General features: G+C 38.2%; 2 protein-coding genes, 1 non-coding gene and 1 pseudogene across 8 annotated transcripts; 1 reads left to right on the forward strand and 3 right to left on the reverse strand.

Moving 5' to 3' along the window:
* Positions 1–7,984: 7,984 nt before the first annotated feature.
* Positions 7,985–87,292, reverse strand: LOC105466231 (inositol polyphosphate multikinase). Of its 3 annotated transcripts, none has more exons than XM_071069560.1 (6): positions 86,824–87,292; positions 61,669–61,754; positions 54,670–54,766; positions 37,275–37,447; positions 16,791–16,872; positions 7,985–14,478 (listed from the first exon to the last, which is right to left on the reverse strand). In XM_071069560.1, exons 1-6 carry the CDS (start codon positions 87,011–87,013, stop codon positions 13,856–13,858), a joined length of 1,251 nt encoding a protein of 416 aa, XP_070925661.1. In that variant the 5' UTR covers positions 87,014–87,292; the 3' UTR covers positions 7,985–13,855. The 3 variants fall into 3 exon arrangements, with proteins under 3 accessions (XP_070925661.1, XP_070925662.1, XP_070925660.1); XM_071069561.1 differs by having other exon boundaries at positions 11,229–14,478; positions 37,329–37,447; positions 61,660–61,754; positions 86,824–87,142; XM_071069559.1 differs by having other exon boundaries at positions 11,230–14,478; positions 61,660–61,754; positions 86,824–87,142.
* On the reverse strand, positions 25,080–34,166 carry LOC139356234 (translationally-controlled tumor protein-like; annotated as a pseudogene).
* LOC112423926 (small nucleolar RNA U13) lies at positions 62,595–62,698 on the reverse strand. The gene has a single exon (XR_003014532.1). It is a non-coding gene; the product is annotated as a small nucleolar RNA U13 (small nucleolar RNA).
* Positions 87,293–88,521: 1,229 nt separating the features above from the next.
* Positions 88,522–111,926, forward strand: LOC105466204 (CDGSH iron sulfur domain 1). Of its 4 annotated transcripts, none has more exons than XM_011715237.3 (4): positions 88,522–88,682; positions 95,419–95,513; positions 96,412–96,617; positions 107,494–111,926. In XM_011715237.3, exons 2-4 carry the CDS (start codon positions 95,474–95,476, stop codon positions 107,581–107,583), a joined length of 336 nt encoding a protein of 111 aa, XP_011713539.1. In that variant the 5' UTR covers positions 88,522–88,682; positions 95,419–95,473; the 3' UTR covers positions 107,584–111,926. The 4 variants fall into 4 exon arrangements, with proteins under 4 accessions (XP_011713539.1, XP_011713541.1, XP_011713540.1 ...); XM_011715238.3 differs by lacking the exon at positions 88,522–88,682 and adding an exon at positions 92,475–92,608; XM_071069562.1 differs by lacking the exon at positions 88,522–88,682 and adding an exon at positions 92,508–92,558 and having other exon boundaries at positions 95,306–95,513.
* Positions 111,927–144,179: the final 32,253 nt, after the last annotated feature.

The raw sequence follows: 144,179 nt of genomic DNA on the forward strand, positions 1-144,179 counted from the left end.
GGAGAAAGACAAGTGCCCACCAGCCCTGGGCCCACATCTTAGCTTTAACACCAATTAACTGCATGACGTTAGACATGGGCCTCCGTTCCCTCATTTGTAAAATGGACAATAGTGGCCTCATGTACTGACTGGATCCGTTTGTGTCCTGGAGGGTAAGGCAGGACCTGCTTCTGCTGCAATACTCACCATCACTGCTTCACAGGCCTGGCCCAGAGGAAGAAGCTGATCCAGGCTGTGGAGCCCACAGTGTCTCTCTAAGTGTCTTCTAAATCTTTTGGCCTCACCTCAACTTTGGTTCCCTCAGAAAGATTCTTTTTAAAGAACCTGTTTCTTGTGATATTCTTTGTGGCGCACTCCTTTGTGGCCCGTTTTCACGGAATGAACATGATGAAGACAGGAAAAGAATCAAGAGTAGAAAAGGCTGAAAATGCCTGAAATAATCAAGTTGCAAATTTTTACGTAGAAGAGGCTCATTTCTTCATTAAGAAAGACATTTACAGATATGAAAATACAACCTAAATTTTCTATTTTTGTTCATTTACTATTTAAGGTCTTTTAAAAAATAATGCCACTGTTTTATGAGAACACATGGGATGATTTATTACACAAGGTCCAAGTATTTTCACTAGAGGAGAGGCCACTGAACTGCAGAAACTCTACTTAAACTTTTCTCACAATCTAATTAATACCCACTCCTAGTTTAGAAAAAATAACTAGCATGTTTTAGTGTGTTCCTAATAATGAAATACACCTAGCTTGTGGCTGGAGCTTGACTCTGTTTGAATTGTGGTGTGGTGTGTTTGGGTTTGTACCCAAGTTCCTGATACTGTGGACAGAACTGTTAAACCATCGGGGGCCCAGACTCTCTCATCAACCCAATGGGGATTGTAGTGAAAATAAATTGTAGCCTAAAAATGTTTTACACACACACACAAAAGCACTGCAAGATGAAGCTATGTGATTTTAAAATGTAAGAAGTGTAATTTCGTTTGTTCATTCAATACATGTGTACTAAGAATCTTGAATCATAATTCATGACTTATCCATAATGTAAAAATCTTTGTGACCTTGGGTTAAGTAAATACTTCTTAGAGCCGGTATCGAATGTACTATACATAAAAAAGAAAAAACATTGATGAATTCACTTCTGCAAATTTAAAAATTTCTGGTTTTCAAAAAGAATGTTTTCTCTGTAATGAGAATGAAAGACAATTCACAGACTGGGAGAAAATACTTGCAAATTATATCTAATAAATAACTTGTATCCAGGATGTATCATTAACTCCCAATGTGCAATAATGATATGGGCGGGAAAGCCTATAAGAAAGGAATGCTTAAAAAGTTAAACAGATACTTCCCCAAAGAAGATGTATACATGGTAAATAAACACATAAAATGACATCATTAGCCATCAGTGACATGCAAATTAAAACCACAATGAGATACTACTATAAATCTATTAGAATGCCTCAAATTGGGGGAAAAAAAAAAAAACAAAACTGACCATACCAGTGTTGGTGAGGATGTGGAGCAACCAGAATGGTAAAAATGTGAAATAGTCAAATCACTATGGAAAACAGTTCAGCAATTTCTTAAAATGTTAAACCACTAAATGACCCAGCCAGTCTACTTCTAGGTATTTATCCAAGAAAAACCAAAGCATATGTTCATACAAAGATTTGTACACAAAAGTTCATAGTAGCTTTATTATGGTAATAGTCAAAACCCAGAAATAATCTAAATTTCTATCAACAGGTCAACAGACAAGAAAATTGTGCTCTCTCTCTCTATATATATATATATATATGAATACTATGTAGCAGTTAAAAAGAAATGAACTATTGATACATGAAACTATGAGAATAAATTTTAAAACAATTATTCTGAAAGCAAGAAGCCACACCAAGTAAATCAATAAATTAAAAGTATAGAAATAACAAAAATTCAAATAACTGTATGTACTTGAAAGCAGATCATTATTTGCCTGGGAATGGAGAAAGGAAGGAGGGATGATGAGGAGGGCCTACAAGCAGGATTACCAATGGGCATAAGGAAATTTTTACAATTGATTGACATGTTCATTTTCCTGGTTTCAAGGGTATATGCATATATCAAAATTATCAGATTGTATATTTTATATATGTGCAATTTATTGTGTATTATATAATAAAGCTGTTAAAAAACCAATTGATCATATTTGTTTGTGTCTACTTCTGAACTTTATTTTCTGTTCCATTTATCTATATCTATCTCTCAATACCACAGTGTCTTTGTTTTTTGCAGCTTTAGAGTGAATCCTGGAATTTGGTAGTGTGAATTATACAACTTCACTTTTTTTTTTTTTTTTAGATGGAGCCTCCCTCTGTCATCCAGGCTGCAGTGCAGTGCAGTGCCGTGATCTCAGCTCACTGCAACCTCTGCCTCCTGAGTTCAAGCAATTTTCCTGCCTCAGCCTCATGAGTAGCGGAGACCACAGGCATGCACCACTACACCTGGCTAATTTTTGTATTTTTAATAAAGATGGGGTTTCACCATGTTGGCCAGGATGGTCTCGAACCCCTGACCTCAGGTGATCCATCCTTCTTGGCCTCCCAAAGTGCTGGGATTACAGGCATGAGCCACTACACCTGGCCATACAACTTCATTCTTTTTCAAAATAGTTTTGTCTGTTTTATTCCCTTTGCCTTTCCATACATATTTTAGAATGTAGATTTTTTTTAAGGGAAAAATATTCTGCTAGGATTTAAAACAGGATTGTTTCAAATCTATAGATCATTTTGATAATAACTGACATCTTAAAAACTGAGTTTTCAATCCATAACTATGCCATATCTTCAATTTATTTAGGTCTTCCTTGACTTTTTATCAGTGTTCTGTGTATTGATTTTTAAAAATCATATGTGTGAATAGATTATATTACCTATAAGTTTCAGTTCAGGATAGCAAATATGGTTTTATAAAGTAGTCATTATTGAAACCTATTCAGTCTAATAGGTTTCAGAACCTGACCTAAAGAAGTATTACGTAAAAGAGAAGACTGACTTTCAGAATACACCAAGACTCAAGGGTTGGTGAATAGAGAATGATTCAATGAAAGGTGCTGAGAAGATAAAATGTGGGAGAAAAATATGGAGAATGAAATGTCAATAAGGCCAAATGAAGAAAGAGAACATTTATAATGGAGAACACATTCAACTGTATCCAATGCTATTACGTCATGTAAAATGAGGAGAATTGAACTTCAGATTTAATAATAAAGAAGTTGTTCTTGTCAAGAACTGTTTCAATTTATGGGGGTGTCAGGGCTGGGATGGTGAGAAAGCCTGACTGGAGTGAGTTAACAGAGAAAAGAAGGAGAATTGGAAATAACTTGAGGCATTTTGCTGAAAAGGGAGCAAAGAAATAGGGTGGTAGGTGTAGGAGTAAAGGAAAAGTCAATAATAGATGCTTAAAGGGGGGAATATCATAGGTGTGGAAAATCTTACCTGTATACTAATGGGAATGCCACAGTAGAGAGAGAAACATTTCAGTTGCAGAAGAAAGGAGTGAGCATAGCAGTAGTAATGTTTTGCTGTTGTTTTTGAGACAGGTCTCGCTCAGTTGCCCAGGCTGAAGTGTAGTGGCACCATCGCAACTCACTGCATCCTCCACCTCGTGGGTTCAAGTGATCCTCCCACCTCAGCCTTTTGAGTAGCTGGGACTACTGGCACATACTACCACAAATGCCTTTTTGTTTGTTTGTTGCTGTTTTAGAGGCAGGATCCCACTGTGCTGCCCAGGCTGGTCTCGGACTTCTGGGCTCAAGAGATCATCCCTCCTTGACCTCCCAAAGTGCTAGGATTACAGGCATGAGCCACCACACTTGGCCCAGTGATGGTTTTTAATATGAGAGAGAGTATTGGATCTAAGGGCAACAGGAGAAGAGTTAAATTCACGTAGAAAATGGCAGTGTTCATCCATTATAACAGCAGAAAAGAAATATATATATATATATATATATATATATGGATCTAGAAGGAGATGGATATGTAGGTTTGAAGATGTGCTAACATTTTGATTACAACCATTTTCTTAGTGAAAAGGTAAAAACATGGACTAAGGGAGGCTGAGGGAGGAGGCATGGTGAAACAGCCCTCTGGAGAATGGTGGGGTAATTGGCTTTGAAGGCGTAGTAAGATTGCCTTGACAGTAGTGCAGGCAATCTTCAAACTACTTGGAGTTTGAAGTAATAAATTTCAAGAGACACCAGGAAGATTGCTGTGTTTTTCTCCAACGATTTTCATCTAGCTCTTTTTATTAAAATAATTTCAACTTTTATTTTAGATTCAGGCCATACTTTTGCAGGTTTGTATTATATTATATTATACATATTATATTATATTATATATTTATATATTATATAGATATTATATGGATTATATTAATATATATTATATATAATATATATTATATTACCTGGGTATATTATATTGTGTGATGCTGAGGTTTAGAGTATGATTGATTCCATCACTCAGGTACTAAGCACAGTACCTAATAGTTTTTATTCCTTGACCCACCCCACCCCCAGTAGTTCCCAGTGTCTGTTGTTGCCATCTTTATGTCCATCAGTATCCTTTGTTTAGCTCCCTCTTTTAAGTGAGAACATGCCAACTTTTTTCATCTCTAAGGTACAGGTACTGAGTTGGTAGAAAATAAAGAAAACCAGGGTTTGAGTTTCCCAGGGAAATACAATGAAAGGAATAGGGCTAGAAAGCCTGTAACTGTGTATATGGGAGTGACTGTAATGAAGGACTTTTGAATCCAAGTTGTATAAGGCTTAAAGTAAGAACATGAAGATGATGGACAATGCAAAGGTTAGAATCAACGCACTGGATCCTTGTGGGTGAAAATAGTAGAAAGAGGAAGATGAAAGTATAGGAGGAGATAGGGTGGGATATTAATCAGTAATGTCTAGAGTGCCCATGAGAATGAGTGGCTGAAGTTGGGGTAGAAAATAAAATCACTGGAAGTGAGGAGGTCAGGGACTGAGAGGTCAAGGTATCGGAAAAATGACCTATGTGTACAAAAAATCATCAAAAATAACTTCAGAAACTGTAATGTGGAGTATGAATGTGAGCCAGGTACTGTGTTTGACATCATTGGAGGAGCTATGGATAGATAACTGAAATAAGGAGGGAGAGCAGGTACTTCAGAGGCACTTGCCTTGTTTTATTAAAGGAAGGAGCAGGAATAACAATGATTCTGAAAGTGGCTACAGAACATCTACCACCTCCTGGCCTGACCTTATTTAAATACGGTGAAAAAAATAGCCACTGTTTACCTTAAATATCTCCTTCTGAAAATATAAGGAATTGTGCAATATCTTTTGGAAGGATTATTATAAACAGTTTGAGAACACTGTAATACTTGAAGAAATGCACTTCAGTTATTTGCAGATTTGTTATGTGGAAGCTTCTAATATGTTATCTGCTATTTATGGCTTCATCTCAAATGGATGATACCATATTTCAAAAACTCAGATCCTTGAGCACTTTCATGAAAGTAAGGTCTCTACAAAAGCTATATGGAAAAAGTAAAAATTAGCCTGGAAAAGCTACATAGCACATATTTGTGTAGTAACTGAGCACAGGTCTGATTAACCCTTCTATTTAAGATTAGGCAAATTTACTTAAATCTAGAAACTAGAAGTTAGGGATAAACACACTGATATATTTGGATAAGGCCAGAGTGCTAGATGTTGCCATTTTTCAAAGAAGATTTACTAATTTTATTATCCCCAAGAAACAGATTCAAAACTAATTATTACATATGCAAATGTACATATTATTACCAATAACAGAGTAAAAACCTAACAGTATCCCCTCTGGGGAAAAAATGAATGGGAAGTGCATGGGAAAGGGAAATTATAAAGTAAATAGGCATTCCTCCTAAGACTTTTCACCCTCTTTGGTACATTAAAAAGAAAAAAAAAATAGCAGGGAGAAAATGACAATGAATTAATGTGAAATTCTGATTTAGGATGTGTCCGGAGCTGCACGCCCCCGCCATAGCGAATAATAATTGAGGATTAAACGCCTGAGCTATATTCATTTCCACCCCACACCTTCTCCCTATCTTTGCCTTTTTTCCCCTGTACTAATACCTCATTAAAGATGGCGCTCTTCCTGCTTCTTCTTCACTCACTTTTCCCGCGCCCCGGAAAATTGTTACTTAATAGCGCAAGCGCAACATGACCTCCGACCGGAGAAACCGAAACTAACCTGGCCACGCCCTCGGCAATGAGATCATTTCCGCCTTAGCCTAACCACTTCCCTTCCAAGTGTATATAAGGCAGTGCATTACCGCCATTAAACGAGACTTGATCAGAGCACTGTCTTGTCTCCATTTCTCGTGTCTCTTGTTCCCCAAATTCCCACCCCCTCCTCCAGGGCCTGCTCTGACTATCCCGGGGGCCGGGATAAGGATGATGAAAATCCAACTAAACTGAAATAAAACAGCATATTCAAGTTCAAACAGTATTTTAAAACTAAGTAGCCCCTGCATCTAAAAGCTGAACTAAAACTACTAGATCTGTGAAAAGAGTTTCAACATTAACTAGTGAACTGGTGTTTATAACACACAATAGAAGGTAGGCATTATTTTGCATTATTTCTGTCATAGAAGCGAACAGTTTGCCTACATTAGAAATAAAATCAGTTGACATTGATCACCAAGGAAACTCATGAATAAGACAAGATTGCTTAGGACACCAAACCACTCTCCAAACTATAACATCATAATTTAAAGAGGAAGATGGCAATACTCTAGGACTGCCCAGTGGGCTCTACTTAGAAGAGGTAACGGATGAAAGAAGAAACAAAGAAACAAGAAAAGGGATTTTAAAATTCGCATATGCTGCTTGTCCTGCTGCCTCTGTTCTGATTCACAGAATTAAATATCCAAGTTAAATGTCTAACTTGTTCTGACATTGCTGCCCCAGAAAGCCATGGACGACAAGACACACTTTCTTGGTGCCCTGTGTGAGTTAATCTGAGGTTGGAGCATGTAGTTGATTGTACTGTGGTTTCCCGGTATCCACACCCTTCTTCAGCGTCCTCCCACTCTAACTGCATTCAGCAACAGTAGCAAACTTAAACAGAAACTTGAAAACTGTTTGCATGTTTTCAGCTTCTCCTGAACTCCTAACTACAACTAAGAGAAATGCCGGGACTAGCCTGCTGAAATATGAGACACATTGTCCCACCCCTACCCCCAGATGACCTGCCAGCTGATTCTAGAGACATAAGTCTAGCCAAGATCAGTAGAACTGCTCAGCCAACTTGCAGACCCATCCAAATAATAAACGGGGTTAAGACTTACGCTGACCCTTTGGGGTGTTATGCAGCAATAATTGCGGACAGAGTGGTCAGGCTAGTCCACGAGTTGGACTGATTATCCCCTCCACCTCTGACATAACTTGGGTGGGTCAGGGCCAACCACTATGAAGAGTGGAAACTGGGAGTTAAAACGAGTAAGAATTAAAAGTTATGGTATTACAGTTTCTTTACAAATTTGTAAATATGAGGATGTTATTTGAACTGCATTAAAGCCTCAAAAGCTATAAACTAGGTCTATTTACCTTAAGTGTATGATCTTTAAAGTGTATGAGGTGAGACTGGTTATTCCTCTGTGAACTGTCTCCACACGATGCTTACACACTCATCATTGTCCTAGAGCCTATTCCAAGGCACTTTAAAAATTTAACTTTCATTAAATAATAATTTTAAAGACCTTCCTAACTCCTCTTAGAAAGACTTGGTTTTCAACATTTCTTGGCATTTGAGCCTATGGTACCATGTCATTTATGCCCAAAGCACATCTACAATGTTGTCAGATGACAAGAACAATGTAATTAACAAGCATATGCAGATATTTTCTTAGGTTGGCAAAGTAGTAATTATTCACACAGAAAGAAAAAAAAAAAAAAAAAAAAAAGGCCAGTGGCACAAATAATAGAAAATAACAAGTCTATCATTACAGGACTCCCAAAACTTGTTGCAGGAGGCATGGTTTAATGTCCTTGACATTAACTTTCCAATGAACTTTTTCTTCCAATTTAGTGGCCAGCGTTATCTTAAGCCATTTCTGGCTGTATTTTCTTCACATTCTAAGCCCATTTCCTTTTCTGTTGTCAGCACTCTCTTGGCCTTCAAACAGCTCTAGTTGGGCCTCTGTTCAAGTGGTAGTGCACACCCTACCTCCAAGGAACTTGTTGCAAATCTTGTTAGTCAAAAGTGCGGTCCATGGACCAGCATCAGAGTCCAGTCCAGTCTACTTAATCAGAATCTGCATTTAAACAAAATCCTCACGTGATTATTTTTACTTACAATTATTTTCACTTTTTATTCTTTCTCTTTAGCTTTTATTTAGTCTTTACACTTAGCTATAACTTGGGGACTGTGGCAGTGGGGTTCCATGGTTTTTTGTTTTGTTTTGTTTTGTTTTTAGCAGTTAAGCAGCCTATCTTAATCAGGAGGGAAAAAACTACTACATCACATAGTATTGCTCCTCCTCATAGCATTCACAAAGAAGCAGGCATTAAGGTGGAATTCAATACAACCACCTTTAGCACTACGATCTTATAAATTACACTCTCTTCTTCCTCTTGCATGCTATTAGAATGACTTCTCTATCTTTACAACCCTGCTGGATATTGAAAAGTCAATCATAATTCCACTGCTTTATCCCACATCAACATGTTTTCTTCTCTTCCAGTCAGTATATGTCTTGATAATAGGTACTGAATCCTTTTTAACTTTTTTAAATCTCCAAAGCAAGATATAGTGCCTGGAAAACCAGTAGGTGTTCAACAGTACCCTCTTTTTAACTAATAATGAAAAGAATAACTTGGTCACTAATTCCTGAAATTTCAAATACACGCAAAAACAAAAACAAAAACAAAAAACTTACCTACTTAAGCTTAAGTTATTGCATTTTCATAGCCATATCAATTTGTTTCTCCTATGGCCCACTTCTCCTTCTAGGTTGATTCTAAAGATTTTAGTTTATGTGATAGAAAATATAAATATCCATGGAAAACTTTAAATATTTTATCATTTCCAATATGTACGCTTAAAAAAAAATCCCTTCTCCAATTTGTCTGAAATTAGGGAATTTCTATTGATGCACTTTGTCATCTTTGATTCCCCAATGATTCCTGTAGTTTCTGATACATAACATTCAAATATCTGTTGAATGAATGAGTTATTTTTAAACCACCATGTTCGTTAGCATGTTACAATTAATGAAAAAAGTTCCAATGCAAAACATTTTAATAGGTTGTCAAATATACAGTTATTAGAATTATGTAAATATCACTTATAAAAATTGGTATATCACATTAGATGATTCTATAAAATAAAAACACAAATCACACATTGACAATAACCCCTGCAGTCCAAGTATACTCCCACAATAGTACAAATTACAAACACATTAAAAAAAAAAACCCTAAAGACATTTATACATTTAAACCAAAGTAACTGTGACTAGACTAAATACATTCATTCATCAAGTACAATAAATTTAGCATTGTTGCTCATAGTCACTAATAACACAATTTTAGGTGCAATTTCACATGCTTTCATAAATCTTCCAGTACAGTTCCCATAGTAAAGTGTCTTTGTGCACGCCATTTTCATTTATACGCAGGTGCATCATACATCATACTTAAAACTATTTCACTTCACAAACTGTTAATATATATTTTAAGTGGACAGTAGGTAAAAAATTTAAACCTCAATGATGACAAAATCTAAAATTAAAGAAAAGTCTTGGAAGCCTATAGTGACTTGTTTACTTGCATGAATAATATTTTCACTTAGTACAGGCTATTAATATAAGTAATGAGAACTTAAATATTAACTCAAAAAAAGATAGAGGCTCCAAACTTTTCTAAGAAATTAATGCATTTTCAAAGTAATAATATAATCAGTCTGTAAGTCAAAAGTAATTTCATATTCATTGCCAAATTTAAAATAACAGTGATGTTAAGATTGAGGCCTAAAACTGTTGTACTAAATTGTAAAATACAGTAAAGATGCAGCTCATTTGCTTGGGAATATGTAATGGAATGTTTCTCAGAGCAATGTTTATGTTAAACATTACTTTAAATGGACAGTCTAAATAAATGTACCTTTGCCAGCAAGGAAAGTGAAAAATTAAGGCTTTTTTATGCTATCTGTAACTACTACCCAAACTTAAATAGAGGTTACAATACTGCAAAATATTACTTCTCACTTCAACTATTGTTAGTTGCTTCATTTCAACCCCATACTTATTATTTAGATGACTATTTTTCTATATCTCTATTTTAATTAAGTCCCCAATCCCACCCTATCCAAAGAGAATGCTGAACATGGTTAGGACCTTATCTGTTTGGTTCACAGTTGTAATACTGGGGGCTAAAAATGCTTAACACATGGCATAAATCCAAGAAATATTTTTGAATGAACTAAGAAGCCTGGCCTCCAAAGACAACCCTACTTGTTTTTCCAAAGCAATAACAGATAATTGTTACCTCTTTAGATAATCAGATTGACAATTATTCAAAAGGAATAGATGTTTCCTAGGCTATGAAAACATCAAAAACATGTAATAGAAAGGATAACTGAGGGTACAAACGTATCAAATCAAGACTAAAGGCACCAGAGCAAAAAGGTAAGCATTGTAAACATTTTTTAAAGCAAAACAAGTTTTAACGTGTAAATGTCAAACTAGTAAGAGAAAATGTACTAAAATGATGACAATGCTTTACCATAGTAGACACAATTCCTGTAATTTCACAAACAGAATTCTTTCGTTGTTCTATCGTTTTCTTTCATCCTACATCTTCTACAATATTCCAACCCCTAGAAACAAATGTATTTTCAGTTGTGTGAAACAAAAAATTGCAACTGAAGGGTCTACGGAAATTCCTTTTTCTTAAATGATGTTATAAATTTGATACACAGACTTGATAGACATAAGAACATCATCTTGGAAATCATAAAATACTAAATTATGCTCAATCAAAATACAGACAAAGCTTCTTCAGTTGAACAGTTTAGAGCCCCATAAGAGCAAATTGTAGTGTAAAGAAGAAAAGTAAGTACAATCTTTCCAGACGCACGAAACAAAGAATAATGAATACTGAGTTGAAATACCACAAGCTCCACATTAGAGCCATTTAATATACACATTTTCATAACTGTTTCTTGAAAAACTATTTAGATAAAATATTTAGCATTTATCATTGATTTTAATTTACTTGAATCTATGCAATGTCCATCCATATTAAAATATCAATTAATGTAAATACTTTATTACAAAACTATTATACAATTTAAATTTTTATTAGAGAAAGGTATTATTCACATCCACAATTTCTTAAAGTCCTTTTTAAATGAGTGTATTCCATAAGAAATACACTAAAATCATTACTTATGTTTCATAGGGAAAAAAACTATGAGAATCCTATTTACCCAAACTATATCCCTAATATGCTTATTTCTTAAGCCTTTACATGTTCAAATATGCTTGTTGAATAGTGATCATTCATCCCCACAGTGGTAAATTTCAGCATAACATTAAGTGACTGAGAGAGACTAAAATAGTCACATGTAGATTAGATAAACAGATACTTATTCTGTTATACCTAAGCTTTCTTATAAAGCAACACAAAATAAGCACTGGATAACAATAACAAATGTAAACAAACAGAATTAAATGTTAATCCCTTCCCTGAAAAACAACAGATAAGAGGGCTTCTTGCTTTATTAAAAACAAAACGATCTATTTTATCAAAAGGGTAAGACATTGATTTTACAAAATTATATTTCCAAATACAGATAAAAAAAAAATCTTGAACAGTTAATTCAGATTTTATTGAGCTAAAATGTGCAAAAATCTGATAATACTTAAGTGTATTAAATTCATTGTACATAGGTTGATATAATCCCATACATAAAAAGCCTCAGTATCTTGTTAAGATTCAAAATAGTGTTTAATTATCTGAACTTAAGATTTATTGAACCACTATCCAAATAACAACAAAATCCATATTGTAAAAGAAAAAAGTAAAACTTAAAATTTTCTGATTATCACTTGAAATTCATTCCCATTAAAACATAAAACTATAGCCAATATCCATTTGAAAAGTGAAGAAAAATTGGAAGTCCCCGTGATAATTACACCAATTCTAAATAAAAAATTAAAATCAAATTTTGCTATTACAAAATGCATGTGATTTTAGGTTATTCAGGTTTAATAGATTTACTAAGGATAGAGTTCATAGAGCATTTAGTTGGTACTTCTGTTTGTACTCAGGTATTTGCAAAGTACCCCCAGAAAAGGCTGAGAAGGTAAAATAAACATAAAATTGTGAAATTTTCTCCACACCACAACAAAGGCGCTCAGATTTAAAAATTCAATTTGTAACTCTACAAGAAAAAAGAGGAGAAACAATTTACAACCCCAAAATATTTTCCAGAACTATGACAAAACTGATAACTACCTAGAAATGTTATTAGTGAATCGAAGTGCAAGTAATGACAGCATTAACATCAAATGTATTTGAAGACTCAAAGTTTTAAATGTTTTCAATGACAAACAACTAGTTGATTTTTTTTAAGGTGGTGGGTGTGAAACAAAGATAATACAAATCTAATTTTTCCGGGAACAGTAGCACTGCTCCTGTCCCCATGAAATTAAGTTATAATTTCACCATTCAACATAATATAAAACTGTTTTGATTAAGAGTGAAATAGAAGCATGAATATAGATACGCACCAAACCCTATATTAGGGACTAATTTACACATGGTATTTTGATAACAACCTAATTAGATACTGTCTTTCATTGCTTACTATAATTCTGAGAAACTGCTTTTAACAACATTTACACTACTGCTTAACTAAATGGGGACACAAAAATACATAAATTTTTAAAGAAAAAATTCAAGTTATTTAGAGGAGAAATAAAACTTCAAATTATTTACTTTTTTGAAGCTGCATTTAGATACAAAGGTATATGGTTTACGATACTTTTCACAATGTAATAAATTTATATTCCAATTTTCTCATGAATTTTCGATTGTAAAAGAAAATATTTTGTTCCTTGAAAATAACATCTCTCTTCCCCTAACCCAGGTAAGAACAATTAGTGTGCCCTTAATTTCAAGACTTTGTTGTTGTCATCCATGTCAATTGTCTTTTTCATGAAGTATAATATTTTGAGAGAGAGATGTAAAAATTAAAGAGAAAATCTGCTTTTGGAATGCAACGATTCTAAATCATTTCACTAAGAAGCACCCTTTGACACACTGGTCTGAACTTTTAATATAAAACCTAAACAGTACTTATTTCTGAAGTAGAATTTTCTCCAGTTTTAGTAACTTCATACATAGCAATACTAAGGACATCAACCTGTGCTTTTGAGATTTTGATAGGTGTTCTAATAACGTAATATTTTAGATATGGCTCATTGTCAAGGCTGGGTGGACAGAGATTTCATGAACTGGCTACAGAAAGCTAACTAAACTCTTAATGACTGAATAATGGTTTGCATTTTGCTTGAGCCAAAAAAGATGTTTAAGCCATGTACCACCACATTCCCTGCTTAACATTCCTAAGTTTCTTTATTCTTCATAGTTTTCTAATGAACAAATAATTAGTTTTCCTGAGTAAGATTATAAAAAAGTTAACCTTTCTTCCAAAAGTATAAAGACAAATAAAATGTCGACTCACAAATTTTTTACACAGCATTACAGGTGCAGAGATATTGACTGCTCCTCTTCACTATGATTGGCCCACCCTTTAAAAAGACTATAACAGAGAATTCAATTGTCTAAAATACTTCGAAGTACAGAAATTAAATGCTTTAGCCCATAAACATATCCCTCATCTATTGTGTTGCTAGGGAACACATGAGCAAAATCTATCATTCGCACTTCTACTTCAGCGATCTCTTGGCAACCAGTGGGAAGATGGTAGAAAACTTTTTCCAGTTGGGAAAGTACATTTCCATTTAAATGTTCCTGTGACATGCTTTTCCACCCATTGTCTTGCTCCAGATGTTCAACTTTCAATGAAGTCTGACTGTGATGCTTTTTTGTATACATTTTCCTGTGACGAGCATACATCTTGGACAAGCTTTTGCCCACTGAAGCCTCTATTTTTCCATTAGCTGTGGAACTTAACACATGAAAGTTATTATTGTACTCTAGTACTTCTGTGTCTGACAGTTGTCCTTTGGACAAAAACTTTTCTGCCAAAGTTCTGTCATTCAATTTTGTAGTGGTTGGCTGAGATGAACCTTCATAAACAAATAGTAATGAACTTGCGTAAAAGTTAAGCTGCTTCTGGTTTTCAAACCACTGCAGAATTTTCTCAATCTTCTGAATACTGGCAGCAACAGCATCTTTTCTTAAGCAATACCCATTATGAAAAAATCTGGAGACTCCTATAAAAAAGAAAAATATGAGCATTATAATCAAATTATGAAATAACTATTATTTGGGAAGTAAACTCATCACAGAATTCTCCAATATTTTCCCCATCCTCCCTTATAATTAAGTGAACAGTTAATCCTAGAATTCTAAGAATTCTAGTCAGATATAGAAATCCGACCTCAGCTTAATTTTTGGTGAAGATGATCTTACTAGAAAACATTTAAATTACACTAACATGATATGAAATGTCCTATTTAGACAAAAGAAAATTTATTACACTTGACTGATAGTTTACTTCTCTCACTATATTCTCTTAAGAAATAGGATTCCAGGCTGGGTGTGGTGGCTCATGCGTGTAATCCCAGCACTTTGGGAGGCCGAGACGGGCGGATCACGAGGTCAGGAGATCGAGACCGTCCTGGCTAACACGGTGAAACCCCATCTCTACTAAAAATACAAAAAAAAAAAGAAAATTAGCCAGGCATGGTGGCAGGTGCCTGTAATCCCAGCTACTCGGGAGGCTGAGCAGGAGAATTGTGTGAACGTGGGAGGCGGAGCTTGCAGTGAGCCGAGATCATGCCACTGCACTCCAACCTGGGCGACAGAGCTAGACTCCGTCTAAAAAAAAAAAAAAAAAGAAAAAAGAAATAGGATTCCAAGACTTGCTCTATTTACTATTGTGAGAAATTTTACAGTAAAATTACTTGTTCGGGCTGGGCACAGTGGCTCACGCCTGTAATCCCAGCACTTTTGGAGACAGAGGCGGGTAGATCACCTGAGGTCAGGAGTTCAAGACCAGCCTGGCCAACATGGTAAAACCTCGTCTCTACTAAAAATACAAAAATTAGGCTTGGTGATGCATGCCTGTACTCCCAGCTACTTGGGAGGCTGAGGCACGAGAATCACCTGAACCTGGGAGGTAGAGGTTGCAGTGACCCGAGATCGTGCCACTGCGCTCCAGCCTGGGCAATAGAGCAAGATTGTCTTGGAAAAAAAAACAAAAAAACAAAAAAACTTGTTTGTTAGAATCTCATTTAGAGCTAACTAAAACCTAGAGTCAAATTTAATTATTTTTTAATGGTACCATTACCAAATACCAAACCATAACTCTACTAATTTTCATTTGCTTTCAATAATATTGATTAAGTCAATTGTTCCAAAAAGTTCAGCTCACTTTTGGGAATAGCGCTTTTCCAGGTTAGGTATATTATTGAAAATTGAGACCTTTAAATGTTTTAACCTATCAGATTATTAGGGCTTTTTAAAAACTAGGCCTAGTTTATCATACTTGGGAATTTATAGGTATATATAATTTGATTTCTGCTTTCAAATAACTTGTTTCCCCAATTTGGGACAGAAACTATTAAAAGATACATTCAGGTATGACTAAATTAGTAGCATGGGAAAATATTTTTTAAATAGCCCATCTGAAAGTTATTTTGCTGTTAAGTACTCCAAGGCAAACACTAATTGTTAAGCTCAAGCTATGGATGTTTGCTTTCTATACACAAAGTAAGAATTCTTCTACAAACTTTTTACACTATGCATAAGTTCTTCTCTAACTATCTTAGTATAGCTAAGAATAAACGTGTAATATAAAGTTATTTCCAGGAATCTAGGATATTGTTGTTTTTGTAATATCTTGGCCATAAATATTTTAGAAACATACTATATGTATGTTAACAGATTTTATTTAAATCAGTTTAATGCCACTTAATTATTCATTATGAAGAGCTCTAGAAACTTACATAGTTCAACTACACATGGAAAAATTCAATAAAAATACATTACATGCTACAACACATATTTTAAAGTCTCTTATGTAACAAGCAGTTTTAATATACTATGATCTATAACGTTTACTTACAAAATAATTTTATAGACAACCTCTAGTTCCAGTATTGAGCTAGATGGTTGGTACACAGCTGTTCATTATTTTTTTAAGTTATATTAATAAGAAATAAATGAAAATGTAACAGGGCCATTCATAGTCCCATGGTCTTGATGTATTATGAACCAGGGCTTGCGATTAATCCAATTCTGTAAATCTAAGTTTCATTATTTTTTTATTTTATTTATTTATTTATTTATTTTTTTTTATTATTATACTTTAAGTTCTAGGGTACATGTGCATAACGTGCAGGTTTGTTACATATGTATACTTGTGCCATGTTGCTGTGCTGCACCCATCAACTTGTCAGCATCATTATTTTTTTAAAAAAAATGATTATGAATCAAATCACTTTTCCAAATGACAACTAAAACTGAAATAACTTTAGAATTAACTGTTCAATCATAAAAGCATTAGTTTTTTAATCCTTACCATCTTTTATAGTTTCTTTTGTTAAGCTTCTTCCATAATGCTGATTTTGTGTCTCATAGCTATCGGAATGAACATGATAAACCTGTCAAAAAAAAACCAGTGAATATTAAAAAGCTAATACTCCTTGACCATGTGGGGTTTATCCCAGCCACAAGGGTGGCAAAAGATGAAATCTACTCAGGTAATTCATTCTAATAGATTTGAGAAGAAAAAAAAATCGCAGTCATATCAATGGATGCTGAAAAGGCACTTTACAAATTTAACATCCACTACTGATGAAAACTCTTTGTAATATAAGGATAGATGAATATTTCCAATATGATAAAACTATCTACCTCAACCTACCAGGAGTTAGTCTCAAGTTTAAAGGACAGAACTGAAAAAGCACTTCTTTTAAAATACAAGAAGCTTTCACAAAAATATTTTATCACGATGTCTTTTATATTATTATCATCTAATATTCTGGAGTTCCTAGTAAATGCAATTAGAGAGAAAGAAATTAGAGGTATAATAATTTGGAAAGGTGGAGATAAATACTCTGAATATTTGTACACTGGAAAATAAAATTAAAGACAAATACAAATAATAAAATATATGACATGGCATTTGAATACAAATTAGTAAACAGAAAATAAGCTTTCTAAACACAAACAATGCATTAGAAAATGTAATGAAAGAAAAGACCCCATTTATAAAATGTAACCCCCCCAAAACATGAAAATAAGCTAGATAAGTAAAAGATGTATAAGAAGGTATCTTTAAAACATTCCTAAGACACACACCTATGTTCTCAAAAAAGATTCAACATAATAAACTATATCAATTTTCCTTAATCTACAGCTAAAGTGCGATTATAATAAAAATACCAACTCTTTTTTTGGGGGATGGGGAGGGACACAGTCTCTCTCTGTTGCCCAGGCTGGAGTGCAGTGATGTGATCTCGGCTCACTGCAACCCCCGCCTCCAGGATTCAAGTGATTCTTGTGCCTCAGCCTCCAAGTACCTGGGATTACAGGTGCGTGACAACACAGCCAGCTAATTTTTGTATTTTTAGTAGAGGTGAGGTTTCACCATGTTGGCCAGGCTGGTCTCAAACTCCTGGCCTCAAGCAATCCACCCGCCTCAGCCTCCCAAAGTGCTGGGATTACCGGAGTAAGCCACCATGCCCGGCCTCAAAAATTGTTTTTAACCATAAGCCAACTCTAAAGTTCACATATGTAAAAAAAATAAAATTAAAAAAAAAATAAATAAGATTAATAAGGTGGAACTAACCTTGCCATCCTACCAGATATTAAAACATATTTTAGAATGAAACATACGTGAGAACTTACTATATGAGAATGGGATTTTAAATCAATGGGGAAGGATTATTTATTAAATGGTGTTATTCTGATTAAACAGTGATCAGGAAAAAATAAGTTGTATTCATACTTGATAGCATATGTCAGGATAAATTCCAAATGTATCAAAGATTGAAATGATAAAAGGATCCCTGAAAACATGTAGGAATCCTTGAGTAACTGATAATAACTAGGGACGGCATTTCCAACTAAAACTCAGAAATGTCACAGTTGTTTTTTTTTGGTAGATAGTATTTGTACATACTTATGGGGTACATGTGATATTTTCTTACAGGCATAGAATGTGCAATGATCAAGTGAGAGTATTTAGGGTATTCACCACTACAAATATTTATCATTTCTATGGGTTCACAGTGTTTTTCCCATGCAGAAATCAAAAGAAAAAAAGATTTAAAAAATCATTTGAAATGTATTTGATGAACAAACGGCAGGTTTACACTTATGGGGGAAAAAACAAGAAACAGAAAGTGTTTAAGGTAGATTTTGTAATAAACATATACAGTATTTGCACGTTTAAAAATATCTCTGGAAGGATATATAGAGAAAAATAACTATAATATCTTGTGTGGAGGCAGACTATGCAACTGTACAGGTACACCTCATTTTATTGTGTTTCACTTCATTGTGCTTTATAAATATACTGCATTATTTACAAATTGAAGGTCTGTGGCAGCTTGAGCAAATCTATTGGCACCACTTCTCCAACAGCATGTGCTCACTTCATGTCTCTGTATTACAATTTGGTAATTTTTGAAATTTTTCAAACTTATTATATCTGTTATGGTGATCTGTGATTAGTGATCTTTGATGTTACTCTTGTGATTATTTTGGGATGTCACGAAGCACACCCACATAAGATGGCAAATTGGATAAATATGTGCGTCTTGACTGCTCCACTGACCAGCTGTTCCCCCATCTCTCTTCCTCTCCTCAGGCCTCCCTATCCCTGAGACACAATAATATTGAAATTAGGCCAATTAATAATTAATAACCCTCCAATGAATAATTAATAACCCTCCAACGGCCTCTAAGTGTTCAATGAAAGGAAATGTCACGTTTCTCACTTTAAATCAAAAGCTAAAAAGTGATTAACTTAGTAAGGAAGGCATTTTGAAAGCAAAGACAGGCCTAAAACTAGGCCTCTTGTACCAAACAGCCAAGCTATGAATGCAAAGAAAAAGCTCTTGAAGGAAATTCAGAGTGCTAACTACAGTAAACACACAAATGATAAGAAAGTGAAACAGCCTGACTGCTAATATGAAGAAAGTTTTAGTGGTCTGGATAGAAGACCAAATCAGCCACAACATTACCTCAGGCCAAAGCCTAATCCAGGATAAGACTCTTTTCAACTGTATTAAGGCTGAGAGTCACCATGAGGAAGCTGCAGAAGAAAAATGCAAAGCTAGCAAATGCTGGTTCATAGATCCTAGCAGAAGTTTATGGAAAGATGTTGTTTTTAACCTAAAATGCAAGGTGAAGCAGAAAGTGCTGTTGTAGAAGCTACAGCAACTTATCCAGAAGACAACTGATGAAGGTATCTACCCCAAACAACAGATTCTCAATGTAGATGAAACAGCCCTCTATTGAAAAAAATGCCACCTAGGGTTTTCATAGCTAGAGATAAGAAGTCAGTATCTGGCTTCAAAGCTTCAAAGGACAGGCTAACTCTCTTGTTAGGGGCAAATGCAGCTGGTGACTTTAAGTTGAAGCCAATACTCACTCATTTGTCCTAGAGCCCTTAAGAATTATGCTGAATCTCCCAGCTCTTTCGGAGGCTGAGATGGGAGGATTGCTTGAGACCAGAGGACAACTTGAGGCAAGGAGCTCAAGAACAGCCTGAGCATCATAGTGAGACCCCGTCTCTACAAAACATTTAAAAATTAGTTGGGTGTGGTGGAACATGCCTGTAGTCCCAGCTACTCGAGAGGCTGAGGTGGGAGGATGGCTTGAGCCCAGGAGTTGGGGGCTACAGTGAGCTATGATTATGCCACTGGACTCCAGCGCAGGCCAAGACCCTGTCTCAAAAAAAAAAAGTGCTGAATCTACTCTGCCTGGGCTCAAAGCCTGGATGACAGCACATCTGTTTATAGCATGGTTTACTCAATATTTTCAGCCAACCATTGAGAACTACTACTCAGAAAAAAAGATTCCTTCCAAAATATTACTGCTCATTGACAGTGCACCTGGTCACCTAACAAGAGCACTGATGATGTACAAGGAGATTAATGTTGTTTGCATGCCTGCTAACAACATTCCTTTTGCAGTTCTATGGATCAAGGAGTAATTTCAACTTTTAAGTTGTATTATTTAAGAAATATATTTTGCAAGGCTACATACAGCTGCCATTGATAGTAATTCCTCTGATGGACTGGGGCAATGTAAATTGAAAAGCTTTTGGAAAGAATTCACCATTCTAGATGGCATAAAGAAGATTCGAGATTCCTGGGAGGAGGTCAAAATATCAACATTAACAGGAGTTTGGAAGAAGTTAATTCCAACCCTCATGGATGACTCCGAGGAGTTCAATTCAAGACTTCAGTGCAGGAGGTAACTGCAGATGTGGTAGAAAGAGCAAGTGAACTAGAATTAAGACTGAAGGCTGTAAGAGGTGACTGAATTGCTGCAAACTCATGATAAACCTTGAATGGATGAACAGTGGCTTGCTTGCTTGTTTTATTGATTGGCTGACTGAGATAGGGTCTCGCTCTGTCACCCAGGCTGAAGGGCAGTGGCACAATCATGGCTCACTTGTACTCAAGCAATCCTTCCCACCTCAGCCTCCTGAGTATCTGGGACTACAGGTGTGCGCCACCAAGTCTGGCTAATTTTTGTATTCTTTTGTAGACGGGGTTTCGCCATGTTGCCCAGGCTGGTCTCAAACTCCTGAGCTCTAGCGATCCACCCACCCTGGCCTCCCAAAGTGTTGGGATTACTGGCAGAAGTCACTGCCCCTGGCCTCAGAGTGGCTTCTTATGGATGAGCAAAGAAAGTGGTTTCTTGAGATGGAATCTACTCCTAGTAAAGATGCATTGTTGAAAGCATTGTTGAAATGACATTGTTGAAATGACAATGTTGAAATGCATTGTTGAAATGACAATGAATGATTTAGAATATTACATAAACTTACTTGATAAAGCAGAGGCAGGATCTGAGAGGAGTGACTCCAATTTTGAAAGTTCTACTGTGGGTAAAATTCTATCAAAGAGCATCACATGCTCCAGAGAAACCTTTCATTTAAAAAAGAGTAAATTTATGTGGCAAACTTCATTGCTGTCTTATTTTAAGAAATTGCTGCAGGCACTCCAACCTTCAGCAGCCACTACCTTGATCAATCAGCAGCCACAGGCAAGAGCCTCTACTAGCAAAAGGAAACAACTCACTGAATGCTCAGATAATCATTAGTATTCTTTAGCAATAAGTATTTTTTAATTAAAGCATACACGTTGTTTTTTAAAAAACACAATGCAGCCAGACACAGTGCCTCATGCCTTTAATAATAGTGCTCTGGGAGGCCGAGGCAGGAAGATTGCTTGAGCCTAGGAGTTTAAGACCAGCCTGGGCAATATGGCAAGACCCCATCTCTATAAGAAATAAAAAATAAGCCAGGTGTGGTAGCAAAGATATTTGTAATAAAAAGTTAACATTCTCAACCTAAAAACATGTAAATATGTAGAAAAAAGTATCCAATTTTTTTTTTTAATGTAAAGAAAACTGAGAAACAGGTGTAGGAGGACAGAATGATAAGCAAAAGCAAGCCTCTGCTTTTCCTGGATTGTACATCACCATATTACTTGCTCATTTTGCGACTTCTTTGCAGAAACTGACAAGCTGATCTTAAAATTCATGTGGAAATGAAAGGGACTCAGAATAGCCAAAACAAATTTGAAAAAGAAGAACAAAGTTGAGGCCAGGTGCAGTGGCTCACACCTGCAATCTCACCACTTTGGGAGGCCAAGGCAGGAGGATCACTTGAGCCCAGGAGTTCAAGACTAGCCTGGGTAACAAAGTGAGACACAGTCTCCACAAAATAACTTAAAAACTAGTTGGGTGTGATGGTGTACACTTGTAGTCTCAGTTACTTGGGAGGCTTAAGTAGGAGGACTGCTTGAGCCCAGTAATTTGAGGCTGCAGTAAGACACGATCATGCTACTGCACTCTAGCCTGGATGACAGAGCAAAGACTCAGTCTCAAAATAAAATAAAATTTTAAAAAGAACAAAATTAGGGGGCCGGGCGCGGTGGCTCAAGCCTGTAATCCCAGCACTTTGGGAGGCCGAGATGGGCGGATCACAAGGTCAGGAGATTGAGACCATCCTGGCTAACATGGTGAAACCCTGTCTCTACTAAAAAAATACAAAAAACTAGCCGGGCGAGGTGGCGGGCGCCTGTAGTCCCAGCTACTCGGGAGGCTGAGGCAGGAGAATGGCGTGAACCCGGGAGGTGGAGCTTGCAGTGAGCTGAGATCCGGCCACTGCACTCCAGCTTGGGTGACAGAGCGAGACTCCGTCTCGAAAAAAAAAAAAAAAAAAAAAAAAAAAAAGAACAAAATTAGAGGACTCATTATTCAAAACTTACTCCAAAGCGACATTAATCAAAGCAGTGTAGTACTTGGCATAAGGATAGACAATATGAAATAATGGAAAACATTTATGGTCAATTTATTTTCAACAAAGGTATCAAGAATATTCACTGGGGGAGTAACAGTCTTATCAACTGTTAAGTAACAGTCTTATCAACTGTCCCAGCACCATCAAATGGTGCTGGGACAACTGGATATCCATATGCAAAAGAATGAAGTTTGACTCCTTCCTTAAAGCATACAAAAAATTTAATTAAAATGTATCATAAATCTCAATGCAAGAGATAAAATTACAACATTCTTACAAGAAAAATAGGAGTAAATATTGATGAGTTTGGGTTAGGCAATGGTTTCTTAGATTTTACACCAAAAGCCAAGGTAACAACAACAACAACAAAAAAGCAAATTGGACTTCAAAACTAAAAATTTGGAGGCTTCAACAAATACTATAACGTAAAGACAATCAGATTAGAAAAAATATTTGCAAATCAAAAGTTTGATGGATTTATATACAAGTCAATAATTAAAAACAAAATGTCTGAATAGACATTTTCCCAAAGAAGACATATGTAGTCAATAATATTGCACACAAAAAGATGCTGAACATCATTAATCATTAGAGAAAGGCAAATCAAACCACAAGGAGATGCTACTTGACACCTACTAGGATGGCTTATAGCATAAAAACAAAAAGGAACAAAGGTTTCAAGAATGTGGAGAAAATGGAACCATCATGAATTGCTGGTGGGAATGTAAAATGAATGGTGAAGACACCATATGTTCTCACTTACAAGTGGAAACTAAGGTATGAGTAAACAAAGGCATACAGAGTAATATAATGGACTTTAGACACTTGGAAGGAGAAGAGTGGGAAGGGTGGCTAGGGATTAAAAAACCTACATATTAGGTACAATGTACGCTACTCAGGTGATGAATACACTAAAATCTTAGCATTTACCACTACATAATTCATCCATGTAACAATAACAACAAAAAACTATACCCCAAAACCTACTTAAATAATTTTTTGAAAAATTAAATAACTAAAGAAAACGGTGAAGTCACTTTGGAAAAATACTTTGGCAGTTTCTCAAAAAGTTAAACATAAACTTAACCCTAGGACCTACCAATTTCACACATAAGAATCTACCTGAGAGAAATAAAATATATACCTGCACAGAAATGTGTATACAAATGTTCATAACAGTTATTAGTAGCCAAAAAGTAAAAACAACCCAAAGTCCATCAATGAATGAATGGATAAACAAAATGCGGTATATCCATATAATAGAATATTATTTGGCAATAAAAAACAAAGTACTGACTTATATGACATGGGTGAACTTTAAAAACATGAAACTAAATGAAAGAAGACAGTCACAAAATACCACACGTTGTACTGTACAATTCGATTTATATGAATTGTCCAGAAGCCGCAAATCCGTAGAGATAGAAAATAGATTAGTGGTTCCCTAGGGACAGGGAGTTTGGAAGGAAATTGGTAGGGACTGCTAATGCATATGAAGTTTTTTGCAGAAGTGATAAAAATATTGTAAGTTGAATGTGGTGACAGTTGCCCAAGTCTATGAATTGACTAAAACCAGTGAACTGTATACTTTAAATAATTAACAGAATGTTATGTAAATGACATCTCACTAAAGCCATCATAAAAAAATAAACCTCTTTAAGGAATAAAACTTCTATTTATGTCTAGGGAAACAATATATCCCAGTAGAGCGAAATCATACAATACCTTATTTGCTTATCCTGTTTATGTACCCTAAAGGTAATGCAAACCCAAAGAAGAGTTTACTATTGTTATTATTTTATTTCAATAGCTTTTGGGGAACAGGTGGTTTTTTGTTACATGAATAAGTTCTTCAGTGGTGATTTCTGAGATCTTGGTGCACCTGTCACCCAAGCAGTGTACATTTTACTGAATGTGTGGTCTTATCCCTCACCCGCGTCCTACCCTTCCTCAAGTTCCCAAAGTCCATTAATCTCATTCTTATGCTTTTGCATCCTCAAAGCTTAGCTCCCACTTGTGCAAGCATACAGTATTTGGTTTTCCATTCTTGAGTTCACTTAGAATAATTGTCTCCAACTCCATTCAAGTTGCTGCAAATGCCATTATTTCATTCCTTTTTATGGCTGAGTAATATTCCATCGTGTATATTTCTTTATCCATTCATTGGTTGACGGGCATTTAGATGGGTTCCATATTTTTGCAACTGTGAATTCTACCACTATAAACATGCGTATGCAAGTGTCTTTTTCATATAACAACTTCTTTTTCTTTGGGTAGATACCCAGTAGTGGGATTGCTAGGTCGAATGAGTTCTACTTTTAGTTCTTTTTTTTTTTTTTTTTTTTTTTTGAGACGGAGTCTCGCTCTCGCCCAGGCTGAAGTGCAGTGGCGCAATGTTGGCTCACTGCAAGCTCTGTCTCTTGGGTTCACGCCATTCTCCTGCCTCAGCCTCCTGAGTAGCTGGGACTACAGGTACCCGCCACCATGCTTGGCTAATTTTTTGTATTTTTAGTAGAGACGGGGTTTCACCGTGTTAGCCAGGACGGTCTCGATCTCCTGACCTCGTGATCCACCCACCCCGGCCTCCCAAAGTGCTGGGATTACAGGCATGAGCCACCGCGCCCGGCCTACTTTTAGTTCTTTAAGGGATCTCCATACTGTTTTCCATAGTGGTTATATTAGTTTACATTCCCACCAGCAGTATAAAAGTTTTCCCTTTTCAACACATCCATGCCAACATCTGTTATTTTTTGATTTTTTAGTTATTGCCATTCCTACAGGAGTAAGGTGGTATTCCCTTGCAGTTTTAATTTGCATTTCTCAATTAGTGATGTTGAGCATTTGTTCATATGTGTGTTGGCCATTTGTATATCTTCTTTTCAGAATTGTCTATGCCCTTTGCTCACTTTTTGAAGGGATTATTTGCTTCTCGCTTGCAGATTTCTTTGAATTCCTTGTAGATTCTAGATAGTAGTCCTTTGTCAGATGCACAGTTTGCAAACATTTTCTCCAAATCTGTGGGTTGTCTGTTTACTCTGCTGATTATTTATTTTGCTGTGCAGAAGCTTTTAATTAGGTCCCATTTATTTATTTTTGTTTTTGTTGCATTTGCTTTTGGATTCTTGGTCATAAATTCCTTGCCTAAGCCAATTGTAGAAGAGTATTTCCAATGTTATCATCTAGAATTTTTATAGTTTCAGGTATTAGATTTAAGTCTTTGATCCATCTTGAATAGATTTTTGTATAAAGTGAGAGATGAGGATTCAGTTTCATTCTTCTACATGTGACTTGCCAATTATGCCAGAACCATTTGTTAGACAGGGTGTCCTTTACCCAATTTGTTTTTGCATGCTTTGTTGAAGATCAGTTGATTGTAAGTATTTGGCTTTATTTCTGGATTCTCTATTCTGTTCCACTGGTCTATGTGCCTATTTTTATACCAGTACCATGCTGTTTTGGTAACTATACCCTTGCAGTGTAGTTTGTAGTCGGGTAATGTGATGCCTAGAGATTTGTTCTTTTTGTTTAGTATTTCTTTGGCTATATGGACTCTTTTTTGGTTCCATATAAATTTTAGCTTTTCTTTTTCTTTTTTCTTTTTGTAGTTCTGAGAAGAATGATGATGGTATTTTGATGAGCATTGCATTGAATCTTTTGGCAGTATGTTTGTTTTTGGCAGTATGGTCGTTTTCACAATATTGACTCTACTCATTCATGAGCATGGGATGTGTTTCAATTTCTTTGTGTTATCTATGATTTCTTTCAGCAGTGTGTTGTAGTTTTCCTTGTAGAAATCTTTCACCTCCTTGGTTAAGTATATTCCTAAGTACTTTTATTTTTTATTTTGTGGCTGTTGCAAAAGAGATTTAAGTTCTTGATTTGATTCTCAGCTTGGTAGTTGTTGGTGTATAGCAGTTTGTGTACACAGATTTTGTATCCTGAAACTTTACTGAATTCATTTCTCAGATCTAGGAACTTTCTGGATAAGTCTCTAGGATTTTCTAGGTATTCAATCATGTCACTGGTGAACAGTGACAGTTTGATTTCCTCTTTACTGATCTGGATGCCCTTTATTTCTTTCTCTTGTCTGACTGCTCTGGCAAGGACCTCCAGTACTATGTTAAACAGAAGTGGTGAAAGTGGGCATCCTTGTCTTGTCCCAGTACTCAGGGGAAATGCTTTCAACTTTTCCTTATTCAGTATGATGATGGCTGTGGGTCTGTCATAGACAGCTTTTATGATTTTGAAGTATGTCCCTCCGATGCCAATTTTGCTCAGGGTTTTTATCATAAAGGCATGCAAGATTCTGTCAAATGATTTTCTGCATCTATTGAGATGATTATATGATTTTTAATTCTGTTTATGTGATATATCACATTTATAGACTTGTGTATGTTAAACCATCCCTGCATCCCTGGTATGAAATCCACTTGATCATGGTGTATTATGTTTTTGCTATGCTGTTGGATTTGGTTAGCTAGTATTTTGTTGAGGATTTTTGCATCTATGTTCATCAGGGATATTGGTCCGTAGTTTTCTTTCTTTGTTATGTCCTTTGCTGGTTTTGGTATTAGGGAAATATTGGCTTCACAGAATGATTTAGCGAGGATTCCCTCTTTATCTTATGGAATTTCAGTAAGATTGGTACCAATTCTTCTTTGAATATCTGGTAGAACTCAGCTGTGAATCCATCAGGTCTTGGACTTTTTTTCTTGGTAATTTCTTTATTACTGTTTCAATCTCGCTACTTGTTACTGGTCTGTTCGGAGTTTCTATTTTTTCCTGATTTACTAGGTGAGTTGTACATTTCCAGGAATTTATTCATCTCCTCTAGATTTTCTAGTTTGTGCACATGAAGGTGTTCATAGTAGCCTTGAATGATCTCTTGTATTTCTGCGGTATCAGTTGTAATGTCACCAGTTTTGCTTCTAATTCAGCTTATTTGGATCTTCTCTCTTCTTGGTTAATCTAGCTAATGGTCTATCGATTTTGTTGATCTTTTCAAAGAACCAGCTTTTTGTTTCATTTATATTTTGCATTATTTTTTGTTGTTTCAATTTCATTTAGTTCTGCTCTGATCTTTGTTATTTCTTTTATTCTGCTGGGTTTGGCTTTGGTTTGTTCTGGTTCCCTAGTTCCTTGAGATGTGACATTAGATTGTCTATTTGTGCTCTTTCAGACTTTTTGATGTAGGCATTTAATGCTATGAACTTTACTCTTGGCACTGCTTTTGCTGTATCCCAGAGGTTTTGATAAGTTGTGTCGCTATTATCGTTCAGATTAAAGAATTTTTACACTTCCATCTTGATTTCATTGTTTACACAAAAATCATTCACAAAAATAATTCAAGGGCAGATTCTTTAATTTCCATGTATTTGTATGGCTTTGAGGTTTCTTTTGGAGTTAATTTCCAATTTTATTCCACTGTGGTCTCAGAAGATACTTGTTATGATTTTGATTTTCTTAAATTTATTGAGACTTGTTTTGTGGCCTATCATATGGTCTATCTTGGAGGATGTTTTGAATGTTTATTCTGCAGTTGTTAGGTAGAATGTTCTGTAAATATCTGTTAAAGTCCATTTGTTCTAGGGTATACTTTAAGTCCATTGTTTCTTTGTTGACTTTCTGTCTTGATAACCTGTCGAGTGCTGTCAGTGGAGTACTGAAGTGCCCCACTATTACTGTGTGTTATATCATTTCTTAGGTCTAGCAGTAATTACTTTATGAATTTAGGAGCTCCAGTGTTAGGTGCATATATATTTAGGATTGTGATGATCTTTTTGCAATGAATTTCCTAGGACTTCTTTGAGCTTCCTGTAATTGATGTCTAGATCTCTAGCAAGGCCAGAGAAGTTTTCCTCAATTATTTCCTCAGATAAGTTTTCCAAACTTTTAGATTTCTCTTCTTTAGGAAGACCAATTATTCTTAGGTTTGGCCATTTAACATAAACCCAAATTTCTTGGAGGTTTTGTTCTTTTTTTTTTTTTTTTTTTTTTTGAGATGGAGTTTTGCTTTGTCAGCCAGGCTGGAGTGCAGTGGTGTGATCTTGGCTTACTGCAAGCTCTGCCTCCTGGGTTCATGCCATTCTCCTGCCTCAGCCTCCCACGTAGCTGGGACTACAGGCGCCCGCCACCACATGCAGCTAATTTTTTGTATTTTTAGTAGAGATGGGGTTTCATCGTGTTAGCCAGGATGGTCTCAATCTCCTGACCTCGTGATCCGCCCGCCTTAGCCTCCCAAAGTGCTGGGATTACAGGCATGAGCCACCACACCTGGCTCTGTTTTTTAAATTTAAGTTGCTTTTCACCTTTCTCTGGTATCTCCTTGAGTAGCTTAATAATCAGCCTTCAGAATTATTTATATGGCAATTCAGAGATTTCTTCTAGGTTTGGAACCATTGCTAGGGAGCTACTGTGATCTTTGGGGGTGTTATAGAGCCCTGTTTTCGTCATATTACCAGAATTACTTTTCTAATTCCTTCTCATTTGGGTAGACTGCTTCTTCGAATTGTTCTTGAATACATTTTTGATTGGACTTTTTTTTTATTTATTTACTTTTTTTCTCTCTCTCTCTTAAGGATTAGGCTTTAATTTTTATTTTAGTCTAAACTGATTCTTGGTACTTGTAGGGGTAAAGACTCTGTATGATTTCCTTAGTTATAGAGAGTCTTTGTGTGCTGGCTTTCCCCAATGCTGGCTATAGTAGTTATATTATTGGTGGGTGAGTGAGTTCACTGTCTCCTATAGAGTTGGAATGGCAGGGATCTCTTGAAGCTTATCTTGTTCTCTCGTGGTGCATGCTTCATTTATTTAATTTTTTCCTGGTGTTTTATTTCCTAAGTTGATGATTCCAGTTTCAGGCCCATAGAGGAGGTATCCCTGGGTAGGCACCAGGTGTGGCTAAGGCAGGTGAGTAGATGTAATACCCAATGGTGGGCCAAGGTCCCAGCCTTGATGAGGGTAGCTGGGGCAGCTCTCAATTAGATGTGCTGAGGACTTATCAGAGTGAAGAGTGGAAACTACCACAGCTCCCCTGCCAAGTCAGCAGGAAAACTATTTACCTCGCAGCCTCATTCCTATACTAGTGTTTCAGCTATTCAGATTAGACAAGCACCTCTTTTCATCTATAGGAATGTTGGTATTCCAAACAGGGAATGATTGTGACTGTGCCTCTCGTGCAGGCCTGAATCGGGGGGATGGCTCCTCCTGTCAGGTTGCACTCACCCTGGATTATTCCAGGAGGGCTGTCTGTAGGTGCCTCCATGCTGCATTGCTGTGGGGGATGTCCCAGCTATATCTACAGTGGAGTGCCGGGGAGAACAAGGACATTTTCTCCAAGGTCCTTCATGATCACAGTGGCTGCCTGCCTGTTGCAGTGTATGTGCAGACTTTCCCAGCTATGCCTAGCACTGCAATTGTGTCTCTGCTGTGAGAAACTACCCACCAGTGAAAAGATCTGGAACTCAAGGCCTGCTGTTCAGATTCTTTTGTCCCACAGGGTGATCCTTTGACGTGGTGCTCTCCCCATTCCCCTAGTGATGGGGCTTCCTGAGAGCCAGACGGTAGTGATTGTTATTGTTCTTCTGGGTCTAGCCACTCAGCAGGGCTACCAGGCTCCGGTTTGTGCTGGGGAATGTTTGCCTGTGATGCAATCAGTCTTCAGGTCTCCCAGTCATGGATAACAGCACCTGCTCTTGTGGAGGTGGCAGGGGAGTGATGTCGACTCTGTGAGACTCCCTCAGTGTAGGTAGGTTTAGTGTGCTGGCTTTCTCGAATGCTGGTTATGCTAGCAGTGAAGTTGTCACATGGAAAGACTGAGGACCACTGGTTAGCCAGGGTGTTGGAGGCAGTACCTTTGGCGCTTGTTTTCTCCTTCCTGGGAGCAGAGTTATTCCGTCATGAGTTGCTGTAATGGCCTGAGTTTGTCGGCCTCCAGCCAGGAGGTAGCACTTTCAAGAGAATATTGCAATACTTGCAGTATTGGCAGTAGGATTTAAGCTTGCCCTAAGTTGGCAAGCGGGAAGTATTCTGGTTTCTCACATGATGGGCATTGCCATAAAGCTCCCAAGAGTTTATGTCTTATCAGGGCAGGTAGAGAAAAACCATCAGGTGGGGGTAGGGTTAGGCAGATCTGAGCTCAGACTCTCCTTGGGTGGGGCTTGCTGCAGCCACTGTCGGGGATGGGGGGTGGTTCTCTCAGGCCAATGGGGTTATATTCCAGAGGGACATATTGCTGTCTCTGTCGTGCTATCCAGTTTGCCAGAGAAGTGGGGAATAGCCAGTAGCAAAAGGCCTCACCCAGCTTCCATGCAGTTGGCGAGGCCGGTGTTGCTCCCGCAGTGCATGTTAACAGCTCCAAGTTTAGATCCAGGCAGCCTGCATGTGAAACATAGACCTGCCCTGGGCCATAAGCTTCCCCACTGAGAAAACAATCATGGCTTTGAGGCCACACCCCTCCTTGTCTACCAACAATGGTGGTGGCTCCTGTGCTCCTATCTGCAGCAGTTCCTATTTGCCCCTGGATTCTGCTCAAGGAAGTTCGTGCCCACTTGAAATTGCCCAGAAATTCAGCTGCAAGCTTCCTTTCACCCAATGACTACTCCCTAATTCTGCTGGCTGCCTTCCCTGAGATCTCATGTGAGATATAGTCAGGGAATGACTTCCCTGGGCTTGCGCTGGAGACTGGGAGTACCTACAAGGTTGTTCCTGCTGTTGCTTATACTTTTACATTTTACGTGGCTCCCTAAATCCATTCCACCTCTAGGTAAGGTTAAATCCTTCTACTGTGATCTGGATTCTCGGATTCACCCAGGGGGTATGTGTTCAGAGGCAGGTTTTCCCCCTTCAAACTTTGGGAACTCACAGTTTTTCACCTGACTCACAGAGTTTGCAGGGATCCTTTCAAAAGATCTGTGAATTCATTTGGTTTTCCTGGTACTTTCCTGTGGTGGTTTTCAGAACGACAGTTCACTTTGTGAATCTCCACACACTGTTCTGTCCATCCACGTGGAAGATGCGCATTAGCCCTGCCTGCCATCCACCATCCTCCTACCATCTGACAGAAGAGTTTTTGAATAGGGAATATCATGATTAGATATACATTCTACAATGTTTAGAGAAAGGATTATAAAATAACAAAACTGAACTTGAGAGACTAGAGTCTGGAGAGGGATAACAGTGATAATGGAACTTGAGAAGTTCAGGAATCAAGATCAGTAGGATTGATGGATGGCTGACAGGTAACAGTGATTACCCGGTTTCTTTCTTTCTTTTTTTTTTTTTTTTTTTTTTTTGAGACGGATTCTCGCTCTGTCGTCCAGGCTGGAGTGCAGTGGCCGGATCTCAGCTCACCGCAAGCTCCGCCTCCCGGGTTTACGCCATTCTCCTGCCTCAGCCTCCCGAGTAGCTAGGAATACAGGCACCCGCCACCTCACCTGGCTAGATTTTTGTATTTTGTTTTTTTAGTAGAGACGGGGTTTCACCTGGTTAGCCAGGATGGTCTCGATCTCCTGACCTTGTGATCTGCCCGTCTCGGCCTCCCAAAGTGCTGGGATTACAGGCTTGAGCCACCGCGCCCGGCCTTTTTTTTTTTTTTTTTTTTTTTTTTTTTTTTTATGAGACAGTCTTGCTCTGTCACCCAGGCTGGAGTGCAGTGGTACAATCTCAGCTCACCACAACCTCCACTTCTGGGTTCAAGCAATTCTCCTGCCTCAGTCTCTCGAGTAGCTGGGACTACAGGCGTGTGCCACCATGTTCAGCTAATTTTAATATTTTTTATTAGAGACAGGGTTTTGGCATGTTGGCCAGGCTGCTCTTGAACTCCTGACCTCAGGTGATCCACCTGCCTCGGCCTTGCAAAGTGCTGGGATTACAGGCATGAGCCACCACGCCCAACTGACTACCTGGTATCTACTGTGTAACACTGGATATATGGTGATGCCATTTACTGAGACAGGGAATAATAGAGATTTGTTTTTAGGTTGAGCACAGTGGCTCATGCTTGCAATCCCAGCACTGCTTGGGATTGCCCAGGATCACTTGAGCCCAGGAGTTCAAGACCAGCCTGGGCAACACAGTAAAACCTCATCTACACTTAAAAAAAAAAAAAAAAAGTCAGCCAAGTGTAGTGGCACATGCCTGTAGTCCCAGCTACTCAGAAGGAGGCTGAGGCAGGAGGATCCCTTGAACCCAGGGGTTGAGGCTGCAGAGAGCCATGATCTTGCCACTGCACTCCAGCCTGAGTGACATTTCTCACACACACACACACACACACACACACACACACACACACACACACAGATACTTGTTTTCATTGCTGTGGTGGTTGGTTTGCAAGAGGGATAATGTGTGTCAGTGTTGTGGGGTTTTTTCCCCCAACTAAATTAGAATCTTTTTATTCTCTTAGTAATCTCTTCCAGAGTCAACTACTTCCATTGTAGGTGATAAAATCTGTAAGGCTCCACTTCAGATGTTGGCACTGCTATGAGCATGGTCTCTCCCTTTTACTGCAACTCAGAATTAAAATTTTTGCTTCTTATTTTTTATATTTCAGTTCCAGAAGTAGTTTCTGCCATAAAAGTTATCTAATGACAGTCTTATTCTTTCTAGTAGCAGCTTACTGCCAGGCTCTAGCTTCTCCAGGAACGTTACAAGATGGATTTAGTTTAAATATGTATTAAAATAAAAGGTATTCTCTCAAATGAGTTTAAATGCACTTTATTTTTAGACAACCTACATGGCACGTTTTTCTTAAAAACAATGCATCCACTCCACGCATCCACAGTCAAAATAAATGAAGAGCTCAAGATGACATCAGTCCCATTTGTCTTAAGTCCTGGTGTTGTATGGATGACAAGCAGTAGCCAGTTACGATGATAAGTGATAGATACAAAGTAATTGCCAAATGCTTTTAACATTTTTCCATTTCTGAACCACCCTTAAAGAAAATCATTTATGCAGTCACACTATCCTCATGATAGTTCAATAGAGCAACCATACCATCTGGATTCATGTTTTCACAAATAAAGAACTAGTAGTTTTTGCAATTAGCAAGGATGTGCAGCCTCTGTCGCAAAAGGTTTTACTCTTTCTGGTCTCTGTTCTTCAAGTTTGCCTTTGATTGTTATCATGTAATCTTTGATGTAGTTCTTGCAGGTGTTTTTAGTGAAGCTGGTTTCTTGCAAGTGATAGTTTGTGACAGCAACAACAACAGTGATAACTGTGGTTTTGGTACCTTCACCCTCTGGACCTTCAGCAGAGGCATTTTCACCAATGAGGAAGTCATCAATGTTACCCTCTGTCTTACTGACCATCTTGCCCTCCACCACCAGGCACAGCCCATCTGCAATCTCGTAAATGTGGAAGAACACCTATCTCATCACAGCTGATGAGATGCTGGTAAACAATCATGATGGCAGCTGAAGGGAGACAGAGGACAGCGGTGCTAGCTTAGCAGGAGCCAGGAGCTCTGGGCCAGGGTGGTGGAGCCAGAGCGCTCCAGGAATGGGGAACCATGGAAAAAGCTATGTCAGTTTTTTACGTATTGAGTTCAAGACGTCTTTAAGCACTTAAAATATTTAAGTAAGGTGTTCAGTAAGTTGTTAGATGTACGTATCAGGAGATTAACGAAAAAGCAGAGCCTGCTGATAAACATTCATGAATTATCTGTGTAACTAATACTGAACTAATGAGAATAGAGAGCCCTGCTTAGGAAGAAATAGAAAAGAAAGGTAGACATTAAAATGGAACCAAGAGGAATACCTCAGCATTTAAAGAATAAATAGAGGCCAGGCACGGTGGCTCACGCCTGTAATCCCAGCACTTTGGGAAGCCAAGGTGGGCGGATCACGAGGTCAGGAGATTGAGACCATCCTGGCTAACATGGTGAAACCCCGTCTCTACTAAAAAAAATACAAGAAATTAGCTGGGCGTGGTGGCGGGCGACTATAGTCCCAGCTACTCGGGAGGCTGAGGTAGGAGAATGGCGTGAACCCGGGAGGCGGAGCTTGCAGTAAGCGGAGATGCGCCACTGCACTCCAGCCTGGGCGACAGAGTCAGACTCCATCTCAAAAAAAAAAAAAAAAAAAAGGAGAGAATAAATAGAAATGGGCTGGCAAAGAGGACTACTACAAAGTGGCCTTAGGCAAAAACCAGGAGAGGGGTGGGTGTCAGATTCAAAGAATAATGTTTCAAGGAGGACGTGGTTGGCATTGAAAGCTACTTTTCAAAGTAAAGTTAAGGTAATGAAAAATGCCATTTGGAATTAGTGGCATGGTGGTGCTTAATGAAGAGCTAATCCATTAGCATGATGGGGCAGAAGCCAGATTAGAATGAGCTGAATACTGAATGGGAAACAGGGAAATAGAAATGAGTTTGGTTGTAAAGCGAAGACAAGCTAAATCTGCGGTTGGAAAGCAAAGCAGGTTAAAGGTGGGGTTTTGATGTTTTGTTTTTTAAAAAACTTGACAGTGATTTGAAGATATTTAAAGCAAAACGATAAAAGCCAGTAGAGAGAGGCAGAAGTTGAAAATATAAGAAAGATAAGAGAAAATCAATAGTATAAGGTTCTTGAAGACGTAAGAAGGAATGAGATTCAGAGGGTATACAAAGGAGCAGTCCTTAGATAGGAGGACAGAAAATTCTTCAATGTGACAGGAAAGAACAATGAGGGAATAAAAGCAACTGCAGGTATGGCATGTGCATGTGTTAGCAGGAAATTACGGGAAATCCTGTCTGATGATTTTTATTTTTTCTGAAGCAGAAAGCAGTCATCCGCTAAAAGTCAGAAGGAAAGAGGGAGGGTGAGAGATCTGAAAACAGTGGAGGCTTAAATAGTTGCCCAGTCAGATTCCTGTGGGATGTTTATTTCTTGTTTGTTTTAACTTCATTCCATTACCGTTTTTTCTTTTTCTATACACTCATATTTAATTATAGTTTTCTAAAATGAAATAACTGCTTGAACAATTTCTCTGGTTTTATACACAACCCAAATATCAAATTCAATTTTGCTACTACCATCACAATGACAATTTATCCATAATGCTTCCTATTAGCTCTTCTGTTTAAAACTCAAAAAGGAAGATCCATATATCATTTTACAGGAATTTCAGAACTACCCATCATGCTTACATATAGGTAAACAAGTACTTGGTATATCCACAAATTTTACCTTCACACATCTAGAAAATGCAGCATTTGTTCAGAGGACTTTATACCACATTACTTCTTTTTTTCAAAATGGCCTCAACAATTCTCCTCACCCTGTGCACATTGCTATTCATGCTGTGACTTTGCTTTTCCTACCGTCAGAGGTGGAGTCTGTTTCCTCACCCTACAAATCTGGGCTAGATTTTGCCCTACAGAATTTCATAGAAGTGACAGCAAATAACTTTCTAACCTAGAGTTTAAGAACCCTTATAGCTCCTGCTATCACTTTCTTGGAATGTGGTACTTCAAAATAAAAAAGCCCAAGCTAGCCTTCTGACAGATAATACCACAAAGAAAAAGTCCCAGCCAACAGTACCAACTTCCTGACACAAGAACAATTTCTCTGGTTTTATATACAAACCAAATAAATGAGACAGAGTCATTTTAGACCATCTATACCCAGTTGAACCATCAGATGACTGCAGAAGGAACCCTAGATGAGATCAGCAAAAGAACTGCACACTTGAGACTAGCTCAAATTGCAAATTCACAGAATTGTGAGAAAATAAAACAACTATTTTAACCCAAAAAGTCTGAAACAATGACCTATTTGTGTTTTTTTTTTGGGGGGGGGGGGCGTTGTTTGTTTTTCTGAGACAGGATCTCACTTTGTCACCCAAGCTGGAGTGCAGTGGCATGATCACGGCTCACTTCAGCCTTGACCTCCTGGGCTCAAGTGATCCTCCCACCTCAGCCTCTCGAGTAGCTCAGACTATAGGCACATGCTACCTCTCAACCAGCCGGTTTTTGCATTTTTGTAGAGATGGGGTTTACCATGTTGCCCAGGCTGGTCTCAAACTCCTGAGCTCAAGTAATCCAACCATCTTGGCCTCCCAAAGTGCTAGGATTATAGGTGTGAGCCACTGTGCCCAGCCACACAATTACCAAAATTTTAATTTATTTTCTATTTCAAAAATGCAGAAAAATGACTGAATATATAAATTTAGCACTTTTCTCATGTGACAATCATAAACAATATCACGTTTACATTTAATATTTGCTTGCACCTAAATTTAAGACTTCTTTAAAACAAAATTACCAGAATTATAGTCTTGAGATTCAGCCACTATCCATTTATTTATTAATCACCCTACTATGTTCCTGAACCAGAGAAACTGATCATATATCAGTGAACAAACAAACAAAAAATTTAAAAAGCCTTGCCCTCGCTTTTCACATTGGGGAGTTACAGACAACTCAATTCCAGAATACATTATTTTCTGATATATTAGTACTACAATGACATCCATAATTTTCAAGGGAAGAACAAGTACAGAGAAATGTGCATATTACACTAATAAGCACTCTTACCCTCATGCCAAGCACCAAGAACCCAATCTCTTCCATTAATGGGTACTTGCTGACCTGTTGCTGAATCTTCTCAGATGAGGCAAAAGGATCATAGCTTTTTTGCCCTATCTTTACATCCATTATACAGGGCTTATTAAATTTATGGGTCACATCTTCCAGTTTTAGGTATAAATCTGTTATTAAAGAAAAATATTAATTAGTAATAGGCAAACATATTACTACTCAAGTACTTGCCAGGGAAAAACAAAATGAGAAAATCTTAAAACAGAGAAAAAAGTTAAAATAAATGTAGAGTCAATAATTATTCTTACTCTACCTAAAAAAACAAAACAAAACAAAAATAAACCTAAACAACAAATTTATAACAAGTATAAACATCACAGAGAAACTCCTGCAGGAGGTGAATTAAATAAATTCAACCATTAGCAAAAGACAGCAGATACAAGGTTTCCAACAATATTAAAAAGGCAATGGGATCATTTCAAAAGTTTTTCCAGAATGCATTCCCCTTGTGAATACAATTTAAGCCATATGTTTCAGCAGATCTCTTAGTACTTTAATAATTTTTAAAAATTTATTAGTTTAAAATTAGTAATCGGAATAAATCCTTCCCACAGAGCAATACAACAGAAGTACAGATTAAGAAAGGGTAAACCAATCCAAATGATGATCATTGTCAAATATACATTTTAGTCTTACTAGTTTCAAAGGAAAAACAAGTATCTTGCTTTTCATTTTATTGAGATAGGGTCTTGCTTTGTTGCCTGGGCTAGAATGCAGTGGCCAATCTTAGCTCAGTGTAACCTCTGCTTCCCGGGATCAAGCAATTCTTGGGTGCCTCAGGCTGTCAAATAACTGGGATGACAGGCATGTACCACCGCCTGGCTAATTTTTATATTTTTAGTAGAGATGGTGTTTCGCCATGTTGGCCAGCCTGGTCTCCAACTTCTGGCCTCAAGTGATCTGCCTGTCTCGGCCTCCCAAACTGCTGAGGTTACAGGTGTGAGTCACCACTGTTTTTTTTTTTTTTTTTTTTTTTAGAACACAGGCATTTCCCAAAAGTTGCTCTGTATATCTTGCTGGCATCCTACATACATCTTTCCACAAAAAAATTAAATAGAGATTCAAATATAGTATTATAAAAGCCCCAGTTATCATACACGGCTGACCTGCTTATAGTTTTAGTTTGAAAGCAAGGGTCCAGGTCCCCTGAGGGAAACAGTAAGGAAAGAAATTCTTCCCTCCTTTCCTGCGTTAAAGAATCGTCTCGGCTGAGCAAGGTACCTCATGCCTGTAATCACAGAACTTTAGGAGGCCGAGGCAGGTGGATCACCTGAGGGTGAGAGTTCGAGACCAGCCTGACCAACATGGAGAAACCCTATCTCTTCTAAAGATACAAAATTAGCCAGGCATGGTGGCAGGCGCCTGTAATCCCAGCTACTTGGGAGGCTGAGGCAGGAAAATGGCTTGAACATGGGAGGCAGAGGTTGTGGTGAGCCGAGATCGTGCCATTGCACTCCAGCCTGGGCAACAAGAGCAAAACTCCATTTCAAAAAAAAAAAAAAAAGAATTGTCTCAAAGTTCTGAATGAGATCATGACTCATTTTTTAGTTAGGAATGCAATAAGAAGTATTTCTACTCAAAGGCAGAAAAGATTACTTTCAACCAACGTGACAAATAAGATTAGAGAAGGTGTGTATTTTTTCTGAAATAAATAAAAGAGTACCGGGGTAAGAGAAGCCTTACTCTCTGATGTCCTTTCATTATCCCCATCCCACCAAGACTAGCATAGTTACTGAATTACAATAAAGAAGTTTGTGCTCAAACAAAAGTGAGAACCCAGTTAAGGCTTGAAAAGTTTTAAGCCTCTCAGATTTAAAAGGCATAAATCTTCTCCTTCAAAGGATAAGATATACTTTTTATGCTTTAGTCAAAGAAGATGAGAGCAGGGTTATAACTCTGTAGAACTAAGTGAAGTTAAGCCCAAATATAACAAAAAAGTTATTGCAGTCCAAGGGAGGAGCACTGACACACCCAAGGAGCCCTCCACACTTGAAAGAAAGGTTCTCCTAGACAGACACCTTCAGGATAAGATAAAACAAAAGATCTTGACAGAGACATGAAACTGCTGTCTGTGAAAACTAATGGGACAAGTGGAAATATCCTGATCAAGGAGTTGGAACACACCCAAGCTTCTGTGTCTAAAAGATAACCACGGATGGTATGAGAGAAGAGAGCAGCACAGAACAGTTACCTTCAGATTTTCTCCTCCCATTTCCAACTACCTTATGCAAAAAGGAAGAAAACAGATCCAGCCCCTCTCTAGGGCTGCGTGATAATTTCAGTAAAAAGACTTGAATTTCAAATATCAGAATAAAACTAATTAGATAGTAATACATAGTACAGTAGATCCTTGGCATTCACAAATTTATTATCATTAATTTAGACTCAAGGGGCTCCAGAAATCTTACTGGGGTAAAGTTGTATATGGGAGTATAAAGATAGTGAGAGAACATAGCTAACTGTCATAGCATCTATATCTCACTGTAGGGTTAGTATCTTCTACCTGTCAACTTGATAGCGATTAAAAACAAACAACAAACTTTTTATGATAAGATAAAGATAACAGAACCTAGAGTAAAGGCTTTGCAAATCTGAAATAAAATCCCCTATCTCTTCCTTTTTCTCTTTGAAAGGAGTAAAATACAAATGCAAACTCTATATATAGTGGAAATACAATAAATGTTTGCTGAATGAATGAGTGTTTGCCCTTCCCATTCCTATTGTCTAGTGAAACTTCAGATGTGGCCTTCCTCACGCTATAATAAATTGAGGCACCCCTTCAGTAAATAGGGATGAATGCCATGGGTTTTATTTGATATTTAGTTACACTATCCAAACGTGTTTTTCTTTACTTTACTTTCAGGTCCTTATTATGTTTCATATGGTTGGAATTACCAAGTAACTGCTAAATTATTTATTAGCCTTCAGAAATAAAACTGTAAGTTAAGCCTATTGAAGACTGGTTTGGTGTTTTCTTTCTGTTCTCTAATCTTACATTTTTTTAAGCGAAAATAAGAACTTGAGATTCTCATTTCTACCTTTCCCTCTGAGTTAAAAAATAAACATCAAAACCTGCTTTAGAGATGCAGAATTCTTACAAAAGAATGCGATACCATGTATTTCACCACTTACTGCAAGTGTTTTTGAAAAAGGTAAATAGAAAAATAGGGTATGATCTGAGCATTGAGATTTTTACTGATTTTTTACAGGCTGTCATTAATAGAAATAAATCTGAATATTAATTCACCCTGAAAAATGCTATTAGCAAATTCTTTCCCTAGAATAGAGCTTAATTCAAGGTAGGTCAATCCTGAGACTCAATTACTTAAATGACCAAAGACATTTTACTACAGGGAGCCTCACTTACAAAGCAATATCAAATTCTGGATTAACAAAGGACACCTTTTCAGCTAGGCCCCTCTGGGTGTAGAGTGGAGCAGTATTTTTCCATTTCTAGGTCACAACCCATCATTGGATTATGAATTCAACTTAATAGGTTGTAACCAAAAGTTTCCTAAATGAAAGAGAAAAGAGAATATATGAGACTATCTCACATAGAGTAAGACTAAGTATTGTTGTCTGGGTTGGTCTCAGTCTTATAAACATTGAGTTGCAATGTAAAAATGTATTTATTACGTATCATAGACTAAGAAGTTTATTCTCCCCATGCCCTAAAGGCCCAGTGTTTTTTTTTTTTCCTTTTAGACAAAGAAGTTTTAAAAACATTTGACTAGATAGAATGTCACTACATCATTAGTATGTCTGCCCAGCTCAAGAACTATCCTCAGACCTACAGAATCCCTTTGCCAACACCATCATACTTTGGGAATCCAGCCCATGGGCCACCGTCACTGACTGGGGCAGGAGCAAATACCTGATACAAGCTTGGCCAGTCTTGCCAATTTGGAACTGGAATGCAGAGAAAACCTGTTGCTAACCTCTGTGGGTGACTGGTACTATAACATGTAAGTCCCTTGGTAGGGAGGGGAGAGGTGTGGATAGCAAGGAAGGCAGAGGAGAGAACAGAAAGGGCTAACAAAATATGCAGAGAGAGATCTCCCTGGGCTTTGGGTTCAGATTCTAGTTCCAGTCCCATCTGAGACTCAGATGCATGGCCCTTGGCTTTCATAAGACCCCTCATATCCTTATAAGAACTTTTCGTTGTTGCTTAATCAAGTTCAAGTTCATTTCTATAACTTGTGCCCAAAGAATCTTAACTGAGATAATACAGTTTAAAGCAAATGCTTTAGAAGAAGAAAAAGGAGGCTCAAATTTCAACTCTACAATTTGTTAGCCTGTGACCTCAGGAGCACTTATCAAAACCTCAACTGTATGTAAAATGCAGATAATTATAGACTCTACCACACAGATATTAAGAAGACTAAATGAGATAATATACAGTAAAGCACTTAGCATAGTGTCAGTCCTCACCCCATAAATGCAGGTTACACATTCCCACATACCCTCCAAAATAAATTTTCATGCATTCCATATATAATTACTGTCAAGGCACACAGGTGAAGAAAACAGATAAAAACCTGCCTTCATAGAGCTGCTTTTGAAGAGTTGAAATCGCATTACGCTTAGCATAATTGCTGCTATGTATTTGGTACTCACTGAATATTAATTTTATCAGTATATATAAATATTAAACATGCAAGTCACTGATAAAATATTAAAACCTAACCATGTTAGGTCACCAACAAGTCCAGGTCTAACTTCGATATTCAGTATAAATAAAAATAAATAAAAATATAAATAAAAAAAAAATAAAAAAAAAAATATTCAGTATAAATAAAAATAAAAAAGATGATTCCCTGGAGTCTATTCTTATCCTTCCAGATGAGACAAACATAATACACACAAAATTAAAAGATGTATTCACAACTCAATTATGCACTTGATAATGGATATTCTCCAACCCTCAGGCTAATATCAAGCCTTAGCCTTTAGTTAAATATTAAAAATAATACCTATATATAACAAACCTACTTATTGCAAATTGATTTCATCTCAAGTTAAAGTAACTCTCTTTTCCATGTGTCATGACTGCAAAACACACTCAATCTGACCACTAACCTCAAGTGTGCCCTTAAAGTTGCTCAACTATCATGATCTGTTTCCCAAATCTCCTCACTTTTCCATCCTCTGAGACTACAATTTCATCCTTCCTTCCCCCATCATCCATAAGCTCAGCTTGCCTATTTTTTTTTTTTAATTCTAAAGAAAAAGGTACAGCTTAGTCAAGGTTATAGATGGTAAACATTACTACAATAAATATGACAGCTAGGTTTTCTTTGATGCAATAGTAACATAAAAAAGATGACGGCAAATAAGAAATTTGTTCTAAGATTGATCCAAAAAAATCTAATGAACTAAAAATAAGACAGATTTTTGTTGTTGTTGTTTGAGACAGGGTCTCATTCTGTACAGCAGGATGGAGTACAGCAGTACAGTCATGGCTCACCGCAGCCTCGAACTCCTGGGCTAAAGTGATCCTCTCACTGCAGCCTCCTGAGTAGCTGGGACTACAGGTGCATGTTACCACACCCAGCTAATTTTTATTTTTTTCTTTTCTTTTCTTTTCTCTTTATTTTATTTTATTTTTGAAACAAGGTCTCTCTCTGTCTCCCAGGCTGGAGTGCAGTGGTGTGACCTTGGCTCACTGCAACCTCTGCCTCCTGGGTTCAAGCCAATTCTGTTGCCTCAGCCTCCTGAGTAGCTGGGACTATAGGCACCCACCACCATGCCCAGCTAATTTTTGTATTTTTAGTAGAGACAGGGTTTCACCATGTTTGCCAGGCTGGTCTTGAACTCCTGGCCTCAGGTGATCCACCCGCCTCAGCCTCCCAAAGTGCTGGGATTACAGACATTAGCCACTGCACCTGGCCTAATTTTTTTTTTTTTTTTTTTTTTTTTTTTTTGAGACGGAGTCTCGCTCTGTCGTCCGGGCTGGAGTGCAGTGGCCGGATCTCAGCTCACTGCAAGCTCTGCTTCCTGGGTTTACACCATTCTCCTGCCTCAGCCTCCCGAGTAACTGGGACTACAGGCGCCCGCCACCTCACCCGGCTAGTTTTTTGTATTTTTTAGTAGAGACGGGGTTTCACCGTGTTAGCCAGGATGGTCTTGATCTCCTGACCTCGTGATCCGCCCGTCTCGGCCTCCCAAAGTGCTGGGATTACAGGCTTGAGCCACCGTGCCCGGCCTACCTGGCCTAATTTTTAAAATTTGTTGTAGATACAGTCTTGTTATGTTGCCCAGGCTGGTCTTGAACTCCTGCCTTAAGAAATCCTCCGACCTTGGCCTCCCAAAGTGCTGGGATTACAGGTGAGAGCCACTGCGCCTGGCAAGATAGATGTGTTCTATCTGGAATAGTTTAAGTTCACTCTGTTCAAGGTCAAGAATATAAATTAGACTATATTAATATGATGTTTGGGAAATATCTGGTAAAATAATTATAATATGATTATTTCATATGATGCAGTTTATAAGGCAGAATTCTGAATATTAGAATAGAGATTATTTTTACATATCTATATACACAGACATGTGTATATCATAAAGATAGATAGCACAATTAACTAGATTTACTTTTATAACTCTGAAAACTCTATTTAGGACTCTTATAAAGCGACTCCTGCAGAAGTCTAAGGACTGGCACTTGTAAACCCCAGATCTAAGAGGAGGGTCTGTAAAGTTTAGTGCTGGTACTTGTATAATAAATAAAAGGATATCTACTCTTCATAAATATGTGGAGTTCATTTCAAGAGGTAACAATGTTTAGAAATAAAGTTACGTTTAAGAGGCTATGGTCAATAACTTATCACTTATTAATTTATAGAAAGTATATAAAGAATTTCTATAGTCCCTTAATTTTTCTGAGGTAAAGATCATGAAAATGCCACGTGTTCAGAAATATAACACTTCCTGCTGTTTTAAGCAGACTACATAAGATCCCTCTGTGGCTTTACCAAGGACATTGTTTTCATGCTCAAAATATTTATATATTTCATGATGCTGATGACAGTATGAGATTATACTTGGTTAAGTAAAGTAACTCAGGAATGGAAAACCAAACATTGTATGTTCTCCCTCATAAGTCGGAGCAAAACTATGAGGATGCAAAGGCATAAGAATAATACAATGGACTTTGGGGATTCCGGGGAAAGGGCAGAAGGTGGGTGAGGGATAAAAGACTACACACTGGGTACAGTGTACAGTGCTCCGGCAATGGGTGCACCAAAATCTCAGAAATCACCACTAAAGAACTTATTCATGTAACCAAACACCACCTGTTCCCCAAAAACCTATTGAAATTTTTAAAAATTTAAAAATAAAGATTACACCAGGTTACTATGAATGAAACTTTTCTATCTTGCTAAACATATATAATTAAATATAATTATCTTAAACATAAGTTAAATATACATATTCTTTTATAAGTGTTAGGTATAAAAAAATTCCTTTGGCTAATTTTCTATTGCTATTCTTGGTATCCTAAGAAAGAGAGGCAAAAAGTGCCCTACAGAAAAATCTCAAAAAATCTACAGATAACTGAATAGTAAAGCTGAAATAACCAGTTCCTTTAAAGGGAAGGCAATAGGGAGGGCATTTAGGGAATTGAAGGAATACTTATTTATAGCCCCTTAATCAATATTGTTGATTTCATAAATCATGAAAATACAGGTTTCAAATTGCATTAAGTTTTTCCTCACCCTATCTGGAAAATCTACTAGGTATTAGCTACTAGTTTGATTTCTAAACCTCACAAAAAGGAGGAAAAGCCAGAGGAAGAACCACTGCTCAATTATGAAGCCAACTGGAAAAACAGATGATATGGTTTGGCTCTCTGTCCCCAACCAAATGTCATCTCTAATTGGAATCCCCATGTACTGAGGGAGGAACCTGTTGGGAGGTGATTGGATTATGGGAGCGTTTTCCCCCAAATTGTTCTTGTGATAGTGAAGGAGTTCTCATGAGATCTGATAGTTTTAAAAGTGGCAGTCTCCCCTGCACTTTCTCTTTCCTGCCGCCATGTAAGACCTGCCTTGTTTTCCCTTCACCTTCCCCCATGATTCTAAGTTTCCTGAGGCCTCCCCAGCCATGCAGAACTATGAGTCAACAAAACCACTTTTCTTTATAAATTATCCAGTCTCAGGTAGTATCTTTAAAGCAGTATGAAAATGGACTAATACAATAAGACCTTTCTTTTCCACATCAATCTCCAGCTATTCCTGAGAACAATACAAGTTGAAAGCAGAAAGAATAGTAAGTAGAGACTTTGGGTCCACAGATTAGGGGTGAAGGAAGAGGGATGCAACAGACATGTATGTCAGCTTGTTTCAGTTCATGCCTCCTGCAACATGACCAGTAGCTAGCTCCAGAAAACTACCAAACAGGCTAGAGATTACATTTTGAAAAGTCTCAATTTTTTCAAACCTACTAAAGGTTATACTTTTCTATCCCTCCAAATAATTATATTCAAAGGTTTTTGATGCTACTATGTATTCGCCTCTTATGTGTTTATACACAGGTACAAATGATATTTATTTGTATGAATAGCATGAAATGTTCAAAGATAATTGCCAACAAATGTTATATTTTTAAATTCCAGGGCAGTTCCAAGATGGCCAAATAGGAACAGCTCCAGTCTACAACTCCCAACATGAGAGATGCACAAGACGGGTGATTTCTGCATTTCCAACTGAGGTACCGGGTTCATCTCACTGGGGCTTGTCTGACAGTGGGTGCAGCCCACTGAGCATTAGCTGAAGCAGGGTGAGGCATTGCCTCACCCAGGAAGCCAAGAGGTCACGGAATTCCCATCCCTAGCCAAGGGAAGCTGTGACAGATGGCACCTGGAAAACTGGGTCACTCCCACCCTAATACTGTGCTTTTCCAAGGGTCTTAGCAAATGGCACAGCAGGAGATTACATCCCAGGCCTGGCATAGAGGGTCCCACACCCACAGAGCCTCGCCCATTGCTAGCACAGTCATCTGAGATGGAACTGCAAGGTGGCAGCAAGGTTGGGGGAGGGGTGCCCACCATTACTGAGGCTTCAGTAGGTAAACAAAGCAGCCAGAAAGCTTGGACTGGGTGGACCCCACTGCAGCTCAAGGAGGCCTGCCTGCCTCTGTAGACTCCACCTCTGGGGGCAGGGCAAAGCCAAACAGAAGGCAGTAGAAACCTCTGCAGATTTAAATGTCCCTCTCTGACAGCTTTGAAGAGACTAGTGGTTGTCCCAAAATGGAGGTTGAGATCTGAGAACGGACAGACTGCCTCCTCAAGTGGGTCCCTGACCCCCGAGTAGCCTAACCGGGAGGCACCCCCCAGGAGGGGCAGACTGACACCTCACACAGCTGGGTACCCCTCTGAGACGAAGCTTCCAGAGGAAAGATCAGGCAACAACATTTGCTGTTCAGCAATATTCACTGTTCTGCAGCCTCCACTGCTGATACCCAGGCAAACAGGGTCTGGAATGGGACCTCCAGCAAACTCCAACAGACCTGCAGCTGAGGGTCCTGACTGTTAGAAGGAAAACTAACAAACAGAAAGGACACCCACACTGAAACCCCATTTATACGTCACCATCATCAAAGACCAAAAGTAGATAAAACCACAAAGATGGGGGAAAAAAAGAGCAGAAAAGCTGAAAATTCTAAAAATGAGAGCACCTCTCCCCCTCCAAAGGAATGCAGCTGCTCGCCAGCAACAGAACAAAGCTGGACGGAGAATAACTTTGACGAGTTGAGAGTAGGCTTCAGATGATCAAACTTCTCCAAGATAAAGGAGGAAGTTCGAACCCATGGCAAAGAAGATAAAAGCCTTGAAAAAAGATTAGACGAATGGCTAACTAGAATAAACAGTGTAGAGAAGTCCTTAAATGACCTGATGGAGCTGAAAACCATGGCATGAGAACTACATGATGAATGCACAAGCTTCAGTAGCCGAGTCGATCAACTGGAAGAAAGGGTAGCAGTGACTGAAGATCAAATGAATGAAATGAAGCAAGAATAGAAGTTTAGAGAAAAAAGAGTAAACAGAAACGAAAAAATCCTCCAAGAAATATGGGACTATAAGAAAAGACCAAATCTATGTTTGATTGGTGTATCTGAAAGTGACAGGGAGAATGGAACCAAGTTGGAAAACACTCTGTAGGATATTATCCAGGAGAACTTCCCCAATCTAGCAAGGCAGGCCAATATTCAAATTCAGGAAATACAGAGAATGCCACAAAGATACTCCTCGAGAAGAGCAATTCCAAGACGCATAATTGTCAGATTCACCAAAGTTGAAATGAAGGAAAAAATGTTAAGGGCAGCCAGAGAGAAAGGACGGGTTACCCACAAAGTTAAGCCCATCAGACTAACAGCAGATGTCTCAGCAGAAACTCTACAAGTCAGAAAACAGTGGGGGCCAATATTCAACATTCTTAAAGATAAGAATTTTCAACCCAGAATTTCATGTACAGCCAAACTAAGCTTCATAAGTGAAGGAGAAATAAAATCCTTTACAGACAAGCAAATGTTGAGAGATTTTGTCACCACCAAGCATGCCCCACAAGAGCTCCTGAAGGAAGCATTACACATGGAAAGGAACAACCAGTACAAGCCACTTCTAAAACATGCCAAATTGTAAAGACCATCGATGCCAGGAAGAAACTGCATCAACTAACGAGCAAAATAACCAACTAACATCATAATGACAAGATCAAATTTACACATAATAATATTAAACTTAAATGTAAATGGGCTAAATGCTCCAATTAAAAGACACAGACTGGCAAACTGGATAAAGAGTCAAGACCCATCAGTGTGCTATATTCAGGAGACCCATCTCACGTGCAGAGACACACATAGGCTCAAAATAAAGGGATGGAGGAGGATCTACCCAGCAAATGGAAAGCAAAAAAAAAAGCAGAGGTTGCAATCCTAGTCTCTGATAAAACAGACTTTGAACCAACAAAAGATCAAAAGAGACAAAGAAGGCCATTACACAATAGTAAAGGGATCACTCAATTCAACAAGTAGAGCTAACTATCCTAAATATATATTCACCCAACACAGGAGCACCCAGATTCATAAAGCAAGTCCTGAGAGACCTAAAAAGACTTATACTCCCACACAATAATAATGGGAGACTTTAACACCCCATTGTCAACATTAGACAGATCAACGAGACAGAAGGTTAAGAAGGATATCCCAGGACTTGAACTCAGCCCTGCACCAAGCAGACCTAATAGACATCTACAGAACTCTCCACCTCAAATCAACAGAATATACATTCTTTTCAGCATCACATCGCACTTATTCCAAAATTGACCACATAGTTGAAAGTAAAGCACTCCTCAGCAAATGTAAAAGAACAGAAATTATAACAAACTGTCTCTCAGACCACAGTGCAATCAAACTAGAACTCAGGATTAAGAAACTCACTCAGAACTGCTCAACTACATGGAAACTGAACAACTTGCTCCTGAATGACAACTGGGTACATACCGAAATGAAGACAGAAATAAAGATGTTCTTTGAAAACAATGAGAATAAAGACACATGTACCAGAATCTCGGGGACACATTTAAAGCAGTGCGTAGAGGGAAATTTATAGCACTAAATCCCACAAGAGAAAGCAGGAAAGATCTAAAATTGACACCCTAACATCACAATTAAAAGAACTAGAGAAGCAAGAGAAAACACATTCAAAAGCTAGCAGAAGGCCAGAAATAACTAAGATCAGAGCAGAACTGAAGGAGACAGATACAAAAAGCCCTTAAAAAAAATCAATGAATCCAAGAGCTGGTGTTTTGAAAAGATCAACAAAATTGATAGACCACTAGCAAGACTAATAAAGAAGAAAAGAGAGAAGAATCAAATAGATGCAATAAAAAATGATAAAGGGGATATCACCACTGATCCCACAGAAATACAAACTATTATCAGAGAATACTATAAACAACTCTACGCAAATAAACTACAAAATCTAGAAGAAATGGATAAATTCCAGGACACATACACCCTCCCAAGACTAAACCAGGAAGAAGTTGAATCCCTGAATAGACCAATAATAGGCTCTGAAATTGAGGCAATAATTAATAGCCTACCAACCAAGAAAAGTCCAGGACCAGACGTATTCACAGACAAATTCTACCAGAGGAACGAAGAGGAGCTGGTACCATTCCTTCTGAAACTATTCCAATCAATAGAAAAAGAGGGAATCCTCCCTAACTCATTTTATGAGGCCAGCATCATCCTGACACCAAAGGCCAGCAGAGACACAACAAAAAAAGAGCATTTTAGACCAATATCCCTTATGAACATCTATGCAAAAATCCTCAATAAAATACTGGCAAACCGAATCCAGCAGCACATCAAAAAGCTTATCCACCATGATCAAGTCAGCTTCATCCCTGGGATGCAGGGCTGGTTCAACATACACAAATCAATAAATGTAATCCAGCATATAAACAGAACCAAAGACAAAAACCACATGATTATCTCAACAGATGTAGAAAAGGCCTTTGACAAAATTCAAAGCCCTTTCGACGCAACATATCTCAAAATACCAAGAGCTATTTATGACAAACCCACAGCCAATATGATACTGAATGGGCAAAAACTGGAAGCATTCCCTTTGAAAACTGGAACAACACAGGGATGCCCTCTCTTACCACTCCTCAACATAGTGTTGGAAGTTCTGGCCAGGGCAATCAGGCAGGAGAAAGAAATAAAGGGTATTCAATTAGGAAAAGAGGAAGTCAGATTGTCCCTGTTTGCAGATGACATGATTGTATATTTAGAAAACCCCATCGTCTCAGCCCAAAAGCTCCTTAAGCTGATAAGCAACTTCAGCAAAGTCTCAGGATACAAAATCAATGTGCAAAAATCACAAGCGTTCTTATACACCAATAACAGACAAACAGAGTGAAATCATGAGTGAACTCCCATTCACCATTGCTTCAAAGAGAATAAAATACCCAGGAATCCAACTCACAAGGGATGTGAAAGGACCTCTTTAAGGGGAATTACAAATCACTGCTCAATGAAATAAAAGAGGACACAAACAAATGGAAGAACGAACATTCCATGCTCATGGCTAGGAAGAATCAATATCATGAAAATGGCCATACTGCCCATGGTAATGTATGCCATCCCCATCAAGCTACCAATGACTTTCTTCACAGAATTGGAAAAAACTACTTTAAAGTCCATATGGTACCAAAAAACAGCCTGCACTGCCAAGTCAATCCTAAGCCAAAAGAACAAAGCTAGAGGCATCAAGCTACCTGACTTCAAACTATACTACAAGGCTACAGTAACCAAAATAGCATGGTACTGGTACCAAAACAGAAAAGATAGACCAATGGAACAGAACAGAGGCCTCAGAAATAATACCACACATCTACAACTATCTGATCTTTGACAAACCTGACAAAAACAAAAAATGGGGAAAGGATTCCCTATTTAATAAATGGTGCTTGGAAAACTGGCTAGCTATATGTAGAAAGCTGAAACTGGATCTCTCCCTTACATCTTATACAAAAATTAATTCAAGATGGATTAAAGACTTAAATGTTACACCTAAAACCATAAAAACCCTAGAAGAAAACCTAGACAATACCATTCAGGACATAGGCATGGGCAAGGACTTCATGTCTAAAACACCAAAAGCAATGGCAACAAAAGCCAAAATTGACAAATGGGATCTAATTAAACTAAAGAGCTTCTGCATGGCAAAAGAAACTACCATCAGAGTGAACAGGCAACCTACAGAATGGGAGAAAATTTTTGCAATCTACCCATCTGAGAAAGGGCTAATATCCAGAATCTACAAAGAACTCAAATAAATTTACAAGAAAAAACAAACAACCCCACCAAAAAGTGGGCAAAGGATTTGAACAGACACTTCTCAAAAGAAGACATTTATGCAGCCAACAGACACATGAAAAAATGTTCATCATCATTGGCCATCAGAGAAATGCAAATCAAAACCACGATAAGATACCATCTCACACCAGTTAGAATGGTGATCATTAAAAAGTCAGGAAGCAACAGGTGCTGAAGAGGATATGGAGATATAGGAACACTTTTACACTGTTGCTGGGACTGTAAACTAGTTCAACCATTGTGGAAGACAGTGTGGCCATTCCTCAAGGATCTAGAACTAGAAATACCATTTGATCCAGCAATCCCATTACTGGGTATATACCCAAAGGATTATAAATCATGCTGCTATAGACACATGCACACATATGTTTATTGTGGCACTATTTACAATAGCAAAGACTTGGAACCAACCCAAATGTCCATCAATGATAGACTGGATTAAGAAAATGTGGCACACATACACCATGGAATACTATGCAGCCATAAAAAAGGATGACTTCATGTCCTTTGTAGGGACATGGATGAAGCTGGAAGCCATCATTCTCAGCAAACTATCGCAAGGACAAAAAACCAAACACCACATGTTCTCAATCATAGGTGGGAATTGAACAATGAGAACACTTGGACACAGGAAGGGGAAACATCACACACCAGGGCCTGTCGTGGGGTCAGGGAAGTGGGGAGGGATAGCATTAGGAGATATACCGAATGTAAATGACGAGTTAATGGGTGCAGCACACCAACATGGCAGATGTATACATATGTAACAAACCTGCATGTTGTGCACGTGTACCCTAGAACTTAAAGTATAATAAATAAATAAAATAAAATAAAATTCCACTGCTCACGTGCTAAAAGTAGATAATAGCGATGACTGTACAATTCTGTGAACACACAAGAAACCACTGAGTTGTATACTTTAAATGGATCAGTTTTATGGTATGTAAATTATATCTCAATAAAACTATCATAACAAAATTAAAAGAAAAAACCTCATTGGTCAAAACATTCTTATTGTTCAAATTATTATATGATAGTTTGTTGAACAACTTGGCTTTCAGCATTTTACTACTTTGGATTATTAAAAACAGTATCAGCTTTATAAAATTCTACCCTGAACACATAAGAAAAGATACCCCAACAACAAGAACAAAAACCAACAGGAAATAATGTCATTAATTTAAGACTATGTAAAACACAGTAATGCAAACTGTAGTATTCTACTAAAACTCAAGCAAATATGTTTTTATGATCCTGTGAGCTAAACATGTACATACATTGCCATCTTCTATTTCTTTCATTTGCAATCCAAAGGATAAAAACAGAAAGATGATTCTATGAAGTTGCCAGTAAAATCAAAAGAAAACAATCTGCATGGTCCAACAGTTTTGCCCCACTTCTTCCAGAGCTAACAAAGTAGGAAAGAAGTAGAAAATCCCTTGAAGCAACTGTTGGTACTACTGGACCACCGTGTTATCATATATACTTTATTTCTTGTCCTTTTTCCCCTTCAGTTTATGTTTTCTCCTCTCTTCACTCAGCTTCCTCACTTCATCCTCTCATCTTAGTAGCACAATATCTCCAAAAATGGAGATATTTGAAAATAAATATCTCCATTTATTTTCAAATGAGAGAATTAGAGTTTATAAAATATTTTCACATAAGATAACATGCATCTTTACAACTCAGTGGTATTACTTTCTATTAGTAGAAGGTGGAGCTCAAAAAGATTACTGAGTTAGCCAAGTTCACAAAATTTGTAAATAACCAAGACAGAGGCCAAATATTTTTACTTCAAAGTTACTGCTCCTTCTATATTAGCATAGCTGAACTTCAAGATTATATAGTACTGAAGACCAAAAAGGTTGATTACTAGCAATCCCTTGATTATTTAAATTATATGCTAGTAATCCTAAACTAAAAATGTTATCTTTAATTAAAATATTTCTTCTCTTATCCAAATTCTTTCTGTATACTCTATTCATAGTAATTATGCTATGTTTGCTGTTATTCTACTCTTTCCAAACAATCTTTTAAACTAAGCGTTTAATTATCTAGATTTTTAATCAAACACCATCCTCAGCAACCTTCATTAATTTTTCAGCGTCACTTTACTGAGGAATAATGATTTACTCTAAATTAAACAGCAATCAGTAGCAAAGTTCATTGGAATCTAGATACTGTACCTTCTCCTTTCCTTTATCTCATTTATAGCATTCCTGAAAACTTCCACTTACAGCAAAGGGGGAAAAAAAAGGAAGGCATGAAATGAGTTTGTGAGAGATTATATAGGGAATGATGACCAAAGGGCAATCATAATGACTTGTAAAGTAATTTAAGCAAAATGTTGACCTGAACCATAGACACATAGATATATTTAGGACTAAAAAGACCTGTAAGCCCACAAAAAAGAAGGAAGGGATTAAGGGAGGGAGGAAAAAAGATAGTTAATAGAGCTTCAGCTCAATTTCTTTTTTTTATACAATTAAAGTACAAAGGAATCATAAATACTCAAGGGAGATACGGATTTACTATTAGCTAGCTGAGGATACTCACAGATAACAGGGTTCCCTATTAGTGAATCCTGGCACACAAAGTCAGTAAGTTAAAGGAAGACAAGAATTGACCAAAGGATTAGGCAGGCTCACACTGGAATCCCCTTCTCTTTCTGTCCTCCAAGTGTGGATCAAGAATTATCCACATCAGAAACACCCATGGCTTTTATTTAACAGTTATATCACTATACTCCAACATAGACCTGTATAAACAAAATGTCTGGGAGTTGGACTTTTATATTTGCATTTTAACAAGACCATAGGTTATTTTTAAACCCACTGAAGTTTGAAGCCCTTTCCCCTCAATTCACCTTTGTCAATGGTCAGTCAAGCTGCTTGTTTAATTAAATTGTGTCTGCTTTGGCAAATGCCTTCTGGGGGCAAATACTGCTTCAGGTATTAGTTAATCTCAAAAAAGAGAAATTCTGTGTCCTTATTTAGGTCATTTTATTCCCTATAAAACTTACCAGTGTTTTTCAAAAGACTGTAATTTAAAGCCTGGAGGTGAGGGATGAAGGAATAGGATAAGAGACAGGGAGGAAGTCATGCAGAGACAATATTTTTCTTGATTTTGTAAAAATTACTCAAAATGGGAAAAGAAACTACACAATAAATTAGGACAGAACATCTGCAAATTAAGATAGTATTAAGTATATATGCTTCCATTCAACTATAAGAGATTGGCCATTTACTTGTACATGCCACTTTAAAAATCATTATGAAAACAAAAGTATTAATAAGTTTCATTTAGTGAAAGAAAGATTAGAAAGCAAAACATATATATTCTGTGTTTTTATAATATATACTATGTTAAAGTTTAATTTTATATAAGGCCTTTAAAGAAGGTACACTCATAAATTAAAACTGAAAGATAATTTTTATGAAAAGATTACCGTTTGGTGCAGTGGGAGGTGACCAGATGCCATAATATTTTGGCAAATATTTTCGTAGCTCTAGAAGAACACCATCAAAACAGTCAGCAGCATAAACCTGAAACAGAGAAATATAACATTGCTAGGTTCTTACAATGCTTTGTAACTGTGCTGCACATTTCTCAAATAAAATATATTATGTTGAATTATAATTCATCTGGTATGGCTTCAATTGCAAGTAAATTTGAAACAAGCAAAAAATATTACTGTGTGTCTCCAATGAGTAACTATGTATTATTTAGAGTACACTCTTGTTGGTTATCTAATTCTAGCCTTTTACTATCCTTGAACTATTTTATAACTTTGTAAGTTATAGATGCTGATAGCAAATGCAAAATAACTCTTGTCCATAGACATGTAAATATATTCTGGCCAGAGGATGTTCTTCTGACTTTCCTCCATGCACGCTGAGAGGAGGAAATGTAGTGGCAATATGAAAATTCACGTCAAACTTCCATTATTCCAGATAAATGTGTGTTTCTTTAACTTCTCTTTTGAACAAGTTTTAACATCTATCTGGTTCCCTCATTAAACAATACGTTAAAGCAAATCTTTAACACATATTTATTTTATATCTATAAGGTGATTTTTGCTTTTATCTTTTTTTAAAAATATCCTTTAACACAGTGTAAGTCTAATTGCTGCTCATTTAATTCCTTGATTTGTAACCGTTAATAATTCTAAAAGATACTAGAAAATTCTAATATCCTAGAACTAGATTCTAGTTTTCCTAGAAGAAAAGAGAGAATATTTTTTGTTTAAAAAATGACATGTAACACATTTTATCTAATGAACTTTCTCTAAATATTCCCTACCTAATTATTTAAAACCAATGAAGTTTACTGGTGTAAAATGCTTACGAAAACTTAGTATTAGAATCTAATTATATATGCCAAACCATATTTATGTCAAGTAGTTGTATGCAACATAATTCTTCAGAATAAATTCAAGTGTGGCAGACTCTTGGCAGACCAAATATCCATGTGGTACATTGTATTTCCCAGACTCCCCTGTTGAATTGTTAGTAGAAGTGATTCATATTAGTCACTTCCAGGCCAAGGTAACTTAGAGCAAGTATACCTGAACATCCCTCCATTCCTAGCACAATGACCATGGGTGCAGTGCTGAGGATGAGCTAATTACAAGATGGAGGAATGAAGTAGATCTCTGTGTACTATCTAAAGAACTCCATGCTATATTTATAAATGAAAAAGATAAAAGGCATATTAGTTACAAATATATATAGCAGGTCTATGGAATTAAGAAAGATACATATATGGGTATCATCTCTGCAAAGGCACAGGAAAAATGATAAATATTCATTTGAAACTACTGATAGTTTAATTCTGGAACGGAAATGAAAGACAGATAAATTTTCTCTTCTTATTTAGAATATTTTTTAAAAGTAGTGGGGCTGGTGTTTACTGCAACATGCCAGGCAAGATAACGTAAGAACCTTTCTTTTTGTTGTTGTTTTTTGTTTTTTGAGATGGAGTCTCGCTCTGTCGCCCAGGCTGGAGTGCAGTGGCATGATCTCAGCTTACTGCAAGCTCTGCCTCCTGGGTTTACATCATTCTCCTGCCTCAGCCTCCCAGGTAGCTGGGACTACAGGTATCCGCCACCATGCCTGGCTAATTTTTTGTATTTTTAGTAGGGACGAGGTTTCACCATGTTAGCCAGGATGGTTTCGATCTCCTGACCTCCTGATCCGCCCGCCTCAGCCTAAGATAACCTAAAAACCTTTCTATCTTGAAATGTAGTATAAAATATAACAAATATTTTCTTAAATGCATCGCTGAGCTCTCAAGGAAAAAAAAGGGAATTCTTCTTAGTTTTGCATGCCTATGAAACAAAAGTGTTAACACAAGCAGTGATGTTTGGGCTTCACAGAGGTTCACTCAGGACCTGAACCAAAGGATCTCAGAACTCAAGGATGAGGCAGAGCTGAGGACAGAGTTACTATACTGAAACATGGAGACTAAATAAAATTCTAAATCCTGAAAAATAAAAATCTTGGCTTCCTTCTGCCTCCCCCAACCACTGAACTCCAAGAATGCTGGCAGCTAACCTTACAGACAAAAACAGAGAAGTAGCAAATAAACAATATTAGGAATGAAAAGGGAATCTCAACTGATAGAGCATAATTTTTTTTAATACTAGGAAAAGCTTTGTCAAGAGGGCAATTTGTATTTAAAAAGCAATCTAGGCCAGGCGCGGTGGCTAACGCCTGTAATGCCAGCACTTTGGGAGGCTGAGGTAGGTGGATAACCTGAGGTCAGGAGTTCCAGACCAGCCTGGCCAACATGGCAAAACCCCATCTCTACCAAAAACACAAAAATTAGCCAGGCATGGTGGCATGCGCCTGTAATCCCAGCTACTCAGGAAGCTGAGGCAGGAGAATCACTTGAACCTGGGAGCTGGAGGTTGCAATGAGCAGAGATCATGCCACTGCACTGCAGCCTGGGCAATAGCAAGACCATCTCTCAAAAGAAAAAAAGTAATCTAAATATATTGTACTATCACACTAACAAATAAAATAAAAATCTGAAGAACTTTAAGAAACTGAATCACTGGTTAAAAATATATCCCTTCCCAGGAAAAAATGAAAGAAAGAAAGCACAAAAAAGTGGAAAGAAAGAAAAAGAAAGAGGGGGACATTCCAAGATGGCCGAATAGGAACAGCTCCAGTAGCAGCTCCCAGCGTGATCCATGCTTGCCTCACCAGGGAAGCACAAGAGGTTGGGGGATTTCCCTTTCCTAGCCAAAGGAAGCCATGACAGACTACCTGGAAAAACGGGACACTCCCACCCAAATACTGTGCTTTTCCCAAGGTCTTAACAACTGGCAGGTAAGGAGATTCTCTCCCGTGCATGGCTCAGTGGGTCCCATGCCAATGGAGCCTTGCTCACTGCTAGCACAGCAGTCTGAGATCGAACTGTGAGGCGGCAGCCTGGCTGGGGGAGGGGAGACCACCATTGCTGAGGCTTGAGTAGGTAAACAAAGAAGCTGGGAAGCTTGAACGGGGTGGAGCCCACCACAGCCCAACAAGGCCTAACGCCTCTAGACTCCAACTCTGTGGGCAGAGCATAGCTGAATAAAAGGCAGCAGACAACTTCTGCAGACTTAAACATCCCTGTCTGACAGCTCTGAAGACAGCAGTGGTTCTCCCAGCATGGCATTTGAGCTCTGAGAATAGACAGACTGCCTCCTCAAGTGTGTCCCTGACCCCCGTATACCCTAACTGGGAGACACCTCCCAGTAGGGGCCAACAGACAGCTCATATAGGCGGCTGCTCCTCTGGGACAAAGCTTCCAGAGGAAGGATCAGGCAGCAATATTTGCTGTTGTGCAGCATTTGCTGTTCTGCAGCCTCCACTGGTGATACCCAGGCAAACAGGGTCTTGAGTGGACCTCCAGCAAACTCCAACAGACCTAGAGCTGAGGGACCTGTTAGAAGGAAAACTAACAAACAGAAAGGAATAGCATCAACATCAACAAAAACTTCATCTACACCAAAATCCCATCTGTAGGTCAACAACATCAAAGACAAAAGGTAGATAAAACCACAAAGATAGGGAGAAACCAGAGCAGAAAAACTGAAAATTCAAAAATCAGAGCGTCTCTTCTCCTCCAAAGGATCACATCTCCTTGCCAGCAATGGTACAAAGCTGGACAGAGAATGACTTTGACGAGTTAGCTAACTAGAATAAACAGTATAGAGACGTCCTTAAATGACCTGATAGAGCTCAAAACCATGGCAAGAGAACTTTGTGATGCATACACAAGTTTCAATAGCCAATTCTAACAGTGGAAGAAAGGGTATCAGTGATTGAAGATCAAATTAATGAAATAAAGCGAGAAGACAAGGTTAGAGAAAAAAGAGTAAAAAGAAATGAACAAAGCCTCCAAGAAATATGGGACTATGTGAAAAGACCAAATCTATGTTTGACTGGTATACCTGGAAGCAATGGGGAGAAAGGAACCAAGTTAGAAAACACTCTTCAAGATACTATCCAGGAGAACTTCCCCAACCTAGCGAAGCAGGCCAACATTCAAATTCAGGAAATACAGAGAACGCCACAAAGATACTTCTCGAGAAGAGCAACTCCAAGACACGTAATAGTCAGATTCACGAATGGTTGAAATGAAGGAAAAAGTGTTAAGGGCAGCCAGAGAGAAAGGTTGTATTACCCACAAAGGGAAGCCCATCAGACTAACAGCGGATCTCTTGGCAGAAACCCTAAAGCCAGAAAAGAGTGGGGGCCAATATTCAACATTCTTAAAGAAAAGAATTTTCAACCCAGAATTTCATATCCAGCCAAACTAAGCTTCATAAGTGAAGGAGAAATAAAATCCTTTAGACAAGTAAATGCTGAGAGACTTTGTCACCACCAGACCTGCCTTACAAAAGCTCCTGAAGTAAGCACTAAACCTGTAAAGAAACAACCAGTACTACCACTGCAAAAACACACCAAATTGTACAGACCACTGATGTTATGAAAAAACTGCATCAATTAACGGGCAAAATAACCAGCCAACATCATAATGACAGGATCAAATTCACACTTAAAAATATTAAACTTAAATGTAAATGGGCTAAATGCTCCAATTAAAAGACACAGACTGGAATATTGGACAAAAAAATCAAAACCCATTGGTGTGCTATATTCTGGAGACCCATCTCACATGCAAAGACGCACACAGGCTCAAAATAAAGGGAGGGAGGAAGATCTACCAAGTAAATGGAAAGCAAAAAAAAGCAAAGGTTGCAATCCTAGTCTCTGATAAAACAGACTTTAAACCAACAAAGATCAAAAGAGACAAAGAAGTCCATTATACACAATTCAACAAGTAGAGCTAACTATCCTAAATATATATTCACCCAACACAGGAGCACCCAGATTCATAAAGCAAGTCCTGAGAGACCTAAAAAGACTTATACTCCCACACAATAATAATGGGAGACTTTAACACCCCATTGTCAACATTAGACAGATCAACGAGACAGAAGGTTAAGAAGGATATCCCAGGACTTGAACTCAGCCCTGCACCAAGCAGACCTAATAGACATCTACAGAACTCTCCACCTCAAATCAACAGAATATACATTCTTCTCAGCACCACATCGCACTTATTCTAAAATTGACCACATAATTGGAAGTAAAGCACTCCTCAGGAAATGTAAAAGAATAGAAATCACAACAAACTATCTCTCAGACCACAGTGCAATCAAACTAGAATTCAGGATTAAGAAACTCACTCAAAACCACACAACTACATGGAAACTGAACAACTTGCTCCTGAATGACAACTGGGTACATAACGAAATGAAGGCAGAAATAAAGATGTTCTTTGAAAACAATGAGAACAAAGACACATGTACCAGAATCTCGGGGACACATTTAAAGCAGTGCGTAGAGGGAAATTTATAGCACTAAATGCCCACAAGAGAAAGCAGGAAAGATCTAAAATTGACACCCTAACATCACAATTAAAAGAACTAGAGAAGCAAGAGCAAACACATTCGAAAGCTAGCAGAAGGCAAAAAATAACTAAGATCAGAGCAGAGCTGAAAGAGAGACACAAAAAACCCTTCAAATAATGAATCCAGCAGCTGGTTTTTTGAAAAGATCAACAAAACTGATAGATCGCCAGCAAGACTAACAAAGCAGCAAAGAGAGAAGAATCAAATAGACGCAATAAAAAATGATGAAGGGGATATCACCACCGATCCCACAGAAATACAAACTACCATCAGAGAATACTATAAACAACTCTACGCAAATAAACTACAAAATCTAGAAGTAGATAAATTCCTGGACATATACACCCTGCCAAGACTAAACCAGGAAGAAGTTGAACCTCAGAATAGACCAATAACACAGAACTTTGGGAGGCAGAGGCAGGGGGACTGCCTGAGCCCAGGAGTTCAAGACCAGCCTGGACAACATGGTAAAACCCCATCTCTACAAAAAAAAAAACTATTTTAAAATTAGCCAGGCTTGCTGGCCTGTGCCTGTAGTTCCAGCTACTGTGGGGAGGTTGGGTGGGGTGGGGTGGGGAGATGCTGAGGTGAGAGGATCACTTGAGCTTAAGTGTTTTAGACCAGCCTGGACAACAAAGTGAGACCCCATCTCTACAAAAAAATACAAAAATTACCCGGGCTTTGTGGCACACGCCTGCAGTTCCGATTAGTTAGGAGGCACAGGCTGAGCTGGGAGAATAGCTTGAGCCTGGGAGGCAGAGGTTGCAATGAATCAAGATCATGCCACTGTACTTCAGCCTGGGCAACGAGCCAGACTCTATCTCAAAAAAGAAAAAAATCAAAACAGAAAAGAGGCTATGTATCGTCCCTTTCCCACTCCACCCTTCTCCACCCAAGAGGCTGACTTGAATCAACTGCATCAGTGAGGTCCCTTGCCCTCTTGCCCTTAGAAGACACAAACAAGAGACTGGAGGGTATGAGAAGAGTTGAGGTCAGTTACTTACTTTTCTAGCTCCCTCCTTAACAGGTCATGTCTTCTCATAAAGTTACCTTCCCTAGGTTCCGGGAATCACTCTCTCCACTTCAGGCCCAGGGATGGTATAACATTATAACATCTCTTGCAGGTTGCCATAAGCTCTAACCCTACCTTTGTAAATAGTCCCTTTATGAAACCAACAGAGTATATCATTTGTATCTTGACAAAACGTTGCCTCACACAGAGGGTATTTTAATTTCCTTAACCTGAGAAGAAGTATCTACCATAAACACAAAAGAAGAATCTAAGAATTGAAATAGAATAGAAAATACTAGACTGCATCACATACAATAAAGATAAGCACTGCTTTCCATGAAGCTTTTGTTTCCGTTACATGCATACAGTGACTATGCTGTCAAATATGTGTCTAACTGTGAGTCACCACCAGAAAACTCTGAAAAACACTTTGAAGACAACAAAACAAATCTTACCTCACTTACCATATTATAGAATTCCAGCTCTCTTGGGCCCCTTGGAGGTGGTTGTAACTGTTTCAAAACTGTACCATCTGGATGTTGTAGTATACCTACAGAACAAAAATCAGAAATTTTTTAACGCTTTAATAATAGTAAACCTTGCTTCATTAAATAGATTTGTTCCTGAAGTGACAGGTAAACTACTTCCATTAAACTTAAGGGTTTACTTTTACTTATTTCAGAAATTTTAACATTCAACCAACATGTTTCAGTACTTATTATATGCAAAGCACCAGAACACAAATTCCAAATATCTTCATTTTAGTGTCTCCAACCACTACCTCTTTTGGCACCCTCAGGCTTTATAATACATAGAACCTAAGTGTAAATTTGTATAGAAATTCCTCAGTAATAGGTTTTCTATAAGATGTTAATTTATAGTTATAAGAAGCAAGTTAAAAGCAATAGCACAAATTGACCCCACTTTTAAAACCAGAAAAGAACATTTGTGTTAACAGTGGCAATATATGAATTTCCTACTTGGTAATTTTTTACAAGTCTGTCTTATCTAACAGTAACTAAAACATTTGCTGATTCAAATGCACTGTATACAATTATATAGATAGTACCAGGGCATCTAGCCAATGGGTAAAATGAGGGCTGAAATCAGGCAACAAGCCGAGAGCAGGAAGGGGCAAGTTTTTATAATCTGTCCAAAGAGGGAGACTTTTTATAAAGTCGCCATATATATACACCAACACTGTTCCTACCCCTATACCATGAAGACACATTCCAAATTTATAAGTTAAAATCTTAAACTTTGATGTATTGGGATTTTATAAAATCATGCTAGTCAGAATATCACTCAAATAACATATTTAGAATTTTGATAAAATATGCCACTTGAGTTTCCTTTTCTTTTTGGCAAGTGTTAGGAATTTTTTTCTTTCTGTCAGATAGGTAAAGTGCTAACACTGCAACAAGATTGGAGTGAGGCATATCTCACGCATGAGCATGAAAACTCAATCATTGTGCTTATGAACTACAAAAGGATCTAGAATTTTTAATAATGGCAAAAATGCAGAATTCAGCCAACAGAAGCAGAAAGTCTCAAGAGATACAGAAATCAAGTTTTTTTTTTTTTTTTTTAATCTTAAGACTTAGAATAGGCCAGGCTTGCTGGCTCACACCTGTAATTCCAGCACTTTGATAGTCTGTGGCTGGAAGAGTTTGAGGTGAGTCTGGGCAACATAGTAGACCCTGTTTCTACAAAACATTTAAAAAAGAAAATTAGCTGGGCATGGTGGTATGTGTCTATAGTCCCACCTACTCAGGAGAACGAGGTGGGAAGATGCCTTGAGCCCAGGAGTTTGAGGCTGCAATTAGCTATGATCAGGCCACTGCACTTCAACCTGGGTGACAGAGCGAGAGCCCCTCTCTAAAAAAAATTGTTTAAAATTTTTAAAAGGCCTAGATATAGAATAGAAGGAAGGTAAATATTAATCTTTCAGTATAAGACTGGTTGGTAAACAGTCAAAAGACTTCAAAGAGTAGTCCACTATAACTAAAAATTTCTGAAGAATTCTGTTCCTGAAGGTTTGGATGGAGCACAAGGCCTTTATTCCCATGGTTATAACATTTTCTGTGGAGCTTAAAATGAGTAAAGAAGCTTTGATGAATAGTATTCCAGAGGAAAATAAAAACTGAGCTTTCATAAATAAGCAGAGAACCATGACAGCTTCCCTGCCTTGGGGCAAACACCGCAGTCTAGATACAGGTGATCTTCCCATTAGACAAATACATTTTATCAGGCAAGCAGTAATCAGCCAAGCCACAGACAACTGTGTGGGATAGCAGGATGGATTAGAGATTGTAATAATCCCAACACAAAAAGAAATTGCTTGATCCAGTATGTCTCCCATATTACTCACCCTGCAACATAACCCCTCATGTTTGAGAAGATAGAAGGTGGTAATCTTGGCATTCTCTGGGTGAGTGAATTCCAGGATCCAAATAAACCAACAGTCAACCAACAGTTTCTCAGCCTGCAACCAAATACCCACCCCCAGCTCAAAAACTGTCAAGATAAAAAATGAGGCACCTTGGAATGGGCTGAGCCAATAACAGATACACTGAATCTAAGACTGCAGCCTAACACTAGCTCAACTAAACTCAGTCCCTTACCCTAAACACAGGAAAGGGCATGTACTCCATGGGGGATCAAAACAAAACAAAAAATAGTACACATCACTTCCCACTGTTCTTTAAACAAAATGCCCTAGATTCAAGAAAAAATTATGACACATACTTAAAATATCAGCAAAACATGAAGCACAATCAAGAGAAACATTAATAGGAGATGACATAGAGATGACCAAGTCATTGTAATTAGCAAGCAAGCATTTTAAAACAAAAAGTATAAATATGCCAAAGAAACTATAGAAAAAGATTAACGTAAATGCTAGAGATTAGGTACTTCAGGAGATAAATAAACTATGAAAAAACTCTAAAACTGAAAAGGCACAGTATCTGAAATAAAAAATTTAATTAATGGGATTTAATCAACAGATAAGCAATCACAGAAGAGCAAAGAACATTCAGAAAGACCAATACAAAATATCTAAATTAAAGCAAATACAGAAACGTATCTAAAAAGAAAAAAAACATGTATACAGCATTAGAAACCTGTAAGGTAATACCAAGAGTTTTTAACAAACGTGTAGTTGGGGTACTATAAAAAGAAAAGAGAATGGGCCAGAGAAAAAAATCTGTGCTTTCAAGTTTCCATCTAGGATACAGAAAGCTGAAAGAAGCATTGCTCCCACTTATAATCTACAAAATCATAACTTTTCATGAAGCCATCAAAGTGTTGAGATAATAACCAACAAACTTGAAATCTAAAGGAAGACATACACCATGAAAAAAAAAAGACAAATGAGAGCGCTGGCTCACCCATGGAGGGGAATGGGATGGTGGGGTTACCTTACAAGGGGGTTAGAAAAATACAGCTAAAATTTTTAACAAATAGCTAATGGCAAAGTGTAGATTCGAGTGAGGGTATAAAACTCCAAGAAGTTGCAAACACTTGCGACATTTTCTTCCAGGGTGTCAAGAAAAAGACTGGAGAGACGCAGAAAGCCAGAAAAAGTGATCATCAGAGGTACAGGCATGGAGGAAGTGAGGCACCACTACTAAAAAAGACCCTTTTCCCCTCTGGATCCAAAAGTCTTAAGTTGTTGAGGTAAGAGCAGCAAATCATGTTGCCCCTAAGAAACAGGTGACAAGCCATTGTGGATGGTAGAAGAATAAAGAAAAATATTCTCCAACCCTGGGAGGGTGAAGGAAGACAGGATATCATGTGCAGTCCTAGCTTTAGAGGTCTCCTACTGCTGCGGGTGGGAAGGAAACTCATGCAAAGGACCTGATGAAGACACAAGGCAGTCTGACTCCTACAGGAAAGAGGGGCAGGATCCCTGAACAAGTCCCATTCCCCAAAACTTAGGATCACAGAGCATACCTAACATTGAAGCTGGGCCAAGACAATAGAGGATACCTCTTCAGTCTAGCACCGGGGTAGCTATCACCAAGTAAAAAATAACAGTAATCTACATTTGCGGGAGGGGCATGAACATAGAGAAAACCGCTTCTGAGGCCTAGGTGCACAAAGAAGACCTAAAGCAGAGGGTTAAACAGGAATACTGAGAAAAATCCTCTGGCAAATCAGGCCCACCCTGAACAAAAGATTTGGTTCCTAGTATGGACTCTCTTAGCCTGTAGAAGGTCACCTTCTCACTGTGTTCTCATATGGCAGACAAAGAGAGAGCTAACTCTCTAGTGCCTTTTCTTATAATGACACATTCTGTTGGGTCAAGACTTCACCCTTATGACCTCATTTAACCTTACTTACCTCCATAAAGGTGCAATCTCCAAATACGCTTACATTTCCAGGGGAGGGGGGCTTCAACATATGAATTTTGAAGGACACAAACACTCAGTCCGTAACAGAAACCAATTATAACAACAATATTTAAATTTACCTCAACTCCTCATTAGATTGGTCCAAATCACCAACATCATCAGTCAAGCAGAAGAGGTATATTCATTTCAGTAACAAATACCGTTGGCTTCAGTTTGCTACAGTCCTACCCATGATGCCCACCAGAATTTAATAAAAATTACAACACATAAAAAAGCAAGGAAAATAATACTGTCAAGAGATACAGTAAAATACAGACCAGTATCAGAAATGACAGTGATGCTAACATTATCAGACAGGGGAACTTAACCATAATTAATATGTTAAAGCTGTAAGAGAAAAAGTACACAACATGTATGAAAAGACAAGTGCTTCCATCAGACAGAAACTTTAAGAGTTTAATGGAAATAGTAGAAATAAAATACATGGTAACAGACATGAAGAAAGCTTTCTACAGGTTCATCACTAGACTCAAAACAACCAAGGAGAATCAGTAAATTTGATGTCAGGTCAATAGAAATTATACAAATTAAAACACAAAGGGAAAAAAAACAAAAAGGAAGGAGAAATCAGAAGAAAGCATCCCAGATCTTTAGAATAATATCAAACAATCTATGATAATGATAACTATCTGATATGGTTTGGTTCTGTGTGCCCACCTAAATCCCATGTTGAATTGTAATCCCCTGTGTTGGTGGAGGGACTTGGTGGGAGGTGACTGGATCATGGGGGCAGATATCCCCCTTGCTGTTCTCATGATGGTGAGTTCTCATAAGATCTGGTAGTCTGAAGTGTGCAGCACTTCCCCCTTCTCTCTCTCTCCCTCCTACTCAGCCATGTAAAGAAGGTGTGGGCTTCCCCTTTGCCTTCCACCATGACTGAAAGTTTCCTGAGGCCTTCCCAGCCATACCACCTGTACAGTCTGTGGGACTGAGTTAACTAAACCTCTTTTCTTCATAAATTACATCTCAGGTAGTTCTTCATAGCAGTGTGAAAATGAACTAATACACTATCCTAGGAAAAATATCTGAGAAAGGCACACCCGTGTTGATTATAACATTATTCACAATAGCTGAGAAGTGGAAGCAACTTCTATGTCCATTGACAGATGAATGGGTAAAAAAAAAAAAAAAAAAAAAGTTGTATAGGCATACAATAGAACGTCATTATATTGTATATATACATGCATATGCATTGCATGTATGAATATGCATTGTATATGCATACAATAGAATGTCACTGCCTTTACAAAAAGGAAAATTCTGTCTTATGCTAACGCATGGATGAAACTTAAAGACATTATGCTAAGTGAAATTAACAAAAAGATAAATACTACATGATTACACTTATATGAGATATTTAAAGCAGTTAAAATCTTGGAAAACAGAAAATAGAATGCTAGCTGCCAGGGGCCAGGAAAAGGGAGAAAAAAGGAGTTGTTGTTCAGTGGACATGAGTTTTAAAAGATGAAAAAGTAGGCCAGGCAACGGTGGCTCATGCCTATAATGCCAGCACTTTGGGAAACCGAGGCAGCCAGATCACTTGAGGTCAGCAGTTCAAAACCAGCCTGGCCATCATGGTGGAACCCTGTCTCTACTAAAAACACAAAAATTAGCCAAAGATGGTGGCACATGCCTGTAAACCCAACTACTTGGGAGGCTGAGGCAGAAGAATCACTTGAACCCAGGAGGCAGAGGTTACAGTGAGCTGAGATCATGCCACTGCACTCCAGCCTGGGTGACAGAGCAAGATTCTATCTCAAAAAATAAAATAAAATAAAATAAAAAGATGAAAAAGTCCCAGAGATCTGTTGTACATCAGTGTGCACGTAATTAAGAATACTGTACATTTAAAAATGGCTAAGGTGGCAAACTGCATGTGCTTTTTAACGAAATTAAAAATGTATATTCAGCAGGATTACAAATATTCAAAATAAATGCACGCTAAAATTTCTATCTGCGGAAGGCACTTTCTAAATAGTTGTTTTTTGATACATAACTGTACATATTTGTGTGCACATATATATATTTTGATAATGTGCTTACAATGTGTAATGATCAAATAAGGGCAATCAGCGTATCCATCACCTCAAACACATAATTTATTTGTGTTGGGAACATTTCAAATATTCTCTTCTAGCTATTTTGAAATATACATTTTTATGAACTATAATCACCCTATCATGCTATTAAACACTAGAACTTACTCCTTCTAAGTATATTTTTGCACCCGTTAAACAATCTCTCTTCATTCCTCCCAAAAACCTTTCCCAGCTTCTGGCAACCATCATTCTACTCTCTACCACCATGAGATCAACGTTTTTAGCTCCCACATCTGAAGAAGATCATGTGTTATTTGTCTTTCCATGCCTGGTTTATTTCACTTCATATGATGAGCTCCAATTCCATCCACGTTGTTGCAAATGACAGGATTTCATTCTTTTCTATGGCTGAATAATATTCCATTGTGAACCACACTTTCTTTATCTATTCATCTGTTGTGGACACTTAGGTTGATTCCATATCTTGGCTATTGTGAATACAGCTACAGTAAACACGGGAGTACAGATATCTCTTCAACATATTGATTTCTTTTGCATATATATTCACAAGTAGGAATGCCGGATCATATGGCTGATTTATTTTTAGTTTTCTGAGAAATTTCTGTACTATTTCCCAAAGTGGCTAATTTACATACCTAACAACTGGGTAGTAGTGTTCTCTTTCTCCACATCCTTGCCAGCATCTGCTGTTCTTTTACTTTAAAAAAAAAAAAATGTATATGCTGTTGTTGTTTTTGAGATAGGGTCTCACTCTGTAACACAGGCTGGAGTGCAGTGGCACAATCATAGCTCACTGCAGCCTCCAACCTCTGGGCTCAAGCAGTCCTCCCACCCCAGCCTCCCAGGGCTGGGACTATAGGAATAAGCCACTATGCTCAGTTTGACATTTTAATAACAACCATTTTAACTAGCATGAGATAATATCTTATTGGTTTTTAGATTTGCATTTCTCTTATGATTAGTGATGTTGAGCACTTTTTCATACCCCAATTGGTCATTTGTATGTCCACTTTTGAGAGATGTCTATTCAGAATCTTTGCCCAGTTTTTATTGGATTACTTTTGCTGTTGAGTTGGTTATTTATATATTCTGCTTATTAATCTGTTCTCACATGGATAGTTTGCAAATATTTTCTCCCATTCTATAGGCTGTCACTCTGTTGATTGTTTCATTTGCAGTGCATAAGCTTTTTGGTTTGATGTAACCCCATTTGTATGTTTGCTTTTGTTGCCTGTCCTTCTGAGGTCTTGCCCAGAAAATCTTTGCCCAGACCATTGTCCTAAAGCACTTCTTCAGTATTTTATTCTGGTAGTTTCATGTTTTACATCCAATCCAATCAAATACATATTCAGTTTTTATATATGGAAAGGGATAGTGATCTAGTTTCATTTTTCTGCTTATGGATATCCAGTTTTCCCACCCCATTTATTGAAGACATCATTCCTTCCCCAATGTATGTGCTTGGCACCTTTGCCAAAAATCAATTGGCTGGAAATGTGTGAATTTATTTACAGGTTCGCTATTATGCTCCATTAGACTATGTGTCTGTTTTTGTGTCAGTGCCATGGTGTTTTGGATATTAGACCTATGTGGTAAATTTTGAAGCCAGGTAGTATGATGCCTCCAGCTTTATTGTTTTTGCTCAGGATTTCTTTGGGTATTTGAGTGAGGTCTTTTGTGGTTCCATACAAATTTAGGACATTTTTCTATTTCTCTGACAAATGTCTTTGGTGATTTGATAGGGATTACATTGACTCTGTTGACTGCTTTGGGTAGTATGAACATTTTAATGATATTAATTCTTCCAATCCGTGAACATATCTTTTCACATTGTGTGTCTTCTTCAATTCTTTCAGCAGTGTTTTATAGTTCTCATTGTAAAGTTATTTCACTTTTTGGTTTAATTTTTTTCCAAGGGTTTCTGTTGTTGTTGTTAAGTTGTTGTTGTTAACTATTGTATATGAGATTGCTTTTTAAATTTGTTTTTCATATTGTTCACTGCTGATCGGTAAAATGAAGATTTTTGTATGTTGACTTTGTATCTTGTAGCTTTGCTGAATTCTTTCATCAGCTCTAACAGTATTTCGGTGCAGTCTTTAGATTTTTCTAAATATAAGATCATGTTGTCTGCAAACAAGGATAATTTGACTTCCTCCTTTCTTATTTCCTTCTCTTGACTAACTGCTCTGACCAGGACTTCCACTCGTATGTCAAACAGGAGTGGTGAAAATGAGCATCCTTGTCTTCTTCTAAGATCTCAGAAGGGCTTCAGTTTTTCCCAATTCAGTATTATATTAGCTGTGAGTTTTCACAAATGGCCTTTATTTGTTCTGAAGTACGTTCCTTCTACACACAGTTTGGTGAGAGTTTTTATCAGGAAGCGATGTTGAATTTTATCACATCTTTTTCAGCATCTATTGAAATAATTATATAGTTTCTGTTTTTTATTCTGTGAATGTGATGTACCATATTTCTTAATTTGCCATAGTATGTCAAACCATCCTCAGAAACTTTTCGTCTATTTCACTTCTACTAATTTTGGTTTTGGTTTGTTCTTGCTCTTCTAACTCCTTGAGATGCATCATTAGGTTATTTGAAGTCTTTCTACATTTTGACATCAGTGTTTATTGCTATAAACTTCCCTCAAAGAACTGCTTTTCTTGCATCCCATGTGTTGGTATGCTGTTTCCATTTTCATTTGTCTGAAGGAATTTTATAATTTAATTTCTTAATTGACTCCATTCATTGTTCAGGAGCATGTTGTTTAATTTCCATAAATTTGTACCATTTCCATTTTTTCCTTCTATTATTGGTTTGTAGGTTTATTCTGTGTGGTCAGAAAGGATAGTTGATATTATTATTTGTTTGTTTGTTTGTTTTGAGATGGAGTCTCGCTCTGTTGCCCAGGCTGGAGTGCAGTGGCACAATCTCGGCTCACTGCAAGCTCTGCCTCCCAGGTTCACGCCATTCTCCTGCCTCAGCCTCCCAAGTAGCTGGGACTATAGGGGCCTGCCACCACCCCGGCCTAATTTTTTGTAGTTTTAGTAGAGATGGGGTTTCACTGTGTTAGCCAGGATGGTCTCGATCTCCTGACCTCATGATCCGCCCATCTCGGCCTCCCAAAGTGCTGGGATTACAGGCGTGAGCCACCGTGCCTGGCCCCTGGTTGATACCATTTTTAAAAATTTGTTAAGACCTGCTTTGGAACCTAACATATGATTTGTCCTGGAGAATGCCGCATGCATTGTTGAAAAAAATGTATATTCTGCAACTGTTTACTGCAATATTCTGTAAATGTCTGTTGGGTCCATTTGGCTTACAGTCCAATTTAACTCTGAAGACTGTTGATTTTTCTATCTGGATCACATGTTCATTGCCGGAAGTGGGGTGTTGAAGTCTCCCACTATTATTCTATTACAGTCAGTTTTTCCCTTTAGGTCCATTAATATGTTTTATATACTTGGGTGCTCCAGTGTTGCATACAAACACATTTACAATGATTATATCCTCTTGCCATACTACTGACTCCTTCACCATTATGTAACAAATGGCCTCCTTTGTCCTCTGTAACACCGTTGACAAAGTTTATTTTATCTGATACAACCACAGCTACTCCAGCTTTTTTGGTTTGCATTTGCATGGAATATCTTTCCATCCCTTTACTTTCAATCTGTGCATGTCTTTAAAGGTAAAGTGAGTTTCTTGCAGACAGCATATAGTTGGGTCTTGTTTCATTATGCATTCAGCAACTCTATGTCTTTTAATTGGTGAATTTAATACACTTACACTCAAGGTATGATAGATAAGGGTTTACTACTGTCATTTTGTTAGTTGTTTTGTGGTTGTTTTGTAGGTCTTTTCTTCTTTTCCACTTACTGTCATAGTTAAGGATTTTTTTCTAGTAGTATGTTTTGATTCTATGCCATTTATTTTTAGTGTCTCTCTTACAGGTTTTTGGTTTGTGGTTACCACGAGGCTTATAAAAAAGATTTTGTAGTTACAACAGGTTATTTTAAACTGATAATAACTCAATGTGGACTGACAAGCATCAAAAACAAACTCTATATTTTAACACCATATCACCCCCCGTACTTTGACTTTCATGCTTCAATTTATACCTTTTTATATTGCCTCTTAACCAATTGTTGGAGTTTTTTAAGAGTTTTGTGTTTTAGTCTTCATATTTAAGATATAAGTGGTTTTATTTACCATAACTACAGTATTAGAGTATTCTGAATTTGATTGTTTCACTTTTTTTTTTTTAAGATTTACTTTTAGGCTCAGAGGTCCATGTGCATGTTTGTTCTGTAGGTAAATTGTATGTCACAAAAGTCTGCTGTACAGATTATTTCATCACACAGATAATAAGCATAATACCAAATAGTTGTTCTACTTTTATCCAAGAGTTTTCTTTTTTTTTTTTTTTGAGATGCAGTCACCTTCTGTCACCCAGGCTGCAGTGTAATGGTGTGATCTCAGCTCACTGCAACCTTCACCTTCTGGGTTCAAGTGATTCTCCTGCCTTGGCTTCCTGAATAGCTGGGATTACAGGCACCCATCACCTGCCCAGGTAATTTTTGTATTTTTTGTAGAGATGGGGTTTCACCATGTTGGCCAGGCTGGTCACAAAGTCCTCACCTCAGGTGGTCCACCCACCTCGGCCTCCCAAAGTGCTAGGATTACAGGCACAAGCCACTGTGCCCAGCCTCATCCATGAGTTTTTTTAACTTCAGACGTTTTCTTGTTACATCTTAGCATCCATTTCCTTCAGACTGAAGAACTCCCTCTAGCAGTCTAATATGGTTTGGCTGTGTACCCACCCAAATCTTACCTTGAATTGTAGTAATCCTCACATGTCAAGGGCAAAGTCAGATGGAGATAATTAAATAATGGGGGTGGTTTCCCCCATACTGTTCTTTTGGTAGTAAATAAGTCTCTGATAGTTTTATAAATGGGAGTTCCCCTGCACAAGCCGTCTTGCCTGCCACTATGTAAGATGTGACTTTGCTCCTCATTCACCTTCTGCCATGATTGTGAGGCCTCCCAAGCCATGTGGAACTGTGAGTCAATTAAATCTCCTTCCTTTATAAATTATCCAGTGTCAGTTATGTCTCTATTAGCAGCGTGAAAACAGACTAATACACAGTTCTGGCAAAACAGGTCTGGCATTGATGAACTCCCTCAACATTTGTTTGTCTGGAAATGTCTTTATCCTTCCTTTGTGTTTGAAAAATAGCTTTACTGGGCCGGGCACAGTAGCTCAAGACTATAATCCTAGCACTTTGGGAGGACAAGGCAGGCAGACTGCCTGAGCTCAGGAGTTTCAGGAGTTTGAGAACAGCCTGGGCAACACAGTGAAACCCTGTCTCTACTAAAATACAAAAAATTAGCTGGGCATGGTGGCATGTGCCTGTAGTCCCAGCTACTCAGGAGGCTGAGGCAGGAGAATGCTTGAACTCAGGAGGTGAAGGCTGCAGTGAGCCATCATGCACTGCACTCCAGCCTGAGTGACAGAGTAAGACTCCATCTCCAAAATAAAAAAGAAAAAGAAAAATAGCTTTACTGGGTACAATATTCTTGGTGGACAATTTTCCTCCCTCTTTCCCTCCCTCCCTTCCTTCGAATATAGCATTCCAGTCTCTCCTGGCCTTCAAGGTTTCTGCTGAGGAATCCATTGAAAGCCATATTGGGGCTCCACTGACTGAGATATGTTTCCTTTTTCTTAATGTTTTTAGTATTTTTTCTTTGTCTTTGATTTTTGCTAATTTGATTATAATGTGCCTTGGGGAATTCCCTCTCTAGGTTGAATTTGAATGGTAATCTCTCAGCTTCCTTTACCTAGATGTTGTCATCTTATCTCAGAGTTTGGAAATTTTCAGTCATTATTTCCTTAAATATGCCTTCTAGGCCTTTTTCACTCTCATCTCCTTTAAAAATTCCAATTATCAGAGGTTGCTTCCCTTATTGATGTCTCATAATTCTTGTAGGCCCTCTTCATTCTTTATTCTTTTCTTTTTGCTCTTCCGTTTAGGTAAATTCATAGCTTCTACCCTCAAGCTCAATAATTCTTTCCTTTGTTTGATCAAGTCTGCTGTCAAAACTTTCTAATGAGTTTTTCCATTCAGTTATGGTACTCTTCATTTATAGAATCTCTCTGTTTTTTAAAAAAACACTTCTATTTTTGTCAAACTTTTCATTTCATTTCTGGAGTGTTTTCCAAATTCCATTCAGATTTCTATCCATATTTTCTTGTGATTCCCTGAACTTCTTCAAAAAATAATTCTAAATTCTCTTTCAAAAATCTTGTAGATCTTCAATTCTTCTAGTTCATTTCTGGAGTTGAGTTGGTTTCTTTTAGTAGTATCATACTTTGTTGGATTTTCACAATCCTTGCATCTTTATGTTGATGCCTGCACATTTGAAGAGACAGTTAACTCTTCTAGTTTTTGCAGGTGTTATTTATTGCTGTTACTTAGACCTTTACTTTTTAGTATCAGACCTTAAACATGGCCTGTTGTTTCTTCCTGTTTAGTGGATGACTTAGAGTAAGTACCAGAACTAAAACACTGCATTAGAACTAATTCATTGCCCTGTCATTGTTTCCTGTTTTGGGGAAGACTTATAATGAACATTGAAGCATAAATGCTGTTGCAGGATGAAATTGCTGCCCTGCCATTCTTTCCCACTCTAGGGAAGACTTACAGTGAGCACCAAAGCTTAAACACTGCCACAGAACTACATTGCTGCCCTACCACTGTTTCTTAAACTGGAGAAAACTTAAGTGGGCACTGGAACTTAATCATGACTGTTAGTTGTTTCTATCCAGGGAAGGTTCCATGCAAGCACCTGGGCTTTGTGGAAAGCCTGGGATTCAGGCTATCCCACAGACTATGTCCCTACAGCTCTATGGCATCAACCAGTCTCTTCAACACGGTTTCCCAGCTGATTGGAGTACTGAGTAGCCACAAAGATCCACACCTGTCACTGTAATCATTGGCCCACTTTTGTTCCCAATACACTCCAGCTGGTTCAGTCCTTCTGGCATTTCCAATGGTACCTACGAGATGGAGCTGGAGTGGGCTTTCCATGAAGATTCCCAGACCAGTGAGAAGAACAAACATCCACCTCCAATTCTCTCCTCTCACCTCAGAAACCATGGGTCTAGGGAAATTTTCTGAGTGGTGTTATGTCAGCTTGGGGGAGGGGTTGGCACAATCTGAAATGATGATTTCTCTTATCAGCCAAGGTTTCTCTCAGGTCTGTGGATACAGGGGATTTCTCTGATTCTCCCGAGTTCTGGTGTATTCAGGCTGGTGCTCTTGTCTTTGAATGGTTTCTAATCGTATTTTTATGAAAGCAGTGATGCTAGGGGATCTTCTATTCTGCCGTCTTGATGATATCACCATCTAGGTAATTTATATTTCTTTGTTTTTTCTTTTTTGTAAATTTCTCCTGGAAATTTCTATGATAAACATATATTGGTCAGGTGTGGTGGCTCACACCTATAATCCCAACACTTTGGAAAGCTGAGACAGTGATGTGGGAAGTCAGAGACCCCGACCAGAGGGACCGACTGAAGCCACAGCAGGAGAACATAAATTGTGACAATTTCATGGACATTTATTAGTTCCCCAAATTAATACCTTTACAATTTCTTATGCCTGTCTTTACTGCAGTCTCTGAACATAAATTGTGAAGATTTCATGGACATTTATAACTTCCCCAATCAATACTCTTATAATTTCCTATGTCTGTCTTTACTTTAATCTCTTAATCCCGTCATCTTCATAAGCTGGGGATGTATGTCGCCTCAGGACCCTGATGATTGCGTTAACTGCACAAATTGTAAAGCATGTGTGTTTGAACAATATGAAATCTAGGCACCTTGAAAAGAACAGGATAACAGCGATTTTCAGGGAATTAGGGAGCTAACCATAAGGTCTGACTGCCTGCAGGGCCAGACAGAACAGAGTCATATTTCTCTTCTTACAGAAGTTAATAGGAGAAATATCGCTGAATTCTTTTCTCAGCAAGGAATAACTCTGGGAAAGGAATGCATTCCCAAGTGGAGGTCTCTAAAATGGCCGCTCTGGGAGTGTCTGTCTTATGTGGTTGAAGATAAGGGATGACATAATGCCCTTGTCTCCTGCAGTGCCCTCAGGCTTGCTAGGATTAGGACATTCCAACCTGGCAAATTCTAGTCAGACCGGTTGTCTGCTCTCGAACCCTGTTTCCTGTTAAGATGTTTATCAAGACAATGCGTGCTCATCAGTAATTCTAATTTCGCCCTGGCCTTGTGATCTCGCTCTGCCCTTCTGCCCTTGTAATCTTTTATTGCCCCTTGAGGCATGTGATCTTTGTGATTTACTCCCTGTTCGTACCCCCCTCCCCTTTTGAAATCCCTAATAAAAACTTGCTGGTTTTGTGGTTCGGGGACATCACAGAACCTGCCGACATGTGATGTCACCCCCAGAGGCCCAGCTGTAAAATTTCTCTCTTTGTACTCTTTCTCTTTATTTCTCAGACCAGCCAACACTTAGGGAAAATAGAAAAGAACCTACGTTGAAATACTAGGGGTTGGTTCCCCTGATAAGACAGGAGGAAAACTTGAGCTGATGAGCTCAAGACCAGACTCGGCAACATAGTGAGATCCCATCTCTACAAAAAATAAATGAAAATTAGCCAGGCATGTTGGCACATGCCTGTAGTCCCACCTACTTGAGGGGCTGAGATGGGAGGATCACTTGAGCCCAGGAGGTTGAGGCTGCTAGTGAGCTATGATCATACCACCGCACTCTGGTCTGAGTGTAAAAGACCCTGCTTCTAAAATCAAACAGAATAAAACAAATGAAAACAACATATTTGCTTTTATTATTAGCAAAGAACACCTGTGATATAAGAAAGTATATACATTATATACATACTAAGAGAATAATAGATTCTGTTTAATCTCAGTTAAACACAGGGTATTTTAACAGCCAGGCCCAGTGGCTAACACCTGTAATCCTAGCACTTTGGGACTCCAAGGCGGGTTGATCGCCTGAGGTCAGGAGTGCGAGACCAGCCTGGCCAACATGGTGAAACCCTGTCTCTACTAAAAACACAAAGATTAGCCAGGCATGGTGGCACGTGCCTGTAATCCCAGCAACTTGGGAGGCGGAGACATGAGAATCTCTTGAACTTGGGAGGCAGAGGTTGCAGTGAGCTGAGATTACACCACTGTACTCCAGCCTGGGCAATGGAGCAAGACTCTGTCTCAAAAACAATAATAAATAAATAAAATAAAATAATAAAATAAAGAATATTTTTAAAATGTGAAAAAGGTACTGAGAAAATATTTGACAAGGCAATGCCTGAAATGTTCTAAAAGTATTAAGAAACATAAAAACATGCAGCCAAGATGCTCAGAGAATGCGAAACAGACTGAAAAGTATCAAACCCCTAGACACTTTTTAAAGACACAGATGAGTTAAAAGTGAAAGAATGGAAAAGATATATCATGCAATTATTGCTCATAAGAACGTTTGATATAGTAATATTATATGTCAGACCACATAGTATTAGAGACAGCAGACTACAAGAAACAAAACATTATATATAAAGAGAGACATTTCTAAACAATAAAAAGGTCAGTTCATTAAGATGATACAAAAATTCTAAATATGTGTGTACTAAATTATTTGGTGGTTCAAAATACATGAGAAAAAACTGACAGAACTGAAAGGGCAGACAAATCCACAAAGGACAAATCCATAATTACTTTCTCAACAATTGATAAAACAAATAGAATAGGCTGGGTGCGGTGGCTCACACCTGTAATCCCAGGACTTTGGGAGGCCAAGGTAGGTGGATCACGAGGTCAGGAGTTCAAGACCAGCCTGGCCAACATGGTGAAACCGCCATCTACTAAAAATATGAAAATTAGCCGGGCATGGTGGCACGTGCCTGTAATCCCAGCTATTTGGGAGGCTGAGGCAGGAGAATCGCTTGAACCCAGGAGGTGGAGGCTGCTGTGAGCCAAGACCACGCCACTGCACTCCAGCCTGGAGACAGAGCGAGACTCCATCTCCAAAAAAAAAAAAAAACAAATAGAATATTAGTAATGATATATAAAACTTGAACAGCAACAAACAAGTTGACCAAATTGACACCTGTGGAATGAATGCTATATCCAACCGAATATACATTCTTCTAATATATAAATGGAGCATTCACCAAGATTGACTAAGTGCTTGACCATAAAACAAGTCTAAAATCTAACAAGTTTGGAATCACAGAGAATATTCATATAGGAAATATTCTCTGACCACAATGGAAGTAACAATAAGATATTTGGGAAAATACCAAATACTCGGAAAGTAAACAACACCCTTCTAATTATTCATGTATCAAAATTCACAAGGGAAATTAGAAAGTATTTTTAATATAAATTATAATAAAAACTCAACCTATCAAAATTTGTGAAATGCAGATAATGTATTGCTTAGTACTTAAAGGGAAATGTGCAGTTTTAAATGCTTGTATTAGAAGAAAAAGGAAGTCTCCAATTTAAGATGTCAGAAAAAAGAACGTATTAATTCCAAATAAATAGAAAGACAGGAATGAAAAATCAAAGAACTAAGAAATGGACAATGAAGAAAAATCAATGCAATTTTTAAAAATGGTTCTTTTAGATCATTCTAGGAACATAAGTTGGTTTATATTTCAAAATGAATAAATATACTGATGTTTTGAGGAGACAGAGTTCTCACTGAGGAAGAAGGGAGATATAAATACAGAATAGAGGGAGACAAAAAAGAACTTCATGGTGTTGAATTTAAATTATAGGTAGAGGGATTAACTCAAATGTTTAAGAATATGAAATTACACATTTCTTAGTCCAGTCTGTGAATGGAAAAACAGCAATCACACCCAAGAAACCATGAGCACACCTAATGGCCAGACCATAGTTTCTAAATACCATTTACCCCTAAAGGAACAAGCGTTTCTTGAAGAAAAATGGCTCATTTCAGGGCCGAGACAGGGAAGACACAAAAGAATATCTGGAATATCTTTTTATGCCAGAAAGTTAAAAAATGTTTTAAAAGAAAAAACAGGAAATATCAAAAAGACATAGGAGCCAGCTTGAAGTTCCAACTGCTCAAATCTGAGACAACCATAACATCAAGCAGCAACAATAATGGATAATATCTATCCACTGAAGTTTGAAAAAAATCCACCTTAACAATCAATGAGTGAATCAGGAGGAAAATCTATTCCTTAATATAGAATGCCAACTAACAAATGTAACAGAAATGAGGACTGGGCACAATGGCTAAAGCCTATAATGCCAACACTTCGAAAGTCTGAGGCGGGTGGATTGCATGAGCTGAGGAATTCAAGACCAGCCTGGCCAACATGGTAAAACCACATGTCTACAAGAAAAAAAAAAAAAATTAGCCAGGTATGGTGGTACATGCATACAGTCCCAGCTACTCAGGAGGCTTAGGTAGGAGCATCACTTGAGCCTGGAAGGCAGAGGTTGCAGTGAGCCATGATTGTACCATTGCACTCCAGCTTGGGTAACAGAGCAAGAACATGTCTCAAAAAACAAAAACGAAAACAAATGTAACAGGAATGCTAGTTAGAATATTACTATTTTGCAATTATCATAGTACTATGTGAGTCTGTCAAATATTATCAATCAAGGTACAGTTTCATGAGGAGCAGCATATATGACAGTTTCAAAATATTCCTCTCAAATTACTTAACAGCAAAAATGATAACTTTCCTGTGGAAAAACCTAGCAGAAATCACTTAACCAGGTGATCAGTTACATCACCAATAATGCAACTGACATCCTATGTCTTATGATATGCTTTGAGGACATGACATAGTCATATAATATTCTCACCAAAAATGCATAATCTGAATACAATCATGACAAAACATTCAGACAAAGTGAATTTAAAGGACATTCTAAAATGTTATACACCTATACTCTTCAAAAATTCCATGGTTATGAAAGATACAGAAAGAAGTGCTCCCAATAACAGGAAACAAAAGAATCATAACAACGAAATGTAATGTGTGATCCTGGATGAGGGAAAGTGCTGTAAGTGATATTACTGGAATAATGGCAAAAGCCAAATGCTAAATACTCTGAATTTTGTAATTTTACTATGGTTAGGTAAGAAAATTGTCTTATTTTTAGGCAATATACACAATTATTTAGAGGAAAGAGGTTATGATATCTAAAATTTATTCTTAAATGTTTATGCACAATCATCATATACAGAGAGTAATAAAGCACATGTGGCAAAATTAATATTAACGATTGATAAATCCAGATGAATGGCATACATTAGTTCACTGTACTATTCTGGCATATTTTTAATAAATTTAAATTTTTTCAAAAAAAAACCTTAAGGCAGTACAATATACAGTAAAAGCAAATACTTAAGGAAAAAGCCTAGTAAACAATATGTAAGTCCTGTACACTGAAAACTATGACTCACTGAGAGAAATTAAAGGACTAAATAGAGGGATATACCATGTTCAAGTATTGGAAGACTCAATATTGTAAAGAAATCGATTCTCACCAAAGCAATCTACAGATTCAAGGCAATGCCAAATAAAATCTCATCGGGTTTCTGGGGAAAAGTAATGAGTTGATTTAAAATCTGTATGTAAATGCAAAGGACCAGAAAAAGCCAAGACAATCTTGAAATAGTTAAGTGGGATGCATGAATACTTATTACAAAACAACTTGAATCAAGATCGTGAAGTAGGATAAACAAGCCAATGAAAATAAAAGGCCAAAAGCAAATTCAGGAAATTGATTGAATATGCACAGCTGAGCTGTAAAAAAAAATGAGGCGGAACGCTAAGAACTGATATATATCAATTTCTAGGATATAGTCTTAACTCTTAAAAACCAGGTGAAAAACAGTATATAAAGCATACTAGCTTTTGTATCAGAAAGAAAGGGAGATAAAACTTACATATCTGTAAAAAGAACTCAAAAAGGATAAATCAGAAAACAACTTGATTACCTACAAGAGATGCTGAGGAATGGATGGGTGGAGTAATAACGAAGTGATATTTTTAATTATACTTTTCTGTAAAGTTTTGTTTTTTGGAAGCATGTTAATTTTATGAGCTTTCAAATATATAATTAAACAAACAAAATTTGAGGAGGCAGGGATATGAATTTAAACAGAAACAAATGAACCCAATTGTATTTCAAATGAATACTACTACTGCAAAAAGGGAGAAAAAGAAATAACAACCAAAACCAAAAAACCTAATCCAACTAACTTTTGTTTTTTTGTTTGTTCTTTTAGACAGTCTCGCTCTGTCACCCAGGCTGGAGTGCAGTGGCACAGTCTCCGTTCACTGTAACCTCCGCTCCCAGGTTCAAGAGATTCTCCTGCCTCAGCCTCCTGAGTAGCTGGGACTATAGGTGCCACCAACACATCCAGCTAATATTTGCATTTTTTTTGTAGAGACAGGGTTTCGCTATGTTGGCCAGGCTGGTCTCGATCTCCTGGCCTCAAGTGATCCACCTGCCTTGGCCTCCCAAAGTGCTGGAATTAGCCACCGTGCCCAGCCCCAGGTAATTTTTGAACACAGTTTATACCCTCAGTATAAGAAAATCTCATCCTGAATTCATGAGTTCATGTCCTTTGTAGCGACATGGATGAAGCTGGAAACTATCATTCTAAGCAAACTATCACAAGGACAGAAAACCAAACACCGCCAGTTCTTACTCATAGGTGGGAATTGAACAATGAGAACACCTGGACACAGGGCGGTGAACATCACACACTGGGGCCTGTCATGGGATGGGGAAAGGGGGAGGGATAGCATTAGGAGAAATACCTAATGTAAATGACAAGTTAGGAGGTGCAGCAAACCAACACTGCACATATATACATATGTAACAAACCTGAACCTTGTGCACATGTACCCCAGAACTTAAAGTATACAAGAAAACAAAACAAAACAAAACTCATCCTGAATTCTTTATTCTAGGCTTGTTTTCTGAAGTAGTATGGGTGTAGAAATTCTGAAAATTATACGATTAAGCAAAAGAATAAACATATTAATATCACTGGGAGCCAGGGTTCTTACTAGAGAAGAAGGGAAATACAAATTTAGAATCAAGGGAAAGGAAGAACTCGGGTTTAAATGAAATACGAAATTACAATTTCTAAAATATTTATACATACTTTAAAAATCATGTCCACTGAAAAGTCCTGGAAGAAATGATACTCCAACAGCTATTACAACACAGATCTTGGTTTCTAAATACCATTTTCCACCCAAAAAGAAACCAGGGCTCCTTGGAGAAATGGTTGACTCTAGGGCTGGGGAAGATAGTTATGAGAGAATTCTAAAAAACCTGTTATGACAGAAAGGAAGTGCTCTCAATGGTCAAATTTGGGACAATCTGAGCAACAAAATAAATAAGTTCCTTTTTTAAAAACATTGAGATGTGATTAAAGTCAAATAAATAAGTTCCATAATGGGTAATGATATATGTTATCCAATAGGAATCCACGATGCAAACTGATTATAAATAAGGATATAAATACTTAGGGGTAAAGGGAGAGCTATTTCTCAGAATGCTAGCTGTTGAAGCAGACGGAGTGAAAGAATGGGGGAAAAAAATCACAATTTTGTAACTATCAGAATAAATACAGCTTCAGGCAAGAATCAACAGATGCCAAATCTAGGGGTGAGGTTGATGAGAACACGGATAGCTGCATAACTGTAAAGTGTCTCCTCACATACAGCTTATTAATTGTAGAAGAGAAAACATTAACTATATACTGAAGTCAGGCATGGTGACTCATTCCTGTAATCCTAGCACTTTGGGAGGCTGAAGCAGAAGGATCACTTGAAGCCAGTAGTTCAAGACCAGCCTGGGCAACAAAGCCAGATCCCATCTCTACAAAAAATGTAAAAATTAGCCTGGCCCAGCGGTGGCTCACACCTGTAATCCCAGCACTTTGAGAGGCGGAGGTGGGTAGATCACCTGAGGCCAGGAGCTCGAGACCAGCCTGGCCAACATGGCAAAACCCCGTCTCTACTAAAAATGCAAAAACTAGCCAGGTGTGGTGGCACACTCCTGTAATCCCAGCTACTTAGGAGGCTGAGGCACGAGAATCACTTGAACCTGGGAGGCAGAGGTTGCAGTGAGTCAAGACTGTACCACTGTTCTCCAGCCTGGGCAACAGAGTGAGACTCCATTTAAAAAAAAAAAAAATTAGCCTAGCCTAGTGGTGCGCACCTATACTCCCGGCTACTCAGGAGGCTGAGGCAGGATTGCTTGAGCCCTAACGTTTGAGGCTGCAGTGAACTATATCATGCCACCGCACTCCAGCCTAGGTGACAGAGCAAGAGCCTGTCTCAAAAAACAAACAAAATTAGATACTGAAGAAGCCAGACTACACTTGAATCAGACAACCAGAATTAATCCACTACTAAAGGGCAGCTATTGTTAGCCTCCACTTATACAACGTTCCAGCTGGAAATGTATCACCTGAATCCCATCACTAAGGAACTATCAGAAACCCAAATTAAAGAACATTTCATAAAATAACTGGCCCGTTCTCTTCAAAATGACAACGTCATAAAAGACAGGGAAAGGCTGGGGATCCGTTACAAATGAAAGGACACTAAAAGACATAACAACTAATTGCAATAAATGATTCTGGACCGGATCCTGTACTGAGAAAAACAAATGTGATAAAAGACATTACAGTATTGGAACAGTTGACAAAGTGAGAATATGGACTATAGATTAAAGTATTATATCCCTGTTAAATTTCCCATAGTTGATCAATGTGCTGTGGCTACAGAAGAGAATATCCTCATTCTTAAGGAAGATACACTGAAGTATTAACATGTAAAGTGACATAATGTATGCAACCTACTTGCAAATAGTTAAGAAAACATTATTTGCATTGAGAGACAATAAAACAAATTTGGCAAAATGTTAATTTCTATTGTTCTTGCAACTTTTCCGAAGGGTTGAAATAATTTTAGGTCAATGTTTCAGAGGATATCTAATCAAAAGAGACTACTAAGCCAAGATAATTGTAGGTCTTTCTCCCCCACCACAATTACCAGTTTAAATCCTTGTTTTCCCTATAGACTGCCCCATTTGTACATCCTATATCGGATCAAGAAATAAATATCAGATTCCCAACATTTGTTTAAAACTTTAAGGACTTTTTAAAGAAATTGATATTAAAAGAATGTTATGCAGAAAAATATTTATGCTAACTTTGGTGAGTTTTGGGAAATTATATGGATCTTTTTTTGTGAAAACTTCCTACAGAGATAGGTACACAATGTGCAAGGTATGCTATAATATACGAGAATGTTTAATAAGTACATTACTTATCACAGCAAACAAATGGTGAAAAATCTAAAAATCTACGATTAGAGAAATAAATAAATTGTGATACATCCACATTGCAGAACACAATTTTTAGAAAGAATAAAGTATATCGTAAGTACAAAAATATAGGTATAATACATGATGTAATACAGAATGAGTGAGAAAAGTTGCTGATAGATTTATTTGTATGAAAAAACAGAACTGTGCTAATGTGTTTATGTATGTGCCCAGAAACAAAGGCCTGAAAGGATAGACAGGAAGTAGTTACCAGTGATTGCCCCTGGGAGAATGAGTAGGGGGAAGGGCACTACTCAAACTGAATTTTTTTCCTAAAAGATCCGTATACTATACAATTTTTACAATTTAAAAAACAAAATACTTTGTATTCTTAGAACTGAGATTTAAATGTACTTTGATGAAATATGGTTTTAGTGAAGAACATAAAATATAACTGATATCTGAACTACCAATATATGCTTGTTACTTAGCATATATAACAAGATCCATTTTTCTGCTCAAGCACCTTTGTTCTATCAAGTTCCATGAGTTTAATTTTTAAACTAGCAAAGCCAACAACTCCTTTTTGGAAATAGGTAAAATAGTCCTAAATTGAACATTTCTGGTTACTTAATGATAGTAACACAAATTTAAAAACAAAACAAATACCAACATAATGTCCTTAACAAAGCTTATCCTGAGAATTACTTCAATTGACAGATCAAACCATGAGCTAAATGATACTCTTTAAACTGTACATGACTTACGACAGTGGAGAAACATAATAAAACTGTTGAACTTTGAATTAGTGACCATCTTATCCATTTTACAAATAGGGAAGATAATCATCATTCAAGTATCCTTTTACTTAACAATACATGCAGGATTGTATAACTATCTGAGAATTAAATTCAACAATTTATTAGGTTGATAGCACAGTATGTTCAATCCATTCTACTATGGTGACACAAAGACTGTCCCTACTCAAAAGACCCTTATGAAATTGCAAAAAAAAGTTTATTTTACATGGAATGAAATAATAAAACTAAGGAGTACTAAACTCCAGAATCTAAACTTTTCCTTTAATTAGGCAATTTGGGTGACAAATTAACTTTTCAGCCACTATTTGCAATAACTCTCTGAATGGGATCACTATTACATACTGTGAAAAGCAGTGGTTACGCTCTTAAGTGACAATTATCATTTAGATTGTTTTTATGTTGAGATTTCTAAAATCTATTCTCCTTTGCATGTAAGTCAATCTCTAGGGACCTTTAGAGAAACATCTACTTTTTCAGGCATCTAGAATATTATTAGGAATATTAAAATCACAATTTATTAATATAAATCAATAGGCATTCCTCTATTAACTGAAATCCCATGAGTACTCTCAAATTCTCATTACAAGACACCGACACACAGGAGGAAATGTCTATACTGAGCACCTTGAGGAGGTTGTTTCTTTACCTCCGTGTACTAAAAGAACCGTCAATTTTCACTATTCAGTATTTCCCGACTGTTACTGAGTCCCAGTCCGTGTATAAGGCTATGAGAATACAGATTCCCTCTCTAACCTCTATGAATTCAGTTTAGTGGGGAGAAAGGCACACAATTAAACAAAGTAGGTAAAAATAAAAGTAGTGGAAAACGTCGCTTTGAGAAACAGCATATACTCAAACTAATACCCATTTTCTAAAAGCCTTGAGTTGTTTCAGCAAACACAATACATGGTGAAAAAAAACAGTACTCCAAGGAAGAACTCTTGGTTTCACAATTCTTAACATATTGTAACGTGACTTTAGGCACGTCATTCTTAACCAGGGTTGGTCTTAGTCACCTCGTCTAAAAATGTCAGTATTAGCAACCTAAACCCGAATCATTTCACCAGCATAAACTAAATTGTATCTAGTGGTTCTTCTGGGTCAAAGATCCACAATACTCACATACTCATCCATCAGATTACCCAAGTAATCATGGCCCAGGAAACCACTACGAGTAAGCTAGATGAATTAGAGTTCCTAAGCTGAGATAAGCTTTAAACTTGTGAACTCAGAAAATGTATTACAGTAGCCATGGTACAGCCTTATAAAATGAACAAGAATAGTTGAACATTTTGTGTATCATTCTAGTACCATACCCGTGTGAATTTCCTACCAGGAATCCGAGTTTCTGCACTACTGGAACCACGCCTCCCAGAGAAATCAAGGAGACACCAGAAAAACCTCCTCAAGGGACAGGGAAAAATCACAGACAAGCTTTCTTCCCTTCTCACCTCCCCCCCAAAAAAGCCCAGTGTTTTTCTTCCCCTCCAGCTATGCAGCTGCACCCAGCAGAGAAGTACTAGATTAGCATCATCTGCATTTCATTCCTTTTCTTTTGCAATAGCTACTCGCCTATAATAAACAGACCTTGTGCTCAAGGGAGAATTTACTTCCCCGTCCAGTAAAAATGAAGTTCCTTATTTTCACTAACAACGCCGTCTCCAATCAACACCCAACCTCCCCGGGGGGTGGGTGAGACCAGGCACGCCTCTCCCTGCCACCAGTGCTGCAAGCCTGACGACCCACACCCTAGGAATCGTCCCACTTTCCGACCCCTTGTGCTCCAGTGGCGAGGCTTCGGGGGACAGCGGAAGAGGCCGGGGATTTGGCGTGCACACCAGGGGGGCCCGGGAGCGCCAGGCTGCCTCGGCTGGCAGGGGGCTCGCGGAGGCGGAAGGGGAGCGGCGAACCCCGTGCCACCCCCACTTACCCACTTTGTCCTTCCCGTACATGTGCCCGGCCACCTGATGCGAGAGGGGTACACAGCCGTTGAGGAAGCGGAGTCTGCCGCCCGCCGGCTGCGGGGTGCCCTCAGGGGTGGCCTCGATCGCCGGTGGGGTCCGCATTTCTGGGGGACCCGGCGCCTCGACCCGGAGGGGGGATGGTGGCTCTGTTGCCATAACGGAGAGCAGAAGCGGTAGCGGCAGCGAGAGCAGGAAAAAAAATAGGGCAAGGGAGGGGGCGCCGGAGAACCCGGGGGTCGCTCAGGCTCGGGCGCGAGGAGGCCCGGGGGTTCCCGCGGCTGGTGCCCGCTGAGGCCCCGGGAGGGGGCCCATGACGCCGCGGGGACGCGGGCGCTCCTCTGCCCAACTCGGCGGAGCGCGGCTCCCGGCTCCTGCTCCTCTGCCGCCTCAGCCGCCGGCCCCGGCGCTGCCCAGTAGACAGAACCGAGCCGAAGAGCAGCAGCAGCGGCGCCCCGCGCTCCCTGGGGCCCTGACGGCGACGGCGGCCCCACCTCCTGCGCCCCCGCCCCCTCCCACCGTCCTCCAGTCCCCTCAGCTGCCGCGCGCGCGTCAGCGCCGCCTGCACCGCCGCTACTGAGCATGCCCAGAGGCCGTCCGACAGGACACCCCCCTGCCATCAGCGGGGAGGGCGCGCGGCGCTGCCGGGACCTGGCTACGGCGAGCAGGGATGGGGCAAGCGCACTCGTGTTCCTTCTCACCCCCACCTCGCGGGCATTTCGAAGTCTCGCGTGCTGCTGTGGCTTCATTCATTCAACACGCTTCTCAGCGCGTCAGCTCAGAGAAGCCAGGGACTTCCAAGTGTGCGGAGCAGTCCGGCATTAGAATTGGAAGGCACTAGCATTGCCAAGGGTGGCTCTAAAGGCCACCCCTAACTGCACTCAAATCCCTCCAACTCCCACCCCGCACAAAAACAACAGAAGTTAAAGCAGGCAGCTTATTAGAAGATGCCCCTTCAAAATACCCTTCTAGTTAATCTCAGCACCCCCTCCCCGGATTGCTGTGTCTAAACCGCTCTTACCAAAAAATAAAACATATAAAAATAAAATAAAATTGGAACCGACACTAATTTCATACTGTAAAAGAGAAAAATCTTAATTTTTTTAAGTGAACACGTTTTTTAAAGAAAGGAGCAAGTTTTTTCTCTCTCCCACTCGACCTTTAAGACAGTGCAGGTTCCAAGGTCCTGAGTGGATAATTATATCAAAAGCCGGAGAAAGGGATGGACACCGGTAGCTAAGCGAGGTTCTGGAATGGGACTCAGTCATTGATTCCTGTATGTCCGCCACTGGCGTGTTATATAAAAGCTGGACCTGGACTTGAAGGTAAATCGTCACAAGCCTCGAGCAAGAAAAACTGGGGTAAAATCTTAGGTATCTGATTAAAGTAAGTGTCCTATTAACACCTGTCTCTGTCCCCAGAAGCCCACACACCTGGAAGAGACGTAAAATCTGGCCTGGATTCCCTAATCCCAGGGCCCTGCCCCTCCGCTTCAGGGCCCCGCCCCTCGGCGTTGCGCAAACTCCGTTGCTACCTAAGTCTTTTCCTCCTCCCCGCTCCCGTGGCTGTCAAAATCCGGACTCCAGACTTCCTTAAGGCCCAGGGCACATCTCCACGCATGCTCAGCACCTACCAGGGTCGAGCTCACACACGTGCTTACGACCCGCCGCGGCGCCTGCGCGGTAGCAGCGCGGAGTCGGTGCTCTTAGTACGGCACTGGCACCTTTAGTCTCGCCGGCCGCGCGAACCCGTTTGTGCTCGGTATCCTAGTGCACACGCCTTGCAAGCGACGGCGCCATGAGTCTGACTTCCAGTTCCAGCGTACGAGGTGAAGTGGGGCCTGGGAGCGGGTGAGGCTGGTGAGGCTCACCGGTTGCTGCGCCCGCAGCTCAGCTGGGTTGTTTTACCGCTGCCCTACACGCCCGCCGGTCCTATAACCTTGAGATGCAGAAGGGCAAGTGCTCGGCCCGGCTGCGGGCTCCGGCCGGGATAGGGAAAGGGGGCGAGGTCAGGGATGGATTGATGGTTTGGGGCCATGCGAGACCAGAGTCCACGTTTCCCCCAACTAGCCAAACCCTAACACCAAATGACCGCGCCGCTAGCTTTTCTTGTTCTCTTCTAAGACGCTTTCATATCCTTAAGTCACAGAGCCTGGAAAGAAAGGAAAGGTGGGAGAAAACAACAGCAAACCTGTTTACCCTTCTCCTGTTTCAGTCAGCGTCGGGCCACAACGTCGATTTCCTGCAATCCTGAAGCATTGCATGACTAATCACATCTTAGTTTTGCAGATTTTTTTTTTCCAGGGATGAAACCCAATCCGAGGTCTTCAGTTTTCCCGGTTTTTTGTTATGCCCCTGGCATCTGGCACTCGGTGGCAGTAGTCCAGGATAAAGAATTGAAACCCGCCTTCGTTGAACCTTCAGCTTTCTGAGTCTTCTTTCCCCAATGCTAGTACTTAGCGTTTGGAAACAGTATTTCGCAGAAAGTCCCTTATAATAAAATTAGGAGACTTTATAAGCAGTCATTTAGTGTGGAGTTTCACTTTATAACCATTCTTGGTGATGTTATAGTTGTTAATATAATACTGTGTACCAGACACACGGTATGTGTGATCTTTGTCCCTCTATAAAACACCACTTCGCAAGGTTTTGAGTAAAGGCAAAGAGATTGTCCAGAGGTTAATTAAAAATACGTTCAGTAAATATTGAGCATCTGTAGTGCCAGGTAATGTAAAGTCCCTACTAACTTGAGCCCTATTTTTTTAATAGGTAGTTTCCAAAAATTGGAGAGTTCCACTTCTGTTGACAAAATTTACCTGGCTAAGTAAGGGTGATATTCCATGACATTTCGAAGTTACTAATGATATAGAGATTATTATTTGCAAAAATTATATTAAAGGATACTTATCTTGAGACTTTTTTAATAGAAGCAGCTTGGTGCATTTAAAATAGGGTGTGATTTTTGTTTTTGTTTTTTGGAAAACTGTGTTCTCTTGGGAGTAAGACTTGTGAAATGAGATGTTCGTGTGACTTGTGCCGCTGATACTTTTAATTTTACAGGAAGACTGCACATGTTTGAGGTGGACCAAAAGATTCCACAGTGTGTGTTTAAAATGTGGGATCTTTTTATGTACATGAACACTAAACGTTATTTAGGTTGCATATTACTGAAATGTGAAACAGGTGAACCCCTAGGACTTACCACTATCTGCAGGCTAGTCTGCAAGATTTCTTTTTTAAACAAGTTTTTTTGTTTTGTTTTGTTTTTCAAGTCTAACCACAGAGGAATTCAAAGGCAACTTTCCCAATCATTTTCCATTGCCTAAGGAATAGGAAATCACTGAAGTAGGTTATTGGCTTCAACTGGAAGTATTCAGCTTTGTTATGAGGAGTGACTATGATCTATTTTTTGAGACAGAGTCTCTCACTCGGTGGCCCAAGCTGGAGTACAGTGTTGTGATCATAGCTCACTGCAACTTTGAACTCCTGGGCTCAAGCCATCCTTTCTCCTTGGTCCCCTGGCTTCCCAAAGTGCTGAGATTACGTATGTGAGACACCACACCCTGCCATGACTACTTTTTTATTTCACCAAAAAGCATACAGGTTGTCATGAGGACTGTAGGGAGAGGCCCAAAGCCTGTGTAAATCTCTTCTATCAACACTTCCCTCCTCAATATAGTAGTAAGTAGGCAGGGTAGGGACAGAGAATGTCAAAGCGATTTAACTTTTAATCTTTAGATCACACAAGTTTGGTTCTACTCTCAAACTTTAAACCAAATTTATTCCTACGGATTGAAAATCAATTTAGATCTTTTAATTGAGGGGAAGATACCATGTCTCTTCTCAATTAAATGAATTTGTAATTATAAAGGGCTTAGAATGATATATGACAATGGTAAGCACTATATAAATATATGTTAAATATAAAGTGTGTACATATATGCATAACTCTTGTTCATCTTCAGAAGAAAAATAAAAGGTAGTTTATAAATAAAATTTTACGGGGACAAGGCCAGGACTGGAATTGCACAGAGGCAATGAGAATGAATGATTGGAACTGAAATACTCTTAAGATCCTGATCACTGAGATAGCTCTTCATACCAGTATGGTCGATAAGACCATTAGTTTATTATATTTTCTAGTACTAAGTGGCCTTCACTGCCTACTTGTCCAGTCTCTTATGATTATTCCTCATATCCAAATAGATGACCTTTCTGAACATCATCCTGCTCCTTGATAACTCTAGCACTCATTGATTGCTTTCACCCTTAACCCTTTCCCTACTGTTTGCAAGGAAGATGTTAACTCTTAGGCTGTTCTCTCTCCATGTCCTCCAGATGCCGTTTTATTTTACTTAAATCTTTGCCTCAGTGATACCTGTTGCTCGTAAATATTTAGCGCCTCATGAAGATTTTCTTCTCTTCAGCCTAAAGTCACTCATAATTCACCCTCATCTTTAAAAAAAAAAAAAGCCAACTAAACCAGATAATTTTAAAAGGCCTTCCTTAACCTGCCTTCCCCTGAAATCACTTTTTTTTAATTTACCCTCAAGTTGCAACATAGGGATTTGTCTCTTCATCTTGTATTTCGTTATCTGTCCCAAACTCTGATCATTACAATGCTTGTAACCAAAATTACATTTCATAAATTCTTATCTCTTTTATATTCTTGTGTATTTTATGGAAACTAATTTTCTAATTCATTTAACCTCAACATAGGAAAATATTGTTTTGGTTCACTAAATTCACCAAGTCATTTAAAGTCACTATTTAAGGGTTTGTTTTTGTCTGAAAAGGAATGTATGGATCATACTGAAAATAAAGGGGATAGCTCCTGTAAGTTATAAACAATAAATGAAAAATAAGAGGGCTGGGCACGGTGGCTCACGCCTGTAATCCCAGCACTTTGGGAGGCCGAGGCAGGCAGATCATGAGGTCAGAAGTTCGAGATCAGTCTGGACAACATGATGAAACCCTATCTCTACAAAAAATACAAAAAATTAGACGGGCATGGTGGCACATACCTGTAGTCCCAGCTACTTGGGTGGCTGAGGTACGAGAATTGCTTGAATCCGGGAGGCAGAGGTTGCAGTGAGCTGAGATCACGCCACTGCACTCTAGCCTGGGCAACGGTGCGAGACTCTGTCTAAAAAAAAAAAAAAAAAAGAAAAATAAGGGGGGAGTTTGGAGCTATAGATTGGCCAAATTGATGGTTGTTAGAGCTAGTTGAGGGTAAATGGGGTTCATTATAGTACTCCCTTTGTGTGTCTGAAATGGTCCATAATAAAGTTTTTTTAAACATAGCTTCTTATATATGCCTGAAGTTTTTTGTTTGTTTGTTTGTTTTTAACATATGTATCAGAGAGTAAATTCCACACCCTGATACAGCAGGTTAAGAAGAAGGTAAAGATAAGTCATTTAGTGTAAGAGCGATGCAGTGTAAGGACAAAAAAATTGCACATAGGAATTGCAAATTTAATGTAGTCATACATTATTTCTTTTGACTCAACCAACATTATTGAATACCACTTATATGCCAGGCCTTGTGAAAAAAAAAAATTACCAGCCTATGGGAGATCTAAGGGAAGGAAAGGTTTAAACACAGCTCCCCTCCCCCTCTCCTGACAGAAGAGGAGAAACATTATGATTCTATGGCAGTTGATGGTTGGCTGGAGAGGGCAGTTTAGAGCAGAAAAGGGGCTAAGGTAAAAGAAGCTGAGAGAGATTCCTAAGTTAAAGCAAAATAATGCTCACGGTAAAAAAAAAAAAAAAGCCAAAGATTGGGTTGTAAACAAGGCTGTTGAGTTTGGGAACAAGTCCATGTTTTCTCTCTCTCTGAATAATTTTAAAGAGAAAACCAAGTATTGTACAATAGTACGCCAATGGAAGAATAAGCAAATGGGAGGATTATTTAGAAATTATTAGAAGTGTTACCTTTCTCAACATTTGTGATCTTTAATGGTATTTGTGTAGATACAAAGCACGGTTACACAAGGTCTGGTAGGGTGGGGTTTGACCTAATTACAGGAATTAACTGTTCCTTGAGAAATGTCTATAGAAAAGAAAAGCGAAGGCCGGGCATGGTGGCTCATGCCTGTAATCTCAGCACTTTGGGAGTCGGAGGCAGGCGGATCACCTGAGGTCAGGAGTTCAAGACCAGCCCGGCCAACATGGTGAAACCCCGTCTCTACTAAAAATTCAAAAATTAGCCAGGCATGGTGGTGAGCGCCTGTAATCCCAGCTATTCGGGAAGCTGAGGGAGGAGAATTGCTTGAACCCGGGAGGCGGAGGTTGCAGTGAGCTGAGATTGTGCCATTGCACTCCAGCCTGGGCAACAGAGCAAGACTCCATCTCAAAAAAAAAAAAAAAAGTGAGGGTAATCCAGAAGAGGCAGAAATAATGCTCAGGGGCTGAGTGCCATGGCTCACACCTCTAATCCCAGCACTTTGGGAGGCCGAAGTTGGTGGATCACTTGCGGCCAGGAGTTCAAGACCAGCCTGGCCAACATGGTAAAACCCCGTTTCTACTGGAAAAAAAAAAAAAAAATACAAAAAATTAGCCAGGTGTGGTGGTGCATACCTGTTATCCCAGCTACTCAGGAGGCTGAGGCAGGAGAATCCCTTGAACCTGGGAGTTGGAGGTTGCAATGGAGCCGGGATCCCGCCACTATACCCTAGCTTGGGCAGTAGAAACTCTGTCTCCAAAAAAAGAGAAAAACAAAGAATGCTCCAGATTTTTTCTAGATCCCAAGTCTGAACCAGTATCTGAAAGGTGCCAACAGAAATATCCGTCTGTCTGTGTATAATTTCCTTTTCCTTTAGAGTTGTCAGTGGCATCCACAGCTTTTTGCCAGAAAAGACTGATTCAGGCTGCAGTCATGAAATGATAAAATAGCAACATTTTTTTTTTTTAAACTTCTGAGAACTATTGCATTTGTCCCTAATGAGATTAGAGAATTAGAATTTGGGAAGGGAAAAAATTAAAGAAATGGGAATTGTTTTCTCAAAACCTCAGAGCAAATACAAAGCTATTTTGCTCGAACACATGGTACTGTGACATTTGCACAGGGTCACAAGTGACCCTTGCTGGGGAGTAGGGGGTAGAGCACAAAGTGTGTGTTTTGATTCCCCATGTGTGTTTTGATGCCCCCATGGGGCAGCTAGTCTTGGGGATCTGGAGTCAGTTTCCATTTCTTTCAATGATGCCTTTGGTGTTACCCCTTTTCCATGTCAGTTATTCTGTCATCTCTCCCACCATCACAAAATCCAAGGGAGGTAAAGCTTAAAAAAAGTCACCTGTGGGTGCAGTTGGTAAATTATATGAGAAAAAAGAATGCAAGAAGAATGTTTTAATGACTAGGAGAGATTGTTTTCACCTATCATGATGGGTTTCAAGTAGAAATTCCTATAGTATTCTCTTTTTAGATCATGAAACAAATTAATACTAGCCAATTGTAGTTCTTTGGATCTCAGGACTTTTTGCAATATGTGGGTGCCATCCCAACAAATATGTTATGAAGTACTTTATAATTCACCTAAAAAGTAAAGTATAACTAAAATCAACAGCATTAAGGAAGTTATTTTATTCTTTGAGGATATTGCCCCCCTTTAAGTTTGTACTAAAGACGATGTTCAGCAAATGTTATGGTGCAATACTATGCAAAGCAGCATTTTAGCCCATTTTGTGATAGGTACATTAGCTATTCAGAGTGGTTTTCCATTAGCTAAGAAGTGGATTGCTACAGCTCCTGGCAGAGGGAATGTTTTCTCAAGAAAGTTCCATGGTAAATAACATTAGAAAGGAAGATCATGAATCTAGCTAGAAGTCATAGCAAAGTTGCAGACCTGCTTGCAATAACCACAGGGTAATACCATGAAGTGGCACTAAAATTTGAGATAAATCTACACATAATGTGTACCTACTTAAAAAACGTCTTCTGATGAAGCCAAAGGTTTGAAGCTGTCAGATGATATATTAACTTGTCTTCTCAGTCATGCAGGACCTGGGAAAGACGAAATGTCAATGTTTATTAGGGAATTATAGCAAGAAAGAATGGAAATGTTATGGGAAGGAAAACAGTATAAATTAATTTGTTAAGAAAAGTACTACCGTGGTTGAAAATAAAATCCAAGGAACACGTTAATTAGAAAGCGAGGATAAACCAGAAAAGGCGGAAATTATGCTCTCTTACGAGATGAGCAAGATGCAGGAATAATTTAGATAAAGTCTAAATTATTAAATAAACTAGAAAAGAAGACCAAGATACAAGAGACTGAGAATGATCCTTTCTATTACAGTTTTAGAAGACTGAGCTCCAGTTTTATGTAAGGTACTATTAGGTATGGTGAAATAAGAAATTTGACTCAATAGTGCAAGTAAAGTATACAACTAATTATTCATTATGTGTTTTTATTTGGCCTCGGAATGTGTTTTTTTGTACTTATCTCTCTAGGGTTTTATTTGATAGTCTGGGAACTTATTTCAAACACTGAAGATCTGACTCAGGAAGTGCTGGGAAGGAGTCCAGTGTGTTTATCCTGACCCCTGTTCAACTTCTTCCTGCAGCCCACTCCATGCTGGGAATAGACAACTCTCCTCTGAGGCTGAGGCTAACCAGATTATGCAGAACTTTCTTCTCTCCATCATTGCCTGGAGCTGGGGTAGTTGTTAAGCCCTTGAGTTTCTAAAGACTTGAAAAGCTGCTTGAAAAGAATAACTAGATAGCTTGTTAGTCAAACAGTTTTTATTATTAGAAAGCAGAATAATGCCATTAAATTCAAAATGAATTTTATAGGAAAGTAAATTTAGAATTTATTAAATGAGAATATAACTATACTTATATTAATCATGTTTTCTACAAAAAATGAAGTTAGTACATTCTGATTTTTATTTTAATGAGAAAACACTTTGAAAATTTTTTAAAAAGGCCTTTTGAATGCAGAATGACTTTGAAACCTGGAATCCTGCCACATATATTCCTTTGAGTGTTTAACATTAAGGGTGGTTTTATTTTGTTTGTTTCTTTGGGTATCATTTCTCTTATAGCTTTCTGCAATAGTTGCAACTGAGTTTTGGTAAATTAAATCATTTAAAAATCACTAAGGGATCTTACTATTTAAACTCAAATGAGTCATTTTGTTAACATAACAAAATGTTATTTGTAATCTGAATTTTTATGTTTCAGGGCTTTTTCTTTTTTTTAAGCAATAGGTACCTGCAAGTTCACATGTTATTTAAAATCTACTTATAAACACTTTTTAAATGATTATTGAGCTTTGGGTTTTTTTAACTCCAGCTCTAAAATAATAATTTTAAGTTTCTTCTTCTTAATGTAGCTGTCATCACTCAGCAGAAAATACACAATTGCTTCAGTAAGGGCCAGGGAAAGTCATAACAAAGGACTATTATACCAGTGTTTTCTGGTCATTTTGTTAACATTAAAAGCCTTGGACTATTAGGATGCTTAATACTCAAAAACTGGATTTTCTGAACATTCATGTGATATTATTAGTGTATATTTTGGTTTTGATAATTATTTTTTTTCCTTCCCTGCTCTAGTTGAATGGATCGCAGCAGTTACCATTGCTGCTGGGACAGCTGCAATTGGTTATCTAGCTTACAAAAGATTTTATGTTAAAGATCATCGAAATAAAGCTATGATAAACCTTCACATCCAGAAAGACAACCCCAAGATAGTACATGCTTTTGACATGGAGGATTTGGGAGATAAAGCTGTGTACTGCCGTTGTTGGAGGTCCAAAAAGGTGAGGAAAGCCATTCCTTCATACAGTACCATTTTTAATGTTATATTTCCTTTTAAATTATTCTGTCAGACTTGTATCACCAGATATTGTTATGATATCCCTTTTTTGTTGTTGTTGAGACAGAGTCTATTCTGTCATCCAGGTGGGAGTGCAGTGGTGGGATCTCGGCTCACTGCAACCTCCACCTCTGGGTTCAAGCGATTCTTGTGCCTCAACCACTGAGTAACTGGGATTACAGGCATAAGCCACCACGCCTGACCTGTTATAATATCCCCTTTCTTTTTCTTTCCTTCTTTCTTTCTTTCTTTCTTTCCTTCTTTCCTTCTTTCTTTCTTTCTTTCTTTCTTTCTTTCTTTCTTTCTTTCTTTCTTTCTTTCTTTCCTTCCTTCCTTCCTTCCTTCTTTCATTCTTTCATTCTTTTTCTTTTTTTTGGAATCCTATTCTTCTTTGTCTTCCATACGCTCTTAAAGGAATATATTTTCTAAAATATCTAACCAGTATGCAGTAGAATTACATTGTACCTTCATCGAATTCAGGCAGATTTAACCATATTCTTGGCCAAAGAAAAGAGAAAAATCCCTTTAATTTGCTCTTAGGATTTCTTAGCTTCCACTGTCCCAGGAAGTGAAGTGTACAGCCTAATCACAAAGAGAAGCAAAAGAAGTAAAATATTTTTTTGAGCTTTCAAACACCAGATACTAAGACAAGTGTTAGAAATTTGAAAAGAAACTTCTTTAAAATTACCTGTAAAAACTTACCTGGTAAATGTACTATACCTTCTTTCAGCTGCAACTCCTCCAGTTAAATATCTAACAATATAGGATCCTAAAATCTTATTTTCTTATATGAGAATTGTGTTTTATCAAGTCCCTTTTGGAAGTGTCATCTGTGAAACCTGCAGGTTTTAGACATGATGGCAGCTAGTAGTAGGCCGGGCGCGGTGGCTCAAGCCTGTAATCCCAGCACTTTGGGAGGCCGAGACGGGTGGATCACGAGGTCAGGAGATCGAGACCATCCTGGCTAACACGGTGAAACCCCGTCTCTACTAAAAAATACAAAAAACTAGCCGGGCGAGGTGGCGGGCGCCTGTAGTCTCAGCTACTCGGGAGGCTGAGGCAGGAGAATGGCGTAAACCCGGGAGGCGGAGCTTGCAGTGAGCCGAGATCCGGCCACTGCACTCCAGCCTGGGCTACAGAGCAAGACTATACTGTCTCAAGCATCTCAAAAGGATTTGTACACCTAATGGCTTTGGGATTTCTGGTGTGTTGTGAGAAACATGGTATAAACACTGTACTACCACTCTTAGCATTCAAATAAAATGAATTTCAGCAGGGCGTGGTGTCTCACACCTGTAATCCCAGCACTTTGGGTGGCTGAGGCAGATCACTTGAGCCCATTAGTTCAAGAGCAGCCTGGGCAACATAGTGAGACCGTCTCTTGAAAAAAAAAATAGCCAGGCATGGTGGCATGCCTCTGTAGTCCCAGCTATTCAAGAAACTGAAGCAGGAAGATCACTTGAGCCCAGGAGATTGAGGCTACAGTTAGCTGTGATTGCACCACACTGCGTTCCAGCAACAGAGTGAGACCCTGTCTCAAAAAATAAAATACAATGGATTTTACAAAAAAAAAAAAAAAAAATGACGTTAAAGGGCCCTCAAAAAAATCAATAAAAACGATGTATCTGTTTCTGAAAGCACATTATGTTTGAGATCTCTTCCCATAGTAGAGGGTCATTTTCACAAATAACTTGTCACAAATATGGAAGAAGCCACATACTAGGTACAGGCTAAGCTGTACCTTCTTATTTGGATTTCTCTAATCCAAATAATCCAAAAATTTGAAATCTGAAAGGCTCAAAAATTTGAAATATTTTGAACACTGACATGATACCACAAGTGGAAAATTCCACACCTGACCTCATGTGACGGTTCACCAGTTGAAGTCAAAACAGAGGCACACAGGACACAGTTAATTCAGTGACCCAAAGGGAAAAAAAGGCCCCCCCAGCTGCTGATGTCGGTATTCTGGTGGTGCTACTATGCTGCTTAATTTCCCGGAGCACTTTTTTTTTAACTGAATTAATGGTATGGTATGTTTTTTACTGTTAAGTACTCACATGTGAATACATGCAAGAAAATGTTTGCTTATCAGTAGCATATAAATTCGTAGTCGGGAATGATGGTGATGCAAGATAACCACAGATAGTCCACATGTGTGACTGAGATGGTGACACTTTTGCTTTCTGATGGTTCATTGTATACAAACTTTGTTTCATTCACAAAACTGTGTAAAATAGTGTATGAAATTACTTTCAAGCGGCTGGGCGCGGTGGCTTGCACCTGTAATCCCAGCACTTTGGGAGGCCGAGACAGGTGGATCACGAGGGTCAGGAGATCGGCTCCCGGCTAACACGGTGAAACCCCGTCTCCGCTAAAAATACAAAAGGTTAGCTGGGTGTGGTGGCGGACACCTGTAGTCCCAGCTACTTGGGAAGCAGAGGCGGGAGAAAGGCATGAACCTGGGAGGCGGAGCTTGCCATGAGCTGAGATCTAGCCACCGTACTCCAGCCTGGGCGACAGAGCAAGACTCCATCTCAAAAAAAAAAAAAAAAAAAATTACTTTCAGGCTACGTGTATAAGGTATATATAAAACATAAGTAAATTTTATGTTTAGGCTTGGATCCCATCCCCAAAGATAACCTCATTAGGGATATGCAAACATTTCAAAAGTTGAAAAAATCTGAAATCCAAAACTCTTCTGGTCCTAAACATTTTCTTTTCATTTTCTTATGACCAAGTATTTCAGATAAGGGTTACTGAACGCACACTAGAAAGCATATTTCACTCCTTTCTCCCAATAGGTTTGCTGTTGTACAATCCAATGATAAAGTACTTAGGTTATGCCATTTTGTTCAAAAACTCCTTGATGAGTATATTGAATATAAACCAAAAATTAATAGGCCCATTACAGCAAATTATGAAGAGCACTATTCATTTGGAATTTGGAATTGTTGATAAGTACTAGTGGGGTTACTGGAAAATAGTAAAGTAATACATCTAGAAATTGTGGAATTTCTAAGTTGGAGTTTTATAGTTCTTTAGTCAGTGATCTTCAGTAGTTCATTTACTATCTACTATATGTGCATGCGTGAGAAACATTAAAGAGTAAAACAGATGTCACAGATGTATATAGTACATGCAGTGTAAGTGGTCTAAATAAATGGAAGCTAAGAGGAAGAAATTACACCGTAAGGCTGGATGCAGTGGCTCACACCTGTAATCCTAATACTTTGAGATGCCAAGGCAGGAGGATCACTTGAGGCCCGGAGTTCAGGACCAGCCTGGGCAACATGGTGAGACCCAGTCTCTGTTTTTGTTTGTTTGTTTGTTTGTTTGTGTCTTAATTAAAAATAGACCACATCTTCTGGGAAAGCATAGTCATATACTTGGGAGTCAAATTGCTCTGAGAAAAATTGGTAGCATTTGAATAAACTGCATATATTGGAGACTCTCAAAATCTGCAAGAAAGGACTTGTGAACAAAGGTGAAATGGATAAAGAATCTAGTCTGGTTCTTGTACTGCCCTCCCCCCAAGGAATAAATCTAAATTGAGGAGAGTCTTGAGGACAGTGTGAGGAGTTTGTGACTCCAGACATGGGGAGCTTCTTGACAGGGGTTTCAGACATAGAGTTATACTTTTACCAGGGTGCTAGCTATGGAAATGGAGACAAATGAGCAGACATGAAACATTTCGGGGAAAGGATCAGCCAGATGCACTGACTTCTGTGTGAAAGACTAGCGGAGAAAAACTAAAGCTCATTGAAGGATCTAAGCATGTAGGATTAGAAGAGGGTTATGCCATTAACAGAAATAAGAGATTCGAGGTGAAAGGCTAATTTTCCAGGACAGCTATAAGTTCTGCTTCAGAGAGCGAATTTGAGGTGGTAGTTGAATGGAAATACACAGCAGACAGCGTGAAATGTGAGACATCAGGGTTGGAGATATAGATCAGCAAAACTGATGAGTCAAGTGTAGGAATGCAACTGATCTTTGATATGGATAAAAATCAAGGGCTAAATATGAAATCTTGGGGAATTTTCTGCATTTTGGAAAGGGCACAAGAGCCATTTAAGGAGATGGAATGGGCCAGAGAGGTTAGAATAAAACTAAAAATACCATAGCTTCAAAGTAGAAGAGGGAAAAGTTTCAAAGATTTAGTACTGAACATTGGCCTATGCAAAGACAGCTACGTGAATAGACAAGACTATTAGATTAAGCAATTGCCCTTTTGGTGTCATTTCAACGGAGTAATTAGAATAGAAGCTATATCCCAGTGAGTTAAAGTGTGAATTAACTAACAAAGAAATGACAGAAGTCTATGTCAGATTTCAGTAGATGCAACAGTGAATGGAAAGAAAAGTAAGATAATTGCTTGAGTGAACACTACAGCTTGGCTTTGAGATCAAGTAAAGTGTGTTTGCTTTGATTCGGTTTTCCCAGAGGGCAAAGAATCCAATGAAGTAAATGTGGGCTTTCATGAACTAAGATCTCAAATATTTTGGGAAGAATCACCAATGGACACAAACTAGTGGTGTAAATGTTTATTAGACTTTATAATTCAGAACATTCCAGGATTATTCTTTCATTTTACAATTTAGAGTTTCCAGATGGTTAGGCCAGAGACTGCCATTTCCCGTAGGTGAACTTCAGGAGAGGGAATGAGACCAGTCATTTTATTTCCAGTTTTCTCCTGCCTTTTTTTTTTCCCCTCTGGCTTATCTTTTATGCCATTTAGTGATTCTCTTTGTGTCTTGAATTTGTCAGTTCTGAATTTTCATTGCATCTTGGGCACTTATTCCTACATTAATCAATTAACAGTTTGCTTTGAATATTATCCAAGTTAACAAATGTTAATATTCTTCAGACACTTTTGGAAACTCCCCACATTCCTGTGGTTCTAAGGTTATCACACAGGTGCCAAGTCACACACTTGCATGCCAGTTCACAAAGACTAATTAATACCTTTGATTAAGTGGCTACCTTTAGTTTATAGTCAGTAATTTTTCCCTCATACAAACCAGTTGTATTTATAACAAAATTTAAACATCATTTTACCAATGGAAAAAATGTTATATGCGATACAAACTTCAATTCTAATTCATTCTTAAGGTGCAGTCACTAGTAACCTGTTATGTGTCTGTAACATTTTGAGCAGGTGTCTCAACACCAATGAATCAGATTTCTTAGTAATGTGCAGAAATTACTTTTTTAAAAAACATATCCTTCCCTCTTGTCCAGTGCTTCTCTTGCCAGCATTGGTATGTCATCTGATGTTTCAGAAATTGGCTTGGCTTTTTTTTTTTTCTTTTTCTTGAGACAGAGTCTCGCTCTGTCACCCAGGCTGGAGTACAGTGGCGTGATCTCAGCTCACTGCAGCCTCCACCTTTTGGGTTCAAGCAATCCTCGTGCTTCAGCCTCCTGAGTAACTGTGATTACAGGCATGCACAACTGTGACCGGCTAATTTTTGTATTTTTAGTAGAGGAGGTTTCACCATGTTGGCCAGGCTGGTTTTGAACTCCTGACCTCAAGTGATCCACCCACCTTGGCCTCCCAGAGTGCTGGGATTACAGGTGTCAGCCACTGTGTCCAGACCAGAAATTGGTTTATTTTATAGTACAGTCTTCCCTCAGTGACCGTGGATTGGTTCCAGGACCTCCCATGGATACCAAAATATGAGAATGCTCAAGCCCCTGATTTAAAATGACAGTATTTGCCTATAAGCTATGCACATAATCCTGTATACTTTAAATTATTATATCATCTCTTGATTACACATAATATCTAATACAGTGTGAAGGCTATGTAAATAGTTGTTATACTGTATTGTTTAGAAAATAATGACAAGGGGCCGGGCGCGGTGGCTCAAGCCTGTAATCCCAGCACTTTGGGAGGCCGAGACGGGCGGATCACGAGGTCAGGAGATCGAGACCATCCTGGCTAACACGGTGAAACCCCGTCTCTACTAAAAAATACAAAAAACTAGCCGGGCGAGGTGGCGGGCGCCTGTAGTCCCAGCTACTCAGGAGGCTGAGACAGGAGAATGGCGTGAACCCGGGAGGCGGAGCTTGCAGTGAGCTGAGATCCGGCCACTGCACTCCAGCCTGGGCGGCAGAGCGAGACTCCGTCTCAAAAAAAAAAAAAAAGAAAAGAATGACAAGGAAAAAAGTGTACATACTCAGTACCCATACAATTATTTTAGCGAGTATTTTCTATCCGCAGTTGGTTGAATCCGTGGATGTGGAACCCACAGATACAGATGGGGCCGACTGTATTTCACAAAAGGGCTGTCCATATTTGAAGTGAGAATGAAATGAGCCAGTATAGAGGAAATGATTAAAGTGACTACAGGGAAAAATAGTATTTGAGACAGTGGTATCTTGACAAAGGCTGGAAGGAAATGAGAGTAAGAGCACAGATGTGAAACGCAGCCTTAAAAAGGAAGAGAGAGTCTTGCTTTCGAAACAAAAAGATGAAAGGACTCTGATGTAAGAGGGAAGGTTATGGGATGTAGTATTGCTAGATTCCTCTCCCTGCAACTTCAGGTTGGTTACATCATTTGCTGAGTTGTATTATGGCCACCTAGGAGGCAGTTCAAACAAGGACAGCAAAAGAATACAGACTAAGAAGAAAGAGAGGAAAGACTTCCCAGTTAACATCAGGAGCTCAACTGAAATTGAAATGAAATGCAACTGGACAATTTAGACTCATTTTCTTTCATTTACAGTGGAAGATTTGAGTTTGATACTTTTGTCATTGGTAGTAGGCTTGATCTGGGTTGTTTTTTGTTGTTGTTGTTGTTGTTGTTGGGGAGGGGGCGGGTGTTGGGGGAAAAAGAGAAATCCTGCATCCTGTTAATGGCTTAGAAGTGGGTTTTACTGAGTCTTTCTTCATAAAAACGATATTCTGAATGTTGGTGACATTCCTTGGCCAATCCACATAAAGACAGTCTTACAAAAACCTTAATTTCTCTTTGTTTTTAGCTCTTCATTAATAGCTCTTAATTTCATATTATAGTTACTGTCTTAGGTTTACTGAAGTAGGTACATAAGAATGGTATAAAATGTCATAATCTCTAGGGTAGTCTCAAAAAATCTCATTACTTCAGTTTTCTTTCTCAACCAAAACAAGCATATTTTTCTGGACAGTTTATGGTGATGAGCCAAAATGGTGCCAGGCAACTTCCTTGGGACAGAAAATCAAAACTAATATAAAGTACAAAGTTCAGAGAGGGAAGATAGTCTTTAAAAGAAAATTGTTTCAGGTGGAAGAGGTAAGTCAAAGAGGAGCATTTTTTCTACCTTGAATTACCCTCAAAACAGAGACATAACTTGAGATGTGGGACTATGAAAAAGAAATCTTGTGTTTTTATGAAGATCCAAATAGCATTGCTAGCTTTCCAGGTGGAGAGCAAGGATCTCCAGTGTTTTTTCTACTAAACCTTTATTCCAGCTTCTTCTAACCTTTTCTTCCCCACTTTTAAAGATATTTGGGATTTGTAGTGTTCAAATTAGGTTAAAAACATAAAAGGATGTTTTCTGGACATAAAGGAAATTTGATTTATAGTCTTTTTCCAGGATTTGTTAATAAACAAACACTGACATCTTAGAACAAATTAAGTGTCAATACTACATGAACTGAATTTAATATTCTTTGTGTGTTTTTTTTCATAATTTAAAACAATTTAACAAATTTTAAAATTTTTAATGAAAAAGGGTTAATAAAATTCTCATTTTTGTATATTATTTAATGTAAAAATTACTGTACTTCCTACATTGTATTTGAAAGTATATAATGCCAGGCACAGTGGCTTAGGCCTGTAATTCCAACACTTTGGGAATGTAACGGGCAATGTAGTGAAACATTGTCTCCACAAAAAAAATGTAGAAATCAATTGAGTGGGATGGCATGCACCTATAGTCCTAGCTACTCAGGAGGCTGAGATGGAAGGCTCACTTGAGCCTGGGAGATTGAGACTTCAGTGAGCTGCGATCGCACCACTGTGCAATCTAATTTAATCTCTTTAAAAAAAAAAAAAAAAGTGTATATCCGCCACACATTATCTTTTTCCTGCTTAGGTCAGAAATAAAGCAAGACACATAACACAGTAACTGGGGTTACGTGGTATAAAAAGTACCATTAAAAAATATGTCTCTGAACAAAATTATATGCCTAGTTTACATTTTAAAGGCATAAAAGCTTTGTGCACTTTAATCACATGAAAGTTTATTAACTAATAACCGGGATAAACTTGCCTTTTAAAGAAATGTTTATTTGTTTATGTGTTTGCTTTTAAGAATATGAAGAAACAGGCTAATTTCAGTTTTTAGGCAGAATTGGGTGGTTAGAAAAAGTGTATTCTCACTTTCGACATATGACTTTCTTAATATTTTGTAAGATTTTCTTTGTATATTTTTCTATAGATTTCTCTCCTACTCTGTGTATGAAAGAAAATAATTTGAGAAAATGTTAGTTTCTAATATTTTCAACATAAGATTAAAAAAGAAAAGTTAAACATGCCATTTCAGTAAGTTATTTAGAAATATTTCATTTTTCAGAAATGTAGCCTGTGTGGATTTACAGTGAAGTGTTTTGTGTGTGCTATTTATAAAAATAGAATCTTTACAGTGTAAACTTTTATACTCACTGTAAAATCATCTGTGTTTGTTTATTAAACATATGTCACTTTGAAATGCTGTACTTTGCTGTGGGATACATTTTAGTTTAATTTTTATAGCCTCTTTCCTCATCCATGCCAAGAAAAAACTGAAAGCTTAACTATATGTTTTTGCATCAAAGGCTTGTTTCTAATATGAATATACTGTATACCACATCTTATTGACCTCAAAAAAAGAAATAATGTAAACTTTACATATATTACATTTACACTGCCCTCTATGACAGGATAGAGTTTATATCTGGAAATATAAGATATACCAATGACTTGAGTTTTTCTGTGATTTTTAACTAATTTAGTGCCTCTTGCAATTATTTACAGATAGATTAAAATTTGATTACTTTAACATCAAGTAGACTTTTGGATATCAAAGTTTAAGATTAAATACCATCATTGTCAAGTTTCACTGATCTATTCTATTCCCTGCACTGCACATAATGAGGTACTTGTTACTCATCAGGCTAAGACTCCTCTTACTTTACTCTTCCGAATAGTCTTCTTCAAAGCAACAGTGTACCTTGAACTAAACAGTGAAACTCTAGATTCTAGATTGCAGATACATTCAAAACTCCAAGATTAATGCAAAGTTGCTAGCTCTCGTCATTTGACATGAAATAGAAATAAAAGATACAAATATAGAGAAGCAAGAAAATTACTGATAATTATACCTTCTAAGTGTAAAATCCTGAGGAGTGAAGTAAAATATTATTAAATTCTTATTTTTTCATTTTATAATAGAGAAGGATATACTTGTTAAAAATGATTTTATATAGCAAGAGTTCAGATATGAAAATAACTAATTATAATAGTGTTTAAAAATATGACAGAAATAATCTTACCAGAATATACATGAGATCTAAGAATGAAAACTACAAAAGAAATTAAGACTTGGCAAAAAATATTCTCAAGCTTATCTGGAGGAATAAAGTGATAAAGTTAATAAAGTTAACAAAGACGAATAATGAAGGAAAACTAGCCCTACAAAACACTGAAATGTTTAAAATACAAATATCCCAGTGTAGTAGGCTGATCAACATAACATAGAAGCTATAAATAGGTGCTTTCACATGTATAATTTATTTTGATAACATTATGAATAAAGGTATTAGTGTGGGAAGCAACAGCCTCCAGTAATACTGAAGCAACAGGATCTTAGAACAGCATTTGCAAAGTGTGTTCTACAGAAAACTATGATAATAGAAATCAAAATTTAAAGTGTCCATAGTCCAGTCACCTTGAGAAACTCTGGGATAAAAGTGTGTTTTTTATAGCAAAATTAAAATAATGTGTGCTGTGATTCAAATGGGCTATATGAAATGTGAAATCATGAAAATGAACGGAAATTTATATTTGTCACATCTCTAGAAGAAAGCTGTCTCCATGAATGATGTTAAAAAGGGAGATATTGGCATGTTTGTATGAAAGTGGAGAAATTGAGAATATGAAAAAATAAGCAAAATGAAAAGATTTGGGAAAGATTGCTGCAAAAATAAAGGGATAATATGCAAATTGATTTTTATTTTTTATTTTTTATTTTTATATGTTTTGAGACCAAGACTGGAGTGCAGTGGTGCAGTCTCGGCTCACCAAAACTTCCACCTCCCAGGTTCAAGCTTCAGCCTCCCGAGAAGCTGGGATTACAGGCACTTGCCACCATGCCTGGCTGATTTTTGTATTTTTAGTAGAGACAGAGTTTCACCATGTTGGCCAGGCTAGTCTTGAACTCCTGACCTCAAACGATCCACCCATCTCAGCCTCCCGAAGTGTTGAGATTACAGGCATGAGCCATTGCGCCTGACCACAAATTGATTTTAAATAAATGAACTTAAACTCTTAGAAGTAAATAGGCAATAGACATATTCACTAGAAAGGAATGTAACTAATATATAAACATAAAAAAGGCCTTCAACACTCATCAAAATCACAGTGAAATTCAGTAAATGATGGGTGTATTATGCTCAAGTCAATTTCTTCCTCTTACTAAGTAGTATAGTTTACATATGCTGTTTCAGAAAGCCTATATAAGACAGCCAAGAAAATCTTTTATGTGATGTTATGTGAATTAAGCATCACCTTCCACTCTGCCAAGCATAATACTGATTTTGAGATTAGATGTTTCACATTCATTCTTTCTCTTCCTAGTTCCCATTCTGTGATGGGGCTCACACAAAACATAACGAAGAGACTGGAGACAATGTGGGCCCTCTGATCATCAAGAAAAAAGAAACTTAAATGGACACTTTTGATGCTGCAAATCAGCTTGTCGTGAAGTTACCTGATTGTTTAATTAGAATGACTACCACCTCTGTCTAATTCACCTTCGCTGGGTTCTAAATGTGGTATATTGCAAACTGCAGCTTTCACATTCATGGCATTTGTCTTGATGAAACATCGTGGTGCACATTTGTTTAAACAAAAAAAAAAAAAAAAAAAAAGGAAAAACCAACCTCGTGGCCTGTGGGTTATTTTGGTCTTGTAAGGATCCGTTTCTTTAAAATATTGACATATAGAGTTGTATCTTACATAGAATATAGTTGTATCTTGAAGTCAACATATTAAATTATTCTCAAAATTATGTATTTGCAGATTGTACTTGTAAGTTTCAAAGAAAAATTACCATCTTTTCATATTAACCTAGAAACTAAATATGATGTGATTCAGCTATATAAATTTCTTAATACAATCTAGGAAAGACCTGTTGTGACCTTGATTTTCTTGACATTGGAAATGACACTGAGAAAGTATGGCTTCTGTTTTTCACAGTTTTCAACCAAAATGATTGATGAATGTTATTCTGCTTAATTTCACAAGTAAGGTCAATAATAAAGGGGTGGTAACTTCTTCATATTCATCTTCATAGATATTTAATGAAGATGGCTCCATTAAAGGAGCCAATAGTGAAAATTTAGTTAAAAGTGATATTAGATTTAAATTAGTCATGAAGAATGTCTTAAAATCTAATGTTCCAGAATTCTGGCCCAAGGAATGGTAAGCACTTGAACTGAGGACTTTGAAGGAATTGGAGCACATAATGTCAAGCCTTATAATCACTAAGCCACATATCCTGACAGAAATAGTAGTCACAAGATTAGATCAAAGGCGTGGGAAGATTTTTTTTTTCCCACTCTAGCTAATGAAGCACTGGCTTTTAAATTGTGTGATCTTTTTCTTAAAAGCAAAAGTTTGAAGACGAGTGTTTGTTTATGTAATATTCTTCAAAGACTCAGAGCAGAAACATTGCATTCATTGTTGATTCAGAAAAAAGAAAATATAAAAACAAAATAATTAGCAATAGAAGAGTTAAGACAAATAATTCATAATATTTTTAAAGAGAGATTAGATTTTTGAATTTCATAGGTTAGAAGGAAAATCATGGCAAAATATATAGAAAATTGGGCAAACATAATTGAAATTGATTAAGCTGGTAAACATCTTCATTATTTATTTTAGTATACATGAATTCTCAGTAGTAGTCGATCACAGGTTTGTACTTGATAAAATCCATTTACCTTGACAGGAATCAAACCTGACATCAACATTCCTCTGTAATATATCATCATGGCTATTTTTAAATACATAGTTTTGTGTATTACTGTAGATAAAAGTTGGTAACGGAATTGTACAGTGGTTTTAAGAAGCCTGTGTAACTAACTTGGATATGTCTTTAAGTCACATATTCATCATAAAATCTAAAATCCTACAAACTGATTCTATTAGATTCTTAGGGTAAATTTTTTCTTTGCCCACCTCCTTTTTAAAATAAGTATACATGTCAGCAAAACAGAGCAATCATGCTTTTAAAGATGAATTGTTTTGTAGAAAACTAAATGCATCAGCTCCCAATGTTTCTGATAAAGGGACATCCTTCTAACATAACAGACTGTTCTTTATCTTGAATTTGAAATTATATTGTTAGTCATGCGTTTTTGTAACGTCAGGGGGAACCTGGTACCAGTTCTCAAAACTGTAGGATTATATGAGTGTGTATATATGTATGGCAGAATTATAAATGACCACCTTACTGTGAAATATAGATCTTGAGCATTTTGAAAGGCCAAAATAATTAGGTAAATGTATTTTCAAGGTCATGTTAAAATTTTTACATGCTCTTGAACTAGCATTCATTTATGATTAAAACCTTTTCAGGTTATTTAACCTAAACACCAAGGTGAGTGTGGTTAGGTTAATATGAGATTTTTTTTACACAGAAATCATCGTGTGCAATTACTGTTCTAGCTAAGCACCTTAATGCTTCTAAGTGCTTTTTATTTCGTTGAGGCAAGACAAGTGGGGCTTTCATCCTTTTTCTCTGTGTCATTTATATTCTGATTACTTCTGAAGAGTTTTTACTAGGTTGAGAAGTTTCTAATGTGAAAAATCTTGTTCAACTGTTCATGCAACAGACATTTATTAGGCATCTGTAGACCATATAATTGAGACAGAGAAACATTTTGGAGAATTAGAAGCTCACACTATTTATGGCATAAGTTATATAATTATGGTAATTTATGATTTATTCTCTTGACAAAAACAGCTACAACCATGTATACCTACTATTTCTACTACAAAGTAGGTGAGATTTTTTGATTTTACATTAGTTAGGTAGGTTTTTGATTTGATTTTGCTTTAGGATAGGCATTGACTATGACTCCTGATTAGCAACATACGGTATTTTGTGCTTGGGTATCTGTGAGGGTGCGTAATTCTAGCTGTCAAAAGCTGTGCTTTTTCTCCTTGATTTTAATACTAGCTGACCTCAGGCAAAGCCACTCACCTCTCAGCCTTTTAAATTGTGAAGTGAATGGACTAAATGGCATTTTAGGCAATTGTTCCCAGATTCTAGGCCAAGACTAAATTTTCAGCTCTCCTCAAAGGAAAAATGTAAATAATGCTGATAGCTCAAATTTGATTTTTTATTATGATTATTTCAGCTCTTATGGTATTGAAGTGTCTTTTATGAAATGTTGATGGTAGTAGCTTGGCAAAATAATAAGGTGGCAGCACAATATTGGTCCCTATTTTTTTTTTTTTTTCACTGCTCCATGGAATTTAAAAGTCTGGAAACCACTAAGCTAACATCCTATTTAAAGGTCTGAGACTTATTAAGGTATTAAAATAACAGTTTTCTTTTGAAATTTAGTTTGTGTTATATGGAATTTTTGATTAGCACAATGTGTTGACGCTTCATGGAAAGTTACTATTAAAAAAAAAAAAAAAAAAAAAAAAGTCTTTACTTTCGTTCGGTTTACCATCATGGATCCAAACCAAGGGTAAAGGCAATACATCCTAATGTCTTCTCAACCCATAACTTTAAATGATTAAATAAAACACACAACAGGGAGATCGATTGTTAACATGTGTTAACTGAAATTGCCAGGAATCGCCCTAAAGGGGAAAAATTGTCTAATCAGTAAAGAAATATAAGATTATAAATTAGAAGTGTTGCTATGGTGTTAGCTCTTACATCCCTGAACAACAAAAAAGACAGTTCAACACCAAGCATGGAACAGAAAAATGCTGAGCTTAGAATGCTGTCAGCTAGATATTGTGTAAAGTAGATGTTCTCTTTAATACCTGTATCTCTGTAGATAATGTATTTCTAGTTCTTCCAACCTGTCCCTTACAGATAACCAGAAGTTAATTCATGTTAATAGTTTATTCTTTAATTGTGACATCATTTTCATTTGTAAATATGCAGCATTGTGTAGATTCCCAGCTTTTTCATTTAAAATAATTTTGAGCGTTGTCCACCTGCCTGAATGCTCATTACTGGGAGGTAAATAATTTTTCTGCTGGTGATACTGTTTGCCAACAATTTCATAAGCAGTGGTTTATCTAACTCATTATACAAGATAGACATGAGATACAGACAGGAGAGTTTATGTCTCTTATGGCTTTATCATCGGTTAAACTTAGCAATGTCTGTTAAATTTATTTCAGAATCTCCCAACTATGAAAAGTAGAGTTCCACTTATGTTATCCATATCTGCACAGTAATCTTTTTTTTTTTTAAATCCTGAACTTTCTTAACAGGTTTCTTCTCTTTATTCTGAACAATAATGCTGTGTGTTTTCCTTGAATACTATGATTTTAAACTTTTAAAATGTCTCAGCCTTCATTTTTCCAATGCAGTCTACCCTGTAGCCTTCACGTGTACCTTCTGTATCTCTTTACTTTCACATCCCTCCCGGCAAAGAACATTTTGATCATTACTTAAAGCAACATCACCCCTTTCTCTTTTAAAACTGTTTCTCTTAGAATCCACAGGGAAGCTGCATCGAGCACAGAAGCTAATACGTTTGGCTTTCCATTGCTAGTTACTGCTTTCAGCCTGACCCTGGATGCCACCTGGTGTTGAGTCTCTGATAATGAAAATATGAAGCCATGTAATATGAATTACATTTCATAATTTAACAATGCCATCGAGTATATGCATTTGGTATATGTCCCTGATCTTGCAGTACCTTTGTACTCCAAAAAGTTTGGTCACTTGCAGCAGTTTACGTTTCTGTGACTCCCTTATGCTTTTGGCACCTTTTTTAATCCCTGAGAAATAAAATAATTTTTAAAATTTTGATTATTACAGTAGTCTCAGTACCCAGAACACTTACAAATACATAGCAGATGTTCAGTAAATATTTGTTTAATAAATAGATTTGAATGCAAGATTTTTAAAGGATACAGAGGTAGCTGCCAAAAAGTCAATATTTTGTCTTGTTCTGTCCCCAAACCTGATTACCTTTTTTTTTTTTCTTATTTGTTTCTCTACATCCTGTATTCTAAATTTTTGAACATGCCTGTTAGGAAAATGTACTGAATAGCTATCTTATTCTGACATGATTGGCTATAAAGTAGTCTACCTAATCAGCACTTCTGTGGCTAAACTTGTGATATAAAAACCAACCAACCAACAAAACAACTATCCAAGTCAGCTTGTTTTAAACCAGTGTGTACATGGTGTATCATAACTGGGGAGAGGTATGGTACTTGGTTATTTCAAATCTGTGGCCAGTGCTGTGGGAGAAAGCGGCTATGAAGAAGACTGAAGTTTCTGGTGTTTGTCAGCTTGAAAGTCCTGCTGATTGTCCTTGGGGCAATATGGGAGCAACAATGATGGAATTCTAAGTCAGACTTCAATTCAGATCCCTGATCTGCCCCTCATTATTTGAGATCTTGAAGAAATTATTCTCTCTAATGGTTAATTCTGTGTTGCAATTTGGGCTACAAGGTGCCCAGATATTTGTTCAGACATTCTTCTGGGTGTTTCTGTGAGTGGTTTTGGATGAGATTAACATTTAAATCAGTAGACTAAGTAAAGCAGATTACAGCCCCTAACGTGGGTGGGCCTCATTCAATCCTTTAAAGGCTTCAATAAAGCAAAAATGCTGTTCCTTCTCCAGGAAGAGAGAATTCTTCCTGCTTGACGGCTTTGAACTGAAATAAGCAATCTTCCTGGATCTCAAGCCTGCCTACTTTCAGGCTAAAACTAAAGCAGCTGCTCTCTTGTGTCTCCAGCTTGCTGACTCACCCTGCAGATCTTGTCAGCCTCCGTAAGCATGTGAACCAATTCCTAATAATCTCTCTCTTCATCCTATTTACCTTTTTATCATGAAAAAAGGAGATTGTCCTTACCCTCCAAACATTAGAGATAATGAATTTAAATATCTATCATGGTATCTCACACATAATATAGACAAGCTTAGCCTCCTTAGCCTAAAATCATGTCACTTGCTAAAAGTAGTACAATGATTCAGAGTTGTTTCTTACATAATTTTAATATGGAGAAATGATTGAACATTGGCAAACTTGTTAACATCCTAAAACAATTTTGGAAAAAAAATATTTTTAGAATTTTTATGCATGAGAGAAAAAAAGGGCCATTTTATAGTAATTTCTACAAATAGTTATTGTTGGCCTAAAGAAAGAAACTGAGTCAATATAGGCAAAAAGTTTATTTGAGGACTGCAACCCAGGAGACACAGATTCAAGTTGCCCTGAATATATACCCCGATTAGCAGCAGTTACAAGTGGGTTTTTAAAGGAAAAAAAAGTGTCTGTGGTGGGGGCGGGGGTGGGGGCACTTCTTACATTGGTTCATTAACCATAATAAGCTATTGATGGGCTACACATCGTTCTTCCTATCACAAATTCCAGTAATGTGAAGATAACAGGTGAGGGTTACATTGTGCAACTTGTGATAACATTTTAGGTAACTTATTAGCTAGTCTGGAAATTACAGGAAAGGAAAGGAAAAGTAAAATGCCCTTAAACAATTGCCCCGAGGCATGAGTGGGTGGGTCTATTAGTCCATTTCCATATTGCTATAAAGAACTGCACAAGACTGGGTAATTTATAAAGCAAAGAGGCTCAATTGACTCACAGTTCAGCACAGCTGGGAAGGCCTCAGGAAACAAACTCATGGCAAAAGGTGAAGGGGAAGCAAGGCACCTTCTTCACAGGGCAGCAGGAAGGAGAAGTGCCAAGCAAAGGGGGAAGAGCCCCTTATAAAACCATCAGCTCTCCTGAGAACTCACTATCACAAGAACAGCATGGGGGAAGTGACCCCCATGATTCAATTACCTCCACCTGGTTTCTCCCTTGACTTATGGGGATTATGGGGTTTACAATTCAAGATGCGATTTGGGTGGGGACACAAAGCCTGACCATAACAGTGGGTAAGGGTGTGATTGAAGTCTCTTATTCCTGTCTCTCACCTGATTAATTCTGCATACCTCATATAGCTCAGACTGCTCTGAGCTACTTTTCTTTCACATTATCGAGCACCTACTGTTTGCCAGACTATGAGTACAAGACGGAAACAATTTCTGCCCTTGTGGAGTTCATCAATACACATACACACATCTCTCCTAGTAGGAGAAAAGGCTAGTGTTAGAGACAAATATAAAGGTCATTCTTAATTAATATGATTAGAGCTATGAGGTGGGAGAGTGAAGTACAAAAGCTATATGAGTACAAGAGGCATAAATCTAGAACCACCCAGGTCAGGGTAATAAGAACTAAAGAATGAGTTATGTTTTTGAAGGGAAATGGAGGCAGCAAGTTTCAAAGCTTGGAGACCAGTTCAAAGCAATACACTTTGCCCTCTCCAAGATGGATGTGATTGGTTCCACCACTTGTTAGGTCTGCAGTGTGCCTTCCTGTAGAATAATATCATTAATAGCATTTTTTCCCCTGACTTTTAATATGCAAGATGAAATCTAGTTGTCACTCCTGACTCAATATCAGGATTAAACAGAAGAGGCAGCTCACATTGCCTTGGCCAAGACTTAAAAGGTCTTGTATTCAAATGTAAACCAAAAATAAAACTCGAAGCCTCCCAGCCAATTAAATGGACCCCCTCTCAGCCAAAGGGATGCCAAACAAACATGAAAAACTAGATCAGGTCATGTTGGGAAGTGGGAGGTCAGATATGCCTCATTATATCTCTTTCTTTTGGGGTTTAGACACAACAAACCAGCATTAACATTAAAATAGAGATCTTAAGACTGACAGATTCTTAGTAGCAACAAGACATGAAATTCTGGCCAGGTGCGGTGGCTCATGCCTGTAATCCCAGCACTTTGGGAGGCCGAAGCAGGTGGATCACTTGAGATCAGGAGTTTGAGACCTGCCTGGCCAACATGGTGAAACCCTGTCTCTACTAAAGGTAGAAAAACTAGCCAGGTGTGATGGTAATTCCAGCTACTCAGGAGCCAAGGAGGCGGAGGTTGCACTCCAGCCTGGGTAACAGAGCAAGACTCGGTCTTAAAAAAAAAAAAAAAAAGATGAAACCTGACACTAGTATAGCATTCCATGACAAATAGCAGGCCCTGAAGGAAATGAAAGAATTTTGTCCCAAAATATATTTCTTTGACATATTTTAAAATGGCCCTGCAAAGCTGCCTCTTGTGGGGGAAATGTACATTCCATAGAGAATCCCCTTCCCTTCCCTTCCCTTCCCAGATCTTTTTCTGATCCTGAGGAGATTAGCTGAGAGTCTCTAATATCCTTTAAATATCTGAAGAGGAAATATTTGCCATCTATTGCCTCTAAGAGCAGCCACCTTTGAGGCTTTATCTGCATAATAACCTTGATCTTCACAACTGCTTATCTTTACCCAGACACTCTGTTCTGTTTATTCCCAGCTTGTAAATAATAACTTAGATTTTTCAACAAATTGCCAATCAGAAAATCTTTGAATCCACCTATGACCTGATGTTCTGGATGGAACCAATGTATACTTCACACAAAAACCAAGCTGTAACCCAACTACCTTGGACACATGTTCTCAGGACCTCCTGAGGATATGTCATGGGTCACAATCCTTAACCTTGGCAAAATAAATCTCTAAATTGACTGAGACCTGTCTTAGATAATTTTTGGTTTACACAAACATGATCACCTCACCAGAGAGGCTAAAATGTTAAATCACTGGTGGTTACATACTCTCATTTCCTATTGAAGAAATACCTGACCTGGATACAAATGTTTCATGATCTCAGTACAAATAGTGATGTTTTAAATTAAACTATACCGGCCACACGTGGTGGCTCACACCTGTAGTCCTTGCATTTTGGGAGACTGAGGCGGGTGCACCACTTGGGGTCAAAAACTCAAGACCAGCCTGGCCAACATGGTGAAACCCTGTCTCTACTAAAAATACAAAAAATTAGCCAGTTGTGGTGGTGGGCGCCTGTAATCCCAGCTACTCGTGAGACTGAGGCAGGAGAATCACTTGAACCCAGGAGGCGGAGGTTGCAGTGAGCCAAGATCACACTACTGTACTCCAGCCTGGGCAACAGAACGAGACTCCATCTCAAAAATATTAAAAATAACAATAAATAAATTAAGCTATACCACCATGTGATTTTTGAAGAAGAAGGCTAAGTGGGTGTGTATATCAAAGCCATTGTTTTCATTATTCACTGCTCATTACTGAACACATTGGGGGAATCTCTAACAAAGAGATAAGGACTTTAGATCAGGTCATTTAGCCTCTTTGAGAACCTATAAAACATGGACAAGAAGACTTGTCTCACAGAGCTGTCATGAAGGTGAAATGCACAGGAAGCACTTTACACTGTGCACAACACCTGGTAAGTGTGTTCCATTATTCATTACTGTCCATTTTGGTTCAGCTGTTTAACAGCATATCAGAATGAGTAGGAATCATGACTACTGCATAGTCATGAATGTTTCCATTCAAAGAAGCCATTTTCTTTATTAGAAACTATAGCTTAGTGGTAACTGTAGTCAACCAACTACAGTTGGTTTGGGGACTAAGGTTGCTTTCTTTGTTATACCCTTTGATTAATACTGTTAGAAGACCCAGAAGAAGAAACTGGAGAAGGACAGAAGCAATAAACACACCACACAAAGATGAGGAGATTGGAAATCTGAACTGAGAGAAGTAGCTCAAACATTTCTACTTTTTTTCTAGGTCCTATTTTGTCCTTTAGCCTCCTCTATTAATATCTGCTCCATAGGAGGAAAGCCTAGCGAGAGATCCAAGTTTTAGGGACCTCTATGCACTTGTTACCATGTCCTCCAGGGGGAGGCCTGACAACACTTTTCTGTGGCAAGGTAATAGGTGGGAGTGGGTCAAACTCTTTTTTGTAGAAGTTTCTCATTAACACTTCATCAAGATTAGAAAATCAGTGGTACTGTTGACGAATGCAAGTGTGCCACTTGATTTCAAAGACGCAAGTTGATTTCAACCAGCTAAGTTTTTATTGGTGTGCTAAGAAAGAGTCAAATATAAACCCTAAGGGCAGAATCAAAAAGCAGACTGTAAGCTGATCAAAGCAAGGGGATCTTAGACTGTTCTTTTATCAGTGGGACAGAAAAATGCACAGGCAGAGAGCTCTAAGAAATTCCACATGTAGGCCGGGCGCGGTGGCTCAAGCCTGTAATCCCAGCACTTTGGGAGGCCGAGACGGGCGGATCACGAGGTCAGGAGATCGAGACCATCCTGGCTAACACGGTGAAACCCCGTCTCTACTAAAAAATACAAAAAACTAGCCGGGCGAGGTGGCGGGCGCCTGTAGTCCCAGCTACTCAGGAGGCTGAGACAGGAGAATGGCCCGAACCCGGGAGGCGGAGCTTGCAGTGAGCTGAGATCCGGCCACTGCACTCCAGCCTGGGCGACAGAGCGAGACTCCGTCTCAAAAAAAAAAAAAAAAAGAAATTCCACATGTAATATCAAATAAAATTTCTAATCTCACATCACCTTCAAATACATCTTAAATTATCAGAAATGTTTAATACATTTCCGGGGTGAAGCACATTTCTCTACCCTTACTCTTCTAATTTAATGGGTTTTTTTTTTTTTCTTTTTTCCTGCTGGGTAAGAAGGATTCATAATTCCTCACTCATATAAAATGAAGAATCAACTCAGGACGGGGGAGGGGGGAGGGATAGCATTAGGAGATACACCTAATGTAAATGATGAGTTAATGGGTGCAGCACACCAACATGGCACATGTATACATATTTAACAAACCTGCACGTTGTGCACATGTACCCTAGAACTTAAAGTATAAAAAAAATTAACTACAAAAAAATAAAATGAAGATTCAACTCTCTATCTGTATATCTCTCTCTGTGTATTTATGTATTTGTAGTATTTATGTCTTACAAATACCAACCGCAAGCTAAAAAGTCACTTTACAGATACAAATCAAGGTATAAAGTATGCAATTAGAAAACAAGTAAACATGCCTTTGGGATTATTATTTATTTATTTATTTCTGAGACCGAGTCTTGCTTGGTCACCCAGGCTGGAGTGCAGTAGTGCCATTTCAGCTCACTGCAACCTCTGCCTCCCAGGTTCAAGCAATTCTCGTGCCTCAGCCTGCCGCGTAGCTAGGATTACAGGCACGCACCACCATGCCTGGCTAATTTTTGTATTTTTAGTAGAGACAGGGTTTCACCATGTTGGCCAGGCTGGTCTCAAACTCCTGACCTCAAGTGATCCACCGCCTCGGCCTCTCAAAGTGCTGGGATTACAGGCATGAGCCACGGCACCCAGCCTGATTATAATTTATATTGGAAGATATTGTATAAGCAGAAAGTTCAGAGAGACCCAGAAAAGAGGTGGGAGCTCTTTAGGTTTTAATGGTTGGAAAACACTGCATGGAAAAAGTCCAACATGAACTGGGTCTTTATAATAGTATACACAAGGAAGAGACCTGTAAGGAAACACCTGTCGTACTTGTCTGTTCAATGGCACTAACGCAAATAAGCAAATAGGCTCACTCTCAATGTTTGAACACAGCCCAAAGCAATAGAAGCAGAGCTCAGTGTGACATGAAATTCCATGACAACCTTCCTCCTAAGCAAATGCCATTAAATTTTCAACCCCACTTAATCACTTGCACCACCATTTTAAACTAGATTTTATAAGAACCTGCCTACTAATGAATACTATTATTTCTGCTTAGGGTTTGATAGTGATTGCAAAATGCTTCTCATATATCATCTCAGTTGATCTTCACAGCAAATCTGTAAGGTTGGTAAGGTTTCTTGGTCCTCATTTTATAGATGGCCTGAAAAGTTAGGTGCCTTGCAAAGGTCACGCCATTCACAAGGAAGGTATACAATGTTGGCGTGAAGTGCTATATGTTTTCTGCAGCAACAGATCACCTCTTGTATCATGCCCAAATGTGAATTTAACTCATTTTGATTCATTTTTTCTCTTCTGTCCCTTCCTCTATCTCCATGCTTCTGTTTGAAGGTCTTCCCTTAATTTTTTTTCCTGAAACCTACAAATTTTTCCCACTTATTTATCTCTTTATTATTTATGTAGCTCTGATCCCTCAGGCTACACACCTTTTGCAAGGATATGGGTAATGTCTACTTTCCTTTGATTATTTTGTTCTCCTCCTGTTGGTTCTATTCTGACTCTAGAGACAACAGGCTGTTTGGCAGAGATTTTATATGTGAGTTGGTCCCTTTTCTTCTTATCTGAGGCATTTAAGCATGAGTTGGCCCAAACTGACATGCTCTCTAGACTTCCATTCATTACACAGACTTTAGCTTCCACAACATCTCAAATAGTCTCTAACTGGATATCAGATTTCAGAGTGTTTGTTTCAGGACTTACTGGTCACAGTGCCACCAAACCTTTATATTCTCAGGTCCACATATCAAATATCTGCCCTGGATTATAATATTATGCTGCTTTACCACAATATGTCTTCCACCTAATCAGATGATCTCCAACAATTTTATTCCTGAATAATAATGTACATAGATAAATTTTTAGCTTGCTGCTTAATGCTATGTTGTTTAAAAACTGTTCTTCAGATCTTATTTCTTCAGATGTTTCTTCACACATAAACCGTAAGCTTTACATCACACTCCATCATAGTCTGTCTAAAACCAGGCAAAATGGGATTTCACATCAAAGTTTCACCTACATAATCCCTGAGGACCAGCTGACTTGGAAACTAATCCTAGCAACAGATGATCTTTGCAGAGATTCTGATGAAGTGTTTTTTTCCCTGAGACATTGCTGGCAGTCCTTTTTAATTCCGGTGACCTTAGAGGAATAAGCAGATATCCCAACTCTATCAGAAATTCCTTTTGCCTTTTCCCCTCCTCAAGGTACAGCAGAATTTCTCTCCCTGCTTTTTTTCTGTTCCATCCTTTGTACATTTTTTTAAAGAGATATCACAACATTTCTTTTGCTTATTTTTCTACTACCTTTCTACTCTTTGAGGCAACTATTATCAGACAAAGCTGGCTGCAGATCTTGGCCCCACCCCACTTTATCACCTGTGTGACCCTCAGCAAATGAACCTCTGAATCTCTGAACCTCAGACTGTGTGTGTGTAACATACGAAAGGTGATAGCTACTTCAAAAGGCTGTTGTCAGGGACAAGGCAGATAATATACCTAAAGCACGTAGCACAATATCTGGTCCATAATAAGTGCTAAGTTGCCATATTATTATTTATTATTATTATTTTCCCTCTTCTCAATTTCAGTTCTTCCCAGTGCTTACTTCCCAGTTACTTCATGGCACAATCTTTTTACTCTCCATCAATTATTTTTCAAGGACTCTGTTCCCTCTCAAAGTGGACTACTATCTAACCTTCTACCAAAGCAGCAATCAATATTCAGGATGCCAATAATACTGATTAAATATTCACTGTAATGTCTAGTCCTATATTAGGCATCATGACCTCAGAGATGTAAACTGAGCTCAGAGAGAAGGGCTCTTAAACAGCTGGAACTCCCACGTTTCGATTCCTGGACAATCCGCAAATAAATATCCAAAGTAGGATACATTTGCATTTGTCTTCCCGTTGTCTTTTGATTACTCGATTTAATTTTTCAAAAATCTGAAATGAGGCCGGGCCTGGTGGCTCAAGCCTGTAATCCCAGCACTTTGGGAGGCCGAGACGGGCGGATCACGAGGTCAGGAGATCGAGACCATCCTGGCGAACACGGTGAAACCCCGTCTCTACTAAAAAAATACAAAAAAAAAACTAGCCGGGCGAGGTGGCGGGCGCCTGTAGTCCCAGCTACACAGGAGGCTGAGGCAGGAGAATGGCGTAAACCCGGGAGGCGGAGCTTGCAGTGAGCTGAGATCCGGCCACTGCGCTCCAGCCCCGGCGACAGAGCGAGACTCCGTCTCAAAAAAAAAAAAAAAAAAAAAAAAATCTGAAATGACCATATGAACTAATGGATTAAATCTGAACCCCTCACTGGACATTCAAGACCCTTCATAATATAACCCTAACTTAACTTTGTTATCATTAAATACCCCCTAATGCCTGCCTTACGTTTCATCCCTTGTCATTATTCATTATTCTGCAGTATTTGCCTTCACATTTTGGCCTCTGTGTCTTTGCTTATGCTATTCCATTTGCATATGTCTTCTCTCATTCTTTTTCTATGTTAAACATTACTTATTCTTAATGTCCATTTCAAATTATCTCTCCTCTGACATCAGTGACAATCTTACTCCTTTTGCATTTCAGAAACACTCATATGCAGGTATCTATTCATTCAGGGAACAAGTACAAAGTATCATACTGATGCTTTGGATACAAAGATTAATTTTTAAAATTTAAAACAATTCCAGCCTAGTGGGAAAACTAAGAATAATACCTATAAAACAGAATAACTAGTGTTAAAATAATAGTATGTGCAAAGTACAGTTGTTCAGTCTATTCGAATTCTGTTCTTGGGGGCTACAAGGTGGTTGGACTGACTATCTTTCCAGAGAAAGTGGCACTTGAACTGGTACACGAAGAATAGATGAGATGTGCCCAGTCCAAGAATAAGAGGAAGTTAAGAGGGGCTGAGGGGGCGGGAAGCCACTGGGGAAAAGAAGAAGCATCAGGTTGCATAGTGTGCTAGTGTAGATCAAGGTTATTCAGTGTAGTTCAAGACCAAGCCTGACTACCCTTCTGGCATTGTCGTCCTTCATCTGCAACCCATACCCTAGAAATCAGCGATTCCAATCTAATCTAGATCCCACACCAAGCTGCTCTTTTTTCTTGCAACACCTCCCCACATCCATCTTCCTTCCTTCCTTCCTTTCTTCCTTCCTTCCTTCCTTCCTTCCTTCCTTCCTTCCTCCCTCCCTCCCTCCCTTCCTTCCTTTCTTTCTTTCTTTCCTTTCTCTCTTTGTTTTCTTTCCTTCTCTCTTTCTTTCTTTTCTTTCTTGACAGAGTCTTGCTCTGTCACTCAGGCTGGTGTGCAGTGGTGTGATCTTGAGCTCACTGCAGCCTTAACGTCCTGGCTTCAAGCAGTTCTCCCACCTCAGCCTCATGAGGAGCTGGTACTACAGACATGTGCCATCACACCCGACTAACTTTTATATTTTTTTTTTTTGTAGAGACGGTTTCACCGTGTTGCCCAGGCTGGTATTTTTTTTTTTTTTTCTGGGTAAATCTGCATATTGCTTCCTCTGGAGAGCCATCCCTACTCCTTCAGTCAGGATTAGGTGCCCTTCCTTATAGCCCTCAGAACCGTGCATAGTTTTTGTCAATAGTTTTACAATGACTATAAACCTTTTTACTTAAGCTATAAAGTCTCATGTATTTCCCTGCTGTCTAACATATGTTGAATGAATGAATGAGTGAATGGACACCTGTTACGTGCCAGAAATTATGGTAGGCCCTAGGAGGGAAAGTGCAGTAAGACATAATTCTTGCCCGTAAGGAGTTTAAAGCTCAGATGTGTCATAAGGGGTGTATCAGTGGCTGAGGATGAAGGGAGAAGAGAGAAGGAGACGTTGAGTTGTGGGAGCCACTGGCCGAGACTGCAGAGAGGAGACAAGGAGAAGGATTCCCTTTGTGTGTCCCTAGCACCTACCAACATAAAGACTGAAAGCTGTTGGACTCATGCTCAAAAGAATCATAGGCAAGTTGTGTTTGTCCCATTAAGCTAACATTTAAAAATCAGAAGATTTTATCCAAAAGATGGATTTCCACCTTCTTTTGAATAACCTGGTAACATGGGACTGTAATCTCAGAACGGAAAAACAGCTGTCTTTTAAAGATAAGGTGGTACTAACTCTCACATTTAGCAGTTTTTATTTTAAATAAACCTATTTCAGTTAAGAGATGAATTACTTTAAAGAAAAATAAAGGTAAATAACTAGACAAGCAGTCCTTGGATATGGCCTAAAAAGTGAAGGGGTTCTTGAATGACGATGGTTCAAGGCCATAGAGAGCAGCACATGGGCCTCCAGTTTGTCTACCACTGCCCATCCTATCCCAATTCCAACTTCCAACATTTTAGTCAAAATGTATACGTAAGTTGGACATATCTGTAAAATCATTGTGTATTCCTTTATAGGGTGCCATCTTTGTAATTATTTTCCAGAATTTAGTCTCACCTGATGTTTATATTGCAACCTTTACTTTCCTACTATTTATATTTTCTTAGAATGTCTTTGTTCATTCTTTTATTTTTAAGTTTTCTAAGTAATATTAATTTAGTGCTCTCTTTATATACAGAGTATACCATGTAAATGTTCTTCACTTCATAATTCAAGCAGATTATTTTATAATAGATAGGTTTAGCATATTTCCATTTATGGATATAACAGATGAGTGTTAGTTCTATCATTTTTTAATGATTTCTTTCTTATTTTAGCTTATTTTTAATGATATTTCACTATATGTTCTATGTTTGTTTTGTGTTGTTACATTTTTTTCTGACAATTGGAGAAGTTTGTATTTTTGTTTTACCTTTATTGTGAAATATACATACTCTTCTATTTGTTTTTTGTTTGTTTGTTTGTTTGTTTTTAGATGGAGTCTCTGGCACCCAGGCTGGAGTGCAATGGGTGATCTCCGCTCACTGCAACCTCTGCCTCCTGGATTCAAGCGATTATCCTGCCTCAGCCTCCTGAGTAGCTGGGATTACAAGCACCATCACCACGCCTGGCTAATTTTCTGTATTTTTAGTAGAGATGGAGTTTCACCACGTTGACCAGGCTGGGTTAGAACTCCTGACCTCAGGTGATCCGCCTGTGCTCAGCCTCCTGCAGTGCTGAGATTATAGGCATGAACCACTGTGGCCTGGCCCTATTTGCTTAGATAATATTTAGCTACTACCTATTAAGAAATTATGACATAGCGTATTTACACTTCCTTCTCCCTGTCTTGCGTCTCTGCCACCATCCTAAATGGATAGCGGAGGGAAGCAAGTTCCAGGAAATGGGAATGACAAGTGTAAAGGCATCCTGCGGTAAATTATGCTTAGTTTGTTGATGTATTCACTTAAGAAATAGCTAAAATGCCCGTGGGGCTGGAGCTGAGTGACAGAGGGAGTGGGAGGAGATGAGGTCCAAGAAGTCATTAGAGCTGTGTTCGCGATGGTGGCTTTTATTCTGACCCAGGCTTCTGTGTGGAAACTAAATAGTAGAGAAGAATAGAACACCAACACAGAAGCAAGGAAATCATTTGGGAGGCTGTTGCAATAATCCAGAGGACAGAAATGATGGTGGCTTTGTCTCGGATGGAACGCTAGAAAGTTGGTCAGATTCAGGATATATTTTGAAGGTAGAATGGGCCAGATTTGCTGATGGATTAAATGTAGTGTGTGAGAAAAGGATTACTGCAAGGCTTTTGACCTGAGCATTTACTGGGATGTTCTCCAGATTGCTGTAGGAGGATAGCAAAACCTATTATTAAACCCCAAATTAGCAAGCCGGATAGTTAAACCTATATTTAAACTACAATAATAATTGGAATGATGTGATAAATGGAGCATGATTTTTTTAATCTGTGAAAAAGAATAGAAACTTAGAAAGGACCTTAATTCAAATGAGAATTCAATATAAAAGTAGCATTTCAAATCATCATAAAAGCGATAAGAAATCCAAAGTATTGTGCTGAAACAACTAGATAGCCAGCTGGAAAAAAAATAATATTGGATACCTACCACTACCTGATATATCTTACAGCAAAATAAATTTCAGATTCATGTACCTCCCCAAAACTGTGAAGACAAAGAGGGACTATAAAGCTCTAGAAGAAAATATAGAACAATATTCTTTAACTCTTCAGGTAGTAAAGACTTTTATAACACAAAATACAGAAGCCATAACTTTCTAGTTCATTTTAAAAAACAAAACAAAAAAAAAACCTTCTGCATCACAAACACCAAACACCCAAGAAATAAAGTCAAAAGATGAATAAGAAATTGGGAGGAGGAGAGGGTTATATGTGCAAGTATTACAAACATATATAATGTTACTTTTCAATTTTTCTGTATTAATAAAAATTTAATTCAAAAATCTCATAAAAATATGAAGAAGGAACATAAACCCTACGGAGAGTCAGGAACTGAGCATTAACTTTGAACATGGTGGGAGAAGCTTGGCACTGAAAACAGAAGGATAGCTTAACCATCTGACTAAGGAGGTATAGACACCTCTTATATACCTTATATAAATACCCTGTCATACTCACTTGGGCAGATGGCTGTCCCTCTGCACATTTTCTGAAAGACGATTTGAGGTTTACCCTGGGGAGAAGTTGTCATGGAGGCACACTGGATTCCAGCACCCTAGATACAGTGAAGAGCTGAATTAAAAACCAAAGGGCAGAGTTAAGATCTGTCTATTAAATGGTGAACCTTATAACCCTTTTACTGACCGCTTGCTTATAACTCCTTCCCATGTCCCCTCTCCACTGTAGCCTGACAGAGTAGCCAAGCAAAAATACTAACATTTGTAACACAAATAAATAACCCTAAAGTAATACCCATCATCACTCCTAAATGTGAACCGATAGACAATGATTGACCTGTGAGGTAAACCTTTAATGTGAAAAATTGAACCAAAAAAAAAAAAAAAACAGTGAAAAAATTTTAAAGTTAATAGATGCATTAACTCCAAGACAAGTAAGTGTGATATAAGAAAATAAAAAGTTGTGTGTAGCTCTGCTGTGAATACTATTTTTCTGATTATAATAATTAAACTATTAAATTTGATTTTCTCCAAACTGGGTAACTAAAAGAGGACAGCTGTTTTCTCTTCAGAACCTTGTAGTGTTATTTGACTATGAAAATTGTGTACAAGCCAGGCATTGTAGTGCACGCTTGTAGCCCCAGCCACTCCAAAGGCCGAGGCTAGAGGATTGCTTGAGTCCAGGAGTTTGAGGCCAGACTGGCCAACATAGCAAGACCCCATCTCTTTAAAAGAAAATTTTAAAAACTATATACAGACAAGTCCCTGAAGGTCCTAGTCAGTCATTGGGGAAGTTGGGCAAGGGAGAACAAGAAACTTAAATAAGAGATAAAAGGATTGATAAGGATGAATACAATTGTAGGTGGTCTGTCACTTAATGATTTCCAGAGTCTTAGCTATCACCTTACAATTACTCTTGACTTTGGGATACATATGGTGCCCTAAAGATTGTTGACATGGACATCTTGGAATCATTAGAGCATAGAAAATCATACAAGTTGCTGAATACAAGTGCATGATATCAAAATCCATTATATTCATATACAACCAATAATTACCAAAATACCAAGAAATAAATTTAATGAAAGATGTGAAGATCTTTATGGAGAAAGTATACAATTTTAGTAAAGAACACATAAGAAGACCTCAGTAAATGAAGAATGCAACATATACAAAAATTGTAAGAACTGTCATCATAATGATGTCAGTTTCTCCCCAAATTAATCTTTACACTTAGTGCAATTACAATTGAAATCTCTTCAAGGATTTTCATGCACATTGACAGGCTGATCTTAAAATTCATATGAAAGAATAAAGAAAGGCAACATAATTTTCAAGGCAAATAAAAAAGGGACGCTTATCTTACAAGGAAAGCAAACCTCATTATAAAGAAGGAATAATTGAAACAGCATATTTCAATATGACACAAAAATACCCGTGAAAAAGAATAGCGAGTTCATAGCAGTTCCATATAAATATGAACAGTAGCAAGACAATTGTCTAACCATATGGAAAAAGATAAAATCAGATAACTATCATTCCCTACAAAAATAAATTTTAGATAAATTAAAGATCTAAATATAAAAGGCAAACTTTAAAATGTTTAGAAAACATACAGCAGCCAGGCGTGGTGGCTCACGCCTGTAATTCCAACACTTTAGGAGGCCAAGACAGGCAGATCACTTGAGGTCAGGAGTTCGAGACCAGCCTGGGCAACATGGCAAAACCTCATCTCCATTTAAAATACAAGAAATTACCCTGGCATGGTGGCAGGCACCTGTAATCCCAGTTACTAGGGAGGCTGAGGTGGGAGAATCACTTGAACCCAGGAGGTGGAGGTTGTAGTGAGCCGAGATCATGCCATTGCACTGCAGCCTGGGTGACAGAGTAAGACTCCGTCTTGGGTTAAAAAAAAAAAAAAAAAAAAAGTAAACATATAGCAAAAAAATTTTTAATGACATTGACATAGGGAGAGATTTCTTAAACAAGATTCGAAAAGCACAAACTCTGAAGAAAAAGACCTAATTATATATAGATCACACAGATAATTGGTTAGATGGATATTTAAAACTTCTATTTAACAAAATACAATCCATCTAGTACCTGGAATGTATAAAGAATTTCTACAAATTCATAAAGAAAGAAAAGATTTTAAGAATGGCAAAAGATGTGAAAAGGCAATTCACAGACAAGGACCCCCAAACCCAAATGATCAATAATCTGGTAGAAGGTGCACAACCTCTTGAGTAATCAGGAAAACGTAGTATTAAAAATAAACAAGAAAATACTGATATACTTTGGATATGCATCCCCTTTAAATCTCATGTTGAATTGTAATCCCCAGTGTTGGAGGTGGGACCTGGCGGGAGGTGACTGGATTGTGGGAGTGGCCTCTCATGGTTTAGTGCTGTCCACACAACAGTCAGTGAGTTCTCGTGAGGTCTGGTCGTTTAAAAGCGTGGAACTTTCCCCTCTCTCTCTTACTCCCGCTGTGTCATGTGAGATGTCTGCTCCCTCTTTGCCTTCCACCATGATTGTAAGTTTTCTGAGGCTGCCCCAGAAACAGATGCCAGCACTATGCTTCCTGTACAGCCTGTAAAACCATGAGCCAATTAAACCTCTTTTCTCATAAATTACCCAGTCTCAGGTGTTTCTTCTCAGCAATGCAAGAACAGCCTAACACAAATACCATTTGACATACATCTGATTATCAAAAAAGTCTGACAATACTAAATGTTGGGGGAGAATGAGGGAGTGTAAGCTGGCCCAACAAGCTTGGAAAACCATTTGGCAATGTTGAGTGAAATTGAAAATGCATGTACTCTAGGACCCAGCAATTTCATGTGTAGAATTTAACTCAGAAAAACTTTTGCTCAATTGTAAGATCCAAAAAGCAAAAGCCATCAGACGTATATTATTAGTAAAAATAAAAAACTGAAACAATCTAAATGTCCATTGACATGAGCTAATGATAAACTGTCATATATTCTTATATAATATACAGCAATTAAAATTACTTAATAAGTTATATGGAGGTCATTATGCTAAGTGAAATAAGCCAGGCGCATAAAGACAAACACTGCCTGTTTTCACTTATTTGTGGGATCTAAAAATCAAAACAATTGAACACATGGAGATAGAGAGTAGAAGAGGGTTACCAGAGGCTGGGAAGGGAAGTGGGAGGGGGAAATGGAGATGGTTAATGGGTTAAAAAAAAAAAAAAAGTAGTTAGAAACAATGAATAAGACCTAGTATTTGACAGCACAACAAGGTGACTATAGCCAATAATAATTTAAATGTACATTTAAAAATAGCTAAAATAATATATTGGATTGTTGGTAACACAAAGAATAAATGCTTCAGGGGATAGGTACTCCATTTTACATGATGTGATTATTAAACATTACATGCCTGTATTAAAAAAACTCATATACCCCATAAATATATACAATTGCTATGTATCCACAGAAATTAAAATTAAAAATCAAATAGTAAAAAATAAAAACAAAAAATGTAAAATTACTTAAGAAGTTATATATGCATAAAAATGAATAAAACTAAAAGATATTTTTGTTAAGCAAAGAAAGGAGATTGTAATTTGATAAAATGTGATACCATTAATGTACTATTTTAAGACACAAAGCATATATAGCTAATAATATAATATGTAGAGCTATATGTTTGTGAATGTGTAATAAAGTTATAATAACATACACAGGAAGGATCACACAAAACTTCAGTATAGGAACTACCTCTTCAGAAAGAAGTAGGAGATAAAATGTTTTTAATTTTATCTGAAACATTACATATTTTAAATATATACGTTCATTTAATCTAGGTACTGGGCATGGGAGTCGGGATTTTTCACATAATTTTGACATTTTCCAAATGCTGAAAATAGATCACAATTTAAAGAGAGAAAGAGAAGCAGACAAACTTAATCTAGCACCAAAGCCTTAGTCATCACTGAGAAGGAATGATTTTAAGTAACACATAATATTTCTACTCAGATTCTTCATTGAGTCAAGTCTCCACCATCACATGGGCTCATGCCCAAAGTTTTCTGGGAAAGACAGGTGGCTAAGAGAGGGAGAAGGAGGGAAATGCTGTAAATATGAACTGCAAGTATGCTATTCTTAAAATTCTAGAAGACATAGTGGTGCAAGGCCTGGTGGAGCAATTTTTTTCTTGCACTTCCTTTTTGATTCCTGGTACACACTAAGGCTGTGGAAACACAGAAGAGCAGCACAATTCAACACCAAGGAGGAGACAGGCATCCTTTCTGTATATTGGAGCTATGCTGACCGGAGGCTAATTTCAACAGTGTGAAAAGTAAGCTTTCTTTTAGGTGCTCTGCTGGAAGTTTAACACTAGCTGGCATTGCTATTGAGAGTCATTAGCCACTCATGAGCTCCACTGAGAGCACAATTTTTATAGCCATGATATTGCAAGTGAAGTTCAGAGACATTAAATATACTTGCCCAAGTTCACATCGCTGTTAAGTAGAGGGGTCAGGATTCAAACCTAAGTTTCTCTGACTCTAAAAATCCAAGCTCTTAAGTGGGATGCAGTGGCTCACGCCTGTAATCTCAGCACTTTGGGAGGCTGAAATGGGCAGATCACCCAAGGTCAGGAGTTGGAGACCAGCCTGGTCAACATGGTGAAACCCTGTCCCTATTAAAAACACAAAAATTAGCTGTTCATGGTGGCAGGCACCTGTAATCCCAGTTACTTGGGAGACTGAGGCAGGAGAATTGCTTCAACCCAGGAGGCGGAGGTTGCAGTGAGCCAAGATAGCACCATTGCACTCCAGCCTTGGCAACAGAGTGGAAACTCCATCTAAAAAAATATAAATAAATAAATAGCTGGAGATACTTCAATAGAAATAACTTAAAGAAGGCCGGGCGCGGTGGCTCAAGCCTGTAATCCCAGCACTTTGGGAGGCCGAGGCGGGCGGATCACAAGGTCAGGAGATCGAGACCACGGTGAAACCCCGTCTCTACTAAAAATACAAAAAATTAGCCGGGCGCGGTGGCGGGCGCCTGTAGTCCCAGCTACTTGGGAGGCTGAGGCGGGAGAATGGCGTGAACCCGGGAGGCGGAGCTTGCAGTGAGCCGAGATCACGCCACTGCACTCCAGCCTGGGAGACACAGCGAGACTCCGTCTCAAAAGAAAAAAAAAAGAAAAAAAAAAAAAAAAGAAATAACTTAAAGAAGAGGGAAAAAAAGAGAATCAGAAGAGAGAAGGGATGGGAAGTATATTTGTTACTTATTACTGCAAAGCAGTATTACCAGAAATTTAGTGGCTTAAAACAATACATTTATTAGCACATCATTTCTTTTTCTTTTTCTTTCAACTTTTATTTTAGAATCAGGGGCACATGTCCAAGTTTATTACATGGATATATGGTGTGATGCTGAGGTTTGGGGTACAAATGGCCCCATCACCCAGATACTGAGCACACTACCCAATAGATTTTCAACACCTCCCTGTTTCCCTGCCTCCTCCCTCTAGTAGTCCCCAGTGTCTGTTGTTGCCATCTTTATGGTAAACATGCCATCCATGTGTACCCAATGTTTAGCTCCCACTTATAAGTGAGAACATGCAGTATTTAGTTTCCTGTTCATGCATTAACTTGCTTAGGATAATGGCCTTCAGCTACATCCATGTTGCTGCAAAAGTCATTCCCTCTTCCTTTTTTTATAGATGTGTAGTATTCCATGGTGTGTATACACCACATTTTCCTTATCCAATCCATCATTGATGAGTACCTGGATTGATTCCATGTTTTTGCTGTTGTGTGACACAATTTCTGTAGGTCAGGAATCCAGGCATGGCTTAGTGTCAGGGTCTCACAAGGCTGAAATCAAGGTGTTGATCAGGTTGGTTTGACTGGGAAAGATCTGTTCCAAACATAGATGGTTGGTCGCAGAAGTCAGTTTCTCATGGCCTATTGGACTGAGAGCCTCCTTTTCTTGCTCTCAGTGGAGGCTGTCTTCATTTCCTGCCTGGTTCTTGGCCAAAGGCCACCCTCAGTTCCTTGCCACGTGGGCCTCCTCAACATGACCCTTTGCTTCATCAGTGCCAGCAAGATGGGCATTTGTGGGGGGCTGGTTGCAGGGAGAAGTGGGGATGGTTATTGAGTACAAAAAATTGGAAAGAATGAATAGGACCCAGTATTCAATAGCTCAACAGGGTGACTATACTCAGTAATAATTTAATTGTACATTTAAAAATAACTAAAAGGGTATAATTGGATTGCTTGTAAGACAAAAGATAAATGCTTGAGCAGATAGATACCCAATTTTCCATGATGTGATTATTACTCATTGCATGCCTACACCAAAATATCTCATGTACCCCATAAATACATACAACTACTATGTATTCACAAAAACCTTTTCTAAAAGATGGGCATTGTACCTTAATAACGTAATTGCAGAAGTGAAATGCTGTATGCTATCACCTTTGTAGTATTCTGTTGGTTAGAAACAAGTCACAGATTCCATTCACAATAAAGGGGAAGGGATTACACAAGGGCATGATACCAGAAGATGGGAATCTTCAGGGGCCATCTTAAAGTCTGTCCACAACAGGAAGCAGAGAATGTTAGGCCTCCATACTCTAGCTTGCCTCTCTGTAAGCCTAAAAGAAATCCCCAAAACTCAAATTTTATTCCCATTTTGTCACCTGCCAGATGCATAATCATCCTTCAAAATGCAGATCATCTATTCGTTTAACCATTAAATTGTTTTTAAATTTTTGTCTCTTATCTCCACATTCCATTATTCCCTCCTCTGTTGTACCGTGGTGTTCTGTTCAAACTTCTAATAGAGATAGCACTTAACGCTTGGTATTATTATCTGTTTATGTGCCCCTTTCATACTATCAGCTTTTGAGGGCATAGCCTGTCTTATTTATTGAAATATTCACAGAATGTATGCAAATGTCTGGCACATATTATGGATTGTTCATAGGTGTTCACTGATGAACTACTATATTAAATATCTCAAGATAAGGGATAATAAGTCCCAGAAAAATGACATAGATACTAAGTCCTATAAGCAATCAGAGGAGTGAGAAATTACATTTATTTCATATGACTCCAGAGATAGCAATTGGACTGATAGGTAAATGTTATAAGGAAAGCAAGGTTAGGCTCACTATAAGGAGGAGTATGAATAATCAAAGTATCCCAAGAGCTGATCTGTTTCCCCAAACTCACTAGAGTTTCTTATCATTACAGGCCAGTGGTCTGGGATTCCTGTATTTGTTAAAGTATGAGACCAAGGACCCCTAATATCTTTTCCTAACTTCTAATCTATGATTTCATGAAGTTATTGAGTGTTTCTTTCCATTAGGCATCTCATCTGTATTTTATTCTTGAGTTTGATATTTAAGAGGAATTCTTCTTGGAGGACATGATGAAGGAATTGGAAATAGAGTGAGCTCAGAGCTTTTTTCAACAAACCAAAACTTAGGCTGCATTCAGGTGATGGATTTACCCTGCATCATGCATCCTGTCTATTGGGATGAAGAAGAGATACCGGAATAAGAATTCTGGTTCACAGGTGGGGTAACTATGTGCTTAGGTTTGCAGTAACCATTTGGTGCAGAGAAGCAAAGAAGCAAGGAAGAGAAAGGCAAGACACCAAATATTGGCCGGGCGCGGTGGCTCAAGCCTGTAATCCCAGCACTTTGGGAGGCCGAGGCGGGCGGATCACAAGGTCAGGAGATCGAGACCACAGTGAAACCCCGTCTCTACTAAAAATACAAAAAATTAGCCGGGCGCGGTGGCGGGCACCTGTAGTCCCAGCTACTCAGGAGGCTGAGGCAGGAGAATGGCGTGAACCCAGGAGGCGGAGCTTGCAGTGAGCCGAGATCGCGCCACTGCACTCCAGCCTGGGCAACAGCGTGAGACTCCGTCTCAAAAAAAAAAAAAAAAAAAAAGACACCAAATATTTTGGCCTGTGTCACATGGAAGAAGACCAAAAAGAGAAAAAGAGTCTTTTCAGTGGAAAGAAAATGGAAATAATTTGATTCTAGGTAGTAAGAACCCATTAAATGTCTTTCGGTGGCAAAAGCCTAAGAGATAATGACAGTAAAGACAGCAATGAACCTTTTTCAACAAACCCACCGGCTTCTTTTCTTGTATGACCTGTCTAAGCTTCCTGTCTCCCCAAGAGCTTTTCTCTTTGCCCACCAAGAAATCCAAACTCCTCTTCCTCTCTGTTTCCCCTCCAAAGCTATTTTTCTCTTCTTCCTCAGCCACCCAAACTTTTTCTTGACTGATCACCTAAATTGTGTTCATTTTCTCAGGGTATTTATTCCAAGTTTGATCTCTGTTGCTGGGTTCTCAAGACTGGGGCACCCAAAACACCATTGACCTCATCTGCCCCAAGTGTCTCAAGGTTTTGAGAGCAGCCCAGGGAAGAACAGAAAAGATGTCTTCTTTCAAGATTTCTCTGCATGCTGTTCTTAGTGCTTTCCACTTGTGTGAAAGTGGATGTTTGATGGAGCTGGTAGTTTTGTATTCTGTAGTATTCGTAGTGTATCTCTACCATGTCACCTCCCACAGTCCATTTTATTGCTCACTGTTTTAAAATATGCTTTGCACATAGCACAGACTCCAGTAGCATGGGATGAAATGAATTGAATGTGCTTTCATAGTAATCTGCTTTGGTGGACTCGGCAGACACTACAAAGCATTAATGAATCAATCTTTTGTTTCTACAAGAAAATAATTAGGTTACAGGTAAGTTAAAATCAGTGTCAATGTCTATGAAAGGGATATTGGGGCTATCTTTAAAAATTAAAAAGTCACTTAACATTTGACCCAAAAACTTTATTTCTAGGAATTTGTCCTATAGATTTATTCACACATGAGTAAATGAGGTAGGTTTAAGATTACTACATGGCATGCTGTTAGTAATAGCAAACCAAAAGAAACAACCTGAGGTTTAAAGAATAGGGTTCAAATTAATTATATCACAGCACATGATCACAATGAATTAAAAGGCAGCCCTTCAGAGAAATGAGGCAGATATTTCCATACTGATATGAAACTCTATACAATATATGTTAAGAAAAGTAAGGTGCAAAAGGGTATGTATATGCTCTGTTCATAGCTACCATTTCACAACATTTGTGTGAAAATATATATTCATGTATACATTTGTGCGTATATACATATATAAGTAATTTAAATACCATAAAATTTCAAGGAAAATCAACGCAAGGCTTTATCCATAGCTACCATTATCTAAATATTTGTTACACTGGGTGCAGTGGCATTAGCTTCTGAAATCCAAGCCTAAACTTAAAGATGGCTGGAAACAATCCAGTCTCTGTTAGCTAAGCATGTAATGAAATAGCTAGCCTGCACCTGTGGGAACAAAAGCAGTAGGGTTTTGCCTCACTTACATCAGTAGATCAAGAGGACATTAACTTTCTTCTCTAAGCAGGTACCTCTAAATCAATTTAATTCAGTACTTAGAGTCCTAACAGGCCAGGAGCCCTTCAGATTTCCTCATGTTTATTCCTCTTTCTTTTAAAGTTCTGAATCTAAATACTTCTTTTCAGGCCCTGCTCAAGCTTTCCCCCACAAAACATCTCAACTGTGAGAGCCCCTAGTAATGGCACCCTTTCCTGGTCCTATAGAGGTTTTGGCCCAGGTCTTTTCTGGGTACTTGACATATTAGTTATATTATCTTCATGTACATGTTCTGAATTCCTAAGTAGACCATGAACACCTGCAGAGCAATGTCACTCATTGGAGGCAGACAGATGTGGATTCAAATCAACTAGCTGGAAACCACATGTTACTATGTAACCTTACACTAAAGCTCTCTAAGCCTCATCTATAAAATAAAAATGATAAAACCTACTTTAGGGTTTTGATGTGATGATTAAATCAAGCAACACATGAGAAACTGCCTGTCCCAGCATCTGATACATGTGAGTATCAGAGGGGAGTCATGTTGCCCCCAAGGCTCTAACAAAGTAATTTGTAGAAAGGAAGTCATTGGTGCATATTTATTTATTATAACATGGGTTTTTTTTAAAAGAAAAGAAACCAAACATAAACATAATTTTCAAATATAAACAGTGCAGTAGTCAAACATCGTGCAGGGCAGAATTTTATATTAATATCCCTTCCATCCATTCTATATGACAGAATTGTTTTCAGTAAAACTGGAAAAAGAAATGATGAATAATGGCCAGAAAAGAAAAGCAGATGGAGAAATTTTCTTTAACTTCAAATATATAATCATTTTGGAGCAAATAATAATAAATTAAACATTTCAGTAAAATAAAGGAAAATAAAACATTGATCCTTTTTAACCATGTTAATAGTTTTTATACAAAGGAAAATACCTATATATTGGTCTATGGCAGAAATAAATAACATTACATTTTCTCTTTTTAAGTGTTAACTTAGAAAATTTTATAATGACTTCATCAAATTTGACCTTCGCATTTTCACATTCAATGAACAGTCTAGCTGGATTTACCTACCAATCTATCTTGAAAGAAAACAATATGTTATAATAATTTTAATTTGGAAGTTTCTTTCACATGAGGCAACAGACATACATTTAAACATGAGGATAATTTTGGCAGACTCATAAAAATTGGATTCAACAAGAAATTTTGGAAATTGTAATATCCTTATATCTTTGTCTTTAGGAACAATTCTAAGGGCTTTCAAAGGTCTCCCAAAAAATTTCTACTAAAATGCTATCTTCACCAGAAATATTTGTCAGAAATTTCTTTTCTATAATTTAGTAAAAACTTCCTGGTTTTCATCTTATACATGAATCTGAGAAAAATGACTGAATAACAGTAAATATTAGCTTTTTGTGGTTTTTTTAATCCATTGCTTTAAAATGGGTATCCAGTGCTTGGTATTCAGACACTGACTTTTGCTTTCTTCTAGCAATGAAATACCAACTTTTTCATTGTTTCTCTTGGCATTCTTTGAACTTTTATTCTTTTTTAAATGTAAATATCCAAGTTTCTTACATTTTGTTGTTGTAGAGCCTTCTCTACAATATCTATGCACAGATCTTCAAGGAATAATTTTAAAGCTTTGTGTTTCACTATATATTATTCAAGTCTAATTGTGGCTATTTGCAAACATTTTTATATCTGATTAACCTCATCTAAAAATTTTATGCCATTAAAAAAATTCAAAAAATATTACTTACATCTATCATTGTTTGTTCTGAATCCACTGTTTAAATGAAGAAATATGTAAGTGGTAGAGTTGGTTGTCCAGAAACTTCAAACAATTATCGTCTGTTATGAGCTTACTTTAAAAACAAATGCGTATAGTTTAATTCCATGAGTCAGAGGCTAACAGTATAACTGGAAATTCTCCAAATTAACTTCCATGTAGTAGTATGCAAAGCTATTAAAGGATTAGTAATGTAAATGTACTAATTAGAAACTTATGTAAGTGTTACTCAACAGGTGACAAAATATTCTAAATTTAGATTACGATGATGGCTACACAACTCTGTGGATATACTACAAATCATTTAATTGTATACTTTATATAGATCAATTTTATGGTATGTGAATTAAGGTTAAAAAAAAACTTAAGAGGAACTGCAGTGATTATTTAGAACTTAAATCAGTAATATATTTTGGGGCATAGGAGTATCTCATCACTGGCATTCTGTCGAATTACTGAAAGATTTATACTATTCTTAAATTCCCTACAATAAGCCCGCTATGGTCTGCACCCAGGGCAAACAGCACCTGTATCCTTACAACTTTGGCACACCGCTGGATCGATTAGTGTATTCATAATTCTATGTAACATAATTACTATTAAATTCTACTCCATTAGGCTTAAACTCAGGGCAAGGATCCAAATATATGCCGTGTCTATTATGACTGCCCAAATGCTAACCCACAGTAATCCAGGGGATTGTGGAATCCAGCACTAAATGACGTATTCAGGAATGACCTTGCAGTATCCCTGCTTCTGATACTGAATTTTCTGTTTTGCGGTTTCTTATCTGTTTCTGTCTCTCTCCCTGTCACTCTTTCTCTCCTTCTTCCTTTCCCCTCTTCAGCGTTCTGTGTTAGAAATATCTGAAAATTATTCTGAGAGGCTTAATGTTCTTAAACCTGCCAGTTAACTGCGACTTTTTAACACCAGCTGAATAAGGTGATCTTTCTTTGCTAAGGTGCGAAGGTTACAGCAGCTGTGTAGCTAAAACACCTATATTTATACTAGTTCCACCTCCTTTTCCTGCAAAGGCAGGAGAAATGTTAATCCACATACCAAAAGTTTGCTTTGTTTTGAGGTGGGCCGAATGTTAATGTTAAGACATGACTCTGTTTTTCCCATTCCCTGCCAGGGTCGTGGGCTGGGGAGAGTTCAGAAATTAAAAACAGAGCAATCACTTGTGTAAGCACACCCTTTATGGGATGTTTCTGTCAAAACCCAGAAATTGTGGCTCTCCTTTCCATTTCTCATCAGTTGCCCTCTCCCCACTCCCTATTCCAAACAGCACAGTTCTCCTTATAGCAAGCAAAAGGGCCTCACCCGAAGTCTTAAGCCTTTTCTCCCAGTCAAATATGCTTTCTGTCCACCGTTTCCCAGGAAGCTGTATTATTTTTATTTTTATTTTTATTTATTTATTTATTTTTTTGAGAGATGGAGTCTCACACTGTCACCCCGGCAGGAATGCACTGGTGCCTCCCAGTTCAAGCGATTCTCCTGCCTCAGCCTCCCGAGTAGCTGGGATTACAGGCGCATGCCACAATGCCTGGCTAATTTTTTGTATTTTTAGTAGAGATGGGGTTTCACTGTGTTGGCCAGGCTGGTCTAGAATGCCTGACCTCATGATCCACCCACCTTGGCCTCCCAAAGTGTTGGGATTACAGGCCTGAGCCACCGAGCCCGGCCAGAAGCTGTATTCACTGTGTGTTGACACTCTCATTTTCTTTGTTTGTTTTTTTTAAATTTTATTTTAAGTCCTGAGATACATGTGCAAGATGTGCAGGTTTGTTACATAGGTAAATGTGTGCCATGGTGGTTTACTGCACCTATCGACCCTCTCATTTTCAATCTCTTCTCACTTTTTCCATTTCCTGATCTCCTGATAGAGTATGTCCCTCTTCCCTAGGACACCAGTGGATGCAGCCCTTGGGCAAATAAAAGCCCAGGAGACAGGAACACAACATGGACAGGCTCACCAAGTTGAAGGTTACTCATCTGTTCTCCATACAATAAAGGAATAAGCAACGTTTCTTGGCCTGACTATCTAGGGCTTACCAGGGTAGACAGTGAATGCCAAATCCCACCCTCTGAGAGATCAACTATCCTCAAAATAGGATTTGGGTGTGTGTAGGAGGGGAGGGTGTGTGCGTGTGTGTGTGTGTGTGTAGGGAGCATATATATATTGAAAAAGCATATAATAGTGCAGTGGAAGGCAGTACAGTGCCCTGGCTAATAGCATGGCCATTAGTGTGGTCACTGACAGGCTATGGGATCTCATAACATTATTTTTTCTCTTTAAACTTCAGTTTCTGTATATGTAAAATGAGGCTAATAAAATATCTCCTTCATTGAAAGACAGAGTTTTTTTTTTTTTTTGGTATTTCAATGTTTATGTATTGTCTTCATTTTCTGTTGCTATTTCAATGTTTATGTATTGTCTTCATTTTCTGTTGCTTTTAACAGAAAACCTCAAATGAAGTAATTTATAAAGACAAGGAATTTATTTCTTACAATTATGGAGCCTGGGAAGTCCCAGGTTGAGAGGCCACATCTGGTGAGAGCCTTCTTGTTGGTGGGGACACTCTGAAAACTCCCAAGAGAGTGTAGTATATCACGTGGTAAGAAGGCTGAGACTGCTAAGATGCTCAGGCCCTCTTCTTATAAAGTCACCAGTCTCACTCCCATGATAACCCATTTAATCCATGAATGAATCAATCCATTCATGAAGGAAAAGCCCTCATGATCCAATCATCTCTTAAAGCCCAACTTCTCAATACTGCCCCATTGGGGATCAAATTTCAACATGAGTTTTGGAGGGGACAAATATTCAAACCATAGCAATGAAATTGGAATTATCTTACAATCTGAGCTGTTTTATATTATTTGTATACTAGTGTGGTGGCTAATATTAAGTGTCAACTTGATTTGATAGAAGGATGCAAAGTATAGTTTCTGGGTGTGTCTGTGAAGGTGTTGCCAGAGGAGATTAACATTTGAGTCAGTGGACTGGGAGAGGAAGATCCACCCTCAATGTGGGTGGGCACCATCCAATCTGCTGCCAGTGTGACTAGGAAAAGCAGGTGGAAGAAGGTGGAATACACTGTCTTGCTGAGTCTTCCAGCAGTCATCTTTCTCCCATGCTGGATGCTTTCTGCCTTTGAACATCAGTCTCCAGGTTCTTCGGCCTTTGAACTCTTGTACTTACACCACTGGTTTGCCCGGGGCTCTCCAGTCTTCAGCCACAGATTGAAGGCTGCACTGTTGGTTTCCCTACTTTTGAGGCTTTGGGACTCAAACTGAGCCACTTCTGGCTTCCTTGCTCCTCAGCTTGCAGATGGCTTATCATGGAACTTCACCTTGTGATGGTGTGAGTCAATTCTCCTTAATAAACTCTCTTTTATATATACATATATCCTATCAGTTCTGTCCTTCTGGAGAACTCTAATACTACTAGTAACTACCTGCTAGGGTTTTTTGAGGCTTCCAGGTGATAGTGCCTGTAAAATGAACTTCACTGTTACAGATTCTGCAGTGACAGATGTTTTCTCTTCAAGAAAGTAAGAGAAATATGTTAGAATCTGTGAGAAAATGAAATTTTATTTATATTACTAGGCCATTGGTTTGTGTATGTGTGTGTATTTCTTTTGCTCACAAATCTTCAACTTGGGCGGAGCTCAGCTGAGACCGCTGACCTCTGCTCCAAGAGGTAACAGCCTGGGAAGCTTGAGTGGGACTGGAGGATCTGCTTCCAAGAAGGCTTACCCATGTGCTGGGTGTGGTGTTTTCTACATGTTTAAATTGTAATATTTATTTTATTGAGGTATAGTTTATATACCATAAGTCCACCAACTTAAAATGTGCATTTCAATGATTTTTTAGTAAATTTATCCAGTACAACCATTACCACCATCCAGTTCTGAAACATCTATACCACCCCAAAAAGTTATTTTGTGCTTTTTTGTAGTTAATCCCCACTTTTATTCCCAAGCCTAGGCAAACACTGATCTGCTTTATTTGGGTCTTTATAAGTTTGCCTTTGTTGGACATTTCATATAAATGAAATCATACAATATGTAGGTCTTTTGCATATGGCTTTTTTTTTTCACTTGGTGTAATGTTTTTGATGTTCATCCATGTTTTAGCATGTGTCAGTAATTTGTCCCTTTTATGGCTTAATAATATCCCATTGTGTAGATATACCACATTAATCTATTCACCAGTTAATTGACATTTGGGTTATGTTCAATTTTTATCTATTGATAAAATAATCTGCTATGAATATTCATGTACATAGTATTTGAAATTAGAAATATGTTTTATTTCTCATCGATAGATTCCTAAGTGTGAAATTGCTGAGTCATATGGTTACGTTTTGGTTTAGCTTTTGTATATGTGTGTTTTGTTTCTTTTTGAGACAAGGTACTTGGTATGTGGCTCAGACTGGTCTCAAATTCCTGGCCTCAAGCGATCCTTCTGCCTCAGCCTCTCAAGTAGCTGTGATTACAGGAGCACAACACCACACCCAGCTTATGTTTAACTTTTAAAGAAGCTGCCAAAGTGTTTTTCCAAAGTCGTTGTACTTACATTTTGTATTCCCACCAGCAGTGGATAAGGGTTCCAGTTTTTCCACATCCTCTCCAACATTTGTTTGTCTTTTTAATAAGACATTTTTTTAAATTGTGACAAAAAAGCACATAACAAAATATACCACCTAAACCATTTGTAAGTGCACAGCTCAGTTGTGGTAAGTATAGTCATATTGTTATGCAACCAGTCTCCAGAACTTTTTCATCTTGCAAAACTGAAACTCTATACTGATTAAACAACTCCCCATGCGTGACCCTTAGACCCTGGAAACCACCATTGTACTTTCTGTTTCTGTGAATTTGACTACTCCAGAAACCTCATATAAGTGGAATAATACAGAATAAGTCATTTTGTGGCCAGTTTATTTCACTTAGCGTAATGTCCTCAAAGTTCATCCACGGTGCATCCTGTGTCAGAATTTCCTTCCTGTTTAAGGCTAAAGACACAAATTTTTAAAGGATAGGGAATGCTGTATTTATCATCCTTAGGGTTAAGCAAAGTCTCTCACTCCTGGCTGCAGGGGAATGGGAAAGTAATGGGAAGGAAGGAGAAGGATTTGGGAGAAAGTTTCCAAAAAACAGAAAGGCATACAGGAAGGAATTAGGAATACACATTGTACCCCTAGGGTGAGCCCAAACTTCCTTTGTCAGTAAAGTGTAAATATCTTTCTGCCTTTTCACAAGAGTGTATTATATAGTATATATAAAGGTCTTCCTAGGCCAACTGGCTTTTGGAGTCCCCATCACTCTTAATTGATTACAAAGTTGGCTTTGCATTTAGTCCCTGTAATTAGATTCTGTTAGGCATTGCAGAAAAGTGCAACCAACCATGATTCTGAGCATCTGGAAATAGGTTTGTTTGTTAAAGAGCTGTGTCATGTAGACTTGTTTAACAATGTTTATAGCATTAACAATGTTTATAGCATGTTTATTACTGTTTAATCTCAGGAGTAAAATTACAAGCATCAGTCTCAGTAAATGACAATATATTTTTCTGGATTACTTAAAAAATTAAGAGAGTGAGGTGCTCATTTATTGCTCTAAAGAATAGTCTTGCCAGGAGCTGTGGCTCATGCCTGTAATCCCAGCACTTTGGAAGGCCGAGGCAGGCGGATCACGAGGTCAGAAGATCAAGACCATCCTGGCTAACATGGTGAAACCTCATCTCTACTAAAAATACAAAAAATTAGCCAGGTATTGTGGCATGCGCCTGTAGTCCCAGCTACTTGGGAGGCTGAGGCAGGAGAATTGCTTGAACCTGGTAGGCGGAGCTCGCAGTGAGCTGAGATCATGCCACTGCACTCCAGCCTGGGCTATAGAGCGATACTCTATCTCAAAAAAAAAAAAAAAAAAGAAAAAGAAAAAAAAGAATAATCTTTACTTTTAGATGGCAATATCAGCTGCAAAATGTGTAATTGTTATAATATAGTACAAAAATGATCAGAGCAATACAGTCGAAAGACTCCATCCAGAATATTTATATCATAGCCTAAAATGACAATTCATATCAGAGAAGAAAGGAACAAAATTTCTAAAAATGCTTGTGGAGGGTCACAAGATAGGAGAAAGCTGTTTTGTTGTTGTTGTTCGTTTGTTTGTTTTGTTTTGTTTGAGATGAAGTCTCGCTCTGTCACCCAGGCTGGAGTGCAATGGCACACCCTCACTCTCGGCTCACAGTAACCTCTGTCTCCCGGGTTCAAGTGATTCTCCCACCTCAGCCTCTGGAGTACCTGGATCTGCAGGCACGTGCCACCACGCCCAGCTCATATTTTGTATTTTTAGTAAAGATGGTGTTTCACCATATTGGCCATATTGAACTCCTGACCTCAAGTGATCTGCCCGCCTCAGCCTCCCAAAGTGCTGGGATTACAGGTGTGTGCCACCTCGCCTGGCCAGAGAAAACTGTTAAATGGAATTGTAAAAAAGAAAAAAAAAAAGATCTGAGAAGAAGGAACCCTGCAAAAGAGTAGAACACATCTACTATGGGAATAAAATCCTCTCTACATGTAACTTTCTGCTCTAGGATTATGACTGCCTTAATCTTTTTTATATCAAAACTTTGAACTGAGTTTATTAGGGATATTTTCCCATGAAACATTTTTCATTTTAGATAATAAATCATGGGATAAAACTGCTATGTTTTCATCATTTTAAAAAATTTTATATAAATTAAATAATAGACCTTCCTTTCTTCCTTCCTTTCTTCCTCCCTCACTCTCTTTTCCTTTCCCTCCCTCCCTTCCTTCCTTCCTTCTTCCTTCCTTCCTTCTTTCCTTTTTTCTTTCTTTCTTTCTTTTTTTTATTTTTTGACAGAATCTTGCTCTGTCACCCAGGCTGGAGTGCAGTGGCATGATTTAGGCTCACTGCAACCTCTACCTCCTGGGTTCAAGTAATTCTCGTGCCTCAACCTCCCAAGTAACTGGGATTACAGGCATGCACCACCACACTTGGCTAATATATATATATGTGTGTGTAGAGATAGGGTTTTGCCATGTTGCCCAGGCTGATCTTGATTTCCTGGCCTCAAGAGATCTGCCCACCTCGGACCCCCAAAGTGCTGGGATTACAGGTCAGACTTTCCATATAATTTATCAAAACATGTTTTTTTCTTTGTGTTAACAAAGGCCATGGGTGAAATCAGTGATTTCCAAACTTTTTTTTCAAGTGTTGGAAGCCATTCTTTCAATAATTTCTAATGTGGAATTCAAGAACAATAATAGCTACCATTTTTCTGAACAAGCTCCATGTTTCCCATACTGTGCTAAGTGCATTACACATTACCCTCTGTTTGCATTGATCATACATGGTAGGTGCTATTAAACTAATTTTTATATGAGAAAGCTTACCCAAGTCCGTTCAGATAGTTTAGAAAAACAGACACATACTGAACTGCTCCAATTACAGCTAGGGATGAGAGGGAATGGGCCACATCCACATTTCTGCCCTCACCATCGCCTTGTTCCAGCTCCCGCAACCCGTTCCTAACTTCCGGGGTCTTTGTTGAAATCCCCCTCTGCCTCAGAGTGGCCCATCAAAAGCCTTTCCACTGGGCACTTTGCTGAAG

The sequence above is a fragment of the Macaca nemestrina genome, chromosome 9, assembly GCF_043159975.1.
Source record: "Macaca nemestrina isolate mMacNem1 chromosome 9, mMacNem.hap1, whole genome shotgun sequence".
NCBI classification, from domain to species: domain Eukaryota; kingdom Metazoa; phylum Chordata; class Mammalia; order Primates; family Cercopithecidae; genus Macaca; species Macaca nemestrina.

Excerpts from the sequence above, each read along its gene's own strand:
- LOC105466204 (XM_011715237.3), top strand. The coding sequence starts at position 95,474 with ATGCAGAACTTTCTTCTCTCCATCATTGCCTGGAGCTGGG. Across the intron at positions 95,514-96,411 it reads CATCATTGCCTGGAGCTGGG|TTGAATGGATCGCAGCAGTT; the intron begins GTAGTTGTTAAG and ends TCCCTGCTCTAG. Across the intron at positions 96,618-107,493 it reads GTTGTTGGAGGTCCAAAAAG|TTCCCATTCTGTGATGGGGC; the intron begins GTGAGGAAAGCC and ends TTCTCTTCCTAG.
- LOC105466231 (XM_071069559.1), bottom strand. The coding sequence starts at position 87,013 with ATGGCAACAGAGCCACCATCCCCCCTCCGGGTCGAGGCGCCGGGTCCC. Across the intron at positions 54,767-61,659 it reads TCTATAATATGGTAAGTGAG|GTTTATGCTGCTGACTGTTT; the intron begins GTAAGATTTGTT and ends TCTCTGTTTCAG. Across the intron at positions 37,448-54,669 it reads ACCTCCCACTGCACCAAACG|ATTTATACCTAAAACTGGAA; the intron begins GTAATCTTTTCA and ends CTTTAATAACAG.